The sequence below is a fragment of the Callithrix jacchus genome, chromosome 12 (genome assembly GCF_049354715.1).
Source record: "Callithrix jacchus isolate 240 chromosome 12, calJac240_pri, whole genome shotgun sequence".
Lineage (NCBI taxonomy): Eukaryota > Metazoa > Chordata > Mammalia > Primates > Cebidae > Callithrix > Callithrix jacchus.
The window spans coordinates 59,725,347-59,861,719 of record NC_133513.1 but is presented as its reverse complement, the minus strand read 5'-3'; the positions used below and the strand labels follow the sequence as shown (position 1 = coordinate 59,861,719).

The window sequence follows — 136,373 nt, the reverse complement described above, 5'->3', positions numbered from 1 at the left end:
CTGTTCCTTCGGCTTTGGACTTTCACCCTGGAAGGCAAATGCTCAAGCTCTCAGCTTGGACCAGCTAGGAGTTGACTGCCTACCATGCACACAGGGAACTCACTTTTGATTCTTACACACGCCTCCTCGCAGATTTATTCCTTATCTAAAAGATCATTGCTAAGTCACCTCTTCCCTAGACAGTCCCCGCTTGCGGTCTTAAAGGTGTGCATTTTTCTGATCCGTTTTAACAAAGTTGAGACATGTTACTGACACCCCTAGTGGCTACCAATAAGGTACCCGCTCGTCCGCTTTCTATAACCACTCTGACTCCGTTGCTTATCTGGTAAATGAAGATAATAATAGTAACTATTTCATGAATTGTTGGGATGATTACCCGAGTTAATACACGTCAAGGGCTTGGATCTGAGCCTGGCTCTTGTAAACACTCGGGAAGTTGTTACTGTCACCCTTCCCAGTGGGGGAGGATTTACGATCCCCCCTCCCCCACCTTTCTTAACCCACCTGGGTCCCCAGGGGCTTCAGATGGAAGCACTGGGAAGGGCCAGGCGTGAGCTAGAGTCCCGTAAGGGATTGCTTTCAGGGATAGGCTCCTCTGAGCTTGTTTTCCTGTTTATGTTCCATCATGTCAGGCCAGACCCTAAAAACTAAAGTCTGATTAAGGCAGTGGGCAAATATTTGCATCACTTACCTTCCCAGGCATGCATGTTTTTTTAAAAAAAAAAGTATATCCAAAATCCTCAATATAAATTAGGAAATTATTATTCACATTTCAAAGAATGCCTAGTTTTATTTTTTTAAAAAATTGATGGCCAGGATTTTTTTAAATAACTGTTTTTCCAGACCATTAAAGATAATGTGCCTTAATGACATTTTGAATTAAACTTTTTCAAAATAATGTCTATTGTAAAAAATAAATATTAAATGAAAATGTAGTAAGATCTCCAGTTAGTTATGGTTTCCCTCCCTTTGTCTCCGTCCAACTCCCAAACCCCACTGATACCCATTCATTTTCAGAAGGCTGTGATTCACTGATTTTTTGAACATTATAGCCACACTGTTTTACTGCAGTTAGAACAGAAGGGGAGGAAAAAAAATTAGTGAAGCAACAGTTTGTCAATAATTAGGGTCAAGGCCAGGTGCAGTGACTTAGGCCTTTAATCCCAGCACTTTGGGAGGTCGAGGCAGGTGTTCGAGACCAGCCTAGCCGACGTAGTGAAACCCCATCCCTACTAAAAATACAAATTAGCTAGGTGTGGTGGCATGTGCCTATAATCCCAGCTACTCGGGAGGCTGAGGCAAGAGAATGCTCGAACCCAGGAGGTGAAGGTTGCAGTGAGCTGAAATCACACCAGTGCATTCCAGCCTGGGTGACAGAGCAAGACTCTGTTTCAAAAAAAAAAAGTAGGCAAGTTCAGAGAATATTTTAAGGGGATGCTCTTTTGATTAACTGCTCTATCACTCTTCTGCCTTTGAGCAGATGGAACAAATTTTCTTGGAAAAACCCAGACTCTCATCTGTGACTGACTTATCAAGATAGCGATACTGTAATAATAATGTTCTGCACACACTTTCCCTTTGACTCCTGCCACCTCAGAGCAAGATAATTAAGTCTCATTGACTTTTGGACTTGCACACTGGCACTTGTTTCATCGAATGTATTCAGAGAGCCAGTCAGTACCAGCTTGTAAAACACCCAGCCCTGGTGCATTGTAACTTTCCTTTGCAGGCAGGTATAGTAAGCCCAAAAGAACATTGGTCAACTTATGTCTCCCTAGGGCCTAGCACAGTACACAACCTTGAGTAGATGTTTAGTGAATCTTTGCTGGACAAATGGGTGGAGGAATTAATGAAAAGGTGGAAAATACTTTCTTAAGTATATTAGTTTGACAAAGGAGTCCAAATCTTCTCAAATACTATCTTTCTCGCTTGACAACCAAATCTAGTGGCACTTTTTAATCCATATCCTGTCCTCTTTGTGGGTGACCCTGTTGGGTGCCTCTAATTTCCTTCTTTGGTTTTTGACTACATTCTCTTCTTTTTTTTTTTTTTTTTTTTTGAGACAGGGTCTTGTTCTGTCACCTAGGCTGGAGTGCAGTGGTGTGATCTAGGCTCACTGCAACCTCCACCTTCCAGGTTCAACTGATTCTTGTACATCAGCCTCTTGAGCAGCTGAAATCACAGGCATGTACTACCATGCCCAGCTAATTTTTGTATTTTTAGTAGAAACGGAGTTTCACCATATTGGCCAGGCTGGTCTCAAACTCCTGGCCTCAAATGATTTGTCCACCTCAGCCTCCCAAAGTGCTGGGATTGCAGGCATGAACCACCACACCCGGCCCCAAGAAGGGGTTTTAATGGGAAAATAACATGATCAGAATTGAATTAAGAAAATGTACTATTAGCAGCTTGGAACTAGGATTGAGGTTTAGTAAGACTAGAGGCAGGGAGACCAATGTAGTTCACTGCAGGGTCCCAGTTGAAAGATGATGGTAGCATCCTGAACTTGGGTGGCAAAAGAGAAGGCTGATTACAGAGCTGCGTTTGAGGTAGAATCAATGGAATTATTGGTTGAATAGAGTGGAAGATGAGAGAGGTGGAGATTCGAGGATGAGTTCCAGGTTTCTGGCTACAACAACTGGTTGAGTTGAATGGTGTGTCATTTACTGAGAGAGTCTAGGTGAAACGCGGCGGGGGGCCGGGAGGTGGGTATTATACCAAACTCTGCTAGTTCCCTGCCCAATCGCTGTATTACCTTCTCTTTTCTAACAGAATCCTGATTTTGTTCAAGAAACTGGGTGTGGTGGCTCATGTCTGTAATCCCAGCACTTTGGGAGGCTAAGGAGGACAGATCACCTGAGGTCAGGAGTTCAAGACCAACCTAGCCAACATGGTGAAAACCTGTCTCTACTAAGAATACAAAAATTAGCTGGGCATGTTGGCACGTTTGTAATCCCAGCTACTGAGGCAGGAGAATCGTTTGAACCCAGGAGGCAGAGGTTGCAGTGAGCCAAGATCATGCTATTGCGCTTGAGCCTGGGCAACAAGAGCAAAAACTGTTTCAAAATAAAATAAGACAATAAATATATAAATAAAGTAAAATAAAAAGAGGTTACTCTTCTGTGCACACCTTTGCTTCAGGACAGCCAGCCCTTCCTTCATCTTCAAGGAATGAGTTTTACATGAGCAAAGACAATCATGATTGCCAGTGATTTTTTTCAGTCATGGAAATGGGATACAGTACTGTCCAATGGAATGAAGGGAAGGCTGCTAGAGGGTTTCTGGAACATTTTTACTTTATCTTAAAAAGAGTACCATTCTGGATGCTTGTTTAAAGTCACAGAGATTTGGGGATTTTTCATTATAGCACCATAATCTAGCAAGAACTGATTAATACAAATGGCTAACAGTGGCAGTTTTCTTATGAGATCTCCACGATAAGGAGAGTTTGCCTGGGAACCAAGCTGCTATGCAGAGATCAGCAAAACAGAAAGATAGAAATAACTTATGTTCCTTTTTTTTTTAGATGGAGTCTCACTCTGTCACCAGGCCGGAGTGCAGTGGCGTGATCTCAGCTCTCTGCAACCTCCGCCTCTTGGGTTCAAGTGATTCTTCTGCCTCAGCCTCCTGAGTAGCTGGGACTACAAGTGCACACCACCATGCTCAGCTAATTTTTTTTTTATTTTTTAGTAGAGATGGGGTTTTATCATGTTGGCCAGGATGGTCTAGATCTCTTGACCATGTGATCCACCCACCTTGGCCTCCCAAAGTGCTAGGATTACAGGCGTGAGCCACCTCATCCAGCCAACTTACATTCTTAAGATATTCTTGAACTACTGACTTAACTAGCCCTGGAACTACTTTTCCTCTGAACTTCTGATCTCATTAGATAATAAATTCTTTACAGTTTAAACCTGTTAAATGGAAGGTTTCTGTGACTTGAAACCAAAAATATCTTGGCTAAGATAGACTGGGAGCTTGAAAAATTTACATGGATGGATCTTGAAGACATGAACCTTCGCCATTTTGGCCTGGCCTCAAGTGATCTGCCTACCTCGGCCTCCCAAAGTGCTGGGATTATAGGCATGAGCCACTGAGCCTGGCCATGACTGCATTCTCTTCTCATGTTCTTCCTACTTCTTTGCTATTCATTTCTCATTCTCCCCATCAGCCTTCTTCATTTCATCATTTTTTTTTTCTCACCACTATACTAATGAGGACATTTCATCATCTTAATCATCATTGTCTTTCTTATTTCTCATGCTCTCTGTCTAGGTTATCTCATGTATGTCTTTGGTGTCAGCTACCACCTACAGGTCCTATAACATGAAAACTTTCAAATCTATGTTGAAATCTATTATTATGTTCAGTAAAATAAGCCAAACAAGAAAAAGGCCAGTAGCGTGTGCTTCCACTTACATGAGGTACCTGGAATAGTGGAATTCATAGTAAGAAAGAAGAGTGGTGGTTGCTAGGGCCTAGAAGGAAAGAGGGAAAAGGAGTTATTATTTAATGGATGTGGAGTTTCAGTTTGGGAAGATGAAAACATTCTGGAGGCAGGGTGCAATGGCTCACGCCTATAATCCCAGCACTTTGGGAGGCCGAGGCAGTTGGATCACTTAAGGTTAGGAGTTTAAGACCAGCCTGGCCAACATGGCAAAACCCTATCTCTACTAAAAATACAAAAAGTTAGCCAGGCCTAGTAGTATGTACCTGTAGTCCCAGCTACTCAGGAGGCTGAGGCAGGAAAATCACTTTAACCCAGGAGGCACACGTTGCCATGAGCCAAGATCATGCCACTGCACTCTAGTTTAGGTGACAGAGCGAGACTCTGTCTCAAAAAAAAAAAAAAAAAGAAAGATGAAAAAAAAAGTTCTGGAGATGGATGGTGGTGATGGTTCACAATATGAGTGTTCATTATGCCACTGAGCTGTACATTTAAAAATGGTTAAGATGGTAAAAAAAAATTATAAAAGCAGATACATGTTTTTTTCCAAACAAACACAAAGTTTGAGACATCTGAGATTAAGTTACTCCAAAATTTGTACATAGGGTGGTGTGTCAGCTAAAGTCAACCAGAGAAACAAAAACTACTCAAAGCGTTGAAGTTAGGAACTCTAAGGCAGGGAATTGGTCAATGGGTAACAGAAGAGTTGAGCAACCAAGTAGAGATTGGTGACGGCAGAAAGCCGCTATCATCTCTAGGCTGGAGAGATGGGAGGAAAAGGCAGAGCCACCCAAAGGGAGGTGTGCAGGGGCTCTGGGTGGAGCTGGCAGCACAGTGGGCCTGTTCATCTGTACAGAGATGCTGCCCGGGGAAGAATGGGAAGGGAGACATGCCCCTTCCCTTCCTCAACCACTCCTCCGATCTCCTGCCTGTGTCTCCACTGGCTAGACCCCAATGGAAGCCAGCTGTGTTAGTCAACTTTTACCTGTTTATGCTGCTGTAACAAACAATATTTAAAAATCTCATTTGTTTATAAGAATGAACACATATTTCTTGTTCAGTTTACACAGTGGTGACAATGGGCCAGTTGTGGTTCTGCCCCAGCTGTCTTCCTGTTTTCAGATCAGGCTGAGGTGGTGTCCTCCATCTTGGTCTTGCTGCAGAGGGAAAAAGAAATGGCAAACCACACAATGGCTCACCAGCTTTTGCTCAGAAATGGTATATGTCACTTTCACTCATTCTGTCCACAAAGTCCTATGACTTTGGGCATGGACACACAAATACTCCTCCTCTGGGGAACTGCAAATGCGTAACCATGTTTAGGACTGTATAATCCTCCCACTGGGAGAGAAGCAATTAACTGGGAACAGGAATGCCCTCTATTACAGTCCACTTCTTAGTTATAGAAATGTCCATTTCTCCCTTTTAGCAGGAAAAACACATTCACTCTCCCTAAAGAATGATGCCCAAGAGTCTCAATCATGGTATCAAGTTTAGTATCTCATGATAATTTCCACATTATGTCCAGATACTGCTCCTCTTCATCCAGAGATGTATGAACTTAAAAACAAGCAAATGTTGCCGATCATCCCCATATCTATATCTTTTTTTTGTTGTTTTTGAGATAGGATTTCACTCTGTCACCTAGACTGGAGCACAATGGCACGATCTCAGCTTATTGCAACCTCAACCTCCCAAGCTCATGTGATCCTCCCACCTCACCCTCTCAAGTAGCTGGGACCACAGGTGCATGCCACCACACTCAGCTAATCTTTTGTATTTTATAGAGAATGGATCTCCCTACCTCACGTCTATAGCTGATATTGCAATGGTCAAACAAAGACAATATAAGCACTGAAATTAACACTCCTATTCATAAACAGAAAGAACATCACTGGTTCTTAGAATTCCAAATCTTTCTGGGTCTAGGAAATGTTTTTTCATTTGGTCCCAGTTCAGCTACCTGGAAGTAGCCCCCTGTTATCATTCTTCAGAGCTCCTGACTTTACCCTCTGCATTATCCTACTTGGACACATCTATTGTAGAAAATATCCACTCCATGAGGATTGAGTGCTTTCTCAGCCTCCTTCCTGCCCACAGAAACTTCAGAGCCCAAAGCTTTCTCCCCAGTAGTCATAGTCCCCTTTAAGCCAGGCTGGTGTGTCTTTGGCTTCACAATGCTCTTGAAAGCTTGGACAGTGCTTTGCCTGTCCGATTCTAGTCAGCACCATGTGTCAATCACCACACATATACTTCTTTGCCTTCTGGGCATAATTATGAAGGTAACTTGAATTTAGCAGGCCACCATGGGAGAACCATGCCTTTGGTCTGTTTTCCCTGAGCCCATTTATCCAACAAAGGACTTACTAGGAGGCGTTATTCAGGCCCTTGGTCTGTCCCAAGGCTAAGTTTTAAGCTGAATTGAATAAGCTTCGTAAATCAAAGCATTTCTCAATCTCTACCTTTATTGGTTGGAGATGAACAACAGTTGCATCTGTCAACCCTGGAACTTCTAGATTCTTTTTCCTTTCATCTCTGCTTACAAAACACCCAGTTCTTTCCTGAGTTCATCTATTTATTGTAGAATCCTGTCAAGCACAGCTAAAAGCAACCAAATCACACTTGTAATAATCTGTTTCCCACATCTCTGCCTAAAATCACAAGCTATTTGGTATATTGTCTGTCTTCTAGGTGATCAAAGGCAACATTTTCCTCGCGGCCTACCACTGGGCCCCAGAGCCAACAAAACCCTTTTTAGGATAGCATTCTGTTCTTGGCACCAATCGCTCTAATAGACAGTTTTTCAAGATAATATCGTGGTAACAAACAACCCCTTCCCCCAGTTCAAAAGTGAATTTACCATCTCTCCATTGAGTCTTCTATCTCAGTTCATGATGCAGTATCTGCCCAGTCAGCCAACCTGGAAGTTCCTCTGGGTTCTTCCTGGTTGACCTCTGCAGCAGCCACTGCTGGTGCCCATCCAAAACCTGTTCGCCCTCCCTTCCTCCTTTCTAACAGGACTCTGTTCAGAGACGTTGCATCCACCTACCCCTAACTCAGTGCCATCCCCAGCCCCGTGGGAGGATCCTGATCAGTCTAAGTTCCTCACAGTTGTTTCATTCCTCATGCACGTGACTGGTTTGGCCATGGCTATGTGACACAGTTCTGGCTGTAGCAATGTAAGGGGATTTGTGAAAGAGCCTTCTGGGAAAGGCTCTCTTGCTTCTGTAAGAGATACATAGGAAGAGGCCTGCTCTTCTTCCATTGGACATTGTCACAGAAATTTGCCAACCACTGCCTTACAAGCTGGAGGAGATGTAGACTTAGGTAGTATTGATACATCCACGATGAAGATGCATAGTGGGAAAACCCTTGACTCTTCATGGTGTCACTAAACTGCTGAATTAACAACCCTGGAGCTTCCCTGCCTCAGGTCATGTCATGTGAGATAATAAATTGACTTTGTTGTGTAGTTGTGTTTAAAGCAGTTTGATTCAGGGTATTCTGCTTCCTGCAGCTGAAAAACATTCTAATGGAACCAACTTCTCAACAGCCTTTCACCCTCTCCCCAGACTAATTAAATTAAAGATTGACTCTAGGTCCATGGTGGGTACTGATTTGTCCAAATTATTGTAATCTCATCCTCATTAACTGTTCAGGAACCCCATCCTAGAACATGGGATTCAGAATGTGGCATTCCCCTGGCCTTAGGGATGGGTTCGGAAACGGGCACCTGACCTAACAATTTAAGACATTGAGAGTTTGCCGCTGCGTGCTCTTAGAGAAACTCATGATGATAGAGATTCCTGTTCCCTCCCCCTTCTCTGAGTCGATGCAAACAAGGCAGCAAGAAGCTTGGATTGCTAGTGGCCACATTCTACACCCTGAGGGAAGCCAGACCAAGGATGAAGGTAACACAGTAGATGGCAGAGCAGAGGAGTGGAGATGACCTGGGTCCCTGAAGGCGTTGTTGAGCCCCTGGACCAATCAATCCTCTGCACTCAGCTGTATGTCAGCCATTATATTCTTTTTTGTTTAGGCCAGTTTGAGTCAAGTTTCTCTTACTGGCAACTAAAAGCACCATAGGTGATGACCCACCCTCCCACATCCTTCCACGCCAGGTAACATTGAACTGATCTCCCAAACATCTCTTGAATCCCAGATTTCTCAGCTGAATTCCCGCACATACCTCCTGCCTCACTGGCCTCCAGCCCCCTTTCCCTTTAGTGTTCTCTACATGCTGCCAACATAAGCTCTGAAAGATGAAGGTCTCCATGCATCACTTTGCTGCTTCAAACCCTCCTCTCTGTGTGGCGGTCCCTAATTCAGTCTCTAAGACTTATCTCAAGCTTCTTATGGGAACCCTTTTCTGACACCTCTCTGGCTGTTCCCTGACTTTTTTGGCCAACGATGGTACCTGATTGTAGGTTTTTCTCTTTGCTGGCTCTGCTCACTGGACTATCTTTTCTGTCTCTCCACTGGACGTAGAGAGAGGACCAACATTCCCACAATCAGTAGACACTAAGTATGCTGAGTTTATGTTAACATACTAGAATTAAGTTTCACCTAAACTGTCACAAATCTGTATAAATGTGGAGTTAACAAAGCAGGTAATTTGGTGTAGTGTTAAGAACACTGGATTTTGCAATCCACAAAGCCTAAAATGTTCTTTTGCTGTCAACACTTAGGAGCTGTGGGAAACTCAATCATAATGCCTTCACCTCCAGGCAACTTAATCACCCATCTGCAAAATGGAAATACTGCAGCAGTCATGTTAGTGGTAACATAGCTACTGTCTACCTTTTTTGAAAGGATCGCTATTTTGCCTGAAAATTCATTCACAGCCAGGAAGCAAAAGGGAAAAACTACTAATGCAATGGAAAGTAAAAAGTAAACAACTCTTTCATTATGAGTTTATTTTCCGTAATTTATAGCATAGGTAACAGAATCATTTTGCAAAGACATGGACAAGAGAAGAGTTAAAGAGGTGATTCTGATCATTGGAGGTGGCTTCAGAGACAGCACTCTGGATAAACAAAATACGCTACACAAAATACTTCTCCTGGGGGGCAGTCAAAACACAGAAATGTAGATTGCTCCGCCACTGAAACAGATTTACTTGGCTGTTCTAACTTCCACACAGAAGGGAAGACAGAGAGGGTGGTGATGGGGGGAGAGTGATTACTCCTCAAACAGAGAGTGATTTAACACCACCACTGGCTATGTGACAAACTAATTTGCCCAAATCACTAAGCTTGGGTTTTTCCACCCACATTAATTTGGCTTGTGCATGACCACAGCATCATTTGTTGGTGACAGGATTCACAGGCCTGGGCATTGCAGCTAGCAGGAGAACACAAACAGCTCAAGGCAGGACTCTACAGCCAGTTAGCAGCTTTTGCTCCCTCAGTGACCACAGGTCAGGGGAGCCCGTGGCTGCTTTGAGGGCTTGATGTGGTATTGAGTCAAACTAAATTTAAACCTTTTACCTAAACTGCTGGTATTCCTTCTATCCCAAATCTTTGGAAGCCATTGAAAGTGCTGTAAATGTGTCTCATGGCCAAAACAGCAGCCTGGAGCCTGTGGCTGGCTGGTTTTATTTTTAGAATAATGGGAGACCTCCATAAAGCCTCTTTCTTTCACTTTGAATCTCAGTTTCCCAGATGTAGGAAGGAGAGAGCACAGTAGCTTGGGGAATGGCAAAAACTTGGGCTTGGTGGTCAGATAGACTAAGGTTTGAGTCTTACTTTCAGTTACATAACCTGGAATAAGTTACTTTACTTCTTTGGACCTTGCTTTTCCAATCTATAGTATGGGAATAATAATAAACACCTGCTTAGTTCATTACTTCATTCATGCAACAGACGTTTATTAAGTGCCTCCTATGCACCAGACAATATCCTAGCTGAATCCACAAAGGTAAGTGAACATAGTTACTGTCTTCCTGGAGCTTATGGTTCATTGTGAGAAATAAATAACAGAAAGTATGTAGTACTATCTACGCCTGGCTTTTTTTTTTTTTTTTTTTTTGAGGTAGAGTCTCACTCTGTCACCCAGGCTAGGGTTCAGTGGCACTATCTTGTCTCACTGCAACCTCTGCCTCCCAGGTTCAAACAATTTTCCTGCCTCAGCCTCCCAAGTAGCTGGGTTTACAGGTGATTGCCACCATGTCGGCTAAGTTTTGCATTTTTAGTAGGGATGAGGTTTCACCATGTTGGCCAAGCTGGTCTTCAAAACCCAACTTCAAGTGATCCATCTTGGCCTCCCAAATTGCTGGGATTACAGGCGTGAGCCCCCATGCCTGGCCTATGATTGGCTTTTAATAGACACTAAGTACATTTTTTGGGTTAACCAGAAATTTAATTATTGAAATTCAATAGTATTTTGATATCTACTACTTCCGTTTTCAGTTATCCCACTCCTACCTCAGGACCTTTGCACATGATGCTCTCTCTGTCTTGGTTTGTTTTTTTTCCCAGCTATTCACATGGCTCCCTCTCTCACTTCATATGTGCAGTCAAACATCACCTCCTCACAGTGGCCATTCCTAGCCTTCTATTCAAATAGCCCTCCTTCTTCTATCACACTATATCCTCTTACTTTGCTTTAGACACATTCTTAATGAATTTTTAAATCATTGGCTGGGTATGGTGGCTCACACCTGTAATCCCAGCACTTTGGGTGGCCGAGGCGGGCAGATCACCTGAGGTCAGGAACTCGAGACTAGCCTGGCCAACATGGTGAAACCCTGTCTCTACTAAAAATACAAAAGCTAGTTGAGTGTTGTGGCGGGCACCTGTAATCACAGCTACTCAGGAGAATTGTTTGAACTTGGGAGGCGGAGGTGGCAGTGAGATGAGATCACAACATTATACTCCAGCCTGGGCGACAAAAGGGAGACTCCATCTCAAAAAGAAAAAGTCATCTGTTCACACACACACACACACACACACACACACACACAAAATACCTCTTAGATTTAGGGCAAATTTTTGTGCTAAAGCCTCTATAATAAAATCATGTTTTTATCATTATTATTATTATTTTTTGAGATGGAGTCTTACTATGTCATCTAGGCTGGAGTACAGCAGCGCCATCTAAGCTCACTGCAACCTCCACCTCCCAGGTTCAAGTGATTTTCCTGCCTCAGCTTCCCAAGTAGCTGGGATTACAGGTGTGTACCACCACACCCTGCTAATTTTCGTATGTTTGGTAAAGATGGGGTTTCGGTTTCACCGTGTTGGCCAAGCTGGTCTCGAGCTTCTGACCACAGGTGATCCTCCCGCCTCAGCCTCCCAAAGTGCTGGGATTACAGGCGCAAGCCATTATGCTCAGCAAAAATCATGTTTTTAAAAGAGATTTGAAGACACTTTACAATAAAAGATATAGAATGGCCAATAAGCACACAAAAAGATGCCCAGCATCACTAGTCATCAGGGAAAATTTCCCTTTTTTTTGATGCAGTCTTGCTCTGTCACCCAGGCTGGAGTGCAGTGACCCAATTCGTCTCACCACAACCTCCACCTCCCAGGTTAAGTGATTCTTGTGTCTCAGCCTCCCAAGTATCTGGGACTAGAGGTGTGCACCACCACACCTGGCTAATTTTTATATTTTTAGTAGAGATAGGGTTTCACCATGTTGGCCAGGCTGGTCTCAAACTCCTGACCTCAGGTGATCCACCAGCCTGGGCCTCCCAAAGTGCTGGGATTACAGGAGTGAGCCACTGTGTCCAGATGGCCCAGAAATATTCAAAAGGCTGATACCGCTAAGTGTTGGCAAGGATGTAGAATAACTGGAACATTCATACACTCATAATGGGAGTGCAAAATGGTACAACGACTTTGGAAAACACTTTGGCACACTGGAAAACAGTTTCTTACACAGTTAAATTATACACAGACCATGCAACCCAGCAATCTCAATCCTAGGTATCTACCTAAGAAAATGGAAAACATACATACAAAGACATATAAGGACTTGTACATATAAGGAATGTTTATAGCAGCATTAGTCATAGGAGCCAAAAACTGGTGACAACCAAATGTCTATCAATTGATGAACGGATAGACAAAATGTGATCTATTCATACAGTGGAATAGAACTCAGCAATCAAAAGGCAAAACTACTGATACATGCTACAGCATGAAGGAATCTTGCAAATATCATTTTAAGTGAAAGAAACCAGACTCAGCTGCAAACTGTCTGATTCCATCTATATGACATTCTGAATTTGGATCACTGTTTTCTGGAATCAGGAGCTTGCGGGGAATAATTGGCTATAAATTAGCACACGGAAACATTTTAGGATGATGGAAATATCTTCAGTGTGGTGGTGACATAACTGTATACAATTGTTAAAACTCATCAGGCAGTACACTGAAGATGGGCGAATTTTTTCATACATAAGTTATGCCTCAATAAAGCTGTTCCAAGAATGTTAAATACATTGAGAGATATATGCACAGAAAAGGAGTCTATGCTTGTCTCTTGTGGTAGGATTTGGGTGCTTTTCGTTTTCTTGTCTTTGCTTATTGAAATCTTGTAAAATTTCCACAATAATTATGTAGGGCTTTTGTAGAGAGAGAGAAAAACAACAATAAAATGCCATGATCGTAAATAATTGGGTTATTCAACAAGGAATGCATTGTTCATTCAACATTGTTTGTTGTAATGAAGCCCATTTAGGCTGCTGCCTCCTCCTCATCTATCTTTCATCAGTGGCACTTCTGAGGGGTGAGCTGAGGAAAAGGAGGCAAAAAGGTGCAGAGCTTAATAGCAATGCTTTGTCCATCCAGCCCTGGGCTTGGCTCTCACCTTGCTTTCTGGATGAATACACAGTAGACTAATGATAGGGGGCTCTCGTCTTCCTTTGCCAACTTCGCCCTCCATTCCAACGCAAATCAACTCATGCGTCCTCCAGGCCCCAAGAGAGACTCCTCAGCACAGGGCCGGGCAGACTGTGGTTTGTGGGGTCCAGGCCGGGCATCCGCCTCCAGCTCACATTGGTCTGTTGGGTGCTGCGTGGTCTTACTAAAGTCAAGAGGCCATTCATCAGTGGAGACCCACGATGAGGGTGACCACTCATGCTGCACATGGCAGGACAGGACACAGAGTCCCTCCAGGAGGCCCTCTGGGTGGAAATGCTCAGTGTCAACAGGCCTCTGGCCCTTTTCCCCCATCACACATCCCATTCATCTCTGAACTTTCTGCTTATGAAAGGGCAGTCACCTTAGGAGACCCAGCCAACCTGGGAGCATGGCACATCAGGAATGGTCCACACCGCTTCCCTTGGGTGTCTTGGCTGCACAAAGCCCCGAAAGAGTCCAGGTGTCAGAACATAGGAATCCAGTGAGGATAACAAATCTATAGTTATAAAATAGCTTCATAAAAACATCCCATGGAAAAAACGTAAAGTTTTCTAGCCACTCTAGTCAAGAAGTAAAGCCCAGCAGAAGCCCAGAACAACTAGGGTGGGCATGAGGGGAGTGAGACACATCACAGCTGTCCTGGAAGCCTCTGTTTTGTCACCCATAAAATGGCAAGCTGGGAGAGACCCTGGTTCCCAACCTAGGGTCTCTGTCCTCAGGGTTCACACAGGTACTGTTGTCAGGAACTATTTCCAGCATCTAAAAACTCCATACATTATTCACAGTAGCCAAAAGGTAGAAACAACCTAGGTGCCCATGGATGGATGAATGGATAAAGAAAATGGGGACTATCGAGACAGCGGGCTATGATTCAGCTTTGAAAATGAAAGAAATCTCTGACACAACATGGATGTGCCGCAACGTGGATGAACCTTGAAGACATTATGCTAAGTGAAAGAAGCCAGTCAAAAAGGGTAATATTGTATGATTCCTCTTGAGTGGCCAAATTCACAGACAGAAAGTAGAATAGTAGGGGCTGGGAGGAGAAGGGATGGGGTGATGTTGTGTATGGGTACAGAGTTGCAGTTTGGGAAGATAAGAAGGTTCTGAAAATAGACAGTGGTAATGGTTACACAACATTGTGAATATATTTAATGCCAGACGTGTAAACTTAAAATGGGCAAAATGGTATATTTTACATTGTGTATATTTTACCACATCCACAAAGAAACAAACTCCCCATATACCCACAGCATCTCTCTTCATTAAAGTGTGAAGTCACACCCATTATCATTCATATCCGAATGGGCAGATACAGCCTCTGATTAATTTTTTAGAAAAAACAAAAGTAACAGCAAAATATGTGAATTGTGACCCACACAGGAGTTTTCTGGGCAATTATATCCTTTCGAAGCATGGCATTTTTCAGGGAAGACAAAGGGGATGTGATGGAAAGGTTGGCTTGAGTGAGTATCTTGGTATCCGCACCTGCCCCCAGCCTCAAATGCTGATTTTGTACTCGAAGAGGCGATGCTAATGTGCCCCAGAGGAGATACCAGATGGCGTCTTCAGACAGTTTCCCCCCAGCCATAGGGACAGGCATTTGGGATTTGAAATGGCGCTTTCTCTGGCCTACTTTTAGAGCCTAGAGTCAGATTTCTTCAGAATAAATAGCCCAGAACCAGTTGGGAACTCTCTGGCCACATGGCACTAGCTAATACCACTGAGGGGCAGGATGGCACACCCTCTCTGAGCCTCTCATCCATCACCCCCAGAACCAGGACAGGGTCATGATGGCTCTTGGCAGCCTGCTCAGCACAAGGGTAAGAACAGCTCAGAGATGTCAAGAGTAAACACAATAGATTTCTTTTCCAGACCAAGAGCTTGGGCACCAGGAGTGGGCATTCTGGTTCACTGTTAGGCAAAAAATCTTTGGGGAAATTTTCAGTTCTCTCATCATGTCCACGTTCCTTGAAAGGCAGCATGCAGGGTGGGAAGAACAATCAGAAGACAGTTTCATCTAAATCCGGACTCTCTGTGGCCCTGGGAACTTGGCCCCTTTGAGCTCAGTCACTTTGTGAAATGACAATAATATTCAATCTCCTTCAACCTCAATAGTATGGATTAAATGAGACAGTGTCTGCAGACATACTTGAAGAATGTATTGTACAACTGCTTAGGAATTTTCTTCTGCCCTATACTTGGAATTCAGAGTGGAGCAAACAGTAAACAGTCATCGTGTGTCAGTGAAGGGAACAGAGCCTCAGAGCCCTGACCCCTGGAAACATTTCTTTTTCATTTACTAAATTTCTAGCAACACTGTGTTTTCTATAGAGGTTGGGGGAAATGTCCAGTTAACTGCCTTATGAGGGGGCCTGTGAAAGGACCCCCCCCAGGCAATCCCATGTCCTCCCGTGTCCTGGAGAGAAGCCATATTTCCTCAAGTTGATGCAGGGGTGCTGGGAGAAAGCCGGAGTAAATGGGGCTCTCCGGTACCTCTTTAGGGTACACAAGTCATTCATGTGGGGAGGAGTTTAGTGTGTGTCCTTCAGGAGTCCCCAGAGGGCACTCTGGCTGCAGCTTCAGTTGACCAACTTCTCCCTCCCAGGAAGAGCTGGGAGAGAGACCTTGGGCAAGGCTTTGCATTTTCAGTCCAGTGAGCAGATGTGTTTCCCAATGTGGAAAATGCATACCGTGTGTCCCCCTTCCTCCTTGTCTTTGAGTAAGTACAGGGACACCTCCCCTGGCCCTGCAGCTGCCTGTAGCAAAGTTCTTGGCTGGGTCTGGACGATGGAACCGGGAGTCCCTCCGCTGTTCTCTAGACTCAGAGGGCAAGACCTAGAGTGCACTGCAACTGAGGCAGCCTTCCCGAGGCTCGTTCTGAAGCTGTTCAGCTCTGAGGACAATGGCCTCTTGGAACTTCTTGGAACAAACAAGACAAAGCAACACATTAGAGCCGGCAGGAAGGCACATCGTGTTCTTCCAGAAAAGGATCAAGGGGAGTGGCTTCAGTAACAACATGAGGGACTCCCACACGTGGACACCAAGCATCAAGGGATAGGCCGGCTTTGCTTTTCACTTCTTCCTAGCTGCCTAATTAGGACTTACTGAGTTCGTGGTGTCCTACCTCACTCGGCCCTTTTGGAGCCAGCTGGAGACGATAAAAACCACACAGGCACTGGAATCAGATAGGCTGGCATGCCATTTCCACCTGAGAACTTTGGACGAGTCACGTCTCCCCTCCAGGCCTCAGTTTTTACATTTGTAGGAGGAAAAGAAAACCTGTCTCCAAAGCGTTGTGACAATTGAATGAGATGATGTTTGTCAAGCCCACCACACAGAAGGGTTTTGGGGCAAATTGGCTCCTTCCTGTCCCCCGCATTTCCCTGTGCTGAGGGTGAAGGCAGCAGGGAAGACATCACCAGCAGCTGCCCACCACTGCCTGGCTCTCGAGAGGGAGGCTCCATGCATCCCCTCCTAATCACACCATGCCAATGTCGCATGCGTGTATCTCGGGTCCAGTCGGGGCCCCCAGGCAGGGGCTCGCCCTCCCTGGACCACCTCCGATATCCCAGGCTGGAATGGTGAGGGGCAGGTGGGAGCAGCCGGGCCCTTCCCCGGGCAAGCCGTGGTGGGCCACCCGCGCATTCCGCAGCGGGAGGCGGCTGGGCCTGGGGGCCCCACTGCTCAGGCTGGACTCAGAGGGCAACCCCGAGTCGCTGGGCCGCACCGCCACGAAGACCCGCCTGCTCAGAGGCACGGGCCGCTCGGAGTAGGTCCCCTTGTGGCTCCCCCACGGGCGCGGGCAGAGGCGGGCGCGGAAGGCTGCCTGGAAGCCGCGGCGGAAGTTCTCATTGAAGTAGCCGTAGATGATGGGGTTGGCGCTGCTGTTGAAGAAGGCCAGCCAGTGCGCGAAGGGGAAGGCGTAGACGGTGACCAGGTGCAGCTGCGGCGCGCTGAGCTGCCCATAGTCGATGAGCAGCAGCAGCGACCAGAGCGGCAGCCAGGACAGCGTGAAAAACAGCGCCACCATGACCAGCATGTGCACCACGCGCGTCCTGCGCCGCGCCGCGCGCCGGTCAGCCGCCTCCTCGTCCCCGCGGGCCGGTCCCGGGGCCTGGCAGATCTTGCGTGCGATGCGTGCGTACATGACCACGATGAGCGCCAGCGGCGCCAGGTAGATGTGCGAGAAGAGCACGGTGGTGTAGACCCTGCGCATGCCCTTCTCGGGCCAGGCCTCCCAGCATGAGTAGAGAGGGTAGGAGCGGTTGCGGGCGTCCACCATGAAGTGGTGCTCCTCACGGGTGACGGTCAGCGTGACGGCCGAGGGACACATGATGAGCAGCGCCAGGGCCCAGATGACGGCGATGGTGACCAGCGCCTTCCTCAGGGTCAGCTTCTCGCGGAAAGGGTGCACGATGCAGCGGAACCTGCGGGCGAGGGAGAGAGACGTGGGGTCTGGCAGGGTCCCGAGAGGGAAGGGTGGGTGGCATGGGGGCATCTGACCTTCATCATCGCATCTAGGGCAGCGTCGAAGAACAGCTCAGACGCGAATTGGCTGAGTAGTCAAAGAACAAAGGCAGCTACAGGATTTATGAGAGGAGAGGAGGAAACAGCAGATCATGTGGGAACAATGAATTCTGTGTGCACTTTTCCACTTTTCTCCTTTTTTTCTCTTTTCTTTCTTCTTCTTCTTTTTTTCCTGAGACAGGGTCTCCCTCTGTCATCCAGGCTGGAGTGCAGTGGCGCCATTATGGCTCTCTGCAGCCTCCACCTCCTGGATTCGAGCAATCCTCCCACCTCAGCCTCCTGAGCAGCTGGAACCACAGGATTGCACTGCCGCGCCTTGCTAATTTTTTTAAATTGTGTAGAGATGAGGTCTCACTATGTTGCCCAGTCTAGTCAAAGTCCTGGGCTCAAGTGATCCTCCAGCTTCGGCCTCCCAAAGTTCTGGGATTACAGGTGTGAGCCGCCAAGAGAGGTCATTTATGTACTTTTGGTGGTAAACTGATTAGCTGGCAGCTAGCAGAGCAATCAGGATGTGCTGTCTGTCCTTCAGAAGGATGATTACGTGCATCAAATAATACAGTTTCTATAGATTCTCCAGAAAACCTCAGGAGGGCAGATATAGAGACTACATGTCAGGCTGTCCCTATGACATCTTGGCCAAAGTCAGTATCAGTCAGTATCTTCACCATGCAAGGACAAGTCTGCACGGCTTATTTCCTCATGAGGACAACTCAGCATCAGTTATCACACACTTTAGTATGTTTTAAATATATGGCCTTTAAAATGGTTATTACAATCTTTATTTACAGATAAGGAAACTGGGACTCAGGTGTTAATCAATTGCCTCAAGGTCACACAGCAAGTTGCAAGGACCAGCTCCGAACCCAGATTTGTCTTGCTTCATATGCCACATAAACCAGTAGCTGGAAACCCTCTATGTATGTGAGACTCTCCTGAAGCATTTCAACAACAGAAACAAAACCCATGCCTATTCCTCCAGGCCAAGGATTCCATCCTAATTAGTCTAGAAAGGGGTTTTAGCATTGTTTATTTGTTGTTTTTGTTTTTAAATCTCCTGGGGTCAGGTGCCATGGTTCATGCTTATAATCCCAGCACTTTGGGAAGCCAAGGTAGGAGGATCACCTCAACCCAGGAGTTGGAGACCAGCCTGGGAAACGTGGTAAAACCCTATCTCAAAAAATTAACCAGGCAAGGGAATGCTTGCCTATACTCCCAGCTACACAGGAGGCTGAGGCAGGTGAATCACTTGAGCCCAGGAGGTTGAGACTGCAGTGAGCCATGATCACACCACTTCACTCCAGCCTAGGCAATCGAGCAAGACCTTGTCTCAAAAAAATTTAAAACGCTCCTGGGGAAAGTCTACTATGCAATTAGAGTTGAGAACTGCTGCTGTAGGTGAAGATAGAGACCTCCCTTTGCAGTGTGGTTCCAAGATGGCTGCTCTCTGCAAGCTCTTTGAGGGCAGGTGCCATGACTTTTAATCTCAACATTCCTAAGTGTGGTTAGATAAATGCATGAATGACCAGCGGGCAAGTTACTCAAAATACTTTCTGAGACTTAGTTTCCTCATCTTAAAATGAGGCCAATAGTATGACCTACTGTGTGGTACTTGTGAAGATTGAGATGACACTCACCACACTTCTTGAGACATTTTGAATGCTTAATAAAGAGGGGCTCCTACTCCCCAGAATGGCTCCTGTCATCTACGGATGCCAGAAAATAGAAACCTGAAGAATGTTCAGTCAACCTTACTTGTTCATTGGAGGGGAAACCTTGCCCAGAGGGGTTCTTATGGTCACATGGCTGTTGAGAGTCAGAGCCTGCCCTGGAACATAGGTCTAGAGCTGACTCTCAGTCAAGTGTCCTGCCCAATGCATTACACTGTGTCCTGCCCTTCTGCCAACCTACACTTTTTTTTTGGCCTGAGAGCCTGACCTTTTACCTCTCCAACAGCCTGACTCAAGCCTTGTTGTCTCAACCTATAAGACTCTGACTTACTGGCTTCATACTTCACACACTCAAGAAAGCTCCAGAGAATAGTGGCTAATGCCTGTAATCCTAGCACTTTGGGAGGCTGAGGAGGCAGATCACTTGAAGCCAGGAGTTTGAGACCAGCCTGGCCAACATGGTGAAATGCCATCTCTACTAAAAATACAAAAATTAGCCATACATAGTGTTGCGTACCTGTAATCCCAGCTACCCTAGAGGCTGAGGCACAAGAATGGCTTGAACTCAGGAGGTGGAGGTTGCAGTGAGCTGAGATGGCCACGGTCTGCCAGCCTGGACAACACAACCAGCCTGACAACAAGACTCTGTCTCCAAAAAAGAAAAACAAATCTCCAGAGAATAAATAATTCTTTTTTTTTTTTGAGACAGAGTTTGGCTCTTGTTACCCAGGCTGGAGTGCAATGGCGCGATCTTGGCTCACTGCAACCTCCCCTGCTGGGTTCAGGCAATTCTCCTGCCTCAGCCTCCTGAGTAGCTGGGATTACAGGCATGCGCCACCATGCCCAGCTAATTTTTTGTATTTTTAGTAGAGACGGGGTTTCACCATGTTGACCAGGATGGTCTCCATCTCTTGACCTCATGATCCAGCTGCCTCGGCCTCCCGAAGTGCTGGGATTACAGGTGTGAGCCACCGCGCCCGGCCAAGAATAAATAATTCTTAAAGCATGTAGTACTGGCTATGAGTGCAATAGCAGTAAATGGGTGGAGGAGAATCTTGGGGTAATCCAGGAAGGCTTCCTGGATGAGGTGGGACTTGAAGAATACTGCAAATACCACTGAGAGAAGTCGTACACTCTCATTTCATTCAACAAAGATAACAAAAAAAGATCAATGAAGGGAAGGGACTTCTGATCACCCAGCTAGTTAGTGGCCTTGTGGAGAGTAGAACCCACTTTATCACTCCAGCTACCTACATCACTGGGTTACAAAAAACTGGGTTTGAGGTGGACAGACGATGTGAACACTAGATTGTACAAAGGGCAGGGCTAAGAAATGCCCATGCCGGGGAGAGAACAAGGAGGAGGGGATGGGTGGGTGTGCAGAAGAAATAAAATACTATTAGCAACTGATATTTGGACCCTATGCCAGGAACTGTGCATAAGCTTTTATAAGCAGGAGCTTCCTGAAGCCTCCCAACCATCCTGTAGGGTAGCTACCATTTACAGACAAGACTACAGAGGCTCAGAGTAATCAGGGGACCCACCCAACAGGATACATGCAGCGTTCGCGCCAAGGGCTTGAGACAGTTGGCGTGACTCGCCCCATCTTGGCTGCTGGACCTATCTGCTCTCCCCCCGCTCTCAAGGGCTGTCGAGTCGAGGTAAAAATGGCTAAGCCACTGAGGCAAAAACAGAATGCAGAGTAAGGGCCTGCGGTTTATGAGGACATTGTGCTGACTGCTTTCATATCCCCTTTAGTCTCTGTGTAAGCAATAGGCTTGCTGCAATTGAGATGCCTGAGAGGGGCAAAGACCCCTGCCCATATTTTCTCAGCTGAGCCTCTGCTCTACCTCCTGATGGAAAACATGATTAACAAGCCACCTTAAGGGCACCATTGTTTGCTTGCACTGTGTATCTTTGAAAAACATATATTAACTCTTAAACTGCTTTGTGAGCTGTTATCACAAGCCCCTGATAACTATTTTTACGTGGTTTCTGTTCTCTTTTCTGTTTACCCCTTTTCTGCTGAGATAAAGTAAATGTAACAAGAAAAAAGGTATAAAAGCTGTAACCTACAAAAATAAAGTGCCATGTTTTGACTGTAAGTTACACAGACCTCCAGACTCCGCTTAATTTTCTTCTTTCATTTCTGCGCACTCTCTCCCTCAGGTTGAACAAGACATCTACGTTGGTGGTCTGGGGACTCCCGCAGGTCGGGAGCCCCCCGGCAGACGTGCTGGACCCCAACAGATACACCTAGGCAGGAATGAGCGTATCTCCAGCTGATCTGCCTGCCCATCCTTCCCTGGGGTGAAGCATCCAGAGGACGCCCTTCCACCACTAACAATGCCGAGGGGAGGAGAACTCACACAGTGCAATACGGAGGCCTCCTGCGTTCAGGGCTTTATTGATTGCAAAGCCTCCTTGTCCCTGGATCTGCTCCATCCCTCTGGCCACATGACAGACTCATAGACTTAACCAGAGAATCTGATGGAATGTGAGGCCGAAAGACCAGAAGGGGTGAGATGGGGATTGAGTATGGCCTGGGCTGCCAGGGACCAGCAAGGAGCCAGTGGCAGGACAGTAAGACGCAGGGAGACCCTTCCTCCCCAGCCATACTGAGGCCCACCCATAAGCTGGCTCCCTTAGCCCTGGCTCTCCTGGCTCTGACAGGGGTGGGAAGATTCTCGCCACTCAGGAAATGAGGACTGCTCTCAAGCTCCTCACAGGCCCCAGGAATCCCAACAAAAGCCAACTGAGGCTGCCTCCAGGCCTTCCAGAAGGAGGTGGTGGTGTCCTCATCTGGTCTCCCAAGTTTAGGAAAAGGGCAGCTGGGCCCACAGCCCTTCTCTTTATGGCTCAGGATTTAGCCCCACTTACCACAGTGCGGCCCCAGCCTTCCGGCCAACCCAGCATTAGAGACAGTGGCTCCTCTTAGTGCCAGGCCCTAGTTGGCCCAGGGATAATCCAGCCAGGAAACCTCTTACCTTTCCACAGCGATGGCCACCAGCGTGAAAACGGAAGCTGACACAGACATACCCTGTACCAAGCCGCTCATCTTGCATGTGGCATTGTCGAAGGGCCACCCTGCAATGACAGAGGCCCCCACAGAGTGAGAGAGGCTTACATCAAGAGTCAGAGACCACAAGCCTTCCAAGCCAGGTCCCCTCTGAGCCCCGTTTATATAGGGCATTGATTCTAGGACCCCCAAGTATTCCCAAATCCACACATAATCAAGTCCTGCAGTGAGCCTTGCAGAACCTGCGTATAGAAAAAGGTAGCCCTCTGTATATATACGGTGATATGGTTTGGCTGTATACCCACCCAAAGCTCATCTTGAATTGTAGTTCCCATAATCCCCATGAGTCACGGGAAGGACCCAGTGGAAGGTGAATGAATCATGGGGGTGGTTTCCCCCATGCTAGTTTTGTGATGGCAAGTTCTCACGAGATCTAATGGTTTTATAAGGGGCTTCTCCCTTCGCTTGGTTCTCATTCTTCTCTCTCCTGCTGCCTTGTGAAGAACGTGCTTCCCCTTCCACCAATGATTATAAGTTTCCTGAGACCTTCCCATCCCTGCAGAACTGTGAGTCAATTAAACCTTGTTCCTCCCCAGAATTACCCAGTTTCAGGTATGTCCTTATAGCAGCATGAGAATGGGCTAACAGGTTTTGCATCCTGGGAATACTTTATTTTTAATTTGCATTTGGTTGAAAAAATCCCTCATATAAATGGACCCATGCAGTTCAAACCCATGTTGTTCACAGGTCAACAGTATTAGTGAGATTTTCTGTGTTGACCAGTGATTTATCTCCATGAGCTTTAGACCATCCAGCCCTGCCTGGCTCTCTGCTCCCATAGCCCTGTCTCAGGATCTCGGCCAGTGGTTCTTGACACTGGCTGCTCACAAGAATCACCTGGAGAGCTCTGCAAAGAACAAATGATCAGACCCATGCCAGGCCAATTACGATCAGAATCTCCAGTGGTGGTACCCAGACAACAGTTGTTTTGTTTTGTTTGAGATAGGATCTGGCTGTCACCCAGGCTGGAGTACAGTGGCATGATCATAGCAGCCTCAACTTCCTGGGCTCAAGTGATTCTACTTCCTCAGCCTCCTGAGTAGCTGGAACCATAGGCATGTGCTACCACACTCAGCTTTTTATTTTTTGTAGAGATGGGATCTTGCTATGTTGTCCAGTCTAATCTTGAAGTCCTGGGCTGAAGCAATCCTCCTGCTTCAGCCTCCCAAAGTGATAGAATTGTAAGCATGAGCCACTGTGCCCAGTCCGCATCAGTTTGTTTTCTTTTTAAGATGGGATTCTGCTATGTTGTCCAAGCTGGTCTCTAACTCCTGGACTCAATGATCCTCTTGCTGCACCTTCCTAAGTAGCTGCGATTACAGGTGCACCCCACCACTCCTGCCTCTCCATCATTATTTTAAAAATCAACCCAGAGGATTCAAGTGGCAGCATAGTTGAGAACCACTAGGACAAATCAATCAATACCTCTCCTAGATAGGGAGAGGTATGAGCAGCTCCAACCCCCACATCCTAGGCTTCTCCTTTGTCAGGAGACCTGGGCCCCACCTGCTCTTGGGACTGTAACCACATCACTGGTCACAGCTTTGTTCCTGAGGCTGTCTTGGTAGCAGCCTGATGTCTCTACCCCTCTAGACCCAGGGGCCCACCTTATTCTTGTCTTTCGTGCCTGAGACAGGAGTCTCTTCTGGAACCTGTAGCCCTCTTTTTACCAATTATGTTGACTTTCTGCCTGCACGCTTAACAAGTACAAGCACTATCTCATTCAGTCCTCACAACAGCCCTGCTATTATCATACCAGTTTTACAAATTAAAAAATTAGAGGGGATATTAATGTACAGTCTCTTTGCCTCCAAATCAATATGGGTTAGTGGTGTGAGTCAGGTCTAGGTGCTGGGGAGTTTCAGTGTCATGGGAAGTTAGCACTGCTATAGAAAACAGAGTGGTTCTACTTGGAAAACTGTGAATGTGCAAACTCTTGGACCCAGCAGTTCCTCTCCTGAGTTCATATCCTTGAAGACATTCCCGCAGGACCCATAGATGTGTCCACTGCCATGTTATTTGTAATGATGGAGTTGGAATGGTATGCCAGTAAATCAGCTCTTAAAAAACAAAAAAACCAACAAGAAACAAAACAAATATTCAGTTAAACAAAACAAAAAAACCCTGGTTTGTTGCATTTGCCAGTTTCTGTGGTATAAGCCTCTGTACACGGCAAAGTTCAAACTACCAATATGTTATCACTTGAGAAGAAATGTCCACAACTGGCCCTCACCACTAGGGAGAGGCCATCCTGGTGCCCACCCCTGGAAGACTGGAGGGTGAATGTGGTGGACACACACCGCGGAGTACAAGGCAGCGGCTAGAAGCCACAGGTCAGGTGTCCACAAGGCAACATGAATAGAAGGCTTAGCAAAAAAAAAAAAAGAGAGAGAGAGAGAGAGAAAGAAATAGAATGAAATCTATGACACAAACCATTCATTTAAATTAACAATATAACCAGAAAAAATCTGATACAGGAAAATCCTGGCATAGAAAAAACACAAAAGGGAAATAGCCCAAGCAGACATTAAAATATACTATCAAGGCCAAATGCAGTGGTTCACCCCTGTAATCTCAGCACTTTGGGAGGCCAAGGCAGGAGGATTCAGCCCAGGAGTTCAAAACCAGCCTGGGCAATATAGTGAGACTCTGTCTTTACCAAAAAATTTTAAAAACATGTTCATACCTCATTCATAATTAGAAAAATATAAATGGCCGCAGCAAGGTTATGGAGAAATAGGCTCTATCAGACATTGCTAGTAGGAATGCAAACTGATACGGACTTTATGGAGGGGAATTGGGATACATAACAAACTACATAAGCATTTACCTTTTGATCTGGCAATCTCACTTTGTTTTCTTCTTTTGAGACAGGGTCTCACTCTGTCACTTAGGCAGTGGCATGATCATGGCTCACTGCAGCCTCGACCTCCTGGATTCAGATGAATCCAGTCTCCCCAGTGGCTGGGACTACAGGTGTGTGCCACTATGCCTGGCTAATTTTTGTATTATTTTTGTAGAGGCAAGGTTTGGCCATGTTATCCAGGTTGATCTCAAACTCCTGGGCTCAAGTGATTCACCTGCCTTGGCCTCCCAAAGTGCTGGGATTACAGGCGTCACTGCTCTCAGCAGCAATCTCACTCTTGTACTCTAGCCTAAATGTAACTCCAACGATAAAAATACATATGTATAAGGTTATCCATTGTAGTATTGTTTGTAATTGCAAAGTAATAGAAACAACCTAAATCCTCATGTGAAGAAATGGTTGAATAAACTATGATACATCCCTTTGTAGAGTATTAAACAGCGGCAACAAAGACTGAGGAAGACCCCTAGGAACTGATATGAAATGACTTCCAAAGTGCAGAAAGCAAAGCATTAAGACATCTATAGGATATTACTCTTCATGTAAGAAAAAAGAGATTAAGAAAATATATGCTTATTTTCTCATTGTACCAAAGTTACAGAAAAGATAAATCAGAATAATGAGATTAACTATCTATACAGAGAGAAGATTAGAATTGGGTAGAAATAATGAATGAATGGGATAGTTGAGATAATGAGAGTGATGTCTCTCTGAGTATATCTTTGTATGGTTCTGACTTTTTAGAATCATGGCAATGTTTCATTTACCAAAAAAATAAATAATCAATATCTATCAGGATGTGGTTGGGAGAGAGGACTCAAAGTGAAATACAAGCATTAACAAATAAGCCTAATAGTACTACAAATGAATCATATTGTATTTAAATTTAATAATATTCACACTGAAGGGGTGAAGGAGAAACAGACTGACTGAAGTAACTTTGGAAAACAGTATTCTGACTGTATACTATAACAGCAAAAAGAACTGTAAACAAATTCCATACTGTCATTAATAAATTTGTGGTGCTCTTGACAAAACTGAATAAACTGGATCTAATTATGGGAAAACATCAGGCAAACCTCAATCACAGAAGTATGGTAGCAGTAATGAAACTACCTTATGTGTGTACTAAGATTGAACAAATAAGTAAATCTATTGTAGATGAATACAGCTAGATTTCTCACTGCCTGAAAAAGAAGTTACCAATAAAGAAGAGGGAAAGTCCAACTGAATCTGTGACAGTGGGTTGGAATCAGAAGTATCAGTCTGAACTCATGTTAATACACATACAGATGGTCAGATATAGAAATAAAATTATGTGTGTTAAATATTTCTGTTAGTATACATTATTTCCTAGCTCTGTCCCTGGAAAGCACCTAGAAGCAATGACACCCCAGTAGCCATGAGCACATCTAGAACCCAGATCTTGGCTTCTAAATAATATTCTCAGCCAGGCATATTAATCCTAGCACTTTGGGAGGAATAAGCAGGAGGATTGCTTGAGCCCAGGAATTCAAGGACAACCTGGGTAATATATTGAGACTCTGGCTCTACAAAAACAAAAAATTAAAAAAAAAATTAGCCACACATTGTGGCACAATGTCTGTAGTCCCAGCTACTGGGGAGGCTGAGGTGGGAAGATCTTTGAGGCCAGGAGTTTGAGGTCATAGTGAGCTATGATCTCGCCACTGCACTCCAGGCTTAGTGGCAGAGTCTTTTTAAAAAGCAACAACAAAAAATCCTTGTGGAACTATATACTTAAAAAAACAGATTTTAACATATGTTAAATTATAACTTAACAATATTTACATGTAAAACAGGCATACATTAACAACACATTTTCTAAGAATGCATACAAAAGACAGAAATATAACAGAATGGCTGCCTGTGGGTCAGAGAAGAGTTGTGAAGTGGAATAGGTATATAGAAGGAAATAAATAAACAAAAATCAAAGAAGAGCTTTGCAACAGGGTGAAATCATGTAGTGCCATGAACTGGACTGAATGAATGATTCGACTTTCTGTATGTGAGTTCGAAAAAAAAAACGAACACAAAACAAAATAAAAAGACAAGAAGAAAAAGCTAGGCATGGTGTCTCACTCCTATAATCCCAGAACTTTGGGAGGCCGAGGCGGGCAGACGGCTTGAACCCAGGAGTTTGAGACAAGCCTGGGTAACATGGCAAAACCCCATCTCTTCAAAAAATAGAGAAATTAGTCAGCCATGGTGGCACATGCCTGTAGTCCCAGGACCTGAGCCCAAGGAGGTCGAGGCTAGTGAGCCGTGATCGTGCCACTGCACTCCAGCCTGGACGACAGAGTGAGACTGTCTCAAAAAAAAAAAAAAAAGAAGCTAGGCACAGTGACTCATGTCTCTAATCCCAGCACTTTGGGAGGCCAAGGTAGTTGGGTCACTTGAGGTCAGGAGTTCAAGACCAGCCTGGACAACATGGTGAAACCCCATCTCTACTAAAAATACAAAAATTAGCTGGGCATGGTGGCACGCACCTGTAATTCAGGAGGCTGAGGCAGGAGAATTGCTTGAACTCGGGAGGCAGAGGTTGTAGTGAGCCGAGATCGTGCCACTGCACTTCAGCCTGGGAGACAGAGTGAGAAAGAAAAGAAAAGAGAAAAGAAAGGAAGGAAGAAAGGAAGGAAGGAAGGATGGAAGGAAAAGAGTGAAACTATGTGAAGTTTTATTTAATTGCAGAAGATTCTATTAGAAACAACATAAATACACATCAAAATAAATTGTAGTACCTCCATACAGTGAATTCTAGCAGTAGGTGAAAAGAATGAGAAACTCTTTTATCTATTAATAGGGGCTAACAACATGTAAGTTGATTTTAATGAATCTTATTTACAGTATACATGATATATTTTTAAGTGGTGTTGGATGGGAAGTAAAAGTACAGGGCCAACTGTTTGGAAACTTAGCATATCTTTAATTTGCTTGCACTCACATAAAATATTTTTTGAAAGAGATACAAGAAACTGGCAACAATTGGTTACCTCGCAGGAGGGAGAGGAGCTGGGAGGCCAGAGGACAGGGGTAGAACGGAGATTTTTCACTGGAGAACTAGAGGAGCTGAGAGGCCAGAGGACAGGGGTAGAATGGAGATTTTTCACTGGAGAACCGGTAGCTTTGACTATTGAATCATCTAAATGTTTTATTTATTCAAACCATTTTTTAAATATGAGTATATGAAAAAGACTGACAGACACCAACTTAACCACCTCGTGACCTCACCGTATCACTGTTGACTGGTATGCATGTTTATGTGCATGCATGTGTGCATCTCTGCATATGTGTCTCTGAGTACACGTGTGTGTGTCTAGTTTTGGAAAGGAAGGGGATGTGGTTTATATTCCTCATCGGCAAAGGAAGCTGGGACTCAGCAGTGGGTAATGGTTCCACCAGACACAGCCAGTACTGTGGAGGGGAGCAGACTCTGCACTGGCTTCAACTCCTGGTTCCAAGAACCTACAGAAATGCAGGCTGTGTCTCCCTCAGCTCCAAGTCAGTGAAGTCACTTCGAATGGGGCTGTCTAGGCTCTGGATCCTGAGGACTAGTGAACTGCTGGGAGCTCTGAGCTCTGAGCTCAGAATCTGCAGGCTCAGACCTCTAGGGGTCTCCATAGCTCTGAAAACCAGTCCCTCACCAGGAATCTCTGGTTGGTGGAACCTTGATTCTAAAACAAGAAAGGCCAGTTGCATGAGAGAGTAAAGAGTATATGGCCCTATTCTGACATCTGCAGATGCAGGAATTTAGAGGTCAGGTGGTCCACTGAGTGGCCAGTCAGTCCCTGCTTGGACACTCCAAAGTTCAGAGAGCTCATTACTTACAGGGCAGGACTCTCTTCTGGGCCCTGCTCAATTCCCAGTTCAAATAAGTGGATTTTTAGTTTCCAATTCAGAGGAAACCTGCCTCCCTTACATTTCTCCCACTGGCTCTATTTCCACCCTTGGGAGCTCCGTGAGAGAGTGAGACTGAATGGTATAATACAGTAATTAGAAGTATGGGTGTGAGAATGTGGACCTTGACACCTATTAGCTGTGTGGCTACGGACCAGTTTCTTAGTCACTCTGAGCATGTACGTTTCCCCTTCCATAAAATGGGGATGACCATAAACTCTACTTCATTGGATTGTTGTGAGGATGAATTAAGATAATGCATGAAGAGTAAGTAACATCGTGCCAGGCACAAAGAAAGTGGGGAATCGTTATATCTCTTATTTCTAGTCTAACTCCTCAGCCCCAAGACTATCTTGAGAGTTTGAGACCACGCATAGCCAAGAGGCCAGCCCAGCAATGACATCTGCCTTCCAAGCTTCAATTTCCGGCCTTAGCTGAGAAGCTGAAGTGGGGATGGGGGACACTCCTGCTGCGGACTGTCCGCACTCACCAGTGATGAGATTGTCCACAAGGGTGGTGGGCATGCAGAAGATGCCTACCAGCAGGTCACTGATAGCCAGGTTGAGGATGAACATGTTGGTGACAGTGCGCATGTGCCGGTTCTTGAGCACGATGAAACAGACCAGGGCGTTGCCCACCATGCAGAGCAGGAAGATGAGGGCATAGGCCACAATGAACATGGCTGCCACAGGGGAGGTGTGCTGGTAGTAGGAGAAGAAGGTGAGGTTTGCAGCCAGGTTGGTCTCAGTGTTAGTCCCATTCTGACTTAGGGGCCAACTGCTGTTGGGAGGCTGGGAGGGCTCCCCTAGGACCAAAGAAATATATGGGTCAGGACCTTAGGCAAAGAAGAGTTTACTGATTTCTCACCACTGGTGAGATTCTTCGTGTGCCAAATCTTAACCATGCCCTGGTCCCCTAAGCATGTACCCAGCTCCAGTTGCAACTGGATGCACTGATCCAAGACTTTCAGCCTTGTTTGATCAAGATTTTCAAATCCTGGTGTAGTATTTCATGCCCTGTCTTGCCCATAACTCATTCCCCAATGTTGGTCATTCTTTATTAACTCCTCTACCCCATTTAGGTTCCAACTTTCTTGGCACTGCTATATGCCCCAGAGGCTAAACTGTAAGTACTGCATTGCCCTGGTTCCCTTGTCTTCTGACTTCTAGCTGTGTTCAGCCAACACCAGGCACTGGAGGAGATGGGAGGGCAGGAGCAGAAAGGGTGACTCCCCTTCCGTGGCTCTATCCCTCACCTGACTACTGTTCCCTCTTCTTCACTCACAGGCCTGCAAATGGTAACAGCTTCCTGTGGCTGTGAGTCCCTGGGTGCTTCACTGTTTCTAGCTGGTTCTCTTACTCCTCCCATCTTCCATTAAACTCGATTTCGTTAAACTCTCTGAGTATACCATTTGTTTTCTACTGCGACCCAATTATTACACCCTCAAAGTCTCTGATGTCGTTCCTCTTCATCTCATCCATGGAACTTTAGTTGAAAAAGGCAAGAAGGCAGTAGAGAAAGGGAGAATGAAGGGGGACTTGGAACCAGGGCTAAGGAACAGAGACACATCGCATTCAGTAGAGCATCCAAAACAGAGGCTCCTGCTTGACCTTTGCCTCCTCCCGTCCTGTGATCAGCTGCTCCGCCTGTATAGCATTTAACAAAGCATTTCCACATCTATTATTTTATTTAGCTCTCTGAGCCAGCCCATGATGTAAGTCATTAGGTATTAGCCTCATTTGTTTTCTTTTGTATTTTTTTAAAACCCTCATTGATGCCATCTTGACTAAAGCAAAGAAAAAAAAAGTAAAATTAAATTAAATTAAAACCCTCACCGAATTCCCCTAAGGTGTTAGCTTCATATGAAATGAAGGTCAGAGAGGTTCCACGGCTTGCTCAAGGTCCCACAGTGAGGCTGCAGCTGAGCTGGCCCTGCTCTATGTGTCTCTGAATAAGGACCAGGCTTTGGTGTGTCCTTCCTCAGCCTTGTTTTGAAGGGAAGACTAGTGTCCAACCACAGCTCTTCTGGGAAGTCATTAGTTGAGGTGATTCTTGATGTTGTCTCATAAACTCTCCTCCTGCCTTCCTCTGGAACTGAATGTGGCCTGTTCCAGGGGATGAAGAGTCCCTATGGAATCTTTCTGTCACATCCAGAACTCAGCCACTGGCCTGGAGGCTCATTGGAGGCTGGGGGCCAGGAGGCTAGAGGTCCTTGTGGGAGCAGGGCCAGTGAGCTGGCACCATCAGGGCTGCAGGGAACAGGAGGGGGCACTGCAGTGAGTGTTGGGATGGGGCAGAGGGACTGTGCTGGGAGGCAGAGAAGCTGCAAACTTCCTGTGCGTGATGAGAGATGACACTCCCATGCTTAGGCCTTCCAAGGACTTCCAATTGCACCCAAACATCTTTATTTTAATATGGAAAATGTCTAACATGTAGAAGAGACAGTATTGTAATAAACATACACAAGAATATAAACTTTAATGAGCTGTTATCAGAGAGATTCATATAAAAAACCCCCATGTATTCATCATCTGCTTTCAACAGTTATCAGCTTGAGGCCTGGAGTTGTTTCATCCACATCCCCACTTCTCTTTGGATTATTTGAAGCAAATACCAGACATTACTTCTTTTCATCCATAAATGTTTCAGTTTGTACCTTTAAAAAATAAGGACTCTGTCAGGCGTGGTAATCCCATTCCTGTAATCCCAGCACTTTGGGAGGCCAAGGCAGCTAGATCACCTGAGGTCAGGAGTTCAAGACTAGCCTGGCGAACGTGGTGAAACCCTGTCTCCCCTGAAAATACAAAACACTGGTCAGGTGTGGCAGCGGGCACTTGTAATACCAGCTACTCGGGAGGCTGAGGCAGGAGAATTGCTTGAACCCAGGAAGCAGAGTTTACAACGAGCCGAGATCACACCATTGCACTCCAGCCTGGGCGGCAGAGTGAGACTCCATCTCAAATAAATAAATACTAAAAAAAGTGAAAAATGTGATGTTCATCATTATCAAACCTAACAAAATTAACAATATGTCATTATGGCATTAAATGTCCAGCATCCAGCAACATTTCCTGATTGTTTCATAACTTTTTAAATAGTTGGTTTGAGTGAGGATCCAAGCAAGATTTCTGTTTCTATTACCTATTATTATGTTGTGAACCACCCCAAAATTTAATGGCATGGCACTGTGGCTTGGCAGTCTTCGTAGTTCTCTCTTGGGACACTCGTGCAGCTGCCGCAGTTATCTGCTGGCTCAGCTGGGGCTGGGAGGTCCAAGATGTCCCTCACATGGCTGGTGATTAGTGCTGGCAATTGGCTGGGATGTCCCGGTTCTCTACGTAGCCTCTCATCCTCCAGGATGCTTGTCTGGGCTTCTTCAGAGAACACTGGTCTCAGGGTTCCAAGAGAGCAAGAGAAGAAGCTACTAGCTTCTTAAGACCTAGATTCTGGAATTTTCACATCATCTCTGTCACATTCTATTGGTCAAAGCAAGTCACGAGGGATGCTCAGTTTCAAGCCAGTGGAGAAATAGTTTCACCTCTTCATAGGAAAGAAAGCAACATGGCATTGCAGAAGAGGTGTGGACATGGAATTGTGATTCATTAGGGTCCATTATGATAGAATCTACAATCATTCCCATATTGCATTTGGTCAATGTGACGCCGACGTCTCTTTTAGTTCACAGGTTTTCCCTCTGTCTCTTTTCCCCTCTGCAGCATATTTGTCCTATGGACTGTCATTGGTCTGTAGAGCTTCTGCTGACTGGATTTTGCTAATTGCTCCCTCATGATGTCATTTTACATGTTCTGCTCTCTGTCCCCCATACTTGGTGGTCAGATCTAGAGTCTTGATCAGATTATATCCAGTGGCCTTTCTCTTTGTGGTGCTAGGCTCAATTAGGGGACTCAGGTGAGCTACCTCTGCCTCCTGGGCTTAAGCAATCCTCCTGCCTCAGGCTCCCGAGTAGCTGGGACTATGAGCATGCACCATCAAGCTGGGTTAATTTAAGGTTATTTTGTAGAGATGAGGTCTCACTATGTTGCCCAGGCTGGTCTTGAACTGCTAAGCTTAAGCAATCCTCCTGTCTTGGCCTACCAAAGTGCTAGGATTATAGGCATGAGCCACTGTGCCATGAGTTTTTAACAGTATTTTCAGGAGACACTAAGGATTATTGCCTAGACCCCTCATTGCTTTTTTTTTTTGAGACAAAATTTCGCTCCTGTGGCCCAGACTGGAGTGCAATGGCTGCGATCTTGGCTCACTGCGGCCTCTGCCTCTCTGGTTCAAGTGATTCTCCTACCTCAGCCTCCCGAGTAGCTGGGATTCCAGGTGCATGTCACCACATCTGGCTAATTTTGTATTTTTAGTAGAAACAGTGTTTCACCATGTTGGCCAGTCTGGTCTCAAACTCCTGACCTCAGGTGATCCACCTGCCTCAGCCCATTACGCATAAATGCTGTCTTCCCATAGAGAGCTAAAAGAAGGGGCAAGCAAAGGCCCTGGGGTTGGAAGAAGCAGGAGCGCGTGAGGAGCTAAGTGGATGGCAAAGTGACCAGAGCGTAATGGGCAAAGAGAAGAGTGGCACTGAGTGAGGCCAGAGAGATGTTGACAGGGATCAGACCATGCAGTGTTTCAGAGGCCCTGCTAAGGAGCATGGATTGTATTGGAAATGCAATGAGGGTTGGAGGCTGAGGCAGGTTGCAGTGAGTCAGGATCGTAGCCATTGCCTGTAGTCCCAGCTACTCAGGAGGTTAAGGTGGGAGATCGCTTGAGCCTGAGAAGTCAAGGCTGCAATGAGCTGTGATTACACCTCTGCACTCCAGCCTGGATGACAGAGCAAGACTCTGTCTCAAAGAAAAGGAAAGAAAAGAAAACAGAAAAACAGACATTTCCTGGGTGTGACCTAGGGTAGGTCATATCATCTCCCTGGAAACCAGACTCTTCATGGATAAAATGGAGATAAATGAACACCTACCAAAGAAGGGCTGTGGCGAGGATTCAATGAGACAATGTGTGGGAACTGAGAGCACATCGTACACATGGCACGCGGTGTGAGGCAGCAGCAGCGGTGCTGATAGTTTGAAGCCACACAATGGATGTGAGCATAATGTTTTTATAATACTCTCGGTGTGGGCCTCCCGACAAGCCTAAAAGAAGTGCAAATAAAAAAACAATCCCTGACCAGGCAGGGTGGCTCATGCCTGTAATCCCAGCACTTTGGGAGGCCAAGGTGAGCAGATCACTTGAGGTCAGGAGTTCAAGACCAGCCTGGTTAACATGGTGAAACCCCATGTCTACTAAACGTACAAATACTAGCTGGGCATGGTGGCAGGTGCATGTAATCCCAGCTACTTGGAGGGCTGAGGCAGGAGAATCACCTGAACTGGGAGGTGGAGGTTGCAGTGAGCCAAGATCATGCCACTGCTTTCCAGCCTGGGCAACAAAGCAAGACTTTGCCTAAAAAAAAAAAAGAGAGAGAGAGAGAAAAAAAAAAGAAAAGAAAGAAACGAATCCCTACATGAATGAGCTTAACCCCGAATCAGTCTGGGTGTTTCCCTGAGTTCACAGGCCTCCCACTGATGCTTCATCTTTGTTACCATCTGCTTATCTATCCTGGGAACACATGGGTGCTCCACCTCTTCCTGAGAGGCTCCCAGGCCTGGGTGGAGAGGCGCTGGACCAGCTGAGGAACACAACGCAGTGCTGCCAAGTACATGCAGCATGAGCAGGACTGATGGCTGCTAACTACACACAACAAGAAGTCCAAGTTCATTTGTAATCTGAGCAATGCAATTTTAAATGAATGTTGGGTTAACCTTTCGTCAGACTGGCAATGATTGAAGTATTCAGTAAGGGCCAGAGCATAGCTGTGCCTTATAGGGAGGGGCGTGGGGTGGGGGAACAACAAATTAGCTCTTCGTAGTCAAGGCACATCCGTCCAGAGCCCTAGTGAGGAACCCACCCCAGATCCAGCCATTCCACTTCTCACGATTACCCTAAGGAACAGAGTGAGAGGTCTCAGGGTAAGAGGGAAAGTACTGACCATTGCAATGGGACATTGCAATGGTTACAAAATAGTATGAACAGTCAGGCACAGTGGCTCTCCCCTGTAATCCATGCACTTTGGCAGGCCGAGGTGGATGGATCACAGGATCAGGAGTTCAAGACCAGCCTGGCCAAGATGGTGAAACTCATCTCTACTAAAAATACAAAAATTAGTTAGGTGTAGTGGCAGGCACCTATAATCCCAGCTGAGGCAGAGAAGTGCTTGAACCCAGGAGGCAGAGGTTGCAGTGAGCCAAGATATGTGCCACTGCACTCCAGCCTGGGTGACAGAGTGGTGAGACTCTGCCCCCATCCCCCAAAAATAGTACGTACATGCATTGTAAGTCCATATTCTGTATAAAAAGCCTATGTTTATGTGAAGTGTAGATGACAGAAAAAATAACAGTGTCCACAAGGGATGGTATTTCCTCATGTGATTTTTATTTTCAGTTTTTCTAGCTTGCATTTAACCTTTCTAATCAGAAGGAAACTCTGATAGCTGCGATAAAATACTGATGATGTCACTGGTTCTTGGCCCTGACTCATCAAAATCACCTGGCTTTTAACAACACAGATCCCGCCCCTTCCAACTGGATCCGAATCTCTAGAAGGTAGTAGGGAGGTATGGGTGATGGGGTGGGGATGGGGTTGTTCGGGCACTGGTATTTTTCTAAAAAACTCCCCTGGAGATTTCCATGTGTAGCCAGATTTGAGAACCACTGAACCATACAGTCCCTGCCCTCCAGGCACTCACAAGCAGGTTTAGTGAGGCTTCACATTTTGCAGGGGTCACCAAATTCTTTGAGTCCCTGATGCATTTTGATTCCTTCACAGATGCTTTCCTAGGGCTTCCTTTTGTTATGCCAGTAAATGGTTTCTGTCTGGAGGAAGTTACGGTCTCCAAAAGCAATGGATCCTGTCCCAAAAAGAGCCCTGGATATTGACACACACTTTCAGGGGAGTGTTGAGTATCATGGTTTGGGCTCACCCTGCATCCATGACCCCTTCTTTCTAGAGTACTGATTTTTCCCCTGGGGAGTCAGCCTCCTCCTCACATGGAGCTTTTGAGGGACTGTCCATCAGGAGTCTGCATCAACCCCTGGTCAGAGGATGCCAATCAGACCTCATCTGCTTTGGATTTGCCTCTGAGTCTTTGTAATACAGCTTTTCCGTCCCTTGGATGACCTCCCCACACCCTTCCAATGGATTCCCAGTATTGGTAAGTTTGCCCAGCACTCGTTTCTATATTGCTTGTAACCGTAGTGTCTTGGCAAATACAAGGGGATTAAAATTAGTCATCCATGGACCTCCTGTGAGTCTGCAGAGTCCAGGTTCAGAATCCCAGGGTCAGAGAAAGTGGTAGAGATGGGCAGGGGTAGCACCACAGACCCCCAAGGTTCCTGTTCCTTAGATGTTTGCGCCCACCTCCCTCCCCAACACCATCCCACGTGCTGTCTCTTAACAAGCCATGTAATCTTTCAGAGACTATGCTGATGCAGAAGGGAAAGGACACTGACCTGGGAATCAGAAAGCATGACTGGTCACTGACTGCTTATAAGATTATAGGCTCATGCCTATAATCCCGGCACTTTGGGAGACCGAGGGAGGTGAATCACCAGGTCAGGAGTTCGAGATCAGCCTGGCCAACAAGGTGAAACTTTGTCTCTTCTAAAAATACAAAAATTAGCCGGGTGTGGTGGCAGGCGCCTGTAATTCCAGCTACTTGGGAGGCTGAGGCAGGAGAATTGCTTGACCCTGGGAGGCAGAGGTTGTAGTAAACTGAGATTGCACCACTGCACTCCAGCCTGGGCGACAGAGTGAGACTCCATCTTGAAAAAAGAAAAAAAAAAGAGGTTGGGGGATTGGGAAACTTGGTTTGGAGGAGAAGCTTGGGAACTTGTCTTAAAGCTGCTTTTGTACAGTTTTTAAAGGGAGGTATAGTTTGGCGTGGCTGGGAGACTGATGATAGTGGGCCCTAAGCTCCCATGTCACCCCTTGGTATTCCCAAGAAAACTGGGAAGATCTACTTCATCCCTGTGTCCTCCTTGGCTTTCGAATGTGGAAGACCTGGGCTTCTTGCCTCTCCCAGCCTCATGGGCTTGTTCATACGTTCAGAGAGACAGCAGAGTAAATCCCGGAGGGCCTTGCAGAACTCCAGACTGCTTATTGACTGTGTTAGCTGTCTGCCAGGCAGTGGTGGGGAACCGAGAGGTTGCAGTGTGGTTTCAGTTCATTTGGGTTTGTTCCTAGGGAAGCAAGCCTTGGCAAAACCTTTCTTAGCACTGCTTTCGAGAGTAAAAAGTGGATGTGGCAGGGGATCTAGGAGGAAGGAGGCCTCTTGAGACCTGCAACCTCCTACTGTTCCTCTTGCAGGCGGAAGCAAAGCCCATCCACCCCAGACACCCACCACAGAAACATGGATTTTGCAAGCCTGGCCTCTTTTTGGTGAGTGAGAGCAGGTTGCCCTTCCAAGAATCATTTGGGTTGGCAAAGGCCAAAGATTTTGAGGGGTGAGTTGCCAATACAGCCATCAGGAGCCCCCAAATGAGCCCGTCTTTGTACTTCTACTCTGGGGCCTTTTTATATCTCCTTGCTTCCTCCAGGAGGTCTCTGGTTTTACCCATCAAAACTTGTATTCAGAAGAGGTTCTGATACAAGTCATTTCCCTCACAGTGAAAACTGAACTGCTTTTATCACATACTGAGCCTATACTCTCGTCCGTTGAAAAGAATTCCAGGCCTTGGAAGGTGGAGGTAGAAGAGGCTTAAAGTGGGAGAAGAGGGGAAAGTAAAGGAGGCGGGTAGAGATTTCCCTCTTTCTCTTGGAAAGGCTAAACATATGCCCTGGAGCTCTTTTCTGGGTTCAATGGCTGTCTGCTTCCTCAAGGTGGCAGGTTCAGTTTACCTGCAGGGCTGGTCACATTTCACTTCCTGCTTCAGCTAAGCGCGGAGATTTTTATTTCTTTTAATTAAACTAGAAATGTCTTAAGGGTAGAAAACATGCCTTGTTCAGCTCAAAATGCTCCTCATTTTCTGGCACAGGGCCTAGAACATAAAGATGATTAATGAATGTTGATAAGTAAGTTAGGTACTAAAGGTCATAAATCCTCCTAGAAGCATGGCTTTAGCTGTATCCCATAGGCTCTATTAGACAGTATTTCCATTATGATTGAAATATGTTTTGTAAAACATCAAGTTATCTCTGACAAGGAAAGGAGAATTATCTTCATTTCACAGGAAAATCAAAACTCAAAGACCAAAAGAGACTTGCTCTCAGAATATAGGGTGCAGTAATGGGGACCCCAGGTTTTGGTTGGCTCTGGGATTCAGGGTGCATCAAATAAGCCAGGAGACTTGTTCTGAGTCTGAGCTCCTCCTCAGGCTCTGCCACCTCCAACCATTTTCTCATCCTCTATATGTAGAGGTCACATATAAAGACCTCTAGGTCCATTAGCAGCAATTAGGGATCTTTGATTTGGAGGGAACTTTGCCTTCCTGAGGCTTCTGCTACAAAGCTGACACTTTATGAACAGTGCATATATCATCTAAAACCTTGCCTGAAGAAGCAGGCACACAGTGGCCAGAGGCAGGACCAGGGTCACTCTGGGCTCAACCGAGAAGTAATAGAAGAGGACACTTAGCCCCTTTGAGATCCATTACTTCCTAACAAGGCATCACCTCTTGGAGTCCTAGGTTACCTATGTTCTCTCCCTCCCCATCCCTAGCAGAATCTTCTTTTAGGACATATTCTGATAAACTTGTTCACATGGATGAGGATATGACTTATAACAAAGTGCTGTGTCTCTTTTGGGCTTTTGCATTTCAAAGGGAGTCAGACATTAAATTAGAAAAAGGAAAGCTCTAATGATGCAATTTCAGTTATTAACGAGAGAGCTACAAAAAGCTTTTAAGCATGAGAGACATTCTTTATGTTTTATCCTTTTTCTTTTGGAGATGGAGTCTCATTCTGTTGCTCAGGGTGGAGTGCAGAGGCGCTATCTGGGTTCACTGTGACCTCCACCTCCCAGGTTCAAGGAATTCTCCTGCCTTAGCCTCCCAAGTAGCTGGGATTACAGGTGCCCACTATCATACCCAGCTAATTTTTGTGCTTTTAGTAAAGACGGCTTTCACCATGTTGGCCAGGCTGGTGTGATCCATCCACCTAAGCTTCCCAAAGTGCTGTGATTACAGGCTAATTCTTTATGTTTGTGTCTTAAAGAGAGCTGATCGAAGTTAGCTGTGTTGTCAGTTCCCCTCACTGTGCTTCAGTTTCTTCATTTGTTAACTCAGGGTTGAGCTGCTGCATTCATAGATCTGCTGGCTCTAATAGCCCAAGGTTTTTACAGTACAATGGGCCACCCAATGATTGTAGTAGAAATATTTATTGTAAGTATATCTCCTCAACTCATTGCTGGACGCAGGACAGATTGCCATCAAACAGATCATGGACCCAGTGAGAACCAGGCCTACACCCATCTGGCCTCTGCTTCCCCAGCAGCTGAGGTCCCTCCCATTCTCCCCTCCCAGTAAGACAGGAAGGCGTGGAAGGTCTTCAGGACAAAGCTGGAAAGCTAGACTACATGGAGGCTGCAGCCCCACAGTGTCCCCAGAATCTAGACCATTTGTGCAGACCTGCTGCAGTTCAAACCAGGGCAATCTGTGCCTCCTGGGCCTCAGTCTTATCATCTACTAAATGGGGGTGATGTTGTCTCCCTGCTCAATTCCCAGGCTGGGTGGGCAGCCCCAGGATGATGATATGCTTTGTGGGAAAGGACAGTGCACAGAGACTCTGGCAGCACCATTTCCAAGGGGTATATGAAAAAGCGGCATCCACCTGGACCTCTAAGATCTACTGTGTCCTGTGCTGGAGGGTCACCAGCTGGTATACTCCTGTCCTCTCTTCTCTCCAGTGATCCCCTTCCCCACATGGCTACTTCCCCACAGCTGTGCCCACTTCCAGCCAGTGTGGGTGTATATCCTCCCAGCCTTTGAGCCTCTCTCAGCCACAGAACTTCCAGGCTGGGTAGGCAGCTGTGGAGACCCCTGGGGGCTCCCGGAAAGGCTGTGGTTGGGCTGGGTTCAGGCTGGGGAATGGATCTGATTTGTTGCCCTTCTGCTGACTTGTCCCACAGCATAACATCACACTCAAGCACCAAGCGAGGAAGGCAAATGAGGGTTACTGCCTGGTTGACTGCAGCAGCTCTGCAGGGGCTTGGCGGACTGTAGTGCCTGTCTCTAGGTGTTGGGTAAAGGTGTCTGGGCCCTCAGAGACCCTTCCAGGCCATCGTTTTCATTCAGCCACCCAATAATTTTCTCTTCTGTCCCCTAGTCTGTCATCAGACCTGTCAGCCTCCACTTGCTCAAGCTGGATATGGGAACTGGTGAGGAGACAGGTGCTAGACCAGCCCTGAGTGATAGAAAGTTCTTCCTGAGATTGAGTTGAATTGTCTTACTGCAACTTGCCCTCACAGGTCCCAGTTCTGCTCCCAGGAGCAAGAATAAGAGTGAGCCGCTGTCCCCAGAATCATCCCCTTCTCCCAACCCCAACATCCCAGGATATCCAGCAAGAGGGACTCCAGGCCTATCTCATGGTCAGCCCATTTTGGTACCTCCCCTACCCACCCCCACTCTACCCTATAACTTTCCTTAAGAATATAAGCCTGATCTCCCCCATCTTAAATATATGCCATTAATTTTTTTGAGATCTAAATTCAGGACTTTACATTTCATTTACATGTACCATTCATTTTCTTGGTTTTAATCCAGCATTTTGTTATGTTGAGATAACCTTAAATCTTGACTTTATTGCCTTGTGGGTGTTCTGGTTCCTATCCACAGGTTTGAAAAACATACCTTTTATTTTCCCTCTAAATTCTTAATGTTATATCAGGGTTGGATTTCTAGCTGCTATCGAGCCTTTCATGAGGTCCCCATTTTGGTCCTCCAGCATGGCTCTCAATCAAGCCACAAGGTTTTTCTGAGAGATCTTGGCAGTATCCTGCTGAACTTTTGTATTCATCTTTGTTCCTCTCAGAAACCCATTCTGGAAGAAGAAATTCAGTAGGTTTAGCTTGATTTGTTCTTCTGTTTTAGAAATACTATTTAGTGAAACATGCACGCTTTGTGAATAGCTATATAAAATTAACAGCTGGATGGAGTTATAGAAACGTTTACCAACCAGTGGTGTCTCACAAACAGTTGCTCCAAATGGTATTGACTTGATTTTTATGTTTTATAGATTTAAAATAAGTTTAAGTTTTTTATTGTAAATCGACAATTTATAATTGTATAAACTTTGAGGATACAAAGCAACGGTATAATTTATGAATACAAAGTGGAGTCATTAAATCAAGCCGGTTAACATATCCATCAAATACCTATTTTTTGTGATGGAAACATGTGATATTTAGTTTTTGTCTTAGTTTTTGTTTTTTTAAAGTAAGATTTAAGAAGTCTCACTCTGTTGCCCAGGCTGGAGTGCAGAGATCTGGGATCATTGCAACCTCGGCCTCCCGGATTTAAGCGATTCTCATGCCTCAGCCTCCCAGGTAGCTGGGATTATAGATGTATACCACCACACCCAGATAATTTTTGTATTTTTAGAGAACAGAGCTTCACCATGTTGACCAGGCTGGTCTTAAACTCCTGATCTCAGGTGATCCACCCACCTCGGCCTCCCAAAGTGCTGGGTTTGCAGACATGAGCCACTGCACCCAGCCTCAATCTTTTTTTTGTTTTTGTTTTTTTTTGAGGCAGAGTCTTGCTCTGTCACCCAGGCTGGAGTGCAGTGGCATGATCTCAGCTCACTGCAACCTCCACCTCCCAGGCTCAAGCAGTTCTGCCTCAGACTCCTCAGTAGTTGGGTTTACAGGTGTATGCCACCACACCCAGCTGATTTTTGTATTTTTAGTAGAGATGAGGTTTCACCATGTTGACCAGGCTGATTTCAAACTCATGACCTCAAATGGGCTGTGCACTTTGGCCTCCCAAAGTGCTCAGATTACAAGCAAGAGCCACTGCACCCAACCATCTTGGCAATTTTGAAATGTACAATACTCTGTTATTAACTCTATGCACCATGCTGTGCAATAAAAAGAAAACTATTCCTTCTGTCTAACTGAGATTTTGTACTCTTTGACCACCATCACCCCATTCTCCCCAACTCCAGAGCCATTCTACTCTCTGCTTCTATGAGTTCTATTGTTCTAGATTCAATTTCTAAGTGAGAACATGTGGTATTTGTCTTTCTGTGTCTGACTTATTTTATGTAGTATAATGTTCTCCAATTTTGTCCGTGTTGTTTTAAATGACACAATTCTGTCTTTTTAAAGGCTGAATAGGATTCCATTGTGTATACATACCCCGTTTTCCTCATCCATTCATCGGTTGATATACACTTAGGTTAATTCCATACCCTGGCTATTGTCGATAGCGCTGCAATAAACGTGAGGTTCAGACATTTCTTCAAGTAACTAATTTCAATTTTGGGGTAAGTACCCAGAAATGAGCCTGCTCCATCCTATGGTAATTCTATTTTTAGTTTTTTGAGGAAGCTCCATACTGTTCTCCATAATGGCTACCCTAACTTATTACATTCCCACCAACAGCACACAAGGGTTCTCTCTTCTCTCTGCCAACACTTATCTTTCGTCTTTTTTGGTAAAAGCCATTCTGACAGGTATGAGATGACGTCTCACTGCAGTTTTAACTTGCATTTTCCTGATCATTAGTGCTATTAAGCATTTTTCATATACCTGTTAGCCATTTGTACGTCTTCTTTCGAGAAATGTCTATTCAGATCCCTTACCATGTTTTAATTGGTTTCTTGTTTTCTTGCTGTTGAGTTGTTTGAGCTCCTGGATTTGTTCTCAGTGAGACTAATACAGACTCCTAATGAACAATACATTATTTTCTTTCTTTTCGAAATGCTTTTTTGTTTTGTTGTGCTTATTATAAAAGAATTCTAGGCCGGGCACAGTGGCTCACTCCTGTAATCCCAGCACTTTGTAAATCCCAGCTGAGGCAGCTAGATCACAAGATCAGGAGTTTGAGGCCAGCCTAACATGGTGAAACCTCGTCTCTACTAAAAACACAAAAATTAGTGAAGTGTGGTGGCACATGCCTGTAATCCCAGCTACTCAGGAGGCTGAGGGAGGAGAATAGCTTGAACTCGGGAGGCGAGGCTGTAGTGAGCTGAGATCGTGCCAATGCAGTCCAGCCTGGGGGATAGGGCGAGACTCCTTCTCAAACAAAAACAACAACAAAAAATTCTGAGCACCATGAAAGAGAGAGTAAATATGACAGAATCCTCATATTCAGGGATACGCCTGTGTTTGTGATGCTCTCTGCCTGCCACATCTTCTTGGCCCAAAGATTTCAGCTGGGATGAATGGTTCCTCGAATTTTCAGCACCCCACCAAGTCTGCACCTGGGAGTCTCTCTACTCTGCTTTCTCTGAAGTCACAAACAGGGACAGCCCAAAACTGCAGGAGTGGGGCAACCCTCAGCCAGTGGGGAGGGGAAGCAGCCAATGCCACCTCTCAGGTAGGGTAAACCTCAAGTTCACTCTGCACTTTTCTCAGAGTGTCCCCAGCAGGATAGAACCCCCCAGTTGCCTGCAGCTAAAACAAGCTCATTAATGCACCCATTTTTTGCCTTTCCCTCCACCACCCTTTTTGTGAGACAGAGTGTCACTCTGTCATCAGGCTGGAATGCAGTGGTGTGATCTCGGCTCACTGTAAACTCTGCCTCCTGGGTTCAAGTGATTCTCCTGCCTTAGCCTCCCGAGTAGCAGGTCTATAGGTACATGCTACCACACCCAGCAAATTTTTGTATTTTTAGTAGCGATGGGGTTTCACCATGTTGGCCAGGATGGTCTTGGTCTCTTGACCTCGTGATCCTCCCATACTGGTCTCCCAAAGTGCTGGGATTACAGGCACGAGACCCCGTGCCCAGCCTCTTTATCTCACTCTCCTAATTCCCTCACTTCCACTGCCTGGCATCATCTCGCAAATAAACTCCCTCTACCCAAGCTTTTGTCTTGGGGTCTGCTTCAGAAGCAGGAGAATCAAACAAAGATGTTAGTGACCACTCTTTGCATATATACTTGTATATGTATATATACATATTTCCAATAATAAACCTGTGTAATTTTGCATAAAGGGGATCATTACTACACATGCATTCAAAAACTATTTTTTTTAATTACTCACAGTAGGTAGTGAACAAATTTCCATGTCAATAAAGAAAATTCTAAGCACAGTTTTTAATGTCTGCATAGTATGTCATTGCAGGTGTGTCTCGTTTTTTATTTAATTTACTTAATTTATGGATATCTAGATGGTTTCCAATTTTGCACTGTGATGAACGTGCTCAGGCAAACATCTTTGCAAGTGTATAGCTTGGAATTTTGAAAAATTCTGAGCTGTGCCAGTGCTTTATTATCTCCTAAGTGTACACAGTACTTGGTAATTTCTTCTGGAATTTTAATAGAGGTCAATACTAATCTTAGCAGTGTAAAGATTTTTTAAATAAAAAAATCTGTATTTCCTCCCTTTTTTGAAAATCAGGACATTTGCCTATTTTCTGTTTTCTGGCACTTCCTTCATTCTCTGTAATTTTCTCAAAAGCGATGATTACATCTGTAAATACCTCCAGGTCCCTGGGATGTCATATGTCTGGGTGCAGTGAGTGAGCGTGTTGTAGGTGGCTTGATGTTTTCTTCCTATCACTGGACTATCTTGGGTGTCAATTTCCTCCTTATGTCTTTATTCCACAACTTGAAGTAAAACAGCCTCTGCCTTGCTCTGTCTGCCTGCCTTCGAGCCCAAGCCAGAGCAGACTCCTTCCTGTTATTTTCACTTAGACTTTGAAAGCTCTTTGCTCTTGTCTTTGCCAATTTCCCCTGACTTCTGTTCACTGGAGCTTCGGCGCTTTGCTAACGCCATTCTTACAGATCCTGCCAGTCTTCCAGATTCCTCTGGGATTATTGATTCTTTCTTGCCTCTTTTGTGTGTGTGCTTTTCATATCCTGGCTCATTGGAAAACTACAAGTGCAGCCTCACAAGATTTTCTATAAAATTCAATTTTCTTTTTTAACAGCAGTGTTTGCAATTACTAGTTGGAATTTGGGGGGCTTATTACCTCTTGCAGCAGCTGTCTCATACTGGTGTGTCGTACAACACATCTTACTTTAACTTCACAGGCACCCTGTGAAGCCAGTTGAATGTTAAGTTCCCCCATTTGACAGAGGGGTGATCAGTGGCACAGAGAGGTTCAGGCACCATCTCAAAGACACCCAGCAAGACAGTGGACAAGCCCTTGGTTTTCCAGTTTGTCAGCCTAAACATGGTTCCCCATGTCCACAATGGCTGAGAGAAGGTTCTGGTAAGGTGGGAGCAGGTAGCCTTATGCCTTGGGGGCCATTATCCCTTAAAATTCTGAAGGTGAGGTCCATAGTTCACTCTCCTTTCCCTAGAGAGAGAAATTCTCTCTGCATGAAGGATATCACCTCTAGAATCCCATCTCCCCAATAACCTCTACCCCTTCAAGCAGGCAAAGTCGGTGACAATTCCTCTGAAGCTAATAACCAAGCTGTCCTCACCTCTGTACCTGGTCTCAAATGATTCTCTGCTCAGACAGCAAGGACTGTGTGCATGCACACACTCAACAGGGACATAGAGGCATCTCTAGGTCTCTCTCTTTCTGTGTGTGTGTGTGTGTGTGTATACACACATCTCTTGTAATACACACATGCACACACATATGTACAACACGAATACAGAGGCACCCCCAGGTCTTTCTCTGTGTGTCTCTCTGTCTCTGTCTCTCTCTCTCTGTCTCTCTCTCTCTCTCTCTCTCACACACACACACAAACATACAAACATGCACAGCATGAATACAGAGGCACCCCCAAGCCTTTCTCGGTATCTCTCTCTGTCTCTCTCTCATTCTCTCTCTCTCTCTCACACACACACTTGCACAACATTACAGAGGCACCCCAAGTCTTTGTCTCTCTCTCTCAGTGTCTGTCTCTATGTCTCTGTCGCTCTCTCTGACACACACACACATACACACACGTACAACATGAATACAGAGCACCCCCAGGTCTTTCTCTCCCTCTGTCTCTTTCTGTCTGTCTCTGTCTGTCTCTCTGTCTCTCTGTCTCTCTCTCTCTCTCTCTCTCTCTCTGTCTCTCTCTCTCTCTCTCACACACACACACACACACACACACCCCATGAACACATGGCCACCCCAGGTATCTCTCTCCCTCTCTCAATGTCTTTGTCTCTGTCACACACGGAGTATCACATCATCTGGCTCTGGACATCCATGGGTGATCAGCCGCCTGGCCCCTCTCCTCTCCCTCGGCCCCATGCCCCGGAGTCGGTACCCCGCCCCACCGCTGGCCCCCAGCCCCGGGACCACTCACCCTCCATGCTGCCCCCTGTTGTGGGCTCCAGCGTTCTCCGATGGCTGGAGACGACGGGCCCCTTCGGGCCGGTGGGCGAGGGGACAGTCTGCGGGCACTTGGGTGCGGACCCGCGCCTCTGCCTCTGCGCTCTCAGCAGGTCAGCTCGGTCTGGGAAGAGGCGGGCGGGGAGCGGTCAGGGGGCATGCACTCCCAGGCCCCAGACCCTGGCCAGTTTCCCTCCCCTCGGACTGACCACACAGCGCTGCTGCCCGCCTGGCTCAGCTGCTGGTCGCTTCGCGCCTCCCGGCCAGGGGAAGGAGGGGGATCGCGCGGCGCAGTCGTCATGGCACCCGCGCGCCTGTACCCGCGCAGCGCCCCGGACCTCCTCCCGCAGGCGCTCCCTCCACAGAGCCCGAGCACCCCTCCAAAGTAGGGGACATACTTCTCTGCCCACTGCAGCCCTGGCAGCCACGTCCCGTTATTCCGCGCGAATCTCCCGTACCCCACATGCCAGCCTCTATCCCCCCTCCTCATCTTTGCCCACCCCAGCCTGGGGTCCAACACCCTGGACTTTCCTGAGAAGGGGATGAAAGGAAGCTGTGAAAACAGGAGGGCTTCAGGAGGGAAGTGGGGGGCGGGGAGCCCCACCAGCTCCGCGCTCTCCTAGGAGAATGGGGACAAGAATTAACCAGTTCAGGCACTCACCGGGTGGTACCCTTGGAAAAGTTTCTTACTGTAATAGTACCTGCACCTAAGTCTGTTTCTGCATTTGTAAAATGGGTTTGAAGGGAGTAAATATAATGGCAAAGTTTCAGCCCAGCCCATAGAAGCTACTCAACAAATGGTTCCTGGAAACGAATTGGAAGCTACTCATCTCCAGCCCCTTCAGACACCCAGCAGACCCCCAGCAGACCCCACCATAAATTTTTGCCACATGAATAAAGATCCCAGGTTCTATCTGCACGCCTGTGTTTGTTGCAACACTGTTTACAATGCGAAGATTTGGAAGCAACCTAAGTGTTCATCAGCAGATGAATGGATAAAGAAAATGTGGTACATGCACACAAGGGAGTACTATTCAGCCATAAACAAGAATGAGATCCAGTTATCTGTAACATGGATGGAACTGGAAATCATTATGTTAAGTGAAATAAGCCAGACACAGAAAGACAAGCATCACATTTTCTTACTTATTTGTGAGATCTAAAAATCAAAACAACTAGGCTCATGGGCATAGCAGAAGCACGGTTACCAGAAGCAAGGAAGGGCAGTGGGAGGTTGGGGATGGTTAATGAGCACAAAAAAAACAGCTAGAACTTGGGAGGCTGAGGCAGGAGAATTGCCTGAACCCAGGAGGTGGAGGTTGCGGTAGCCGAGATCCACCATTGCACTCCAGCCTGGGAAACAAGAGCAAAACTCCATCTCAAAAAAAAAAAAAAAAAAGCCCAGCTAGAAAGAATGAATAAGACCTACTATTTGATCGCACAACAGAGTGACTAAAGTCCATAATAACTTAACTGTATATTTTTAAATAACTTAAAAAGTTTAATTAGATTGTAACTCAAAAGGATTAATGTTTGAAGGCATGGATTCTCCATGAATCTATTCTCCATGATGTGCTTATTTCACATTGCATGACTGTATCAAAACACCTCATGTACCCCATAAATATATACACCTACTATGTACCCATCTTTTTTTTTTTTTTTTGAGACAGTCTCGCTCTGTCCCCCAGGCTGGAGTGCAGTAGTACAATCTTGGCTCACTGCAACCTCCGCCTCCCGGGTTCAAGCGATTCTCTGCCTCAGCCTCTTTTTTAAAAAAAAGATCCCATGTTCTAGGCAGATGGAAGAAAGCAAATGGTCTGTTCCTTCCTTTTTTTAGGAGTCAGGAGTTTGCTCTCCAGAAACAGGAAGCAGTTGGCATCAGGATTCTTCCTAGTCTCACTTCGTTCCCTAGTTCCTCCTTTGTCCTGAGCAATGGGCAGAGTCTCACAGCTAGAAGGTCCTTAGAGGTCACTGAGTCTAATGCTGACCCAGAGCAGGCATCTTGACCCTAATCCCCAGCAAGAAGTATCCCCAGCAATGGGTACTTCTGTTGTCACATCCCTCTCTCTTCCCCTAGGGCAGCCCTTCAGAGGTCAAGAGGGAGGGAAGTTGTTCCTTCAACTCTGCTGTTCTGCTGGAGAAACTCAAGAATTTCCCAGGCTTTTTTCCATCTGTGACTTGCCTCACTCTCTTCATCTGTAAAATGAGCATAATAATGGCACCTATCTCCTATAGTTGTGAAGATAAAGCAGTTACTATGTATAAAACATGTGAACAGTGCTTTGCATATAGACAGTATGCAAGAAATATTTCTTATCTCATCACTACCTTGAGTCCACATTCCTGTAGAAGTGCTCACACTTCTTGAAGTCCCTCTGATAAAACCCAGAATTGTGTCAGGTCGTATTAAGCCACCTTGAGCAATGCAAAGTTTGCGGCAGTGTGCTGTCAAGTCTGAATAGCCTAGCGCTGCCATTTAGAGTTGGTGTGCTTTGCGAAAGTTATATGTCTTTGTGCCTCCATTTCCTCTCCTTTACAAAACAGGGGTAATAGTGCCTCCCATGTAGGGTTATGAGAATTAGATGAGTTAATACCTGCAAAGCCCTGACAACAGTGCCTGGAGCCTTGTAGGTACTCAATAAATATGAGCTACAATTACTGAGGCAATAGACTTTGTTTTGAAAGTTGTTTTTTTTGTTTTGTTTTTGAGACAATGCCTCACTTTGTCACCCAGGCTGGAGTGCAGTGGCACAATCTCAGCTCACTGCAACCCCTGCCTCCTGGGTTCAAGCGATTCTCCTGCCTCAGCCTCCCGAGTAGCTGGGACTACAGGCAAGCACCACCATGCCTGGCTAATTTTTGTTATTTTTAGTAGAGACAGGGTTTCACCACATTGGTCAGGCTGGCCTCGAACTCCTGACCTCATGATTTGCCCCTCCTAAAGTGTTGGGATTACAGGCTTGAGCCACCATGCCCGCCCTACTTTTGCACTTCCTTCCTTTCCTTCCTTTTTTCCTAAGCAGCCACATCATTCTAGTGCTTTGTGGTCAATTGTTCCACTGTCTTTTTTATTTGAGAAGTTCCAGATCACAGAACCTTTTTCTTCCTTCTCCCTCCTCTTCTACAGACATTTTTCTTCTACTATCAAAACATTCCTACAGTGTCAAGTTCAAGTGCTACCAGACAAAACAAATTCAGTGGATCTAGCCTTGGAGAGCAGGCAGAGCAGTGTGTCTGGGTATAAATTCTATCTCTACTGTTTGTTAGCTGTGTGACCCAGGGTAAGTCACTTAAGCCCTCTGATACAGTTTGGCTGTGTCCCCATCCAAATCTCATCTTGAATTGTAGCTCCCATAATCCCTATGTGTTGTGGGAGGGACTAGGTAGAAGATAATTGAATCATGAGGTGAGTTTCTCCCGTGCTGTTCTCATGATAGTAAATAAGTCTCATGAGATATGATGGTTTTATAAAGGGCAGTTCCCCTGCACACACTCTCTTGCCTGCCACCATGTAAGACGTGACTTTGCTCCTCCTTCACCTTCCACCATGATTCTGAGGCCTCCCCAGCCATGTGGAACTATGAGTCCATTAAGCCTCTTTTTCTTTATAAATTACCCAGTCTCAAGTATTTCTTCATAGCAGTGTGAAAATGGATTAATACACCTCATTTTCCTCATCTGTAAATGGGATATATAGTACTTCTTCTCAAAGCTGCTGTGTCTTGAGAAGTACTATATAAAATCACAGGCCAGTGCCCTTCCTTATCCAAAAGTCATGGGTGGAGGCCGAACAGACAGATTAGGTAAACATCTCTCCATGCAGATAAAGAAAAGTGCCCCATCTTTCTCCTCCTGTTGTGGACTGAACTATGTCCCCTAAAATTGCAATGTAGAATTCCTAACTCCACAATGTGACTACATTTGGAGATAGGACCTTTGGTAAGTAATTAGGGTTAAATCAGGTCTTCAGAGTGATGCCCTAATGACATAAGGGTGGTGTCAGTATAAGAAGAGAAAAAGGCTGTGTGTGGTGGCTCACTCCTGCAATCCCAGCACTTTGGGAGGCCGAAGCAGGTGGATCACTTGAGCCCAGGGGTTCAAGACCAGCCTGGGCAACATGGCAAAACCCTGTCTCTATAAAAAATATGAAAAAAATAGCCAGGTGTGGTGTTGTGTGCCTGTAGTTCCAGTTACTCAGGGGGCTGAGGTGGAAGGATCACTTGAGCCCAGGGGGCAGAGGCTGCCCTAAGCTGACATCACACCACTACACTCTAGCCTGGGTGACAGAGCAAGACCCTGTCTCAAGAAGAAGAGGAGGAGGAGGAGGACGAGGGGGAGTAGGGAGGAGGAGGAGACGACAACACCAGGAATTTATATGCACAGAGGAAAGGCCATATGAGGCCACAGTGAGCAGGTGGTTCTCTGCAAGCCAAGGACGGAGGTCTCAGGAGAAACCAGGTCTTTCTGCACCTTGATCTTGGACTCTAACTTCCAGAACTGTGAGAAAATTAATTTTTGTTGTTTAAGCCAGATAAGGGGTACCCAAATTTTTGTTGTGGAAGCCCCAACCCCTCATTCACGGCCTGTTAGGAACTGTGCCACACAGGAGGAGGTGAGCATTAGGGGAGTGAACATTCCCACCTGAGCCCCGCCTCCTGTCAGATCAGCAGCAGCATTAGATTCTCATAGGAGCATGAACCCGATTGGGAACCTAGGTTGCGAGCTTGTTATGAGAATCTAATGCCTGATGTTCTGAGGAGGAAGAGTTTTATCCCCAAACCGTCAGCCCCACTCCCTGTCTGTGGAAAAATTGTCTTCCACAAAACCAGTCTCTGGTGCCAAAAAGGTTGGAGACTGCTGGTTTAGGCCACCCAGTCTGTGGTATTTTTGTTATGGCAGCCCTAGTGAACCAAGACACCGCCCTACCCCAAAGCAGCTCCCAGGAAACTTGAGGCAACATTATCCTCCATTGTAGATCACACTTTTCTCCAAAGTTCACCTGACTGCAGGGCTGGGGCTCTTCTCTGCCCTGAACCTTGGATGCTGAGTCTTTCAGTCAGACAAGTCACTATTGCTCCTATATTACATATGCAGCCATCAGGGCAAATAGCTTACCCAATATTATATAGCTGTAGTGGAGCAGAAAGGCTAAGAACACTCCGCTGCACTCCTTGGGCACTGGCCCTGCTGTACCTTAGTCCTGCCTCCCTCAACTTTTTTGGGCCTTTGGGAGAGTATCTGAGAAAGCTAAGGGTGTACCCAACCAAAATGTAGAAGCAATCCCTGTCCATCTTGAGCCTCATCACTTCCTTGGCCTGCAGGGTTTCCAGCCGCATGCATTCTGGCCAAGAGCTTGACCTGGACCTTCATCCTCAGGGGAGCTGCTCCCCATCCCACCCCACCTCCAACAGCTACCGCTGGGCTCACGTGCTGTGCCTAAGGAGGCTTTTTGCAGAAAGCCTCACCATCCTAGAAACTGATTTCTATCTGAAAAGCTGGATGCCAGGAGGTAGCAGGAAGAAAGTGGAACTGAGAAGTTCTTTAAAGGGGGAAAAGCCTCCTGTGCCCACTGAAATCCATGTGGACACCTGCTTGGAGAAGCATCTAAAAGGAGCGGTGGAGGAGAAGGTGGAGAGTGATCTCAGAATCAGACTTTCTCGGGAGTAGTGAGGGCAGTCAAAGGGGACAATAGAAAGCTAGAAATCCAGATATTTTTCTTTTTCTTTTTTGAGACAGAGTCTCGCTCTGTTGCCCAGGCTGGAGTGCATTGGTGCCATCTTGGCTCACTGCAATTATGACCTCCCAGGCTCAAGTGATTCTCCTGCCTCAGCCTCCCAAGTAGCTGGTACTACAGGCACTTGCCACCATGCCTGGCTAATTTTTGTATTTTTAGTAGAGACAGGGTTTCACCATGTTGGCCAGCCTGGTCTCAAACTCCTGATCTCAAATAATCTGCCTGCCTCAGCCTCCCAAAGCACGGGGATTACAGGGGTGAGCCACCATGCCTGGCCTCCAGATATTTTTCATTAAGAATTTCAGCTCCCAATTTAAAAATGTTGGGAAACAAATTCACAATTATTTTGAAACAAGGTACAGACCAAACAATAAATCTATGAGTAGAATTTGGCTCAAAATCCTCTTGCAACTTCTTAACATCTCGAAAGACCAGGAGTTCTCAATCCTGTCTGCATATTAGAATCATATAGGGGAGCCTTAGGAAAAATCACTGGCACTGAGCCTCTAACGCAGACTAATTGAAGCTCACTCAATTCTATGGAATCAGACCAATTCCACTGTATTCATCTCTGTTTGGACAGGGCCTACACATCAGTGCTTTTTCAAAACTCTCCAGGTGACTCTGATGGGCAGGCAAGATAATCACTGCTGCAACCCTTCTTGGCTTTTCACCTGCCACAAGGGTCCTGGTCTCCAGAGCTTGAGCTTAACTGCAGGAGACTGGTTAGTTGCAGTTCCGCTAACTGCTCCGTGCCTTGTCATGTGCTATGCACTCTGTCTAACTGTCTTTTGGTGCTCTCTCTCCTGTCCCCATCCTCACCTGCCAATCAGCCTGTCTCTTGTCCCATCCTCTCTGCTCCCACATCTCTAGAATAGCTCTTAGACCAGTGATTCCCAAACTCTGCTGCACTTTAGAATCTCCTGGGAAGACTTGAAGCCATCACACCCCATATCATTAAATCAGAATGTCTCAGTGTGAAAACCAAATCAGTTTTTTGTGATGAACAAATGAGTGACTGAATGAATGATTACCTTGTCTGTGGTCCACATGCCATACTCTCCTCAGTGGTCTCCCCAAATCATGCCCCTCACCATCCATTTCTATTCCCCTGCACGCTTTCAGGTACTTCCTGGTTAAACCTGACCTCCTCCACATGCAGCCACACTGCCCATGGCCCAGTCCTTTTCCACTTCTCCACTCGCAAATCCTACTGCTTTTCCCTCCCACCTGACCTGTTCCTCACTGAGCACCTTGCAGTTCCGCTAACAGCTCCATGCCTCGTCATGTGCTATGTGCTCTGTCTGGCTGTCTTTTGGTGCTCTCTCTCCTGCCCCCCTCCTCATCTGCCAATCAGCCTGTCTCTTGTCCCATCCTCTCTGCTCCCACATCTCTAGAATAGCTCTTAGACCAGTGATTCCAAAACTTTGATGTACTTTAGAATCTCCTGGGGAGATGTGAAGCCATCACCTCCCATACCAGTAAAATTAGAAGGTCTCAGTGTGAAAACCAGATCAGTTTTTTGTTTGTTTGTTTGTTTGTTTTGAAACAGTCTTGCTCTGTCTCCCTGAAATACAGTGGTGTGATCTTGGCTCCCTGCCACCTCCACCTCCTGGGCTGAAGTGATTCTCCTGTCTCAGCCTTCAAAGTAGCCAGGATTACAGGCATGCATCACCATGCCCAGATAATTTTTGTATTTTTAGTAGAGACATGGTTTCACCATTTTGCCTAGACTAGTCTCGAACTTCTGACCTCAGGTGATCCACTTGCCTCAGCCTCCCAAAGTTTTGGGTATCAAGTACCAGCCCGGCCAGAGAGACCCCCCACCCAGGTGGTGCTGAAGGCAATGAGAGGCAGACACCCAGATGGAACAGCAAAGTGGGTCTATCCAGGGGGCCAGCAGCCTATGGAGCTGAGAGCCTCAGGGGCTGCCAGCATTCCAGGCTGAAGGCCAGGAGTAGAGTCGAATCCACATAGTTATCCTCTCTGCACAGGTGATTATTATTAACAAACAGGTGTTCTGTATTTTCTCATAACTCAAAAATATTCCAAGTAGGCAGCTGTTTCCCACTTACCACCGACTACAGACAAACTAAAAGGTATTCTCCATGAGGGAGCCCCGGGAGCAGGGGCAGATAGCTCAAAGAATTGTTTTAACTGGTGTATGATATTTATACATTGTTTTACCACTTTGGAATGTTCCCAGTGGTTTTCCACTTGGGGAGGGGGCCGGCTAGGTTTTCCTTGCCATCATTCTTCCTAGCAAACAATATATTTTATCATACATTCAGCATTCATCAATGTTCATAAACTTGATATTTCTCAACAGCTGGGATTATAGGCATGAGCCACTGTACCCGGTCCCAGATCAGGAGTTTTTAAAGATTCTCAGGTGACTCTAATGTGCAGCAAGATTTCAGAATTACTGTCTGGGACAGTCCAGTCATATTTCTCTTCCCACGCCTGTCTCCCCAGCTAGCCTGTGAGCCTCCCACTCTGCATTAGTCTGTTTGGGCTGCTACGACAAAATACCACAGGCTGGGTGGTAAAAAAGAAAAAAAGCAGAAAATTTTTTCTCATGGATCTGGAAGATGAGAGTCCTGGATCAAGATTCTGAAACGAGGGTGCTCTTCCTGACTTGTAGACACCCCTTCCCACTGTGTCCTCCCACGGCACTTTCTCGGGGTGTGTGTGTGTGTGTGTGTGTGTGTGTGAGAGAGAGAGAGAGAGAGAGAGAGAGAGAGAGAGAGAGAGAGCGAGCGAGCGCATTCTGGTGTCTTCTTTTAAGGACACTAATCCTAATCCTAGGGGCTCAGGTCCCCCCCCCCAGGACCTCACTTAACTTTCATGACTTCCTACAGGCCCTATCTCCAGTCACACTGTGGGGTTAGGGCTTCCACATAGGAATTTTGAGGGACACATTCAGTCCTGAACACCCTCCAAGAGCAGAGACCTTTCTCTTGCACAGCAGCAGGGCCCGTCCTAGCATCCTCCCTGGTCACAGGCTCTCCACGGGTGTTGACAGAGTCCACACAGCCTGTGCTGGCCTCACACACACTCCTCATTCTCTAAGCAGACTTGGAGGCATGTTCTGAGATGCCTCAGAGGGTTGGAAGACCCCCGGGAGAAGGGTTGGCATGAAGCCCAAGAGAGCCCTGTGGGATAGCTCCCCCATGGTGGGGAAGCCAGGCATCTCCCATGGGAAACTCAGTCTATCCCTGGCTGGAAATGCACATGGGCCTTTGGGGCAAAGAAGGCCATTGGTGTAGCTACCATTTTGAAAAGGTTCAGAATCCACAGTGAAGGGGGTCTCCATGGGATGAAAATATGGCTCCTGGAGTCAGACCCCCAGCACATCCCCAGCATTTCCAGCAGTTTGTTTATGGTGATGTGAAAGGAGGGACTGTCCTCTTAAAAAGCAAGGCCAGGGCAGCTGCAGAGTGGCTAAGGCCTAGGCAGGAGTGGGGTCCCTTCCAAGGAGCCAGGAGGCATCCCTCCGCCTCCTTAACCAGCCTCAGAGGAGCAGTCACTTCAAAAGCTTTTAAAATGCTTATTAGTCAGATCTTCCTAGGGAAGCAGGTCAGTGTCATTATCTGCATTAATAAATGACAAGTGAGAGTTCCAATGGCTGACTCACTTCCACAGCACAGCTAGGGCAGCCGTGGCCATGGAGGAGATGCCAGGAGTGCCATATAGAGGAGCTCCCAAACCCCAGTGTCCAGTGAGGTCCACAGAAAGAACCTGGGACATGGAGCCAGGAAACCTGGGCATTCGTCTGGGTTCCACCAAGTCCCTGTACATCCTTGGGTGGGTCGCTCCACTTGACCTTGGAACACTGTGGAACCTTCCCTCTGGAACTTGGTGTTCCCATTTATGAAGCAGAAGAGGTTTGGAGCAGAACTTTTTCCCTCGGACAGCCCACCTTCTCCTCTGGAGAATCCGCGTGCAGGGAGTCTTCCTGAGGCAGACTGGGACGTCCTGAGGAAGTCCAGTCTCTGGCTAGGGTTCCACACCCTGGGTGAGGGCAATGAGAGCTTCTGGGGTGAGCACTACTAGGTCAAGAAGGATTCAAGCCACTGTGTCAGGAAAAACACATCTCTACAAGGTGGTGGGAAGGTGGGAAGGCCTCTTGGGAAGAGGCTTGCAGTTATCTGGGATAGCTGCAGCTGCCCTGGGACCTCCTCCAGCTTAGGTCGGGCCTTCTGTAAACCATTTCCTGGGCTCTGGACACCAATTCTATGAGACATGAACTCTGCTCTGGATTTGAGGCTGGGCATGGTGGCTCACACCTGTAATCCCAGTGCTTTGGAAGTTGAGGCAGGAGGATCTCTTGAGGCCAAGAGTTTGAGACCAGCCTAGACAACATAGCAAGACTCCATCTCTACAAAAAAATTTAAAAGTTAGCTGGGCGTGATGGCACATGCCTGTAGTCACAACTACTGGGGAGGCTGAGGCAGGAGGATCATTTGGGCCCAGGAATTCGAGGATGCAGTGAGATGGTGCCACTATACTCTAGCTTGGGCAACACAGTGAGACTCTGTCTCTTAAAAAAAAAAAAAAAGGCTGAATTTGGATCTGAATTGAATCTGAATTGCGCCCCCGCCAACCCCAACCTCCACTAATGTCTGATCTTGGCCAGGTTGTCCACCTCCTCTCCCCAGTTTCTTCATCTCTGTAATTGAGGTAATGGTAGCCGCCTCCCACGTTGCTATAGGGGTTAAACGAGGTGAGAAGTGGAGAGCACGTAGTGTGGTCGCAGACAGTGTGAGCTGCTAGCACTTATTTTTACTGACGCTTTTCACTTCCTCTACTCTTTTTGACATCTCCGGTTTTTGCTTTTCGTCTCAAGCTTTGGGCGGCTCTTGCCTTTCTTTGTTTTTTGTTTTTTTGAGATGGAGTCTGTCTCAGGCTGGAGTGCAGTGGCATTATCCCAGCTTACCTACCGCAACCTCTGCCTTCCGGGTTCCAGTGATTCTCCTGACTCAGCCTCCTGAGTACCTGGGATTATAGGCACTCACCATCATGTCCAGCTAATTTTTGTATTTTTAGTAGACAAGGTTTCACCATGTTGGCCAGGCTGGTCTCAAACTCCTTACCTCAAGTGACCCACCCACCTTGGCTTCCCAAAGTGCTGGGATTACAGGTGTGAGCCTGAGGTGCCTGGCTGGCACTACAGTTCTAACACACTCCCAGGTGCTGTTGATGCTGATTGTCTGGGGTCCACACTTTGGGTAGCAAGGGCCTGGTCCACTAGGAATTCCCTTCTGAATCGTGGCAGGGGATTAAAATAAGATCACATGGACAGGGCAATGCCTTATCAACAGCCGCAGTCTCATCCTGGTGGGCTTTCAGGCACAGTGGCAGGCTAAGGGACAGCATTGGGGACTGTCTGTTCTCTCTCAGGTCATGTACAGACTCCTGGCCACTTCACTTAGGAAAAGCCTCAGCCACAATACCATGGCCTGTGAGTGCCTGGGAAGACCAAAGTGAGGCAGATTTCCTGCTGTTTTTCAGTCCTATGGAAGCAAACTCTGCTGGTGATCACAGGTATTGAATATGGGACCTGAGCTTGGGCTGGTAGGTGGATGTTAGATGGCAGTTCTTTCACATGCTGAGAACCCCAGGCATCAGTGCACATCAACCATCTGTCCATTCAGTCATTCAGTAAATACATGTGTTCCCACTGTAGACCAGGCATCGCTCCAGCTGCTGAGGACACAGCAGAGTCCAAGAAGGACAAAGATCCCTCCTTCATAGGAATTTTATTCTAGCAAGAATAGACAGACAAGAAGCAATGGATATAAGAAAATTATAGAGTATGTTAGAGAAGCACTATAGATAAAGGAAAAGGTGAGCAGGTTAGGGGGATAAAAGTGACAGAAGTGCAATGGGGCAGACAGCAGTAGGGTGTTTAGGGTAGGTCTTGGTTTGAGTAGGCTTGAAGGAAATAAGGGAGTTGGCTCTGGGAATCTCTGGTGGGTGTGTGAGTGGCTGTGGGGAGCAAATGTGAGATGTGTGAACATACATGGGGTGCTGGAGGACCAGCTGGAAGCCAGGGTGTCTGGTACAAAAGAGACCACAGAAGTAACAGAGGGCGGATGACTCCAGACTTGAAGACCATGGTAAGGCGTTGGCTTTTATGCTGAAGGAAGTGGAGAGCCATGGCAGGACTTGGACCAGATGAGACAGGATTTAGAAGGACCCTCTGGGTGCAATGCAAAGGATGAACAGAGACCCTTTAAGGTGCAGAGGTATAGGTCCTGCTTCCAGAGTCTGGTGTAATGGGGCTCATGTTGGCCTGGTAATCTGAATTTCAGAAAGCTCCCATGATTGGTTCTCTTGCAAATAGCCCAGAGATGCAGCACCAGCCCTTGCAGTGACAGGTAGCCCATCCACAGTTTTCTATGCAAATGGTGTCAGTTATTGAGACTGCAGTGTGAGTGTCACCCCCTGGAGTCATGCACTGAGGCAGTCCTGCAGAGTCCACCCTGGAAGGCATCCCAACTTAAGTGCTTCCCAGCTGCAGGAAGCCAGGTGCCCGGTGCTTCTGCTGGCATCAACTTGGGGTACACACATAGGGTAGCGCAGGCTCCAGTTGGGCTTCATCATCCCTGACAGAGCCTTTGTAGATTCCTGAACTGTGAAGGAAGCAGGGACCTGCCAGTCTTTTCATCCTCCGTGGGGCTAAATCTCCCATTGGCCAGATGAACTTCAGGTATGTGTGGCATGCAGCTCTGCATGGCCCTAAGAGAGGTGAGGTTCTTATTTGGGCATTAAAGGCTGTGCCCACACAAGGATGGGCATAAGCAGATGTGAGAGGAAACTGGTGTGTGAAATGGGCACCACGTTGATGCACTTACCTTTGTCCCCCGTTCTTAACCCTATGGCATTAGGGAAGGCAGTGTTGGCATCTACCTTATAGATAAGGAAAGGAAGGGCTCAAAGAGGCCTTTTCACTGGAATGGGTTAGAAGGACCATGTCAGCTGAAGAAAGTGATCAAACACTTCAGTCCAAGCTGGCCTCCTGAGAGGCCCAGGGCTCACAGCAAAGACCCTGGGCTCGCAGCAACAAAGCAAACAAGCTTGAACCAACCCCAGCCCTGCTCCTTCCTAGGCATGTGCTAAGCCTGTTTCTTCATCCATAGAGTGGGCAGCAAGAAGGGTGATGTTAACAGTAAATGAGAAACACACAGGGCCAGGCACAGTGGCTCACACCTGTAATCCCAACCCTTCGGGAGGCTGAGGCGGGTGGATCGCCTGAAGTCAGGAGTTCGAGACCACCCTGGCCAACATGGTGAAACCCTGCCTCTACGTTAAAAAATACAAAAATTAGTAGTGCATGGTGGTGCACACCTGTAGTCTCAGCTACTCGGGAGGCTGAGACAGGAGAATCACTTGAACTCAGGAGGCAGAGGTTGCGGTGAGCCAAGAACGTGCCACTGCACTCCAGCCTGGGTGACAGAACAAGACTCCATGTCAAAAAAACAAAACAAAAAACCAAAAAACCCAAACACAACCACATACCAGTGCCTGCCTGGTGCTGATACACTAGGAGCTCCAGGGGTGCTCTTGCTTGGACCTAACGCAGCTGGGCTGTGTCCCTTTTCTTGGGCATGGATCCAACCTGCCTGGCCTGGAGACACAGTCAGAGCATGGCCTGGCTGCTCATGGGCCAGGGAGGTTTTCCTGCCCAGTTGCCTGAGTCACGCCCTTTCCCCAGGCCCACCCTTCCTGGCCTCCACATCTGGTTCAGGGCTCTGCTGAAGACTTCTGGAGTAGCTCCCAATTCTTGCCTTGCCCGGAACTGCTTCTCGCTTCCCAGGTCTGGCTTTCTGCAAAGGGCCAGGCACATCTCATGTGAAGAGCAGATCCAAAGCAGGGTTCTGGGATATAATGCAGTACTTGGGGGAGACTACCATCAGAACCTTGTAGCCCCACACAGCTTCCCGTCTACATTATTCCACCGTCTTTTCCAGCTTAGCAGTATGAGTCCAGGAAACTGTTGCCCAGGAAGAAAAAGTTGTAAATAACTTTATTGTTCATTCCAAGAGCTCTCAGAAGGAATCATCTGCAGCAACATCAAACTACTCAACTCTTAATCACAAGAGAGTTTACGCTCCAAGACTCTTCGAACCCTTCGCCTCAAAATCCCCCCTTGCTGTGTCCACTGATCCTAAACTACATCCTGATCTTTACCCAATCCTAATTGAGGCTTCCTTCCCTGCATCGAAAGTCCCACCTAAAACCAGACTGAAATCTCTCGTCACTTCCTGACTGCCTTTCCCAGTCTGACACCCTAGAAAAAAGGTGGAGAGGGAAGGATAGGATCAGCTTTGCCTGATTAACAGGTGGCTCTGGTGATGTTTTTGATGAGGCATTCTTCAACAGGAAACTACGCAAAGACCACTGGCCTTTGGGGTGGGGACACCAGCGGCCTGAGTCCAGGCTAATCCACAGGGGACAGTTATAAGTGATCACAGGGCCTTCAGGAGCTGAGAAATGGTGACCATATGAGTTCTGGAAAAGCCCTTGGGGGGGTCTCCTGGTGTAGCCCCTTAGTTTTACAAACAGGAAACAGGGCCTGGAGAGGAAGAGATTTGTCCAAATCCCAAAGCTAGCTAGGATTGTTACAGGGATTAAATGAGTTAATATCTATAACGCACTAAGACACTGCCTGGTACCCACTATTTGTTAAATAAAAATAATGGATCAGCCGGGAGCAGTGGCTCATGCCTGTAATTCCAGCACTTTGCGAGGCCGAGGTGGGTGGATCACCTGAGGTCAGGAGTTCAAGACCAGCCTGGCCAATATGGTGAAACTCTGTTTTTACTAAAAATACAAAATTAGCCAGGTGTGGTGGCGAGCTCCTGTAATCCCAGCTACTCAGGGGAGCACCTGACCTAAAACTCAAGGCAAACTTAAGTTGGCCTCTCAGACTTAGAAAAAAGCAAACCCTGACTTTAACATTGAACCCAGAGCAGCAGTTCTCTAGCAAGCATTGGAACCACACAGAGCGCTTGTTAAGACAGAATGCTGATCCCCACTCCCGATTTCAGATTCTGCACATCTGGAATGGGGTCAAGAATTTGAATTTTTTTTTTTTTTTTTTTTTTTAAAGACGGGGTTTCACCATGTTGTTTAGGCTGGTCTTGAACTCCCGACATCAGGTGATCCGCCCGCCTTGGCCTCCAAAGTGCTTGGATTACAGGTGTGAGCCACCACACCCAGCCAAGAATTTGTATTTCTAACCAAATTCCTGGTGTTGCTAATGCTACTGGCCCAAAGACCCCTCTTTAAGAACCATTGACTCAGCAGAATAAATGACGAAAGGAGTAATTTCTGGCATCAATAAGGGAGAAATTTGGAGATAGCAGGTCTCTTCATCCTTTCCCAGATACACAGTTTCCCCTGACGTTTAGCCATCCTGCAGCAGAGCAGCTGGGGGCATGCACCAATTCTGCTTGGCTGTACCTCTGCCCACCTGTGACTAATCCATGCTTCATCCCAGTCTAGCCTTCTCTACCTCATGCTTTCAACAAGAGGGCACCCCTCTTGCATGTGGGCTGGTTTGACACCCAGGCTATAGGAGGTCTGTACAGTGAGAATGAATTAAACACCAACCAGGCAGATGAAACCAATGCATTCTTTATTGCAGACTAAAGCTAAGGGGCTCACTCACTGTGAGCTCTGATTTGGGGGCGGCTGTGGCTGCCCACACTTTCCCCGAGAGGCAAGGGCAAACTCTCCAAGCAGAGGAGAAAACAAGTTCCAGAAGCTGCCCCTTCAGAGGCCTGAGGTGAGGACCTGGGTCAGCAGACAGCTTGGCATGCAGGGGTTAACCAGAAAGGCTAGGTCCAAAGGGCCAGGCACACCTAACCCTCATCTCCTGGTGACTGCAGGTTACTCCCTTCTTCAGGAGTGACAATCTAACAGGCCAAGGGTCTCTCAGGGCTGGTTAGGGAGAAGGCTGAGCACAGGCTCAGATCCCTGGAAGTGGCAGGGAGAGAACTGAGAGAACCTTCACCCTCTTCTCGAAGGACATCCCCAATCTCAGTCCTTGCTTCTCAAACTCTGAAGTGTTTATAGGAATCATCTGGGGATCTTGCTAAAATGCAGGGTCTGAGTCGGGAGGTCTAGGGTGAGGCCTGGACTCTGCATTCCTAACAAGCTCCCAGGGGACACTGCCACCACCGGTCCACAGACCACACTGTGAGTTGCAAGGTTCTGGTCATTCACTGCCTTTGTGCACATCAGAGAAGCATGCCTCTTCTTCAACAGGGAGAATCCCTGTCCAGGTTAAAGGCAGGTGGGCCAGCACAGCCTGAACAGGACTTCGGCCCCAACTTGCCCCCAACACTCACAGATGAACTCAGTAGCTCTGGAGACCCTGTCTTAACCTCCTCATCCTGAAAACCCTTTGCCCAGAGTTTGACCAACCAAGCCTTGTGATAGGAGCAGAATGAACAGTTTCTTGAGATACTGAGAGCTCAGTGATGGCCCAACAGTGGCCCAACCTGTCAGCTCCTTACCAAGAGACAGGAGACCTGGGCAGGGACAGGAGAACTGGGAGCTTTCTGAGCAGGGATTACTGCTCTGAGCAGTGATCTGAGCTCTTAACATCTTAGCCCTAGGAGTGCTAAAGTGGCCACTCATCCACAGAATGCAGGATTTCGGTGGCCTGGCTTTGCCTCAAGCCCAGGGGCCTCAGGTGCCTCCAGAGATTCAAACAAAGGTGCAGATCAGGTAGGGTCTGGGGCACTGAGTCAGCTGCTCCACACATGAGAGAAATGGGAGATAGATGCCTGAGGACCAAGCAGTCTTCAAGCCACAGGTGTTCTCAGGAAGAAAAAGCCACAGGCCTCCTCCTGGTAGGGGACCAGCCATTCCCACTTGCCGGGTACTGTCCCAGTTTTAGCACTGAAAGTTCCACATCCTGGGAAACTAGGACAGCGGGTCACCCTGTTGCTTCATCATACCCTAAGATGACAGGTTGAGTCCTTAAAAGGACTGGACTAGGTCATCAGGGGTTTGGATACTGGCCTGGGAACTGGCTGGCTACAAATTTGGCGATTCATACCATGTTCTGCCCCCAGGGGCCCTGACAAGGCAGCCAGGCTGCTGCTGGATGGGACTGTGATGACGGTGGCCATCTAATCACTTCGGACCAGAGCCACAGGTGCAAATGGCTCTGCCGTTCTCTGGGCCACGTCTCCCACAGCTCAGGGGTGACACTACAGAGGGACGGAGCACTCAGGACTCCCCCCACCCTGCCGATGTGTTAACTGTCAGGAAGGACAGAGCTGACGTGACTTGCTCCCCATTCCTAGACTGCTGGTCCTCGGGCTCCTACATGAATGTTCTTGCCTCGCAGCAGTGCCAGGCCAGATTCCCGCCACAGCTCTCGTAGGACTCCTAGCTGAGGCTCCTGCCAGTCCAGGAACCACAGGGGTGAAGACTGGGCCCTGCAGAGGGCCGCATCCAGGTCAGTTCTCAGGAAGCAATAAATAGATGGGGGTTGTCTTCTCTTCTCAGGACAGCAACTGGCACTCAGCACTAAAAACAAGGCCTCAAACTCGCAGGGGTCCAGAAAATACCCAGCAACGCCCACCTGCGCCTGCTGATCTGGAGGTAACTTAGAGGCACATACTGCTTAAAAACCTCCAGGGAGCCCAAAGGAGGTAAAGGGTCCCTGCCTTTTTATAGGGACTTTTTCCAAGGTCCCTTTTTTCAAGTGACAAGGCTCAGAGAAGGCAGGAGATCTGCCTGAGCTTGCATAGCAGCTGTAAGTGCCCAGAGTCCAGGCAGCAGGCCCCACCTTGCCTCTTCCCTTGGGCATTCCAGAGCCCGCTACTGTTGTAAGCTATCTATCCAGACCGGCTGTACCCCCCCCCACCCCCAGCCCACAAGCTTGGCCTCCCATGGGCCTCCCTCCTTTCCTGGGTGACAGGCCAGTGGCCTCTGTCCCTTGCTGGGTGGGCATGAGGAGGGTGGCCTAAGGTAGGGGGGCTCTTTCGCCCTCTGGAGACATGAGCATGTCAAACTTGATGAGCGGCGGGGCGATCACGCGCACCTCGGCATTGAGTGGGTTGAAGCGGAGGTTGATGCTGCGCAAGGCTGGCATGGCGGCCAGCTTCTCCACGGGCACATCTGTTGGGGAAAGAATGGACAGGTTAGAGAGGTGGGGGCCAACCAGACAGAAAAGAAGGACAATGGTGCAGGAGGACTCTGAGCACATGATGGTGAGGGGCAGCACCCCAGGACCCACTGCATGTGGGCTCAGCCCTGTGCGAGGGGCTGTCAGGCCCACCAGGATTCGAAAATTACATGGATGAAAGCATCCTAAAATATAAGAATCAGCTGCTTCAAAAAGTCAAACGTAGGATTACCAGCAATTTTACTCATAGGTAGAACTGAAATAATTAAAAACTGGTATTCAAACAATTTTACACAAATGGTCATTGCAGCATAATTTATAATAGCCTAATGTCTGCCAATGGATGAATGATAAACAAAATGGTATCTACATATAATGGAATACTACGCAGCCATTTAAATGAATGAAATTCTGATACAGGCTATGCCATGGACGAACCTTGAAAACACTGTGCTAAAGAAAGAAAGAAGGCAGGCACAAAAAGACAGATATCATATGACTCCACTTATGTGAGGTACATAGAGCAGCTAAATTGATAGAAATAGAAAGCAGAACAGAGGTTACTAGGGACGAGGAGAAAGGGAAGTAGGGAGTTATTGCTTAATAGCTACAGATTCTGTTGGGGTGATGAAAATATTTTGGAAATAGATAGTGGGGATGGTTGCACAAAATGGTGAAAGTAATTAATGCCACTCGGTATGCTTAGAAATGGTTAAAGTGAGCTGGGCGATAGTCTCAGCTAGTCAGGAGGCTAAGGTGGGAGAATCACTTGAGCCCAGGAGTTCAAAACCAGGATGGGCAACATAGTGAGACCCCAGTCTCTATTTCTTTAAAAAAAAATTTAAATAGCAAATTTTATGTTATATATATTTATCACAATTTAAAAATAATGTAATATGCCAAAAACCACTGAATTGCATACTTTAAATGGGTGAATTGTATAGTATGTGAAATATATCTCAATAAATATATTAAAAAACAAAGACTATTGTGTGCATAAGGAATATTTTAGCCAAGAGAGAGGAAGCTGGATACAGTGGCCTATGGAAATTCTTCTTAACTATGGGAATGCCATTCTATATCATGTCATCTGCTCTATCATAACCCTAAAGAGTCCCCAAAGCAGCAGACATGACTATCTTGGGTCTAGCTAAGGGAGGTTAGTTACACTTTGAATTTATCAGGGCTCTTGATAATGTGCCCTACCTCTATTATTGCTCCATAAGAGCTATCTGTGAAGTTCCAGACTATGTTGGATCATCACTTAGAGATGGAAGGTTCTCTGGAATCAAAACAAATATATCTCCTGTCCCAGCTCTAGTTTCCAAAATTTAATGTGTAGAATATGGAAATCAAGTTTCAAGCTGTCATCCACCTTACATAAAGATACTAGGGTATTTTCCAACACTCATCAGAAATGCCACATTGTAACAAATATAAAGATTGTAGTGATCTGCAAATTAATTCCGGGTCCAATATTCTCAGTTGTAACTGAAGAGGCAGTGCAGCCTAGTGTCATAGACATGAAATGTAACAGACAGCCCTAAGCTGATGCCCGAGCTTTATCACCTAAAAACGTTTATTACTTCCCTGTACCTTGTAATCTTGAAAATGGAAATAACTAATCTTTCCTCAAACAGAATTAAACTGGGGAGTGACTGTTTAAAGGGAATGGGGACTCCTTTGGGGTGGCAAAAATATTTTGGAATTAGATAGAGGTGATGATTGCACAACACTGTGAATGTCCTAAATGCCAATGAACTGTACACTTTAAGTGGTTAATTTAAGTGGTTCATTTCATGCTATGTGAATTTCACCTCAATTTTTTTAAAGGACTAGAATAAGGCAGCAGCTATATTAATACTCGGTAACCTGTTCCTCCCACCTAACCTTTAGGGTCACTCAGACAAGAATAGGATGCTTGCCTTGACGCAAGCCCTCTATCCAGGCTGAGACTCTGGCTGCATCTCTTCTCCCCCGATCCAACTCTGTGAGCAGCCAGATTCTATAAAACCTCCCACCCTAGCACAGGATGGGGCCAGACCTCACCCCACGGAATCCTGCACAACCTCAGGCAGATAGTGATGGCAAGAGCCAGCTCCTCTCCTCTCCTGGGCACCAACTATTGGCCAGAGTTGGGGGGGTTTTGTTCTTGTGGTTGTTTTGCTTTTAATTTTAGAACACACTGGTGAATATTATGCACATATTTTGTTTGAGATCTGTACTATAGATCTCAGGTCACTTCTTTATATATGTATTTTTAACTAAGCAACAGTAACAATCTTCTTTGTAATTTATTTTTAATTTTTGTGGTAAAATCAAATAAATTTACCATCCTAACGATTTTTAAGTGTACAGTTGAGTAGCATGAAGTACATTCACACTGTTGTACAACCAATCTCCAGAACACTATCTTGCAAAACTGAAACTGTATACCCATTTAAACAAGAACTCCCTATCCTCCCTCCTCCCAGCACCTGGCAACCACCACTCTACTTTCCATCTTTTTAAATCTGACTACTCTAGGTACCTCACATAAGTGGAATCATAGAGTATTTGTCTTTTTGTGATGGACTTATGCCACTGGGCATAATGTCCTCAAGGCTCATCCACGTAATGGCATGTGGCATTGATAATGCAGGATTATTCAGCCTTGAAAAGGAAGAAACACCAGGCGCAGTGGTTCATGCCTATAATCCCAGCACTCTGGGAGGTCCAAGCGGGTGGATCACCTGAGGTCAGGAGTTCGAGACCAGCCTGGCCAACATGGTGAAACCCCATCTCTACGAAATACAAAAAATTAGCCAGGCATGGTGGCAGGTGTCTATAATCCCAGCTACTTGAGATGCTAAGGAAGGAGAACCGCTTGAACCTGGGAGGCGGAGGTTGCAGTGCGCCAAGATTGCGCCATTGTACTCCAGCCTGGGCAACAAGGAAACTCCATCTATAAATAAATAAAAAGGAAGAAACTTCAGACACATGCCATAATGTGAATGAACCTTGAGGTTCACCTGTCAGTGGTCACCTGGGTTGCTTCCCTCCCTTGGCTATGATGAATAATGCTGCTACGAACGTGAGTGTGCCAACATCTCTTCAAGACCCTGCTTCCCATTGTTCTGGGTGTATCTGCAGATGTATGTAACTCTCACCAAGATAAAAATAGAAAACATTTCAAGAACCCCCTAATAGAGTTTCTTTGTGCCCCTTTCCAGTTTATACCCACCTGATCTTCCTCTTCATTAATTCAGTCTATTCCTGACCTTCATATACATGGAACTACATAGCATGGGCTGCACTTTCAATGCTTTTAGGACTTTCGGTTTGAGAAAGTCTTAAACTTTTTTTTACTCAGGAAAGTTGAATATTATTGTCTTAAGTCTCTTCCCACCTCCCTTTTTCATTTGGAAATAATTTCAAGTGTATAAAATGTTGCAAAACTAAGAATAAAAACAGTAGTGAAAAATACCAGATGCCCTTTAGCTGATGATTCACCAATTGTTATCATTTTATCCTATTTGCTCTACGATTTGTGCATGCATTTTCTGTTTCTCTCTCTCTCCACACACACACACACACACACACACACACACACACACACACACACACTTTATTCCTGAATCATTTGAGTATACCATACATACATTATAGCCCTCAGTGTGTATTTCCTAGGAACTGGGACACTCTCTTACTTATATAACCGCAGTGCAGTTATGGGTTCCAGGTGTTGACATTGATAGAATGTGTGTCTAACCCAGGGCCCACAGTTCAGTGCGGTCAGGTGTCCTAACATCCTGTACAGGACCTCCCCATCTAGTACCAGAACCAGTCTGGAATCAAGGATTGCATCTACTCCTAACTCTGGGCTCCTTTGTCTTTCATGACGTTGACATTGGAGGAGTGCACTACCCCTCTCCCTTTGAAAAGTTCCTCACTTTATGTTTGTCTGGTCTTTCCTCGTGATTCGACCAAGATTTCACAGGTAAATGTCCTTCCTGGGGCATCACGTCAGAGGCACGCCAAGATCATCTTTATTGTTACTTTTGATCACTTGATCAATATGTTACTTGCTTTATTTCCTATATAATTACTGTCGTGTTTTTTTTCTCCTTTGCAAGTAACAAGAAGTCTATGGGGACACATCTTAAGTGCGTGCAAATATCCTAAACGTTGGGTCTCACCAACATGTAGCATTCATCACCTTTAGATTTAGCATCCACTAAAGATTCCCACCTGACCTGATCTTTATAATGGGTGCAAAATGATTTTCCAGTGTCACCAGTCTTCAGCATTCTATTTCTCTTCCATTTACCTATTATCAATACAGACGCCTATGTTTCTAGGGATTTACAATTCATTATTGTACTTCATTATTCTGTGTTGGGGGAGGCAGCACTGGAGGAAGGGTTTAGAGTGTGCCTACATAAACTGGTTTAAGTAATGTATAAAAAAATCAGGAACAATAAACTGCAGAAGGCCGCGGAGGCCTCTGGAGAGGAAGGCCTCTCTATGCCAGCATGTTCCCAGGAACAGAGTGACCTAAGCTCTGATATTCTAAACATAGTGCCCAAGGACATAACACTCCCTTGAAGCGCTGGAATCTAACTAGACATGTTGGCTCCTTGCTAAGCCCACTCCCATCAGCTGCACTGTCTATTGATAAACATAGGCTTTTAGCTCATGAGAAACTCACATAAACCACCACTGCTACCAATTTTATGTTTGATGAACAGCCTCCCCTTCACCAATTCACCCTACCACCTGCACTATAGATAAAAGCGGTTGTGTTCAATGAATATTGTGGAAACCAGAGCTTGGGGCCTTCACTGCCTCCATTACAAGTGATGGTCCCCTGGTCCCACTTTCATTCTTAATCTGTTTTTTTCTCATTCCTTTGTCACCACCGAACTCAGGGTACCCATGGGTGGGCTGTGGGGGCTGACTCCTTAGAATGCTGATGCTTGAATTGTCTAGATTTGACCAGTGGGAGCCCATTTTGACATGGCTCCAGCACTTTTCAGATGCACTGCCTGACTTTCTAGGAAGACACATCTTGAGCCTTCCCTGTTCCCAGCCCTGGAATCAGCCACTTCTCCAAGAAGTCCTGGTTCTTTTCAATGGGGAAGGGTATCAGTGCCCAATAGTACCAGTGTAAACTGACTAAGCCACATTTTACAATCCATCCACAAGACCTGTGTACATTGAATCCATCTGCTTGTGACTGCTGCGTACTATAGCATGCTGTGTGCCCACCACACTCTACCTCTCTACTGTGCCAGCGATGACACCCAAGTGGCCTCTATCTGTCCTTAGGAGCCAATGTGGGAAAGTCTTTGGATGTATGCCCAGGGGTAGGACTCATTGCTCTGTCAAAGGATATGTGTATACACCCCCACTAACAGCTCTCTAATTCCTGGTGAGTCTCCCCGGGAGCTTCCTATCCTTCCTCCGACAAAAGCTTTCAAAGAGGCTGCTTGGACCTGCCCAGAGGCCCGGCCCACCTCCAGGCTGACAGACACAGAGCCCTGACCTTCAGCAAGGTTTCTGCAGTCTCCTCCTTTACCATGCCTTGAGCCCTGCAGTGAGGAATGGGTTCCACAACCCCGGAAGGAGGGAGGACAGCTCTGCTCCCTATGCTCCACAAAGAGCCGACATAACTGCATCCCCCGAAGACAGATACTCTCCTCTCCTCTGGGCTTGGCAACTGGAATGTGGCTCCACGCCAGCTCTCCTGGGGAGAAGGGGATGGGAGGCTACTGGCTCAGGACAGCCCCTTGTATGTGCAGACGCACACGTGACTTTATAAAGCACCTCCATGTTTGATCCTCCCCATGGTCATGAGGGTAGAAACAGTATAGGTGCTCCTCTGCCCACTTTACAGAGGAAGAAACTGAGGCTCAGAAAAGACTGATGCTGAAGGGCACAGAGCTGGTAAGAAGCTGAGCTGGGGCCCAAATTTGCTGTCGCATCATGTCCCAGAGTCCAATGTCCAATGTCCATGCCCGACATGGTGGGCATGGGAAGGGAGAAAGCAACTCAAAGAGTTGCTACCTGAATTGGCAGAGGGCTTAGCACCCATGGAAGCTCCCAGGGGTCTCTTCTCCCCAAAGCTGTCTGCCAGGCTAAAAGTGGGAGTTTGCAGGCATGTGAGCCTCTGGAATCTCTGTGCTGCGCCATGTTTGTCGTTCATGATGGCTTTTTAGGTAATGCACGTTGAGTGCTTACTGACTGAAGTTCTTCAGTTTGTTTAATCCTCACAAGAGCTGCATGAGCTGAGTACTATCATTACCTCCATCTTATAGATGAGGAAGATGAAATGTGCAGCTAAGTCCTTGCCCAAGAATAGACACCCAGCCAGGAAGTGCTGGAGCCAGGCTCTGAAGCCAGGCCAGCTGCCCCAGAGCCCAACTCTTCATTCCACCTCTCATGTGGCCTTCCCACCTCGCATCTCCACCACCCCCAGCTATGAGAGTCCTTCAAGGAGCCCTTTCAGATAAGAGAGAGAGAAAACAGTCTTCTTGCAGAGACCTCCGGGACCCAGCAAGTGTCTGGCTTTATCTGACCAGGATGTTCACCATTCGCTGCACTACCCAGCCAGTCCCTCCAAAGCCAGGGACCTCACCGCCAGCAGAAGCCAGAGGGCACAAGGCAGGAGTCACAAAATCTCTGGGCCCCATAAGGTCCCCATGGCAGGCATTTCCCTGCTGACCTGTCCTGAGAGACAGGGTTTCCTGGAGATGTTCTCAAATTGGTTCTAGAATCTTCCAGGCCTCCTTGTTCTGCTGTAGGTTACAGCACAGAACAAACCTATCCCTTCTTGTTCATGACACTTCTGAAGCCTGGAGCTTAGAAAACACCACCACCTTCTTTAGGTCAAGGACCCTAGATCCTTCACTTCATGTGACAGTTAGGAGGGGGTGGGTGGTGGTTTTAAGATGAACAAGCTTTGGAGTCAGAAGGATACGCCTGGTTTTGCAGTGACTGTGGTGCCTCAGACAGGTTCCCTGTACCTGAGCTTTCCCACCTGTAAAATGGGGTCACACTGCCCACCTTGCAGGGAAGCCTCAGAAGTTGACAAGACGCCTGTACACCGTACACCAGCACAGTGCTCCCACAACATGCGTCCAGCTAGTACAGGTCCCCTGCTCCCTGCCACTGCTCTGGGGCCTGCATCCGCTGAGCAGCAGCCCAGATCCCTGGGGACAAGCCCACAGAGCTTGGCCAGCAGAGTCTCAGCCTGAGTTCTCTCCCGAGATAACCCGGATGTCAGCTCACATAGAAAGGAACAAGGACTGAGCCTCAGCTTTCTCCTGTGGCTCCCGGAGCCCCTCAAAGAAGGCCAAAGCCCCAGATTGGCCTCTGCTGAGAGCACCAACTAGAAAGTTCATGGACACATTTATATTCATGGGCCATTGACAAGAAGCTGTATAGATCATGGTAGAGAGACCATGGGAGGCAGGAGGGTCCTCAAAGTTGTGAAAACCCAGGCTCGGTGGGAGGAAGTAATTTTGCCTGGGGTCACCCAGCCAGTGGATGGCAGGGCTGACACAGACAGAGAAGACTCTTGACCACAGAGGAGTGCTATGCAGGAGTCCCCAGGCCCTGTAAACAGGCAGACAGATTCCCTAACTGGAGGAGCTCACCCACCCTTAGACTCTGGGGTGACCTGCCCTCTCAGTTCCATGAAGGCAGGCTCCGCGTATGAGACCAGGGGCCCAGTCTATGGCTTTGAATGCTGGGGGACAAAGAAAATGTTTAATCCAGGAGCTGTGTCCCCGACAAGAAGACTGGCTATAAGGCAGCCAGGGGTGGGAGGCTGGTCACCACCTGCCTGGAGCAGGAACCACGTGACAGTTTGCGAGCCAGCAAGGAGGGGTGGGAGAGGCTGGGAGTCCACAGCAAAGGGAGGCTTGGACAGGAAAAGATGCAGAGATAGGCTGTTTTCAGAAGACAGGGTTATGAGCAGATGCGACTCCTGGGAGAAGAGGAAAGCAAGAACAGGCAATAGGAGTGGCCACTCACCTCCTTCGCCTTCTCTGGAGCTCACACAGCTGCCAGCAGCCTGGCCTCCCACCTCCCAGCCCTTTGCAGGGTGTGGGGGCTCAAGGAAGGTGCTGCCTATGGTAATTCTTAAATCTCTTTTTTCAAGCAGGGCCCCCATTTTCCCTGCTCATAATTAGTAATGGCTGGAAATAAAAGGGCTAACTCCTTGGACTCTTGCACATCGTCACATTCAGCATCTCTGTTGCAGCCATTCCCCAGAGGCACAGAGAGCAAGTGGGCAGGGGTACAGATGCCTTCCCCTCTGCCCCTGATCACCCAGAATAAGAAAGACCCCTTGCACGTGGCTTTTATTTCATGGGCCATCAACCTCCATTAGACACAGAAGGAAATCAAGGTGCAAGGTGGTATAGACATTACCTTTGTCCAAATGGGCCCAGCAAAGGGGGCTGCTTCTGGGAACTGATGTTTGAGGCCCACGTTAGACGGTTCCTCACAATGATCCATTTCCCAGGTAAGGAAACTTGAGTCTCAGTTTCTTCATGCCCAACATTGCCAAGTCAGTAAGTGGTGGAGGCAGGACAGTTCCCAATCCCAAAGCCCATATGCTTCAGCCCACAATGCAGAGGGGCAAGACCAAGACCAGAACCTGGTTTTGGCCCTTGCACTGGCCCCTGGCCCCCGGAAGATAACAATGACAGACAAGTTTTGCTGAGTGATTCAGTAAGGGCTGGACTGTGGGTGAGAGATCACAAGCTCAGTTGTCCAGATATCCCCACTTCAGAAATGGGGGCTCAGAGCTGCTGTCACCCCTTCTTCCCATCCACTACTAAGGACCCCTGGTCCTGCCCCAGTTTCTCCAGAGGAGGCTGAACAGAAGCTGACTAAGAACCCTCCCAACTCTGAACTCTGTCTCATCTGTCCCTCAGCTGGGAAGACCAGTTGCCTACACAGTGACCCACAGAGTAGCTCCTGAGGGTGGGAGGGGGGTCCCCCTGTCATGCTGCTGCCACAGGCTTACTGGGCATGGCAGGAAGTGCTGCAGCGCTGCTTGGAGCACATCTCCATGACTCCAGGCCTAGTGGGAGCGGCACTGCCGGAGTCTCAGCTTGTTGTTTCCATGTCTGCCACAGAGCCGGCCTCTGCAGGGTCTGTGGCATTCTCTGAATTCAGCAGCATTCACCCTGCTGAAGGCCAGTAATAGCTTTCACAGGCACAGAGCAGGGATTAGGTATAGCTCTTTCCCCTAATTTAACTGCAAAAGTCATTTGAGGAGCTTAGAGGAAGGAGCGATGGGGCCATGAAACACGCCAAAGCTGGCGGAACCAATGTACCAGAGCAGTCAAGCTAGCAACTGACAAGTCCAGGAAGGCAACTGGGAATTTCCGGGAAAAGCTGAAAGATCATTTACGCCCACAGCATCCTAACAAGAGAGGCAGATAGCTGGAGGCTGTAGAGAAGAATACGAAACGATCTGCATTTTGTGGATGGGGAAACTGAGGCTTGGAGAGGTTAAATAAATGTCCCGAGGCTAAACAGCACATCGGCAGCACAGTGGTCTCTGGACTCTGTTGTACCTGGAGAGAAAAGGGACCTCAGCTTTGCTTCAGTAGCACGGGCCATGCTCCCATCACCACTCACTGCGTCCTGCTGCTCCCCAAACCCCAGCTCAAGGGCTGCTTCCTTTGACACTCCCCTTCATTCCCCTCCAAATTCTGCAAACACTTTCTTTCTACCACACTCGTATCATGCACCATGCTCCACATCCTGTGAACATATCTGTTCACTCCTGTAAATGTTCCACCAAGCACAGTGCCCACGGGGCACTCCATATCTGTTGAATGAATGAATGCCTAACCTTTTGAACTAAACCATGAGTCCCTTCAGGCTGAGACCACCCTGAGCTGGGCACACAACAGATCTACCATCAACGCTGCTTAATCAACTCAGTGACCACAGCTACACTCAAGAGTTGGAGCCCATTCCCCGGCCTCACGCATTCTGTGCACATTTGCCAGTCAGGGCCAGGCCTCTGTGGACCAAGGCTATGATAAGACACTTATCCTAATCTTCCCTTTTGGCACTAGTAATCTAATTTAGCAAAGATATTGATGAGCAAAAGTAAACTCATCACGTCCCATCAGTCTAGAACTGTTAATGTCTTGGATATGGCCTTCCCCACTGTTTCATGTGTAGGCGTATGTATATATATACACTCACACATATATATATATCTCCAGATGGTCTCCCGGAGCACGCCATGGCATGCTGTTCTTCATGACACACTGTAAATATCTTTTCAGGTTACAAATTGGTGACTTTCTATGGCTGCATCACAGTCCATGGGATGGATGTACCACTTTGGCTCCTGTTCCTGTTGTTGGACATTCAGGTTGTTTTTAATGTTTCACTTTCTTTTTTTTTTTTTTTGAGACAGGGTCTTGCTCTGCTGCCCAGGCTGGATGCAGTGGCATGATCTTGGCTCACTGCAACCTCTGCCTCCCAGGTTCAAGAGACTCTTCTGCCTCAGCCTTCCAAGTAGCTAGGATTACAGGCACATGCCACCACACCTGGCTAATTTTTGCATTTTTAGTAGAGACGGGGATTCACCATGTTGGCCAAGCTGGTTTCAAACTCCTGACCTCAAGTGATCCACCTGCCTCAGTCTCCTAAAGTGCTGGGATTATAGGTGTGAGCCACTGCAACCAGCCTCCAACATTCTACTATTCCAGATAAAGACAGGCTTTGAGTCTACAGGGCATTCTGGGGTTACTTCATCTCTTTTAGCCTATGACTGTAGAATGTAGGAATGTGAGATTCTATAATCCTTTTACGAAGGTAGAGGAATGTTCCTTTACCTTTCCCATGGCCCCAAAGTGTATAAGCTTCTGTTGCAAGGCTTCGTGTCTTAGGTGGGGACTAAAGTCAAGGACTCAGTGGCCTGTGGCAGGACAAAAACCTCAAGCAGAATGAAACCATGCACTGTCTGGCCCTCCTCCCACTGCAGACAGCCTCCCTGGACTCCCATCTATGTCTGTGGGAAGTTTAATCAGTAATAATAGAAGCAGAGTGGGCAGTGTTTACAGAAAATTACCTCCCCAAGGTCAGCTTGCCCCCGTCTTGCTAATTGTTAGTGCTATTGACAGGTAAACTTGTCTCACATCAGTGAGACCGGCTGAGAAGCAGGATGATTACAAACGATGGCTCCTGAGTGCTTTCCTCGACCAATGTGGTGCCCAAAGTGGAATCCTGTGTCGAGAAGGAGGGGGTCGGAACCTGGGGAAGTGTTGGGGCAGTAAGCGCCTAGCACAGAGGTAAGCAGAAGAGCTGGCTGGCCTCTGATTCCAGCATCGCTGGAGCCAGCCCTGGCCCCACATCTCAGCCTCAAGGCAGCTCTGGTGTCTGGACACAAAAACAACTAAGATCAAGGACGCCCTGCTGTGCTGTGCCGAGCTGCACACCCCTCTCAAAATGTCACAAGAGACAAGCAAGAAGACTGTGGCAACCTGGAGGGGACAGGGGGTCATGCTGCAGCAGGAAGGCTCCGGGACCACACGCACGCGCGCGCACACACACACACACACACACACACACACACCTCTCAGCCTACTACAATACTCTGCTGGGCAGAGCCAGGTAGGGGCTGAGCCTTCCCTACCTCCACAGGGCCCTGGACTAGGCATCCTGGCAGGGGTGGTGCTGAAGCAAACAGAAATAGAACAGCTCCAGCCCTCAGAGAGCCAGGAGCACACTGCACAGCCTTGACAATCCTGCAGACTGAGTTCTAGCTGGGTGGACTGGACTTCTGAGTCTCCTGCTGAAGAAGGGCCATTTGACAGGGTGAACAGGGCTAGGGACCCAGGCCCTAATTTTGGCAGTGCCATTTAAAGCTGTGCACCCTCAGGCAAGTCCCTTCATGTCTCTGAACCTCAATATTTCATCTTTAAGACCGTCCTTCCACCTCATGGTCTGTGGGGTGGAACCATTGGTGCTCTCCAGGGAGGATGGGGTTAGCGAGGTACAGAAAGTATGGCAGACACCCCCATTGTTAGGATAGGAAGCATGGGGTTGTTTTAAGAATCTACTAATGAACTTACAGACATTTTTCTCTCCTTAAGTATGAGCTTCAGGGAAAGAAAAGCAAAGGAGAAAAAGCCTTGGCTTTGATTCCTCCTCTGTGCCCCAGGTTGGCCAGTAAGAGTGGGCTAATGAGCATCAAGGGGGCCACCTGCCACAGCCTTTCCCTCCAAAGACTCCCTTCACCCTGATCTGATATGGAATCAAGCCAGATCATAACAGTTTTCTGGAGAAATGACTCAGTCTTCTTATTGGCCACTCTGGAGACAGCCAAATAAGCAGCTGAAACTGCTGGGCCCATGCCTGACCCTCATCCTCCTCGTCCTCTGCATCCTCCCTCCTCCTCCCTCCTGCACTCCGGCCACTGGAAGGCCTGCGCCCTCCCACAGGCTGCTCTCAGGTCTCTCTTAGTTCCACTGCTTTGGTTAAGGTGCTCTGGGAAGAGCCTCAGAAAAGAATGACAATTTTGTTGTCCCCCTCATGTGCCCATGTTTCCTGCCTCGGAGGTGGTGGTGTTCACCTGGGGCAGAGGTTTGTCAGAAGTTCTGGTCTAGCTCAGTGGTTCTATCTAGCCTGCACACCAGAATCATCTGGATAAAGCTGCCTCTACAAAATTATGACAGGGGAGAAATCTGACATAGTTGACTCCATCTTGATTCTAAACTCACAGGCTGTGAATCATTCTTGAGTATAAGCCAAGCTAACTATGGGAGGAATTTATAGCTTAACCTTAAAACAAAGACAATAACAGCCCCTTCTCAAAACTAACTCCGTCCTTGCTCAGGGATCACCTTTGTAAAACTAACGAGTTAGCCACAAGGTTAGAATTATGGTTCTGAAGTCATAGAGCTGGGGGTCACAAGATTCCTAACCTCCCCAATTGCTCCTACAGATAACATCACAACTGCAAAACCTATGATTGGTGTTTGAGCTATCTCTCAGACTCTGCATTCTGATGGACCAGCTGGCACCACCTGGACCAGTGTATTAGTCTGTGTTCACGCTGCTGATTAAGATAAACCAGAGGTTGGGTAATTTATAAAGAAAAAGAGGTTGAATGGACTCACAGTTCCATGTGACTGGGGAGGCCTGACAATCATGGCAGAAGGTGAAAGGCACGTCTTACATGGTAGCAGGCAAGAGAGAATGAGAGCCAAGTAAAAGCAGAAACCCCTTATAAAACCATCAGCTCTCATGAGACTTATTTATTACCATGAGAAAAGTATGGAGAAAAACACCCCCATAATTCAATTATCTCCCACTGGGTCCCTCCCATAACACATAGGAATTATGGAAGCTACAATTCAAGATGAGATTTGTGTGGGGACACAGCCACACCATCTCAACCAGTAACCCATACTAAGAAACTGGCTCAACTGGTCTTGTGACCCCCACCCAGGACCTGACTCAGCACAAGAAGACAGCTTCAACCCCCTATGACTTCATCCCCAACACAACCAATCAGCATTCCCCATTCCCTAGTCCCCTGCCCAACAAACTATCCTTAAAAAAATCCTAGCCTGTAAATTCTCAAGAAGGCTGATTTGAGAATTCTCTCCCATCCTCTGGCTTGGCTGACCCTGTGATTCTTAAACTTTTTCTTTGCTGCAAAACCTGCTGTCCTCAATGAATTGGCTTTCCTGGGCAGCAGGCAAGAAGAAACCATTGGGCAACTACATTGAGAGCTTTAAAAAACAATGAAGCCCAAATCCCACCATCAGAGACTCTGATTTAATTGGCATGGAGTGTGGTCAGGACATGGAGTGTTAAAAGCCTGCTCAATGATTTTAATGCACAGCTAGTTTGGGTACCACTGGTCCTCTTGGTGAAGATTAATGAGAGAATCTGGTGAAAATGCTCACACAGCACTTCCATTCTGGGTGCCACCCCATCCCCACCCCTGACTTCCAGAGTTGACTGGAGCTAGCAGGAGCAGGGCTGACTGCCTAGGGAAACCTGCCTCATTACCTTACACTGTTCTCTCCACCCTAAAGGTGTTTCCTTCTGACCAAAGTTGTGCACTTCAGCCATAATGTTCCTGTGGCTTTCTACCCCCCTATAGCTATGTGCAAAAATCTCTCCCCATGCAAAGCACTTTCCTGAATAGCTGGGACTCTGTAGCGAGACTACTTGAGTTGGAATCCTGGCTCGGATGAAGTGATCCTGGCCAAGTTATTTAATCTCCCTGTGCCTCAGTTTTCTCACCTCAAGAGAAAAATTGTATCTGCCTCATAAGGTTGTCATGAGGATTAAATAAAAGCACCCCTGAAAAGTGCTTAGGGAAGAGCTGGGCAGCGAATGGTCACTAGTGCACGGGACAATGCCAGGAGCTCCGTGAGAGCAGGGAGTGTGTTTGTTCTATTTGTGTCTCCAGCTCACTGCAGCTCAGCTCTAGCACAAAGCAAATCGCTTAGTTAAAAACAGCAACTGGTGAATGAAGGAAAATCTCCCTTCATTGAATGCCCGAATCCAAAAGTGCCCCCAGAGGGCTGACAAGAATTGCATGCCACATTCTGGATTGAAATACAGTCATAATTAAGCATTAATCAGGCTGTACTTTGGCCCATTTCCTTGTTGCTGAAAGTCACACAGCACGAGATCCTGACCATTTGCATCCCAGTTGTTCCTGTAGATAGGATTTCTGATGTTAGGGTCCAAAGACTGTTTACAAATTGATTCACATCCCCGTTGTTCCTATGGACAGGATCTCTAACATTAGAATCATGAGTTTTTGCTGCAGGATAGCTTAAGATGTTTTTCAGACCCCCAACTCCAGCAACCAGTTTGGAGACCCCCACAGAGGATCAGGATGAGCATTGAAAACACAGCTGCTTCCTCTCCCTGTCCCATGACCTCACCCTGCACACTTCCACCAGTCAATGATCTCCACATTTTGGCCCATTCCAAAACTGTTAAACACTCTAATTCCAAATTCCTTGTGGCAATAGATTTGAGGTGTCCTCTCATGCCTTCGTTCAGTGACCCTATGATTAAACCTCTTTCTCTGCTGCAACCCGTGTCTCCGCATACTGGCTTGCTGAGTGCATCGGGAAACAAACCCATTATGGTTACATATCCATGTCCATATCCCCACAAGCCTTTTATTCCTTGGATAAGGCATCCTTGCAAGGCTGGGCTTGGAGATCCAGGGCATCAGGTGGCTCTCCAGCACTCTGGACAGAGACAGGGACAGTCAGTAGTGGAGAGTGGTAGTAAGTGGAGCCTGGAAGCCTTTTGTTGTGTTTATTTGTTTATTTTTGAGACACAGTGTTGCTCTGTCACCCAGGCTGGAGTGCAGTGGTGTGATCTCGGCTCACTGTAACCTCTGCCTCCTGGGTTCAAGCAACTTTCCTGCCTCAGCCTCCTGAGTAGCTGGGATTACAGGCGTCTGCCACCATACCTGGCTAATTTTTATATTTTTAGTAGAGAGACAGGGTTTCACTACGTCGGCCACGCCAGTCTTGAACTCCTGACCTCAAGTGATCCACCCACCTCAGCCTCCCAAAATGCTGAGATTACAGGCATGAGCCACCACGCCCGGCCCTTTTGTTGTGTTTTAAACAAGGGTCAAAGAACTTCTCACTGTTGACCTGTGTGCTAGCAGCAAGCACCAACAACAGCCTGGAGAATTGGAGGCTTTTGTTCATCCAGGCTTCACCACACAGTGATTGGCACAGAGAATGCATCTGGGCAGAGACCAAGTGTGAGGCCTGCTACCTCCCTGCAGGTGCATACACGTGGGGCAAAGGCTGCAAACAGCTTCCTACACCCTTGTGTCTGGGAGCCATGTCTAATTTGCCCTAATTGCCTTTGACACCTATTTGTTTACTCCCAGCCTCTCCCTTGGTGAGGCTGCAGAGCTGGCAAGCACTCCCTGCACTGTTTGTCTCACGACTACCTCCAAAGTGCTTGCTAACACAATCAATGCCTGCCTCTACTGCTCGATGCCTGTGAGCACAACTCAGAGCTCTGCAGACACCAAGCAAGGGTGTGCAGGGCAGAAGGCAGGAAGCTATCACCTTGGAGGGCAAGTCATCCTTTCATGGGGCTTGTGACGCAGCACACAGGAGTCCAGGCGAGGCTCAGACTTGGGGAAGCTGGCTGTGCTCAGGGGGCAATCCAAACTCCACGCCCAGGGAGGGAACAAATCAGCATCCCTCCAGATGGGCTTGCAGTCCCAGACCCAGGCACAGGAGAGGACTGCCACGGGTTTGACTTCGTCCTCCCAGATGTGCCAGCGCAGATGGCCCCTGCCTAGTCAAATTCTTGCCAGGTTTGAAGGCTGTGCATCATGATTGCTCCCTCTTCTAGATACTAAGTGGCCATCTCAAATCCCGTTTGCAGATGTGGTAAGGAAGAGAGGGAGCAAGGGAAGGAGGAAGGACCCCCTGCCACCCAGCACTGTCAATCCCTTGCAGCCGGCCTGCCACTCTGTACTGCCCAGTTACTGCATCTAATCTTTCCATGATACACCAGGGTACACCAGGGTCACTCAAATTACCGAGGTCTTGCCCAACTCTAACAGACCATGATTATATCCACAAGCCCTTGTCTGAGCCACCTCTCACATTCTTACAGCACAACTACCACCATACAGAGGGCTCACTGCACGTCAGCATGGTTCAAAGTGCGCTGCATAGACTGACTCACTTAATCCAGTATTCTCATTTAATCCAGTATCGTCCAGAGAAGGAAATGGAGACACCAAGTGATTGAACAGCTTGCTGAAAACATAAACCCACATTTTCTTGATCCCCTGCAGTCAGGGTCAGCCCGTCAGTGCCCCAGAGGGGGCGGGGGGGTGGGTTTCTGCCTTAGCATCTCAGGGTCCAGGCCCCCTGCAGTGGCCTCCCAACCCCTCCTTGGCAGTCCTGCAGAATGACTTGAGCTCACCAGTTCCACTGTGGTCTCCTGTTCTCTGCTTCCTGACTATGGAGGGACTAACTCACTCTCATCAGCAGTACTCAGAGAGTGACAGTTGGCAGCCCAGCCTCACCCACTGCAAACCCCTTCCAGGCTTTTGTAAGAACCTAAGTCCCCATGAAGCCCTTTTTACTTAAAATGCCAGCGTGGTTTCTGTTTCTTATACTTCCTGATCAGGTGTCTGGGAGATTAGGGGATGCACAGTGGGGGAAGGCACTTTATAACCAGGAGGTATCAGGCATGGGAAGGTTAGTCATCATTATCTACCCAACCAGGATGTAGGGGGGCCCTTTACATATGCAGACACTTAATGGGAGGAGGGTCAACAATCCCCTAGAAGTCCATGAAGGATTTCATGCTTTATAAAATGTGGTGCGTGCATTAATTTCATCTTATCCTCTGGAGAGGGCTGTGAGGACATAGGGAAGGACTCTCTTCCTATTCTTCAGATAGGAAACTGAGTCTCTTTCCAGTTAACCAACCTCACACAGATGGTGCTGAAGGTGGGACTCAGACACAGATCTGCAGCCTCCCCTCACAACGTCCTCTGCACCATCCTTACAGTGGTAAGTGGGGATTCCTCACCTGTCAGCTCCCTTCTCCACAGAAATTATTTGTCCCCTCTCTGTGAGCCACAATGGGACCCAAGACTGAGACCTGAAATGACAGAGCAGCATTCTTCCAAGTGTGTGCATGAGGAGAAGAAAGGTTGGGGTGGGTTCTGAGGCACCAGGAAGGGAGTGACAACTGTGCTGGGGGCTGGCCACTCAGAATGTTCCAGAAGGCCAACTGCAGCAAACCTTCCCTGGCTACCTGCCCCTGGCCCTGGACCCTGCAGCCACTGGTTAGCCTCCATCACACCTCTGAACAGTGCCCTCTGCCTCCTCTGTCCTGGCCCCTGGGTGTGGGCACGAAGTATATACAAATGGCCCTGTGGGTTAGAGGGCGAGGAGTGAGCAGGCAGCACGTGGTCAGGACTCCAGGTGGGCAGAGCGGCAGGAGGTGATCACAGTGACGCTGCCTCCAGCTGATTCCAGCAGGTGGCACTGTCCTCCCCACTCTGCCGATGAGGAAATGGAAGCTCGCAGAGAGGAGGCCTGCTCACGCTAATGATGTGTGTGGGGCTTCAGACCTTTGCCTTTCTTGCTACAAAACTCTGAGAAGCCGAGGTTAAAAGAGGGAGGACAGGCAAGGGTTGAATGTGGAAAGTGGTCAGGTTGAGCGGAGTTTGACTCAGAGGCTCGCTATCCTGTAGGGGGCCACAGGTCATTAGGAAAGAAGCAGAAGCAGGTCTAAGAGCGAGTCCCAGCTTCTGCTCTGCTTCTGCTATCACCATGGGAGTCTCCCTTTCTTTTTTTCTTTTTTTTTTTTGTTGTTGAGACAGGGTCTCCCTCTGTCACCCAGACTGGAGTAGAGTGATACAGTCATACTTTATTGCAGCCTTGAACTCCTGGCTTAAGCACTCCTCTTGCCTCAGTCTCCTGAGTAGCTGGGACTACAGGTATGTGCCACCATGCCTGGCTAATTGTTTTTAATTTTTTTTTTTGTAGAGAAGGGGGCTTCATTATGCTGCTCAGGCTGGTTTCGAACTCCTGGCCTCAAGCGATCCTCCTGCCTTGGCCTCACAAACTGCTGGGATTACAGGCATGAGTCCCCAGGCCCAGTCAGGGGTCTCCTTCTCTGTGTCATCCAAGCTGAAGACAGGCAGACAGTCCTAGGGGACACTGAGAAGCCTTTTGTGACCATGGTTCCATCTGCCTTGTGAACCCAGAGGAAGTGCTGAGGGCATCTGGCACTAGCAGGTCAAGGCACGCTTCCTGACAAGCTGGGAGGTCTAAAGCCTCCCACTATGCCACTGTCCCGCCTGGCAGGAGACAGAGCTTTGGGTCCAGAAGCATTTGTTTCGGCCAAGATTCTCTAGTTCCTGCTGCCCCTATTCTACTGATGGTTGGTGAATCTACAGGATGGGTAGCAGGCCAGGCCTTGGCACAGTGCTCACTAAATGAAGACTTATACAAACAAATCACCTGGCGTTCTTGCTCAGGGGCAGATTCCGACTCAGGAGGTGTGAAGGGAAACCTAAGGTTCTGCATCTCTAACAGGCTTCTAGGATGCCCACGCTGCTGGCCTATGGATGACACTTTGAGAATCAAGAGCTCAGGCAGAGCTTCTAAAGCTTCAGCATGCATGTGAATCAGAAGGCAAGGGGTATGGGGACGGGCAGTACAACAGACTGCTGCCCCCTCCCCAGAGTTTCTGATCTAGGTCTGGGGCCAAGGCCAGAGAACGTATATCGCTAACCAGTTTTTTTTAGCAATGCTGTTATTGCTGGTCCTGGGACCACACTTTGAGAAATATCAGCAGGGATAGTAAGAGGTGAAATAGGACAAGGGCAGAATTAAGTAAATGCATCCCAAAGCATCTTATATGACACAGATACTTTTCCTCTTAAAAGTGCTATTGGCCAGGCTGGTTTCAAACTCCTGAATTCAAGTGACCCACCTGCCTTGACCTCCCAAAATGCTGGGATTAAAGGCATGAGCCACTGCGCCTGGCCAGCAATTTTTTAATGCAATAAAATAGAAAATGTCAGATTACATCATCACATATAAAATGGTAATTACTATGTTGTAACTTTTAATTTCAGTTTTACTGTGTGCATGCACAGCTATAGATAGATAGAGATATACTGGGATGTGATGAAAAATGGTTATTTCTTACTCTTAGTCATGATGAAAAAATACTGAAAACTCTTCCTATGAGTTGTCCTGCAGAGATTTGGGGGTCTGTTCTCAGCCACATCAGCCACCTGTCCTCCCCAGCTCATGCCCCAACCACATTATCAGACTTCCTCCTCTCATCCCTCCCCTTCACCCACCCTGCATGGCCCATGTTCTCAGTCTGGACGTCTTTTCTCATGTCTTACATTTTCTCTGCCTGTGGCCAAATCCTGAGTCTGGGTCTGGTTCAGGTGAAAGGGAAGCAGAGTCAGTCAAGGGTCCTCTCCCTCTCCCAGCTGACTCCCTGGCAGACATACAGCTGCAGGTGTCTCCCGCCCAGAGGAGAGGCTTCCAGGGTCCATGGGGACTGGTCTGCCAGGACACATATGTTTACTCTAGGCACTCCCAGGAGGGAGGAAAGGGTTTGTAGCTTAGAATATTTGTTCAGACAACAGTCATTTATATGTTTCTGGGAGATGAGATAGTTTCTGTATTTTTCAAATCAGAAAGTGGAGTGTGGAAGTTTTTAAGTATTTATAAATAAGACCACCTGGGAAATGTCATCTCTGGAGAAGGAAGGGCTACGGAGATGCAAGTCTCCACCTCAGGTTCTCTGGGCAGGTGGGACCACTAGCTGGAGCTGAGGCTCGGCTCTCTGAGGTCCTGATGAGACAGGAGGTACGTCATTGCTGCCGAGGAAGGAGGGGCTGCTTCCTGATCTCAGCAGAACCTACCCTCCTGGGGTATGCTGTTTGCAGAAGGCACCTATCAGACCGCTGGTTCCCTGGTAGTGAGAACCCTGGCATGCTGGGCTGACAGGGAGCAGCGTGTTTGTCCTGGAAGGCACCGAGTGGCTGGGCTGAATGTGGCAGGTTCTAATGGGCCCTGCTCACCCCTGTGAAGAGGTCTCGGTGAAGGCAGGGGACTTGGGGAGGAGAGAGCACACAGAGGGCCAGAGCTGAAGGGTCTGAGACCACCTAGGCTGACAGGCGAGACCCCGAGAGGGAGGGCTTGTGGCCCCAGTGGCCCAGCTAGTTCAGAGCTGCACTGTGGTGAAAGCCAAGGCCATCCACCTGCCAGGAAAAGCCAGTGTCCTACCCAGCAACAGGCAGGTGACAGGGCCTCAAAATGTCTACCTTCCCAGGCCCCAGGCCCTTTGCTCAGGCGTGTGGGACAGAAAGCCCAAGCTTCCCCTCCCACCTGTGAAGGTCGACTCCAGAGCCCTGTGCCCCATGAGTGCCTTGTACAAGTGCAACAGCCCAGGGCCGAGTGGGCCAGGCCCACTCACCTACGATCTCATTCTCCTCCAGGTTGATGGTCTCCAGCGCCGGCAGGGCAGTGAGTGGCTCAGGGAAGTCCTGGAACTGGTTCCGGGACAGGTCAATGGCCTTGAGGTGCTGCAGGGCACTGACCTCGCTGGGGAGGCGGTGCAGGAAGTTTCCCTCCAGGCGGAGCTCTGCCACATGCAGGGGAGGAGAAAGAACAGGATGAGGAGGGGGCCACCCGAGCCCACAGGGACTGTCGGCTGTGGCTGTCACCTTGCCTAGGCCAGGAGGGCATAGAGGAAGCCCTAAGCCACAGAGAGAGCCCTGCACAGTGCTGATTCCATGTTTACTTGCGCTAGAGGAGGGGTCACCCTCCTACCACTGCCTAGGGCCTGCCACCTGTCACTCCAGCTGAGGTCGCCTGCTGCTGTTTGGAATGGAAGGCTCTCCCAGCAGAAGCCTGGGCCTCAGCGAGGCTCCTCCCTCGTACAAAGCCTTGACTCCAGGCCCTGATGTGGCGAGTCAGGATGGGAAGCCTTTCCTGCTCAGGGCTCCCCACACTCCATTTAGGGGACACCACTCTCCACGGCCCTCCCTGCTCAGGGGCCTGCCAGGGGCAGCCACATTCTTTCAGTGTCACGTGCCCTTTCTCTCCTGGCCAACCACAGCTGACCCAACATTGGGGTTCCTGCTCTGATAGCAGCTGCTCTGAAGGCTGGCCAGTGAACTGTGCAGAGACCTGCGTGGGAAGGCAGTTGGGCCGGGGGAGTCCCTCTGCTGGGAACCCAGCTGAGGCAGTGCCAAGAGATGGGGCCGGACATAGTGTGGGCTGAAGCTGAGATGCCTCATCTAGTGAGAGAAGATGGGTGCCCACAGGGCCCTGTGTAGGGAGGAGAGCTGGGGGACAGGAAGCAAGGGTGGCAAGTGGCGGAGAAGCACAGCCCAGGGCTAATGGGAGGAGGACCTGGAGTCCCCAGGCTTGGGTGCACACCAGCTGTGCCCCCTACTTTCACTGGTCTTCCTTAGGACCTTATTTAATCCCCGCAGAAAGGACATCGTCTCACCTGTAGAAAGGAACTAACATCAGAATGCCATCTCCAGGGCTGTGGGAGGATTAAGTCTATGAACACCATGACAGGGAGATGTGAAGGCGAGGCCCTGGAGGCTGTCCAGCCCCGTCCATGTGAGGCCTTACAGCGCCTCTCTCCTCATCCTATCTGACCCAAGGGAAACTGACATCCAGAAATGCTGAGTAACCTAAAGAATGTCCCCCGTTCTTCTCCCCAGAGCTGGCTTTGTGGGCATGGGCCAGTGCATTCACACAGGGTCTCATGCTCAGAAAGGCCCCACACTTGGGGTGGAATAACCTGGACGGCCATCTTGAAATTCTTCATAATCTTATCCTTGAACCTGTGTTTTGTCAGTGGAACTGGAGTCATGGAGTCTGAGCTCACACATGAGCCAACCTCCTACTGCCTCCCCAGGATGGCAGCCTGTTCTACCGCCTGGCCGCCCCTCCTCATCCCTGCTCTGCCATGGCACTGCAGCCCTTCGCCTCAGCAGGAAGGGTCAGAGTCAGGCATGTATCCCACATGTCTCGGGTGGAGCAGGCAGGCAGCAGCTCTCCTTCATCCTCACCTAGGGTCCCTGGGGCTTAGCAGGAGTGAGCCTCTTACCCACCCCGGACCTAGGTACTAAGCAGGTCCTGATGCACAGGTTTTAAGAGCCTTGGAGTTGCCTGCTTGCCATGGCTGAGGGTGGTGGACTCTTAGAAAGAGAAGACCCGGCTCAGCTTCCTCAGATCACCCTGGGCCAGGGTGGAAGGCAGCCACTCTAGCATCTGCTAAGAGCAGAAACCTAGCAGCTGTCAGGTCTGAGGGTGCTTGCATGGGTGCCCTGCAACATGGACAGGGCCCCTGGGCCATCTGTTCTTCCTCCCTTCCACCTTCCAACCTTCCTGAGTCTGGTATGAGTTTGTCCTTCTGGACTACTCAGGAGAAAATAAGCCACAAAATATGAGTAACATAATTTCATGATTCTACATATGATTTAAATGCTCTGACAATTACACTTAAAACTGGCATTGCACAACATAAAGATAAATGGTAAAATTTATGCTAAGTTTTGATCTTTCAAAAGTAGGAAATATTAAATAGCAAATGAAAATCACCATGACATGCTGAGAGAGACTGTAAAAGAAAGGCAAAACTTCCTATGTAACTTTTAGAAAAATGACCCCAGATTTCTGGAATCATTTCTCTCTGTGCTCCACCAAGTTTGCAGCTGGCCCTGCCCCTCCCTCAGTGCTCCATGCCTGCTCTTCCACAGCACCACAATGAATGCAGCTGCTCTGAGCTCCCCAGAGCCCCTCCCTACAGTGAAGGTGTAGGTATCCTATTCAGTGTAGGTACCCCTACAGTGAAAATTGACCTCCTGCCTCGCTTCCCAGTGCCTCTTTGTACACACACACCACACACACACACACACACACACACACACACACACACACACACACACCTGGGTTCCAGCCCCACTACAAGTCCCCTGCTCCAGCACACTGGGGTTCTGGGGAGGCAGGAACTGCATCTGATTTATCTTTGTCCCTACAAGAGGCCCCTTATGTCACTCAGCAAATATTATGACTCTTCTCTCCTCAGGAGGCAATAGACAGTGCAGGGGACCTAGGCTACCTTCCATTTTCCATCTTCAGGGACGTCGAAACCCAAGGTTTCATCAACAGAAGAAAGAAAGAAAGAGAGAATTGGGGGAAGGAGGAGGGAAAGAAAGAAAGACAGGAAGAAAGGAAGGAAGGAAGGGGGGAGGGAGGGAGAGGGGAAGGGGAGAAGGAAGGAAGGAAATAGTTGTTACTGCATTCCACAAAAATAATGTTATTCAATTCTCTCTGGACACTGTTGCCAGATGAGGAATCTGGGCCCTAGATGGATTTATACCAGTCTGGAGTTGTGGGAAGAGCACATTCCAGGCAGGAGGCAGGTGCCTTATAGAGTCACTCAGAAGCCACTTCCCTGGAACAGACCTTTGTTCTTCGCTGAGAACACAGCCCACTTTCTCTGGCTATTTGGTTCTTGTTTAGTTCATTTCTCTAAGCTTGGAGCACCAAGCATCAGGAAGCTGATAAACACAGCCAGTGTCACAGACACACAGCGCATTTACTTGGGGGATCTCAGAGGCTGCTGGCCCAGGCTCTCATACTATAGGGCCAGACCCCACAGCTTGGCAGGGCCACCAGGATAACCACCAGAGGGTGGGAGGGAGAATCTCCTCTGGGTTGATTTTGTTATCCCCAATTTTTCGACATGTTAAAAAAATTTTAATGGCCTTTTATCAAACCAATTCAGACCTGAGTCTATCCTTCCAAAGTGCTAGGATTACAGGCATAAGCCACCGCACCTGGCCAGAAAAGGGTAATCTTTGAAAATTTAATACACTCAACAAGGCCAGGGGCAGTGGCTCACACTTGTAATCCCCGTAATCCCAGCACTTTGGGATGCCAAGGTGGGTGGATCACTTGGGGCCAGGAGTTCAAGACTAGCCTGCGCAACATGGCGAAACTCTGTCTCTACTAAAAATACAACAATTAGCCAGGCCTGGTGGCATGCACTTGTAATCCCAGCTACTTGGGAGCCTGAGGCAGAAGAATTGAACGTAAGAGGTGGAGGTTGCAGGGAACCAAGATCGCACCACTGCACTCCAGCTTGGGTGACAGAGTGAGAGCGAGACTCTGTTAGAGACACAAGACCCATGACACTTGGTGCCTGGATTATGGAAACTTTGGAGAAACAAAATTGAAAGCCAACATGAAAGCAGGAATCAAAGGGGAAAATAAGAGAGAGTCAGTGCAGCTCTAACACATGGATTGCAGGAAGTCAGAGCCGGTGATGCCAAAACAGCCTCCACTTATACAGCAAATATGACTCAGCACCTACCACAGGGCAGGCACTGCTAGACAGCGGGAAATCACGGCGAATGACACAGACTAGATTCCTCCCTTGACAAGCTTACAGACAAGTGCAGGGAGAAATAGTAAACAAGAAAAGAAGGTTATTTCAGAATGCTAAGAAGGTGTTTAAGTTCAGGGTGAAAAAAGCAGTTCTGCCAAAAGCCCAGGGAAGAGCTATCTTCTTCTTATTATTTTACTGCAGTGGCTAGAACTTTGAGGATGAGAGTGAGCATCCGTGCCTTGTTCCCAGCCTGGGAGAAAGCCTTTCATCATTAAGTTGGATGTCAGCTGTAGGGTTTTTGAAGATGCTCCTTACCAAGTTGAAAAGTAGTTCCCCTGTATGTCTAGTGTGCTGAGAGCTTAAATCTGTCAAATGCTTTTTCTTTGTCAAATGATATGATTGTAGGATTCTTCTTCTTTAGCCTTTTCTCTTTTTTTGAGACAGAGTCTCAGTCTGTCGTCCAGACTGGAGTGCAGTGGCGCAATCTTGGTTCACTGCAACCTCTGCCTCCCAGGTTCAAGCAATTCTCCTGCCTCAGCCTCCCGAGTATCCGGGATTACAGGCGCCTGCCGTCACTATGTCCAGCTAATTTTTTGTATTTTAGTAGAGACAGGATTTCCTCATGTTGCCCAGGCTTGTCTTGAACTCCTGAGCTCAGGCAATCCACCACCCTCAGCCTCTCAAAGTGCTAAGATCACAGGCGTGAGCCATCACACCCAGCCTAGCCTTTTTATATAATAGATATATTGACTGATTTTTAAAGTTGGACCCAGCCTTGCACACCTGAATAACTGAAAAATCCCACTTGCACATGTCTTATATTCTTTTTATACATTGCTGAATTTGACAGGAAATATTTTGCTGAGAATCTTTCCATCTATGTTCATGGGAGATATTGGTTTGTATTTTTTCTTTCATATTTTTTGTACTGTCTTTGTCTGCATTTGATATCAGAGTAATATAAACTTCATAGCATGGGTTGGGAAGTGTACCCTTCCCTTCTATTTTTCTGGAAGAGGCTGTGTAAAAATTGATGTTAATTCTCATTTTAAATGTTTCATAGAATTCTGTAATGCAATCATCTGGGCTTGGAGATTTCTTCTTTGGGGTTTTTTATTTATGACTTTCACTTATTTAATTGTCGTAGGTCTATTCAGGTTGTCTATTTCATCTTGGCTGAGTTTTAGTGGTTTGTGGTTTTCAAGAATATGGTCCATTTCTTCTAAGTGGTCAAATTTATGAGAATAAAGTTGTTTATAATAAACCTGGTAGGTTGTGAGTGAGAACCAAACCATGGAGCTGCTTCTAGGCCCCCTCCCCAAGGGAGGGCAAAGACAGCAGGTTCTTGGAGATGGATGTCCCACCCGTCAGTCACCCTCTTGCCAACCCCTAGGGCTTTATGAATGTCAATGTATATGCCAAATTCCACCAAAATTGTTACAGTAAATCTCAGGATAGCAAATCTGAGCACCATGGGAAGGAAGCAATCCAGAAAAGGCCTTGAATTGGACAGAATGTGGTATGCATCCTGATGTGGGATGGGCCAGCAAGAGAGCAAGTTCTCCCCAGACATCCAGCTTCACTTCTCAGAAGCCATGCCCCAGCAGGGTCTCTGAGTGGGTTCTGCTCCTACCGTGGTGTCCACTGTTCTACCCAAGCTTCCTGCTTCACAAGCTCCACAAATCCTCTGTGCTGTAATGTGGGATGTGTGTGTGTGGGGTGTGTGTGTGCTGTAACTGGGGTGTGTGTATACACACACACACACACACACACACACCGACAACCAGTTAAAAACAGCCTCTCAGCATTAGGTGAGAAGCAGGTGACTGCACCACCTGCTTCCATGGCAAGGAGCCTGACTGGGGACCCAGGGACCCTGAACTTAGGTCTCGCCCTGCGTGCCTGAAGGCAGATCAGAAAAGCTACTTCTCCCTTCTGAGCCCCAGGGTCCCCATCTGTGAAGCGTGGACTTGGGGATCTCTCCAGTTCTGTTCTCACTGAAATTCCCTGTGGAGAGACGGATTCCTATGACTGGACCATCTTTCGCACTGCTTGGCCAGAGACCTCTCACGTCTACGACTAAGCCTCCCAGTGTCTTCACCATCACCATATCAGAAGCATCGTTCATCAAGAAACTTGCATGCACCAAACCCTACACAGGACACACAAAATCACAATGTAGTAGATGTTTCCTCATTTCTCAGATAGGGAAACTGAGGCCCACAAAGGTCAACTGGGGCCAGCAAGGCTGCTGATGTCTTGGCTTTCTTTTTATATCTTATATGGCCCCATACCAGGCACTTAAGGTTTTCTGTGTTGCTTCCAGTTCAGAGGAAGAACAAAAGTGTGGCCAAAGCCCTGCCCACCGGATCGGCCAGGGTGTTGGGCTTCCAACCTGACACAGCCACAGCCACGTCTGGCTTTGTTTCTCATCCCTAGAGTCACAGCACCCAGGCCACCTGCCCAAGGTCTCACTGCCCCCTCTTCTGGACAGAGAGGGCCGAGGTCTTCTGCTCCCAGAAGACTGCATTAGGGGTTCCAAAGATTCTTCCTGCACTCAGACCAGGGATCAGAGTGGAACAACCAGGACTCCTAGGATGGACTGGGGCTCTGGAAAATGACCCAACTCCATTCCATTCCCAAGGCTGTGCCCAGCCTGAGAGCAGCCCCTGTCATGACATTTCCTTATTGATTACACCTCCTGAACTATGGTTTCCGGTGTCTGTTAAATGGACCTTTTCTTCCCCAAGTTCCACTATTACTTCCTGTACCATCCTTATCTTGGAAAATTGCCAAGGCTGACTCAGAGGCCTTAGATTAACACCAGCTGAGAGAGAAACTGCCAATCCCATTAGGGGAGAGTCAAGGCTGGCCAGCAGTAATTTTACAACCCATGCACGAAGGAATGTGCCAGCTGCAAAAATACCTGCCCACCAAAGCTCAATCAGCACCTCGGCTCTGACCCAGCGTCAATGAGCAATCATAGTCCCTTAGTGCACGGACTCCCCAACAGGGCAGAGTCAGATGGTCAGGTGGGCTGTGTCCTTCCAACAGCCCGTGCTCAGTGCTGCGGAGACTTCACACAGAGACAGCTGCTGCCCACAAGGGTCAGAGGGCATTCAGATGCCACAGTCACTCCTAGGGGGCGGAGAAGGGGAAGGGGTGAAAAATCACTTTTAACTAGGTCTGAGACAAACTAAGACAAAGTACTAAACATTCTGCCTCAGTAAAAAGACTATCAGGCAGGCCAGATGCGGTTGCTTACGCCTGTAATCCCAACACTTTGGAGGCCAAGACAGGCAGATCACTTGAGTCTAGGAGTTCAGCATCAGTCTGGACAACATGGCAAGACCCTGTTCCTACAACTAATACAAAAAATTGGCTGGATGTGATGGTGTGTGCCGTAGTCCCACCTAGTCGGGAGCCTAAGGTAGGAAGATCACTTGAGCCCTGGAGGCAGAGGCTGCAGTGAGCTGAGATTATACCACTGCACTCCAGCCTGGGTAACAGAGGGAGACTTGTTTCCAAAAAAAAGACTAAGGTAGCTCTTTTTTCTTGCTGTGTGACTTTGGGCAAGTTACTTGTTACTTATGCTTTCTTTGCTTACAATAGTACCTATTCATGGTGGTATATTATAAATGTTATAAGTATATTCATATTTACATAGGCATGGAATAGCTCTGGAACAGGTAACAGAGGTCGTCTCTGCACATGGACTTGGATGTCTGGGAACAGAAGCAGAAGAGCAGACTTATTTTTCCCTGCTATCCTTTCAATCCTCAATATATTGCATTGTATACATCTACTGCTTAATCAAAAATAAAGAAGTAAATAGGATACATTTTTCAAATGAAGCCTTAGAACTCTGCGGGTGCAGCAAAGACATGAACAGCAACTAGAGAGATGCTTGGGAATGGGCAAGAAGGACAGAGGCAGGTATGAAAATCTCCAAACTGCAGAGCTGGGAGCAAAGAAAAGCTGCACATAGAGCTTGGAAGAAGGACGTGAAGGGAAACTGCAAAGTCTTCTGCCTCACAGGGTTGCAGGAAGTGTTAGCTTAGGTTCTGGAGGACAGAGGTACCAGAGGCTCAGAGCCACACTGTCCTGGTGCTCCAGGTATGTCCTCTGTGGAGGTCTGCTGGTTTCCAGGGGTGGTTAAGATACAGGATGGAAGAGGTGCTCTCCTGCTGGCGAAGCAGCAGTACATCTCCAGGCTGCCCCAACTCCTTCAAAGGGAATTTAACTTATTTTTTCCAGCTCTGTAGGTTGGTTGGTCTCTGCCGGGTGGTTCTTCTGCCATACATAGTAGAGCCTTAAAATGCCCTCTGACGTCAGTGATCCCGTCTCTGGGATTCTAAGGATGCAGTGGCCCACGATGCTTGGGTTCCTGAACCCTGCCTGGAAGGGGTGACCCACTGCCCAGAAGCAGGCATGCAGGGGTCACACACAGTTTGGCGTTTACTTTGTTGAGGTCGTCCAGGTAGCTCCAGTGGTGGGACGCCCTTGAGGACTGATAGAAGGCCACAATCTTGCCACTGCCTCGGTATCAGGTAGGAACTCTTGATCATCTGCAATTGGGGTCAGCCCCTGTGCATAACTCAGGGGAGATGGACTCTCCCAGACCCCACTGTTCCAGTGGTGGGCTGCACTGAGGGAACCAGAAACCTAGCCTGGTATTCGGCCAGGTGCCATGGCTCAGCCCTGCTATCCCAACACTTTGGGAGGACAAGATGGGTGGATCATCTGTGGCCGGGAGTTAGAGACCAGCCCGGCCAACATACTAAAAACACAAAAATTAGCTGGGTGTGGTAGCAGGTGCCTGTAATTCCAGCTACCCGGGAGGCTAGGGCAGGAGAATCACTTGAACCTGGGAGGTGGATGTGGCAGAGAGTGGAGATAGTGCCACTGTACTCCAGGCTGGGTGACAGAGCGAGACTCCATCTTAAAAAAAGAAAGAAAGAAAGAAGATGTGTTTCTGACAGACTAGATCTGCCTGATCCTGGGCTACAACCAAAACCTCTGCATCTCACAACTGCACAAAGCTGCCATGTCTGCCCAGCTCTCCCAGCACATTTCTGGGCCCCCCTCTTCTTTTCTCTTTTGTCCACTAAGTAACATCAGCTAAAAGGAGTAAACCCAGCTGGCTAAAGGGAAGTATGAAGTTGGGGAGGAACAGCGTGCTGTGACCCCAACAGTCTTTCTGAGGATAGCTCCCTTGCTCCCCAGCTTTGGAAACATAACATGCCCAGGGGACACCCCCTTCTCAGAACATAAGAAAATAGTAAGTCCTTCTGGGGCCCTGACATACACTGTTTACTGGCACCCCCTTCCCACCCCCAAATACTGCCTAAGACTCCTGACTACATGTGGCCAGCGGCAGCTGTGATGGCATGGCCTGAGGAACAGAGGGACCCGGCCTATCAGTACAAACTCAGTTGCTTTAAACTAGTTTCTCCATGCCCTCTGCCCACACCCACCCCCAGCCACCAGGCGTGTAGGGCCCTCGGAGCAGGAAAACCATTCCCCAAGGTGTGCTGAGAGGAGCTGAGGCTGAGGCATGGCCCCCTCTGGCACCAGGTGCTTGCCAGAGCTAAAGATAAAGCCCTGCCTGCCCTAATTGCTAGATAATGAAGAAAACTGCCCCATTTTCTCTGGCAGCTAGCAGGAGCTGCTGCCTGGAGAGCGCTGTGGGGAGGGTAAGGTGCGGCTGGTGAGCAGCCAGGAGCCCTCTGCAGAAAGGCTCCCCACAGGTGCCATGCACCAGTGGGGCTCGTCCTGGGCACATCTCTGAGGTCCCCCCCGGGAGGGCCTGGCTCTGAGGAGGAAACCATACTTCCTCCCGGAGTTTATACCTAGCTGGAGTCTCCCTGTTATGAACAGTGTAAAGAACACACATTTGGGGAAACAGAAAGAGGCAAAGAAGCGTGGTGCTGCTGAAAATCAGAGAAAATGAGCCCCGAGCCCTCAGGGAACATCTTGACTCCACATTGCTGGATGCTCCCCTACAATGACTCACAAGCCCTCTGGGCCCAGCTCTGCCAGGCTGTGTTGCCCTAGATACAGGGTCTTAGGGTCAGCAAGTCTCCATGGAGACCTAATGCCAGCAGACCTGAGCAGCCCGCCCCCCAGTCCACCCAAGCCCACATGCCTGCTCCTGGCCAGTGAAAGCCCCCCCATGCCTGCAGCAGCCCCAGCAGCAGCCTCCGGCTTCCTGGCCCAGGCCCAGGCTCTCCAGTGAGGGAACTCATCGCTTTGGAGGGCAGAAGGAGCTCACACCTCCCTTATGACTTGGCTTCGAGGCCCTACCTATTCTGTGCCTTCCCGGCCTGGCCTCACACTACTTCTCCCTGCTAGGATGCTTCTCTCTACATTTTCCACGTGACCGATCCCTTTCCAGCCTCCCAGGACACTTCCCAAATGTTCCTGCTCAGGCAGACGACTCCCTCCAGCCAGTCCCTAACAACACATCAGTCCTCTGCTGTGTCACACTCAGTCTTGTGCCATTTTTCTAGTTATTTCCCAAACATACCTTTCACTGTCCCTAAAAGATGCTTTGGAAACTCGTTATTTACCTGATAAACCCCTACTTACCTGTCAAATCCCCGCTTTTAGCCATTTTCTCTGGAGGTTTCCTGATTCCCTACTCACCCAAAGCAGACCTGACTTCCACCGCCTGGACACCCACAGACCATGGGCAAATGTCCGCTGCACTACCCCTCACATTACGATGTGGTATCTGCTCATAAAACCTGCCTCTCCTGCAAGATGGGGGCTCCTCCAGGGCCATTTCAAGTTCTCAGTTTTCTTATCATTCCCAAATGACCATGGGTGCTACCAGGACTAAATGCCATGATGCATAGAGAATGCTCAGCATGGAGCCGGGAGAGCTGAGCACCCTGTGAATTTGGGCTCTGCTGTTATCATTCACCTGTGCATCCCCACAGCCACACCGAAACCGATGCTGCTGGGAATCTGCTGGACTTAGTTGATGGGCAGGGGTGTGAGAGACTGAATATACAAACAGACAATGACCAAGCCAAATATAAAAACAGAACTCCACTCACAACCTGCAGAAGCCTGCCCAGGAAACAACCCATGATCTACAGTAACTGACCAGGACGCCTGCCTACCATACGTCAGATTTGTCCGAAGTCAGACGGCCATCTCTAGCAATCATCCAAACAATAATCCCTGTAACAACTGGTCCCAAATGGCCAGGAGTCAATTAATAACTAACAACTTCCCGAGTTTTGTCTCCACTTCCAATTAAGGACCAACCAGAGAAAGCCATCATGCCACCCTTGTCAATCACAGGATGCTCCACCTCTAGTTAGAACTCCCCCATGCCAACAATCAGAGAGTACCCGAGGTCTTCCCTTTTTCCACTCTACGGCTCCGCTTGCCTGCCTTTGAGTATCCGCCAAAACACAAGTGATGGTGGCTGACTCCTTCACTATAACAAGCTCTGAATAAATAGCCTTTGCTTTTCTCATTTGGGTGGTCTTTGTTTATTGCCATAGGTGTGTCTCCTACACCTCTGGCCTGGCAGTCCCAGGACACACTCACTAAAAAGAGCTGAGACTAGAGGAAGAGGGAAATCAGGGTTACAGGAACAGAAGAAACGGAAGAGCCACAGTGGGGCATGGGGACCCACTCTCTGCAGGGCGCACCTGCCATCAGACCAATTCCATTTGTGCCCTTGACTTTCTCACATCTTGTTTTTCCTTCCATAAAATGGATGAAGGACTTCAAGGGAATGGAATCACCTAGAGCTGGTGCACCCATACCAGGGCCTTGGGCCTTGCAGAAGAGTCCCCAGGGCAGCTCTGGGAGATAGCTTGGCAGGCAGAAAGGAAGCAGCTTGTTCCCTCCCGAGCCCCACACCAAGGCAGCCCACCTCTGTCAAGTACCCAGAGGAGGACACAGATGCCTGCTGGGCTCAGCCAGGACCTTCACACATAAAAGAAGAGAGCTTTCCTATTTGAAAGAGAAACCACAATAAAGGCTCAGGCCCAGAGCCATCTCTCAGGGTTCGGGGGAGAATCCAATGGGGTGCTCTGCTCCTGCTCCTCCCTGCCGGCCACCACATCCTTCAATCCACGGCCTCTGTGAATTCAATTAGCAGGCACAGTTGGCCTTCTCTTTGTGATCTGAGGCAGCGTGAGGGAGTCAAGGGCCACTGGCGGCAGGGAAGGAGTTCAAACAGCATCTTCAACAGACTTCTGACCAGAAAGTGCTACATAAATACATTTCTGCAGCCACAGATGCATGGGCTAAATGGCATTTCTCTGGCACCTTCCCCCGTAGCTTCTGGAGAGGGCCTAATTATTCATTTCACAAGGCGGTCCCCAAATGTCAAGCACTTTCAAAGCTCTTGCGTCCATAGCCAGGCCCTACCCATGCCACTCTCGGGAAGAATTCATTCCTCTTCCCAGCTGTCCCTTCCAGCATTTTCTCGATACCCGTATCACAGCACTGAGTGGTGAGGACAATCTGTCCTGCAACCCTGGCCTCCATAGGGAGAAACTTTTGTGGACTGGTCTTGGTTTCTGAGCCTCCTAACCTAGGCCTGGGAGAAGCAGGTGTTTGAGGGAATGTCTAATGAAGGAAAAGCACAAGTAAGCTCTCCTCTTACCCAATGGGCCTGATTGTGCCCTTCTGGGGGGCCCCATACAGCCCCACCCTCCATTTTCAATCATTCTATTCTTTTTGGGAAAGCAAACATCCAATCCCAATTGGCTGGGTACAGCACTAGAGGACTCTTGGACTAACACAGATGGCCTGGAATGGCAGCCATGGCCTGGAAAGTTCCAGAGTAATCCTTGCCCTAGGAGCCTCTCCCTGTCCCCCAAGTCATAGGGATTGTAGCTTTTCAGCCACAGATGCAACAAGCTCTGTGAGCTTCACTCAGAAACAGCTATATAGACTAATCCCTCCTCCTCATCCTTCTGTTTGCAAGGTGGCCTTTCCAGGTCCTGCCTATAGCTTCCTCCGGAGCCACTGTCCCTTCACTGTGTTTGCCACTTCATCCACCCTCTCCCTTCTGGCCTGCCCAATGCCCACACCTCCTCCAGGAAGCCTGCCCAGCCTGAAGTCAGCCCTATGAGATAGGCTTGCTCAGGTCCCTCATGCACTATCAGCATTTTATATATTTTTTTCTCTAAACAGGATCTTAGACCCGTTTCATATTCCTGTCATGTACAGCATTCCCAGATCCTGGATGATATTCCCTTTCATGGGGAGACAACATTTTGTGGATCCATTTCCCAGTTGGTGGACATTTGGGTGTTTTCACTTTCCGGCTTTCGGGCTGTGGTGAATAATGGTGCCGTGAATATCCGTGTGTAATGCGTTTTTGCATGAACGTACGTGTTTTTTTTGTTTTTGTTTGTTTGTTTTTGTTTTGTTTCTTTGAGATGGAGTCTCACTCTGTCACCCAGGCTGGAGTGCAGTGGCGCGATCTCAGCTCACTACAATCTCCGCCTCCCAGGTTCAAACGATTCTTCTGCCTTAGCCTCCCCAGTAGTTAGGATTACAGGTGCCCACCACCACGCCCAGCTAATTTTTGTATTTTTAGTAGAGACAGGGTTTTGCCATGTTGGCCAGGCTGGTCTCGAACTTCTGATCTCAGGTGATCCACCCACCTCGGCCTCCCAAAGTGCTGGGGTTAAAGGCGTGAGTCACCATGCCCGGCATCATGGATGTATGTTTTTACATCTCTTGGGTATATGCCTAGGAGTGGAATGACTGGGTCATATGGTCACTCTGTGTTTAACTGTTTGAGGAACTGCCTGACTGTTCTGCACAGCGGCTTTCCACTGCTTCTTGCCTTCAGCATGACAGGACTAGGAAGAACATCAACACGAAGTCTGTGTGAATTGCCTGTTTTCAAAGAAGCAGACTATTGTGAAGCACTCTTTAGACTGCGTCTTCACTGTTGAGTCTTTGATGGTTCTAAAGGGACTTGTGGATTCTGCAGGGTGTCAAGGACACTGCTATGAATGCCAGTGGTCTTGGGCCAGCAGACACAATTCCGGCTAGTGGGCTGTGGCAACAGAGATGGTGCTGGTACAAATCCTTAAGTTCAGGGTGTGAGGGAGGGACAGGTATGAGTTAATGCCTGTGAGGAAGTCTCCTGGAAGATGGAGGGTAGGCTCTGAAGCCTGGTCCAGGGGAGACAGGCAGGAGGGCAAGGAGGCTGGAAGCGGGCATGGAGGTGGGGTCCATGTGAGTCTGGGATGAAGCAGGATCTGCCCCTCATAGGCTTCCTGTGTCCCCTGCAATTCTCCCACTCCACCCTTTCACAAATCTACAAAAGGCACCCCACACTGCAGCTCTGCCACATGGGTCACTGAAGAGCAGTGATCTCTCATAGAAGGATGGAAGGATTGCTCTCTGCAGAAGAGGGCAGGTATTGCAGCAGTCAGGGCACACCGTTTGTCCATCCAGAGGAACCATTTCTAGATCATCTACGAGGGCCACCTCCACGCCAAGCACAACATCCATGTGCTCTGCATATTCCCAGCAGAGAAAATGTCAACATCCCTGGCATCTGTCACTCCTGAACTGAGAGAGCAACACAGGAGAACAATGCTAGTGGGAAGGTGAGAAGGGAGTTCATTCAAGACAACTGAGAAATAACAACTCCTGGGGCCTTAAGACCCAAACACCCTGCAGGTCTGTTCAGAACAAGAACATCAATCCAGGATCCACACCCTTGACCTTTGATCAATCTGCTTCACAGCCAGCTAAAGGCAGAAGTGACCTAGAGAGTTCCAAGCTGCAGGGAGAGCACAGGTCCATTTTCAAAGTCTACCATGGGAATGACTTCATGGGTGTCGCTAACCATGAACTGGATCTGTGGCCCTCCCCAGACAGGGTCAGAGCCTGAAGGATGAGGGCTAGCCATGCCCTCCTCGCTGGAGCTGACGAGGGCCTACCTTGGAGCTGACTGAACGTGGTCATGAACTTGCTGGTGAGGGACTTGAGCTCGTTGTTAGCCAGGGTGATGAGGTGGATCTGGCCAGAGACGTTCCGCAAAACCTTGTAGATGCCAGTGGGAAAGGAGACCAGCTTGCACTCGGCCAGGTCTGCAGCCAAAGAACACAGACAGACCAGAGTTATCAGCCACAGCTACCCAAAAACTTGACTCACATGGACCCCACCTCCATGCCCGCTTCTAGCTACCTTGCCTTCCCGCCTATCTCCCCTGGACCAGGCTTCAGAGCCTACCCTCCATCTTCCAGGAGACTTCCTCTTGGGCATTAACTCACACCTGTCCCTCCCTCACACCCTGAACTTAAGGATTTGTACCAGCACCATCTCTGTTGCCACAGCCCACTAGCCGGAATTGTGTCTGCTGGCACAAGACCACTGGCATTCATAGCAGTGCCCTTGAGACCTGCAGAATCCACAAGTCCCTTTAGAACCATCAAAGACTCAACAGCGAAGATGCAGTCTAAAGAGTGCTTCACAATAGTCTGCTTCTTTGAAAACAGGCAATTCACACAGACTTCGTGTTGATGTTCTTCCTAGTCCTGTCATGCTGAAGGCAAGAAGCAGCAGAAAGCCACTGTGCAGAACAGTCAGGCAGTTCCTCAAATGGTGAAACACGGAGCACATAGTTACCACATGACCCAGTCACTTCACTCCTAGGTATACATACACTCGTCTGTAAAATGAAGATACTATCATCTGCCTAGCAGAGCTGTTTGGAAAAATTAAACGCAGTAAAACAATGACTAACAAAGCACCTAGGCCGGGTGCGGTGGCTCCCACCTGTAATCACAGCGCGTTGGGAGGCTGAGGCGGGAGGATCAGGAGGTCGAGAGATCAAGACCATCCTGGCCAACACCGTGAAACCCTGTCTCTACTGAAAACATAAAAAATAGCTGGGTGTGGTGGTGCCCACCTGTAGTCCCAGCTACTCGGGAGGCTGAGGCAGGAGGATTGCTTGAACCCGGGAGGTGGAGGTTGCAGTGAGCTGAGACGGAGCCACTACACTCCAGCCTGGTGACAGAACGAGACTCCAACTCAAAACAAAACAAATAAACAAACAAACACAAAGCACCTAGAAGATACTTAGCAGGGATGCTACAATATTTTCAGCACTCCACTTTACCTCTCCTTCTACTTTACCTCCTCTTCCCACACAAACTAAAGCCTCTTTATGCTTCCAGGCCAGCTTCCATCCCATTTCTTCCAAAAGTCTTCTGGGTCACCCCAGAACTGACTTCTGAGGGTTGCTAGTGTCAGCCCCCAAACCCTGAACCCCAGCAGTACTCATTGACTCTGACAGTACCACCCCATTTATCTCAGAAAACACTCATCTTTTCCCCAAAGAGGCCTGGCTCTCCCAGGCTTCAAAGCCTTTGAAGATTGCTCCAAAATAAATATGCAAAACTCACTAATTTCCTATATGCCAGCAATAAAATATGGTTTTAAAAGATTCTATTCCTAACAGCAACAATAATACAAAATGCATGGAAATAATCTCAATGGAAGCCTTTCTCCCTCATCTGCCTCATAGAACTTCTACTCTTGCTCTAAGACCCAGTTCAAATGTCACCTCCTCCATGAAGCCTTCTCTGACTGTCCTAAACAGTCAGTTGCTCCAGGAGCTGAGCCTCATATAATGTGAATGAGACCTCTTCACCCTGTATTGTATTAACCCCTTTTTGTGCTGTTTTCCCAGTGGACTGGGAAGACCACCCCACCCCAGAGCATAGTACCAGAAGTCCAGCAGGCTCATAGGCAAGGCAGAGGTTCCAGTTGACCTCACAGAGGTAGTTTGCAGGGGAGGGGGAAGGGACTGGTAGGTAAAAGGCCAAAGTCCAGATGACTGACAGTCCACAGGGCTCCTCTGCCAGGCAGCCTATAAGGGGTGTTGTTAATATCTCCTCTAGTCCAGGACTACACTTGGTAACCCAGCCCTGTGGCTGTCCAATGTCAAGCACCAGCTCTTCTATCAGCAGGTGGGGGTGGCAGGAGCGAGTGCTGAGTCCTGCCAGAGAGGATCAAGTTCCTGAAAGTCAGGCTTTCAGAAGAGAGAGAGCAAGGGCTGAGCTGAAAGCAAACAGGCACTGTGGGCTCAGAGTTTGGGGCAAGCTGGGGATTCTAAAAAGAGTGATACTTCCAAACAATAAGCCCTCTAGTGCTCTGTGACAGACATATGAAGGGCTTAGAAAGAAGTTTTGTTGGGGTTGTTTTGAATTACACCAGCCCCTTTGGGTAGGAGTAGACAGATCTCATCATACATTCCAGGAGCAACATCAAGGTAATGGAAGAAGCTTTCCCTTTAAAACAAAGAGCAAAGTAAGGATGGCTTTCATCACCAGTATCCCTGAATATCATCATGAAAGATCTTGCCAGCCCGGGCATGGTGGCTCATGTCTGCAGTAATTTGGGAGACCAAGGTGGAAGGATTGTTTGAGCCCAGGAGTTGGAGACCAGCCTGGGCAACATAGTGAGACCCTATTAAAAACTGTAAAACTAGCTGGGCATGGTGGTGTGTGCCTGTAGTCGCAGCTACTTGGGAGGTTGAGGTGGGAAGATCACTTGAACCCAGGAGGTCCAGGCTGCAGTAAGCCTCTGAGCTCCATCCCGAGTGATAGTGAGACCTTGTCTGAAAAAAGAGAAGAAAGAAAAGAAAAGAAAAAAAGGAAAGGAAAGGAAAAAGAAAAAAAGAAAAGAAAGGAAAAAAGTCAGGTCTGGCCAATTAACAGAAAGCAGACGTTGAAAACAGACAAAATGATGCTTAGGTGCATATGAAATGTCTGTATAACCTCAGAAACCCAAAGCAGTCACCTGACAAACAACGTAAATTAAAATGGTCTCAGCAAAGTGACTAATCAAATAGGCATGAGAAAGGCAGTAATATTTCTATGCACCAGCAAGAAAGTACAGTTTTTAAAGATCCTATTCCTAACAACAATATAAAATATAGACAGATAAGCATAATGGAAAATGTTTCTGACCAATATTTTTAAATATAGAAAAATTCACAAAGATATTTGGTTTTGTTTTGTTTTGGTTATTGAGACAGGGTCTCGCTCTGTCACCCAGGCTGGAGTGCAGTGGCATGATCTCAGTTTACTGCAGTGATCTTGGCTCATTGCAGCCTCAAACTCCTGGGCTTCAACGATCCTCCCACCTCAGCTTCCCAGGTAGCTGGGACTACAGGCACATGCCATTAAACCCATTAATTTTTTTATTTTTTGTAGAGATGGGGTTTGCCATGTTGCTCAAGCTAGTCTTGAATTCCTGAGTTCAAGTGATCTGCCCACCTAGGCTTCCCAAAGTGCTATGATTATAGGCATGAGCCACCGTGCCTGGCCCACAAAGACATTTTTTTAAAGCAGATTTGAAGATATAACATGTCTTTTGATGACAAGTCAAAATATTAAAACACTGCTTTTTTAAAGAAATTAATTTATATATTGCTGAATGTATCTCCTACCCAAATCCCCACTAGTTTTTCTAACTTGATTAAATGTTTTAAAGTTCAACTAAGGAAATATGTAAGCAAGTACCTCTAAAAAAGGTGGGATTATAACCAATATTATAAGACTAAAATAATTAAAACAGAGGGCAAAAAGGAAAATAGATCATAGAAAGAAATTATATAGTTCAGAAAATAGTCCAGAAATAGTGTGTCACAATAAATGTTAAAGGCGGCTTCACAAAGAAACTGGGGGAGAAAGGATTGATCAGCTGATATCAGAATCCACTTAAACATGCTGAGAAAGATTCAACCTAAGAATCAAAATACATCCTAGATAGAATTACACTTTAAGTATTTTTTTAAACAAACCAAACAAAAGTAAACAGAATTGAACATATACAACCTCTTAAGCGAGGATGACTTCCCAAATCTAGGAGTATAACAGAATCACAAAGGAACAGATCAACAAAACTAACTGCATTAAAAAAATATAAAACTCTTAGAAGCTTAAAACAATAAATCTAACAACAGGGATTTGTAAATAGAATGCATAGAGTCATCTTTATTACTGAAAATGCTCAATATAATTGAGTAAAGAAAAAATTAAGACCACATGAGAAGGAAAAGACGTAAGATATTTACAAATAAAAAATTAGTAAACAAATATACAGCTCCTGATGTGCTTCCAAATTGCTTTCCAGAATATTTATGCCAATTTACATGTAACCTATCCAGCAGATAATAGGATCATTAAAAAGAAAATAAGGCTTGCTAAGTTGATCAAGGGAAATGGTATCCCTGCTTTAATTTGCAATACTTTCAATAATGAAACTGATTATCTTACATGGTTAACTAACTGTTTTTCAGTTAGGCGTGGTGGCTCACACCCGTAATCCCCAGGCTTTGGAAGGCCTAGGTTGGAAGATCACTTGAGGCCAGTTCACAACCAACCTGGGTGACACAGCAAGATCCGTCTCTACAAAAAATAAAATATGGCTGGGCTTGGTGGCTCAAACTATAATCCCATCACTCTGAGGGGGGCTCACACTATAATCCCATCACTTGAAGTCAGGAGTTTGAGAGCAGCCTGGCCAACATGATAAAATCCCATCTCTATTAAAAATACAAAAATTAGCCAGGCATGGTGACAGGTGCCTATAATCTTAGCCACTCAGGAGGCTGAGGTGGGAGATTTGCCTGAACCCAAAATTGCATCACTGCACTCCAGCCTGGGCGACAGAGTGACAGACTCCATCTCAAAAAAATAAATAAAATAAATTGGCTTGACATGGTGGTGCCTATGTATAGTCCCAACTACTCAGGAGGATGAGGTGGGAGGATCACTTGAGCCCAGTTCAAGGCTGCATCACTGCACTCCGGCCTGGGCAACAGAGCAAGACCCTATCACTAATGAAATAAAATAAACATCAATTAACCATTTGTTTCCCCTGTGGAAAACCCTATTCATGTTTCACTATTTTTCTACTTGGATTCTAGCATTTTTTTCTCCCAAAGTGTGGTAGAGTTCCCTAAATAGCATTATCAACCCAGATGTGTTGAATATTTCTCTTGTTGAATCATTCATGTTACAGAGTGTAGGGTTTTTTTCTGAAGCAGGACATAAAAAGCATAGGCATACTATAATTCCAACTAGGTATGAAAGGATACATACCTGGGAAAGACAATAGAAAGAAAAGTAATCAGAATGCTAACAGTGGTTATTTCAAAGAGTTTGAGCAATTTGTTCCTAAATTACAGCCCTCACAATTGTTTACATTACACAAAGTAAGTAAAATATCGTTCTATATTTATATAAAACCATTTGCCAAGTATCTGTACATAGAGATACTTTACTTTCAAAATAAAAAATTAATTTATCATAAAATTAGCTATTTTTTTGAGACAGGATCTCGCTCTGCCACCCAGGCTGGAGTGTAGTGGTGCAATCTTGGCTCACTGCAACCTTCACCTCCTGGGTTCAAGCTATTCTGCCTCAGCCTCCTGAGTAGCTGGGACCACAGGGGCACACCACCATGCCCAGGAAATTTTTGTATTTTTAGCAGAGACAGTGTTTCACCATGCTGCCCAGGCTGGTCTCGAACACCTCACCTCAAGTGATCCACCTGCCTCATGTTCCCGAAGTGCTAAATTAACTTTTATTGGAAAAAACAACCTGGCAAATTCACAGATAAATTGAGGGCAGCCAGCTGTTCGTCAATGAGGGAAACAGAGAAAAACAGACCCAAGAAACACAGGAACTCTGTATCGGGCTATGGCAGAGTTGTGAAAAGAAGCTTTCAGGCACCACCACTCCCCACAGTAGGGAGGGAAAGTGCTTACAACAGAGGAAGAAACCATAAAGCCATAAAGCCATGCAAGTTATTTCCAAGGGTCCTCAAAGCAGCCTGTCTTTCTGGAGTAGATCAGCCCAGAAATGCCTAGCCCATAGTCTCATTCCAACCACCTGAGCCATCCAAACACCATCCCAACCTCACACCACCTACCCTTCCAGTCTCTGATTTAGGCAACATACAAGGGCCAGGCACAGCAGATCACGCCTGTAATCCCATCACCTTGGGAGGCCGAGGTGGGTGGATCACTTGAGGTCAGGAGTTCGAGACCAGCCTGGCCAACATGGTAAAACTCCATCTCTACTAAAAATACAAAAATTAGCTGGGTGTAGTGGTGCATGCCTGTAATCCCAGTTACTTGAAAAGCTGAGGCGGGAGAATCACTTGAGCCCAGGAGGCGGAGGTTGCAGTGAGCTGAGATCACGCCACTGTACTCCAGCCTGGGTGACAGAGGGAGATTCCATCTCAAAAAAACAAAACAAAACAAACACACACAAAAAAAAACAAGCAACATACAAGCCCTCTGCAGCTTCATCTGGCCAACTGGCACATCACAAGACCACACTTCTCTAACACAAGGATGCTGAGGGCCTGGAATATCGCCCACAACACCTGCTTCTTTTATTCACTCTCCACAGATAGCTAACAAGGCCCTCCTGTGTGCCAGGCACTGATCTGCACTGTATCCTGTGACTTACATATGACTTTTTTTTTTGTCCCCAGGGACTCCATCTGTTCCCTCCATTATATGACCCGTACGCTGCCCACCAGAGGCTGGGATGCGTGTGAGAGGGGTGCACCACCAAGCTCTAACCCAGAACAGGCCGGCTGCCACTGAAGGCAAAGGCCATACAGGAGTTCCACAGAAGGTCCCTGCTGGGATGTGATGCAAACACCCCTTATCCCAACCCTATCACCAACCCTGACACAGCACATGGACTCTCACCCCCGCTGGGAGGAGAGGTCCATCATCTCTGAAAAAGTTCTCCATGGTCCTGGGACAAGAAAATGGGGACCCAGATACCAGACATCCTGGAGCAAATCTCAACCTTGCCCAGTCATGTTCCCATCTGTACCCCTGGAGCAATATACTGGATGCCACACACAGGGGACAGGAATAATAGCAACCATAAACAACACCATTTACTATTTCACATGTGCTTTATAAGTACAAACTGTCCCCCCTCTGCACACAGGAAACTGTAATAAAGTGACTTGCCAAGGTCATACAGCTAGAAGTGAGGAGGAGGAGGAGATCTGGACCCAGGTAAGGGGGACCAGGAAGCCAGGGGTCCTAACCATTACACTCTACTGCACCCTTGAGTCAAAAACATGCCCAGGTGCCTGCCTCTAGGCCAGGCCAGAGAAAGAGTCTATGCTGAGCTCCCCCATGGGAAACTGAGGTCTTGACTACAAACTCCTGTAAGACCGTGTCAGTTCAGAGCCCTCAATCCCTCTGGGGAAAGCGGCCAACAGCTTTCTGCATGAGCCAGTCACCTTTTGTTCTCAGGAAATTCCTCTGCAGGTCTAATTCAGAGGTTGGGCACCATCTATACCCACTATCTGTTTGCAGAAGGAAAAAGCCCCATGAGCTGAGCCAAGTTCAGTTCTGGGCCCTGAGTTTATAGGAACAGACAGCACTGCCGCCAGAGAACACAGCCAAAATGTGACTGGGGGCCAGGTCCCACTAGGGAAGGGGGGCCCCACCCAGGGAAGAGAAGGTCCAGGCTGCAGACGGGAGAGAGCTGCCCTCAAGTGGCTGTGGGATATTATGAAGAAGGTCCCATTCTCTATGGGTCCTCAGCACAGACAGTATATAATTCACCAAGGTATAAAGAAAAGGCTCCTGGGTGAGGATGTGAGGACTGCTTCATGGAGCATGATCAAGCAGGGTCTCCACAGAGAGAATTCCTAAACCAGACAGAGGCTGAGCTGGTAATCTCAAAGGTCCCATTCAAGTTAATAAACACAGGACCAGGAGTCATGGCTCATGCCTGTAATCCCAGCACTTTGGGAGGCTGAGGCAGGTGGATCACCTGAGGTCAGGAGTTCGAGACCAGCCTGGCCAATGTGATAAAACCCCATCCTTACTAAAAATACAAAAAGTAGCTGGGCATGGTGGCATGTGCCTATAATCCCAGCTACTCAGGAGGCTGAGGCAGAAGAATTGCTTGAACCCAGGAAGCAGAGGTTGTGGTGAGCAGAGATTGCACCTTTATACTCCAGCCTGGGCAACAGAGTGAGACTCCATCTCAATAAATAAATAAATAAATTAATTAATTAAAACATAGCTAACAGCACTATGTGCCAGACACAGTTCTAGGAGCATTTTCTATATTAACTAATTTAATTCCTTTAATAGCCTGAGTTACCCCCACAACAGCAGAATGAGGCCTGTGTTGATAGGTAAACTGTCCATGGTCATTTGGCCTCTTGCAATAATAATTATACTTAGGAGGAGTACTATACCTTGTGTTTATTGTACTGCTACCGCCTCCCCCAGGGATCTTTCTATTCCCTGCTACAGCCCAGGGGTCAGCGGCCGGGACTGCTGGGGAAAGGCACTCTGGAGTCTAGCTGCTGTCTACACGGTGCTGGAGGGATAGGATCAAATAATCTGAATGCAAAGATTCAAGACCAAAGATCCAAGTAGGGTGACAGTAGGGTAGTTTAAGCAGGACTTGCCTAATTTTAGCACTGAGAGTCCTGCATCCTGGGGAATCCCTTCTCACTCACTGGCAGACTGGGATATTTAGGGTCACCCTAGATTCAGGGGGATGGATGAGAGCTCTACAGACAAAAAGGATAGAGGGAAGGGAACTCAGGGTGAGCCATGGCATGAGCAAAGGACTCTCACCCCTCTGGGACTATGCCCTTGAGCTCTGCCTTCTCCTACAAGTTCCCAGAGGCTCGCCCTTGCTGCATGAATACTCAGAGAGGAAGGCTCTTGTCATTGGAATCTTTTAGTGCTAAATGATGAGCATCATCGTGGTGGTGCATGTCCACAGACCCTGACAGGGAGGAGGAATAGTGTGGTGGGTGATTAGCTGCAAGAGACAATGCCAGGCTCCTCCAGCACCATGTAGACAGCATCTAGATTCCAGCATCCCTTTCCCCAGCAGCCCCAGCCGCTGACACCTGGGCTGTAGCAAGGAACAGAAAGATCCTTAGGGGAGGCGGTAGCAGTACAGTAAACACAAAGCGTGATAATCCTCCTAATTATAATTATTATTGCAAGAAGGCCAAACTGCATGTCCCCAAACCTCTAACTAGAACAGTACTTTGTGTTAATAAACAAGCCTTTTATTCAAATCACATGGGTCTTTTATTAAAGCTTATCTCATTAATTCTAATGAATGCCTAATGAAAGGTAACCAGTGGGCAGAACCAGGGCAGAAGGAGCAAAATCCAGGAAGAGAGAAAAACATTCATTTGAAGTCAGGAGCGCCAGGTTGAGCTTGCATGGGGACTTAGAAATACAGAACTTTGACTCCTGGACTCCTGCCAACTGCTGACAAGAAGTGGGCCTGGTGACAGGGACCAAGAGTGGGAAGTAGAGGGACTCCCCTGCCAACCAAGTCACAGAGCCCAGAGGCAAGGGTGCCAGGGACTCAGGACAGCAGGCGCATGGGCTTGTGACCTAGCCAACAAGTAAGGCTCCCAAGGCTACTGGAGGAACTCTGCGGCCAGTGTGACCCACTCCCACTGAGAAGCTTTCTCCATGGAATCTTAGGGCTAGGAGACTGGGAGTCATTTGGCCCACATTTGCCAACCTTCCAAGTTAGAATCGACTGGAGGCACAGTGGCTCATGCCTGTAATCCTAGCACTTTGGGAGACTGAGGCGGGAGGATTGCTTGAGCCAAGAAGTTTGAGACCAGCCTGGGCAACATAGTGAGATCCTGTCTCTAAAAAAATTAAAAATTAGGCAGTCATGGTGGTGTGCACCTGTATAGTTCCAGCCACTCAGGAGGCTGAGGTGGGAAGATTGCTTGAGCCTGGTAAGTCAGGGCTGCAGTGAGCCATGATTGTGCCACTGCACTCCAGCCTGGGCAACAGAGTGAGACCCTGTTTCAAAAAAAAAAGAATCATCTAAAGAAGTGGGTCCTTGCACCTTCCCCCAGACATTCTACCTCAGTGGATCTGGGATGGTGCCAGCAAATTTGTTTTTAACAATATCTCCAGGTGATTCTTATCAATAGGCAAACTTGGGAAACACTGAGTAACACAGCCTCCAATCTGAGGCCTATGTTCTCTCCATGTCTCCATCTGAGAGCATAGAGTTCTCCTTGAACACTGGTGATGGGGGGCTCACTCCTTGTTCCATAGAATGAGTTTAACTGTTAGAGAGTTCTTTCACAAACTGCGTTAATAACTGCCACCCTCCACCACTCACCAGTCCTGCTGCCCTCTCTTCTGCATGGCAATCCTTTACATAAATGATGACAAAGGACATCATAAACATTTTCTTTTTAATTTTATGGTAAAATATATATAACATAGAAACTTAGCAAGTGATATGACCAAGTTTTAGAGGAAAACTCCAGTGATTTTCAATCAACCATTGCATAGGTAGCCAAGGAGCAATGAAAAGCAGCAACTGCAGTCAAGGAAGCCCTGCACCTATGGGCATGAACGGGCATGAATGGCAGGGATATCTAATGTGTCCCATATGAGTGTATGAGTGGTGGATGGGAAATGTGATTGATCGATCCTAATCACTGACTCTTGGTCAACTTAAAAAAAAAAACTTTAACAGTTCCTGCAATACAAGCTTGTGATTTATGCTTACTCTCTAAGTAGAAATCAGGAATGTTATGAAGACTGAAGGCTCAATACGTTTGAACACAATACTCATCTAGGATGTAACAGTGAAGCTGAGTAAACCATAACTGTTAAGTTCCAGCTTTTCTCAGGTTAGTTACATTATAGGATGCTCTTGAGCAGTAAGTGTATTTAGGTGAAAGAAGTTGAACTGTGTTCAATATTACCCTTGCCACATTACACTGAACACCGTTAGGACGCATGTTGAAAGACGTGATTTTTTTTTTAAACTCAATATAGGAGCTGTGTCTGGAAACATTTAGCATGTTTGTTCATTCTAGTTTCATTTAATAACCTGTAAGGCATGTAAATTTAAGCTTTTTTTTTTAAGTTAATGGGAAAAATTTGAGATGCAGTACCAGCACATTAGAATTTTAGTCTTGGTGTTTGTATGAAATTCTGAGGCCGTGATTTAGATCTTTCATTGTATTATAACTTCCTTTTAGGTATATTGCACTAAGTGAAACTTGTCAAATAAATCTTCCTTTTAAAAACTTCTAAAAAAAAATTTAGCGGCCAGGCACGGTGGCTCAGGCCTATAATCCCAACACTTTTGGTGGCTGAGGCAGGCAGATCACCTGAGGTTGGGAGTTGGAGACCAACCTGATCAACATGGAGAGACCCCCGTCTCTACTCTTAAGTACAAAAATTAGCCAGGTGTGGTGGTGCACACCTATAATCTCAGCTACTTGGGAGGTTGAGGCAGGAGAATCGCTTGAACCTGGGAGGCGGAAGTTGTAGTGAGCCAAGATCATGCCATTGCACTCCAATCTGGACAACAGGAGCGAAACTCCATCTCAAAAAAAAAAAATTAGCATTTTATCAGTGGCAAGGGATTAGCAGGCAGAGGATTCTCAGGCAGTGAAAATGACAGGTGGCAGACATTAATATATTAATCTGAGCCTCATCTGAGCCTCAAGCTGTGCAACACCAGGAGTGAACTCTAAGCTGAAGCATGGACTTCAGGTGACAATGATGCACGAATGTAGGTTCGCCAGTTGGAGTAAAAATGCCCCTCTGGTGGAGGATGTTGATCATGGAGAAGGCTATGCATGTTTTCGGGCAGTGGGGAGTATACTGGAAAATCTCTATTCCTAACTCTCAATTTTGCTGTGAACCTTCTGTTTAAAAATTAAGTATTTTTTAAATTGTACCATCTTAACCATTTTTAAATGTACAGTTCAATAGCTTAAAGTATATTTATATTGTTGTGCAATCAACCAATCTCCAGGACTTCTGCATCTTCTGAAACTGAAACTCTACTTGTTAACCGTCTATCTTCTTATCCCCCAGCTGATGGGAACCACAGAACACTATCAACTTTTCTCCAGGCGAAAACATCTCCAGAAACTTCAGTCCCCACGGTTCTGGTTGTTCCTGTGAGAGGAGCAGGACCAACTGAACTCACACTCTCACCCGGCCAGAACTTTCTCCCGCGCAGGCATTGATTCTCTAACACGTAACTTCAGCCACCACTGATTGACACCAGGTATGTCCCAGAAGCTGTGCTGGGGCTTCAGACCTTTAATTCCCTCTGCTCCTCACAACCATCCTGTAAATAGGTCACTACTATGCTTACCCCTGCTTAAAAGCTAAGGAAACTGAGTCTTGGAGAAGTTAAACAAATTGTTCAGTCATATGACTTATTCAAGGTCAACCAGTTAATGAAATAATAAAAAACATTTACAAAGTGCCTGCTACTTGCAATTATCGACCTCAAGCATTGTCATGCAGTAACTCAGTTAACCCCACAATATCCCCATGAGATGGGCACTAATTTTTATTTATTTTTTGAGATGGAGTCTCACTCCGTCACCCAGGCTGGAGTGCAGTGGTATGATCTTGGCTCACTGCAACCTCTGCCTCCTGGATTCAAGTGATTCTCCTGCCTCAGCCCCTTGAGTAGCTGGGACTTCAGGCATGCACCACCACGTCCGACTAATTTTTGTATTTTTAGTAGAGACGCGGTTTCACCATCTTGGCCAGGCTGGTCTTGAACTCCTGACCTCAGATAATTCACGGGATAGGCACTATTATTACTACTCCTGTCGTATAGAGGAGGAATCAAGACACAGAGTCAGGGGTCTTGGTTAGTAAGCTGTAGAGCTGGGCTTTAACCACCATACTACACTGCCTCCCTAGAATATGTAACCCGCATTCAGGATGGCCTGCCATGCTGAAACAGAATAGGAGATGGTGGGTTTCCAACGAGCAGATAGATCTTCCATGGTTTACAGTGGGTTCCCTGGGAACACTGGTATATTGCAGTTCCCATGGAGCTAGATAAAAGAGGACTTAGAGTTGAAAGAGCTGGTGAAAGAGTCATCAGGGTATCAGGAGCCTGGATTTGTCACTTACTGGCTGTGGGACCTTGGGTCCTTATGCCTTTAGTTTTCAAATCTTGGTAAATTGCAACTCATCATCTCCAAGGCCCCTCACAGCTGCCATTGTGGACTCTAGGACTTGGCCACAACCAGGAGGCACCTTGGGAGCTCTACAGACTCTTGATGTCTTAGTCTCCCTCCCAGGAGTCCAGTTTAATTAGTGGGGGCTGGGGCTTGGGAATGGGAGGGAGGGTAAAAGTTGCCGGGTGATTCTAATGTGCAGCCAGGTGAACTCCGCACCATACCATCACCTCTCAAACTAAAGTATGCCACCTAGGGACACTGCCAACGCACAGATTCTGATGCCACAGGTCTGGATGGGGCCTAAAAGTCTGCCTTTCCACCCAGCAGGTCCAAGGACCACAATGAGTAGCAAGGGCTAGTCCAGTGCAGTGGTTCAGCAAGGGGTGTTCCCAGACCCACAGTATCAGCGTCGCACCAGAACTTGTTAGAAATGCACATCCTCAGGCACCACCCCACAGCCACAGAATCAGAAACTCTGCGGGTAGGGCCCAGACATCTGTGTTTTAGCTGGAGAATCACTGGCATAGAGGGGCGAGGCCTCCTCCAGTTGTGGCTGCTTCCTGGACTAATTATGACAATGGGGTGATGATGACAGTAACTGAGTGCTGGCTGCTCCTGCCTGCCTAAGGACGTGAGGTTTACTCACTCGTGGAAATTTTCTGTGCCCTGGGTGCCTCCTGCTTCCCCTCTGAGCGGACTATTTTAGGACAGTCTCTTCACTCTCTTCTCTTGCTTTGTTCACGCTTCTGCTGCTCAGAGGCACACGCGATCGTCTGTGTGGAGGCCGCCCTGGGCTGTAACTCAGGAGGCGAAGTTCTTGTCCCAGCCCCTCCACTATCAGCCAGAGGGGCTCAGAGACATGACTTCTTCATGGGCCTTGCCCCCTCATCTATAGAATGAGGTTTGGAGTAGGTGATTTGGTGTCTCAACCAGGCCAGACATCCTCTGACTACGTGATTCTAAACAAAGGCTCTTCAGGCAGTCCTCTGTCAAAGAGGAACCCCCGTGGCTTGGGCTGCCAGATTCTGAAATGCCACTCATTCTCCAAAGTAGGGACACACAGGATGCAGAGAGCCAGCAAAAAACTGCTCATCAAGGGACTGTGCCGTGCATCGCTAGGGACAATTAGGCATCACTTTAACAAAGCTGTTTGTTGCAGTGCTTACAGAGCCGGCTAGCTCCAAAAGGCTTAAGACAAAAAGCAGCCAGACCTGCTCCCTCTTGACAAATCCCCTCCCCCAGAGACAACCACTTTCAGGTTTTTGGGGGATTTTTTGGGTGTTTAACTCCTGATCTCTAGAGCAGTGTTTCTGTGCCTGTTTCCTGTCTCATGCCCCTTATAGAGAAAAGGGCATGGGAGGAAGAGCTCACTGAGAACCACATGTCCAGAAAGTCCCACCACAATAGCACCGCTACTGGGCCCCAGTGGGTCGTCAGGAAGAGAAGGGCAGAAAGGCACTTCATGAAGGGGCATCTTCTGAGACAGGGGGAAACCACTCAACTTGAATGTGCTAGTGGGTGTGGGGGGATTTTTTTTTTCACTTCCTATTTTATGGACTTCTATATTGTGCAAGGCTTTTACAATAAGCACTTATGACTTCTTACAAATATCTTCAGTTTAAGGAAAGGAACATCCCTAACATGCAGTAAAGTATGCTTTCCCTCAAATGCCAAAAAACCTGGATCAGTGGAGATGGGTATTGATGGGGACAGGGGGAACAGAGCTAACGTCCTGGCAGGGCAAAGCTCACGGGAGCCGCTGGGGAGAGCAGCTGACTGTTGAGCGGCTACGTGGACACCCCTCTGACAACACTGCACACACAGATCCTGCATTTCAGAGGTGCCTTCTCACGTCCTGCTGCAGAAGCCCCAGCTTCCCTGGGAAATAATGTGCTACCGAGAGTCAGACTCAGAGAAGAAAGCTGAGCACTGGACCCTCCAGCCAGTGGCTGTCACACTCAGTCAGAATATGTTCTAACCACACAAAAGACCTAGAAAGCAATCTCTTCTTCTCAGAATCTAAACTGAGTTCTTTCTTGGGCCAGCTCTTTCTTGGTATGGGACCTCAGGCAAGTTACTTAGCCCCAACCTCAGTTTCCTCTTCAGTAAGGTGAGGACAAGAGCTCTTTCAAAAACCTGTATGCAGTCTGGGCATGGTGGCTCACACCTGCAACCCAAGTACTTTGGGAGGTTGAGGCAGGTGGACCATGAGATCAGTAGTTCGAGACCAGCCTGGCCAATATGGTGAAATCCCGTCTCTACTAAAAATACAAAAATTAGTGGATGTGGTGGCTAATCTGATTGCCCTACAGAGAAAGCCTGTAGTCCCTGCTACTCAGGAGGCTGAGGCAGAAGAACTGCTTGAACCCGGGAATCGGAGGTGCAGTGAGCTGAGATAGTGCCACTGCACTCCAGCCTGCACTCCAGCCTGGGTGACAAATAAGACTCTGTCTCAAAAAAAAAAAAAAGACCTGTATGTAAATGTTCACAGCATCATTTTAATAATAGCCTAAAAGTGGAGACAATCCAAATGTCCACCAGCTGATGAACAGACAAAGGACATTTCACATATCCATTCAATGGAATATTATTCAGCCATAAAGAGGAATGAAATCCCGACATGGGCTACAACATCAATGAAACTTGAAAACATTTTGCTAAGTGAAGGAAGCCAGTAACAAAAGGACAAATGCTGCATGATTCCATTTACATAAATTGTCCAAAAGAGGCAAATCTATAGAGACAGAAAGTAGACTGGTAATGGCCTGGGGCTGGGAGGAGATCAGGAAACGGAAAAGGACTGCTCACAGGTCCGGGGTTCCTTTTTTGAGTGACGAACATGGCTTAGAATGAGACAGGTGATGGTCATACAATCTTGTGAGTATACTAAAAAACACTGCATTGTGTACTTTAAAATGCAAATTTTACGGTATTTGAATACACCTCAAAAAGAAATGAGGACAACAGGATCCAACTGACAGGTGGTTCTGAACATGAAATCAAACGTCTGCAAGGCTCGTAGCACAGCGCCTGGAAGGTAGTTTGTGCTCAGTAGATAAGAGATGCTACTATGAGGATGCAAAAATACTGTTGTTATTTGAGAATGTGTGGCAAAGATGTGCTTCGGCTCTGTCATCCTGGAGGAGAGAAAGGACCCCGAACTGCGTTTATTCTAATGACCCCTTGTCTAAAGACAAGGCAACAACTGCATGTGCTATCATGGGCTCTGGGACTCTCCAAAAAAAAAAAAGAAATCTCCTTCCTGGCAAGCCAGTAAGAAGAAAAGAAGCCCATATTCAATTAAAATCAAAAGCAAACCCCGCACAGAACACAATCAAGTGACACACACAGTCAACAGTTTGGGATATTAAATTATTTTAATTTAACTGATGACTCACACAAACATATTCATACAAAAGGGAATAAAAACAGCAGCCAGGATGATGCTAATAGTGTGGACACCAATGGCTCTAAAGGGACCACAGCTGGTCCCAGTGGAGGAGGCCATGTGGCCAAGAGCCCTGGGCAGGCCCTGAGGTCTTCCAGCTAAGAAAGCAGCAATCAGTCCCTTTTTGTGGATAAGGAAACAAAGGCCCAGAGAAGTTAAGAACTTGCTGAAAGCCACACAGTAAGTAAGGAAAGGGTGGAGCTTGACTTGTTCTTGAGAACATCACCCTAAAGGGTGATACTCTGCCATTAACAGGTGCCATTAACAGACGTTCATTAATGAACCAGGTAGCAGACCCTCACCACTGAGCCTGCCATTGCCTTGACCTTGGACTTCCCAGCCTCCAGAATTGTTAGAAATAAATCTCTGCTGTTTCCATTTTGCTATAGAGCCCTGAATGGACTAAGACAGCTAGCCTCAAGTGCGTAGAGACGAGGATGTTGCTAAACATCTGACAAAGAACAGGACAGCCCCCACCACAAAGAAGCACCCCGCTCAAAACGCAGAAGTGTCAAGGTGGAGAAGTGCCCGCCTGGGGACACAAAGCCTTCCTTTCAAATAGGTGCAGAGCCCTCAAGGGAAAAAAGCCCTCCCCTTCCCCAGGGGGCACAGGAGAGGAGACAGAGAAGGGTCATTCTCTGCCTCCCAGGACCCCCAATCCAGAGTGCACATCTAGCAGTGGCATGCTAGGCAGAAGGCTCCAAGTCACCCCACTCCACAGCACACCACGGAGGAGGCAGAGTTGAGAAAAGTCTGTCTCCTTACAGGGGAACTCAGTCCCCTTGGGAGAGCAGCACAGACCCTGCATTGGGGACCTCCAGCCCCCTCCCCTGCCTGACAGATTCCCACTTGCTTCCCCCGAGAGGCAGGGAGCCAAGGATGGCAGACCTGAGGCTCAGCCCTTGTGGCAAACACAACCAGGCGGCCTCGGCCGTCTGGGGGCTGCTGTGTGAGAGCCCAATCCCTCCTCCCTGCTCTTAGAGCTGGACTGTGCCAGGCTGACCCTCAGGACTCGCCAGGCCAGGAGACATCACAGCAAAACACATTCCCCTCACCCCTACTAGGTGCCAGCCTCAGCTCTGGGCCAGGAACTACAGGTCAACAAGCCCCGGTGAGGGCCAAGACCACCACCCCCACCAGGCCAGAAAAGCTGCTGCCACTCCAGTCCCTGGCTGCCTCCTCTCAGGATAAGACTGTGCTAGAGAGATGCCTGCCTCCCTTCCAGACTGGGCACTCCTGGGCACATGCATTGCCCTACAGGCAGGGCATATACAGCAGCTGTTCAACATATACTTTTTGAAAAAGTATCCAGTGGCAGTTTCTGAATCAAACAAAGGACAAGGTTCTGATTCAGTGAGTATCTATTAAGTGCTTCCTGAGTACTCTTATTCTAGAAAGGGGCTGCAACATCAGGTCCCCGCAGGGGTGGACAGAAATGTAAACACAGGAAGGGAGTGGAGCCCTGGTCAGGACCCTGGAGCCCACACCCAGCAACAGCCTGGCCAGGTGCCCAGGCTCAGCTTCTGGTGCTCGGCTTGGCCTGTGACCGGGCGCCACCTGCCGGCCAGTACAGAAGGAGGCAAGCGCTCCGCCAAAGCGCAGGTGGGCCTGGGGGGAGGAAAGGCAGACACACCCCTCCCACTAGCCTTGGTCTCCATTAGATTCCACAGCTCCCAGCCTAGCTGCTCAGGTCCCTCTGCAGGAGCCCCTCACATCCATGTCTGTATTCATTCATCATCTCCCACATGCACATCCAGAGCCCAGGCAGGCAATGCCCCTACCCCATCCCACAGCAGCCACCAGGACAGGAAGCTCTAAATTGTAACCAGTAAGCTAGTGACTCAAAATACAAGGCAGAAAAGAATCAGACACAGTTCATGCTAAAATGCAGATCCCCAGGCCTACTGGTAACATTCAACGTTTAAAGCTCTAGAGTAGGGTCCATGAATTTGCATGCTTAACCAATACTCAAATGATCCTGAGAGAAGAAAATCTTTGTGACCTTGGGTTAGCCAAAGACTTCTCACACACAGTACCAAAAGTACCCTCTGTAAAAGAAAAAATGATAAATTAAATTTCATCAAAATTAAAAATGTGAGCCAGGCAGGTGGCACGCACCTATAGTTCCAGCTATTCTGGAAGATGAAACAGGATCTCTTGAGCCCAGGAGTTCCAAGCTGCAGTGTGCAATGATTGCACCTGTGAACAGCCACTGCACTCCAGCCTGGGCAACATACCAAGACTCCACCTCTAAAAACAAAACTAAAAAGAAAGAAAACCCAATTTTTTTAATGGGCAAAAGATGTGAATAGAGATTTCATCAAAGATGAATGGATGGCCAACAAGCACATGAAAAGTTGTTCAACACCGGCCGGGTGTGGTGGCTGATGCCTGTAATCCCAGCACTTTGGGAGCCAAGGTGGGCAGATCAGCTGAGGTCAGGAATTCGAGACCATCCTGGCCAACATGGTGAAACCCCATCTCTACTAAAAATACAAAAAGTAGCTGGGCGTGGTGGCAAGTACCTGTAATCATAGCTACTGTGGAGACTGAGGCAGGAGAATCACTTGAACCCGAGAGGCGGAGGTGGCAGTGAGCTGAGATCATACCACTGCACTCCAGCCTGGGCAAGAAGAAGCAAAACTCTGGCTCAAAAACAAAAAAAGATGTTCAACATCATTCATCATCAGAGAACTGTAAATTAAAACTAAAATGATTCACCTCTTAATACTACAAAAAAAGAAAAATAAATCAAACTATAATGAGATATATACCCTAAAGAATGTATACAATTAAACACCATATCGAGTGTTGAAAAGGATGTGAAAGAATTGGAGCTCTCAATCACTTTGGAAAAGAATGTGGCCATTTTTTATAGTCAAACATGCACTTAATGTATACAATTGGCTCTCTATATCTGTGGGGTTTGTATCTATGCATTCAACCAAACACAGAAAATATTTGAAAATAAATAATACAAATTTTAAAAAGCAATACAACTATTTACATAGCATTTACATTGTATCATGTATTATAAGTAATCTAGACATGATTTAAAGTATTCAAAAGGATATATGTAAGTTACATGCAAATTCGACACCACTTTATATAAGGGACTTGAGTATCCTTGAATATTGATATCTGTGGGGCTCCTGGAACCACAGGAGACTCTGTCTCAAACACACACACACACACACAAATAAAAGATGCTTCTCACACCTTTGTTTCCTCATCTGTAAAATGGGGGTATTAACATCACCTTTGTCATAGGGTTATCACGAGGGATTAAATGAGTCAAAACCAGCAAACTGTTTGCCACAATCCCTGGCATTTAATAAGAGCAAGTTGGCCAGGTGCAGTGGCTCACATCTGTAATCCCAGCACTTTGGGAGGCTGAGGCTGGCAGATCACGAGGTCAGGAGTTTGAGACCAGCCTGACCAACATGGTGAAACACCGTCTCTACTAAATATACAAAAATTAGCTGGGCATGGTGGTGCGTACCTGTAATCCCAGCTACTCAGGAGGCTGAGACAGGAGAATCACTTCAACCCAGGAGGTAGAGGTTGCAGTGAGCCAAGATTCACACCACTGAACTCCAGCCTGTGCAACAGAGCAAGACTCCATCTCAAAAAAAAAGGTAAGTCCAAAAGATCAAAAATAGAGAATCTGAGTCTGGGCTCAATGGCTCACACCTGTAATCCCTTGAGGTCAAATCCCAGCCCTTTGGGAGGCCAAGGCAGGTGAATCACTTGAGGTCAGGAGTTCAAGACCAGCCTGATCAACACGGTTAAACCCTGTCTCTACTAAATATACAAAAATTAGCTGAGCACGGTGTCAGACACCGTAGTTCCAGCTACTGAGGAGGCTGAGGCAGAAGAATCGCTTGAATCCTGGAGGTGGAGGTTGCAATGAGCCGAGATCATGCCACTGCACTCCAGTCTGGGTGACAGAGGGAGACTCCATCTCATTAAAAACAAATTAGAGAAATTGGAAGACAAGGATAGGTAGGATAGTCTGGGGAACCAAGGGACTAAGGCTTAAACACCAAGACTCCTGCAGAAATCTGGGATTTTGAAGGAGTACCTTTAGTGAAAGGGGTAAACCAGAGAAAATGAAAATCTACTACTTAATAATAAAAAATAATAAAATAATAAAAGTCTACTACTTGATAAGACAAAAAGAAGTTTTGTCTTTGCCTGGGCAGTGAATTTTTGAAAAACAAAAACAAAACTCTCCACTAAGATTCTGAAATCACAGACGTGTTCATATTTAGGGTTTGAATATTTACATCCCTTAATACACTACAGAAACCCTTAGGGCTGAGACGTTAACAGAAGATGTGCTTCTAGGCCAGTCACACTCAGGCACCTGACCAAAGCAAGCATGACCCCTCCAGAGGACACAGCCCGCAACCCAGGATTACACAGATGACAGTCCACCAGACAGGAGCACAGGGTCCAAGTTATTACATAAAGTCCACCCAGAATAACCTACTGTGAGCTAGAGTCAGCAGGAACAACAGACTCCAACCCCCAAGAATGTCCTGTTATAGAAAAAGCAGGCCAGGTGCAGTGGCTCAAGCCTGTAATCCCAGCACTTTGGGAGACTGAGGGGGTTGGATCACTTGAGGTCAGGAGTTCAAGACTGGCCTGTCCAACATGATGAAACCCCATCTCTACTAAAGATACAAAAAATTAGCCAGGTGTGGTGGCACACGCCTGTAATCCCAGCTACTTGGGAGTCTGAGGCAGGAGAATCACTTAAACCTGGGAGGTGGAGGCTGCAGTGAGCCGAGATCACGCCACTGTACTCCAGCCTAAGGTAACAGAGAGAGACCGTCTCAAAACAAAGAAAAAGCGGTACAGTTTTAAAACAAGTATAGGCTGAGAAAAAAGGATAGCTGGAGGCCAGGAGTTTGAGCCTAGCCTAGGCAACACATGAGACCCATCTCTACAAAATATTTTAAAAACTAGCCCGTGTAGTAGCAAATGCCTATAGTTTCAACTACTTGGGAGGCTGAGGTGGGAGGATCACTTGAGCCCAGGAATTCAAGGCTGCAGGGAACTATGACTGCGCCACTGTACTCCAGCCTTGATGACAGTGCAAGACCCTGTTTCTAAAATGATTAAAGGATAAAAAATTAAAAATAGAGCATAAAAAAGCAATAAGATTATTCCCTTAAATCGGATTTTTTTTTCCAGTAAGACACAAAAGATTTATTGGATCTAAAGAAAAAGTAGAGTATATTATGTCAGATTTTCTAAATAGAACTTTTTTTCACTCAGGCTGGAATGCAGTGGCTTGATCATGGCTCACTGTAGCCTCAACCTCCAGGGGTCATGCAATACTCTTGCCTCAGCCTCCCAAAGTGGCTGACAGTATAGGTGCACACCGCTGCATCTGGCTAATCTTTTAAATTTTATTTTTGGTAGAGACAGGGTTTACCAAAAATACAAGCAGTTAGCATGTATTGGGTGCTTGCTGTATACTAGGTGCTTGGGGGCTCGCAGGGATGCGTGTAGAGAGTATTGGGGAATATTTGAAAAGGCCTGAGGAAAGGCTCCCAGGCCTTTTCAAATCCTACTCCTCTGCAGTCCCGATCATTCTTTAAAAGCCAGCCTCCCGGATCACCTGAGGTTGGGATTTCAAGACCAGCCTGACCAACATGGAGAAACCCTGTCTCTACTAAAAATACAAAACGTTAGCCAGGCATGGTGGTACATGCCTATAATCCCAGCTACTGAGGATGCTGAGGCAGGAGAATCCCTTGAACCCGGGAGGCAGAGGTTGTGGTGAGCTAAGATCATGCCATTGCACTCCAGCCTGGGCAACAAGAGTGAAACTCCATCTCAAAAAAAAAAAAAAAAAAAAGCCAGCCCCCATGCACACATCAGAGCTAGGAGCCTAAGACCCAGAGGAGCAGGGTGCAGGGAAGCCTGGCCCCACAGCCACAGGCTAGAGGGAAGGGTGGGGACAGACGGAAGCCCCTTAGGGGTCCAGGACCCATGGAAGCCCAGATAGAAAAGGGGCAGGGAAAGAGCCTGGCTCAGGGGAGGGAGGCTTCCTCTGGTGCACAGTTTGCAACTCTGCCTGCTCCTTAGAAGCCTCCAGAAGATGATGCTGAGGAGGGCTGAGGGGCTGGGAGGAAAACAGCTTCAACTCAAGCTGAGGGCCTCCCAGGGGACAAATGGAAAGGAGCCCACCTCTCTGGGGATGAAGCCTGGAGTTGGAGTGGAGTGAGAAGGGCTGGCATCCTTGCCTCGGGTTACAGGAGGAAGCAGGGCTGACTCCAGCTCTAGCCAGAGGTGCCCCAGGAACACAGGGGGAGCATGAGAAGTGCTTACTAGGGTCACCTGCCTGAGTAAGGTGAGAGCAAGCCTGTAACTGAGCTCCTCCAGCCCGGTCTCTACAGGGGATCTCCCACTCTGCAGCAGTGCCTGTGGCTCTGGAGAGCCATCCTAGGAGGGAACCCAGGAGGAAGGGAAAAGCCAGGGAAGGCTGTGCCTCTCCCAGGGGCCTGGGCTTCCAGAACAAGCTACTCCTGAACTCTCAGCTGTTGTTGGGACATGTGCTTTATTTCCATAGTGGCAGATGGTCCTCTCCCTAAAATCTATTCTCTAATTTTAAGAGTAATAGGTTCATGACAGAACATTTAGAAAATGCAAAGTAGTATTTTCTAACTCCCATTTGCATATTGGTTGCTTTCGTTCCATTTTCTTTCCTACATACATGCACAGGTTTAACATAATTAGTACCTTACTCTACATATGGTTTGGCAGTCTTGATTTTTTCTGATTCACGTTTACCTGAGAACGTGCCAGTCTTTATTCAATCATATAATGAAATGTTACGCACCATTGTTGATGGCTATATAATTAGCATTGTACAGACTGAGCGCAGTGGCTCACGCCTATAATCCCAGCACTTTAGGGAGCTGAGGCAGGTGGATCGCTTGAGGCCAGGAGTTCAAGACCAGTTTGGCCAACAGAGCGAAACTCCATCTCTACTAAAAGAAATATAAAAGTTAACCAGGCATGGTGGCACACACCTGTAATCCCAGTCATTCAGGAGGATGAAGCAGGAGAATCACTTGAACCCGGGAGAGGGAAGCTGCATGAGCCAAGATTGCTCCACAGCACTCCAGCCTGGGTGACAGGGTAACCGAGACTCTGTCTCAAAAACAAACAAAAAAAGCATTGTATTGCTGTAACCAAATTTATTTAAGCAATTTTCTGGTACTAGGTGTTTCAGATGCTTCAGATTCTTAGCTATTTTACATGAGAACCATATAGTTACTTTATGATTCAACTCAATTACTTCTTCCTCCAGAAAGCCTTCCTGGACCACTTCAATATCCAGCAATCTCTCCCACCTCTGAATTAGGACAACCTGTGTTCCGACCGACACACCTTAGCATGGAGCCTGTGTGTCACTGCTCTCCGAAGACTGTCTCATGGGTGGTAGGCTGGTCTCAGGTCCAGGACTCTACTGCACACATTCCTGGGAGCCCCCAAGCAACTGGTATACATCAGATACTTAATACATGATAACTGCTTTGACCCAGCCCCCTGAGATTATGTGAACCTGATCAGCTCCATTTTCGAAGGGTCAGGATTACAGGTGCCCACTATGGCCCAACTGGAAATTTTGCTTCTTCTCTGGCCACTGCATAGGTACAAAGGTTCCCTGTTATTCAATCACGACCTCAAGACCCAGTCCCCTCCACATGAAAGTCTTGAGCTTCAAGCAAGATCACCATGGCTAAAGGTTCTCCCAACTTGACTAGAACTTCACAGAACTCATGACCCTGGCAATCACCAAACACTGTACCCACCCCAGGGCTGCATGGTGGAGACAGGGCCCAAGCTCTGGTGCCAGACAGTCAGGGTTCCAATCCCAGGCATGGCAGTGGTCTGGCAGGGCAGCCAGAGGACTGCTTGGGTTCTTTGGTGGGTATGGTCCCCAGGCAGTGCAGGGGAGCTGGTCACAGCATGCCCTGTCCTAGCCACCCTGCACACTTCACCTGATACAAGGTACCCACTCTTCAGCTCACAGAAATGCCCCCTGCCTTGCAGAGGCACCTGACCTTGCAATCTCCAGTCCACAGAAGTTGAAGTTCAGGGGTTTCTCAACACGGCCTTCCAGGCTCTCCGCCTGCCAGGCACCATCCCTCACCACCTGCCCCAGTGCTGCTGTGGCAACTGGGCAGGGCCTCTCCAACTCAGGCACACCTCTGCCACTGCCTGGAGTGACTGTCTCCTGAAACATCCTCTCTCAAACAGCACCCATTCCCTAAGCAGCTTCCCTGACGCCCCTGGGGAGGATTCAGTTTTCCCGCCCCTCCGCCTCTCTACTCTTACCATATCTGAATGAAGTGGAGCTGCTGTGTCCCTCTCCCGTGACACTTTTATTTATTTATTTAATAGTTTTTAGATGGAGCCTCACTCCATCACCCAAGCTGGAGTGCAGTGGCAAGATCTTGGCTCACTGCAACCCCCACTTCCTGGGTTCAAGTGATTCCCCTGCCTCAAACTCCCAAGTAGCTAGATTATAGGCGTGTACCACCACTCCAGGCTAACTTTGAATTTTTAGTATGTTTTGGTAAGTTGGCCAGGCTGGTCTTGAACTCCTGCCCCAAGCAATTGGCCGACCTGCTTTGGCCTCCCAAAGTGCTGAGATTACAGCCATGGGCCACCATACCCAGCCCCCTGTGACATTTTGAAGCAGGGATACGTTACTCACCAGAGATCTGTCAATTTGCACTGAACCCTCCATTGGAAAGCAGTGAGAAGCACACCAAGCACAGACCTGGCTAGCTGACACCCAGAGAAGGTGCATTTGCCAGGGGAAGGACTTAGGTCCCACCAGCTTTTGGAAATAAGGAAAAATTAAAAATAATAGCTGCCATTTACTGAGTTCCCTGCATACCAAACACCTTACAGACAATCCAATTACTCTTAATTACCTTGATGAGGTAGACACAATTACCATTCCCATTTTACAGATGAAGACACTGAGGCTCTGAGAGGTTAAGCAATCTGCTACAGTACCAGTAAGTGGGTGGCAGAGTAGGGATTCAAATCCAGGCCTATGTGACTCAAAGCCTAGCTCTCAACCGCAGTCTCAGTGGAGAGGCTTGAACAACCATATTACTGACCAATACAGAATTCCAGAATTCCTTCACTGAGGGCTCACAGTCATCAGCTCACTAGCTTAAGGCATCTTCCAAGGGCTTCCCTCCAATACGAATGACAATCTTCAGTGAGCCTGCTGAGAGAGGAAATGCCTCTCACCTTAGTTAAGCTCAGGAAATGCTTCCACACGTTTACAAAGTGGCTGACACTGTGCTGGGCTCTGAGGCAGGGCAGGGGAAGGGGAAGCAAACAACCACAGAGTCCCTGCCCTCTACAGATGCTGAATGGTGATACAGAGGAGGAGGGGGCAAAGGGTGGATGAGATAAGGCAGAGGGCTTCCTGGAAGAAGCAGTGATCAAGCACATCCTGAAGGCTGAGTGTCTCTCCACTTCCTGGACCACCTCTCTCTGTCTCAGAGAGAGCTGTGCAGTCCAGACACACCTGGTGAGTAGCTGCTTGCAGAAACTGGAAAGGCATTCTCTCTGTGACTTTGCTGAGGCAGTAACCACCATGGAAGGAAGCAATCCTTTGTGAGACAGACAGACACACACACACACACACACACACACACACACAGACACATACACCCCTACCTGCCTGTGAAATTCCTCTCTGTGTACCTAACTTCAATTCTGCTTGTCTATCTGCAAGATCATCCCCAAGGCAGGACTGTGCTCCAGGCCTCTACAGTGGTGCCTGCATTCCAGGGGTGAGATACATGTGCCCACACACACACACATGTGCACACACACTTGAACACAAGCACTCACACATAGGCACACACACACAGGTAACTGCACTGTATCCCCTGCTGCCCCTTGCACTTGGTGGATAATATCTGCTGAATTTAATTAAATATATCTGCTGAATTTAATTAAATGGGATCATTAGCCTAAATGCTTGGGAGTGTTGGGGTAATTGAAGGAATAAAATGCCCTGGCCAATTCAAAGCAAATAATATATATGACACAATTCAAGAAAAGATAGTGAGTGTAAAGGAGTCTCTCAGCTGAGTAACCTCGAAGAAACCCATTTTGCCATCTTCACCCTTCTTCACGCGATTACAGAGGCTAGCCACGCCCAGCAAGCATCATTCACCCCAGGGAGCCCGTGAAGCTTTAACAAGATAACACTGAGGAGGCGCCCAGCACAGGGCCCGGCACACAGATGCTACTCGGCCAGGACCAGCTCTGTATTTTCACCTGGCCCAAGGGCACACACACTAGGTCAAAGGACAAGCAGGCAGGTCCCAACACTCAGTGGTTTTCAAACCTCTTTGACCCGGACCCACAGTAAGAAATGTCTTACACAAACTACACACTGTTACAATAAATGTTCCACAAAACACTTATCATCAGAATGAGGTTGCACACTGTTGCTTGTGTCTTTCATCTCTTTCTATTTCATTTCTAAGCTGGTCTCACAATTGCTTCCAGGGAAGTTAGGAAAAGCCCTGCCCTCACTCACCCAGAGTATCAGAGCCGCTCTCCACCGTCTCGTTGACCTTCCTTGCTACTCTGGCCACGGCCTCACCCATCTTCTTCAGCATGCAGACACAGGTGTCCTGCTGCCAGCCCCCAGGCTGGTCTGCTGCTCACAAAAGGGCCTGAGCCTGGGGAAGATGCAGTGTCATGAAGTGCCCGCCTGCCAGCCAGGGGCCCACACAGACATCCCCCTCCAGCATCCTTCTCTCCCAGGACCCAGGCTGCCAGGAAGCCTGCAGGGAGGGCCCCAGGCCACTCACCTCCTCTTGCAGGGCCCAGAACTCAGGCCACATCCAGCTTGGCCTTTGCACAGGCTGGTCTGCCAGTCAGAGGGTGGGGGCAGCTGGGTCCTACTGGTTTTCTGGGAGGATCAACATGTGTGACCTCACCAGACACAAAGACCAGGCCTGAACCAGCAGCCAGGCAGGTGTGAGGATTCATGGGTGTGCTTGCCCGTGATTCACTTAATAGGCAAGGCACTGGGGAGAAGGTAGGGTGTAGCCAACTGCTGGAGAAAGACACCTGTCCCTCCATCCCACAGCCTCTGAGCTGGTGCCCTATCCACGCACCCCCAGGACAATTTCCCCAGCTTCCCTGTTCACGCCACACATATCTGCCTTGTGCATGGCAGGAAGTGGGGATATGAAGGCAAATCAGAGCCCTGTGAGCCCATCAGAACACATGGACTGGCAGTGGGTGGTCTCTACAAATTTCTTTCCCATGTGCCAATAGGAAGAAGAGGTTATAGTACTAGCCTGCAGACCTGATTATCAGCCTGATGCTGAGTTTATCTGCAAGAAAAGCAGGGGAAGTGGTTAGGGATGGAAACAAGAGAATAGAAATTGGATCACTAGGGGAGAAGAGGCTGAAAGAAAGGTGAGGAAGACAAAATGATGTAAGGACTTGCAAACACCCTCAACTCCCTGTTTATTACAGAGAAGGAAACAAGGGCACAGAGAGGAGCTAGGTGACCTAGCCAAGGTCAAAGTGAGTCAGTGGCAAGAATCGGGTCAGCCCAGCTCCATAACCAGAGCTCACTTCTTTACAAAAATCACCCACAACACCAATAGCAGCACCCCATGGAGAGAGAAACGAACTCGAGTCCAAGGTCAGCACACCTCTTTGCCCCCAGATTCCAGTCCCAGCTTCACAGACAGCTCAAGGAGCTCCAATGAACTCACCCCAAGGGCCAAAGGCAGAAGAAGGTGAAGGGCAGAGAGAAGGGGCATAGGGACAGCGCTAAGAGCTCACAGCAAGAAAAAGTTCCCATGTGCTTAACTGGACAAGCAGGGCAGGCAAGGCCAAACCAGAGCTGGCCAAGCCCACCCATCTGCTTTGAGGAGTTAGTATGAGTTTAATATGTGTGTGCATTTCCACTACAGAGGCTGGCACCAAAGGTTTGAGACACATGCACATGGTGCAGTGAGAAAAGACTGATTTTGGAGACAAGCCAAATGCTCAACTCCCCCATTTATTAGCTGAGAAGCCTTGCTAGAGTTTCTTAACTACTCTGAGCCTGTTTCTTCATCTGAATAGAAGATCTAGTAATACCCAACTTGCTAGGTTAATATGAGGATTGAACAAAATATATATACCTGTCTAGCTCAGAGTCCAGGACATGTAAATAATCAATAAATGATAGTTGAGAGGATAAGCAGTACACGTGTGGATGCAACACCAGCATCTAACCCCAGTTTAATAATCATGTGACTCTGAACAAAACACTTAGGGAACTCATCTTTGAGGAATGAGAGGAATTTCTATCTCTCCACCTCCAGGAAATCTCCTCTGATTGCCTCAGTGTTCTCTCTTCCCCCTCTGAGTTTCAGTAGCACTTAATGACTTAGCACAAGTCACCTGGATTATTTATGAGCTTTTAAATATACACATGTCAGCCATGTGCGGTGGCTCACGCCTATAATCCTAATACTTTGGGAGGCTGAGGCAGGCAGATCACTTTAGGTCAGGAGTTGGAGACCAGCCTGACAAACGTGGTGAAACCCCATCTCTACTAAAAATAAAAAAAATAAAAAATTTTAAAAAGCCTGGGCACAGTGGCTCACATTTGTAATCCCAGCACTTTGGGAGGCCAAGGTGAGTGGATCACCTGGGGTCACGAGTTCAAGACCAGCATGGTCAACATGGTAAAACCCTGTCTCTCCTAAAAATACAAAAATTAGCCAGGTGTAGTAGTGGGCGCCTGTATTCCTAGCTACTCGAGAGGCTGAGGCAGAAGAATCACTTGAACCCAGGAGGTAGAGGTTGCAGTGAGCCGAGATCGTGCCATTGCACTCCAGCCTGGGCAATAAGAACGAACCTCTGTCTCAATAATAATAATAATAATTATTAGCCGGACATGGTGCCTCATGCCTGTAATCCCAGCTACTTGGGAGTCTGAGGCAGGAGAATTGCTTGAACCCAGAAGGCAGAGGTTGCAGTGAGCCAAGATCGCACCATTGCACTCCAGCCTGGGCCACAAGAGTAAGGCTCTATCTCAAAAAATAAACAAATAAACAAACAAACATACCTGTGGCCTCCATTGGCCTGTGGGCAGCTTGGAGGCAGGGAATAGATCTATACTGTGCTTCTCAGTTAGTATCCCCCAATGCTGATGATCAACAGACATCATTTGTGTTTCAAATCTGAATACAGGTCAAGAGACTCTTACAACAAATCTAAGACACTGTCTAAATTGAGAAAGGTAAAAAATCCAAATGCCTAACAGTGCCAGGTGAGCAACCTACATAAGGCAAGCCAGTGCTGGGCAGCAGGGAATAGAAAGGACTGTGGCAAACTGGACCCAACACCTTCACCATGCTGCCTTGAAGACCGTACGCCTAAGCCTAAATCATAGCCATGTTGCTGACATCTTGGTGATTTGTTCTAACCCCTTTATGAATGGGAAAGCTGAGGACCCAATAGGGGAGGCAAATCAGCTAGATGAAAACAAAAAACCCAGGTCTTCTAAGTCCCAGCTTAGGACTCTTTCCACCATACCATGCTCCAGCCTTTCTCCATCTCCAATTCATCATCAATAATCACAAACATTTACTAAGTGTCTCCTAGGTATAAGGGATAAGAATGAAGAGGGAGGAAAGAAATACAGGAAACAGCTCTGACTTTTCATTCTGATGAGGAAGAGCTTTCTGAAAAACAGCACTGAAGCAATCCTGGCCACATAGCAGAGAGGGAGAGGAAGGAAAGTCACTAAGCTGCCCAGGGTCTGGGGGTAGCCCTGGTAGGATCACCTGGGCAGAATACAGGCACTATGCCTGCAATTCTATTAGCTGCCACCAGATGGGGGAGGTGGTGCCTTAGACCAGCAGTCCCCAAACTTTTCGGTTTCCTGGAAGACAATTTTTCCCACCTCAGGGGTAGAGGGGGATGGTTTCAGGATGAAACTATTCCAACTCAGATCATCAGGCATTAGATTCTCATATGGAGCACACAACCTAGATCCAGCACATTTCGAAGTTTGCAATAGGATTCAGGCTCCTAGGAGAATTAAATGCGGCCACTGATCTGACAGGAGGTGGAGCTCAGGCAGTAATGCTCACCTCCTGCTGTGCAGCCAGGTTCCTCACAGGCCACGGACTGTACCATCCACAGCCCAGGAATTGGAGACTCCTGCCTTAGACCACTGATGAAAACCAGTCATATCAAAAATTTCACCACTGGTGGCAAGTTCTGACACCCTATTGTGTGGGTCAGGGTGGACACAGGTACAGGAATAGAAACAACATGTAAATTCTAGGTGTCAAGGCAATTCAATAGGACGAAGGGCCCCTTCTATTCCAGAGGATGCTCGGAGTACAGCACAAACGTGCTCTGGACTCCCAAAAGATTCCTGCTGCCTAAAATCACCACACTCATTAACTAGCTAGGAAGCCATCCTCCCTTCACCTAAAACTGCCCCTTCCTCAGGAAGGAGGAATTGCTTCTTGAAGTCCAGCTGACAGGCTTGGGCTCCTCAGGGTACCTGGTCAGTGCCATGCACAGGAGTAGTGGTAGCGAAGAGCCACAGAGTGTCCCAAAAGGGAGAAACAGACACCATCAGCCCATGTGGGCCAGATTTCTGCTTGGGGTACCCAGTCAGCTGGCACTATTGGTCCCAGCCACTAGAGAGTGAGCCTTCGAAAATGTCAAGGAAAGCACTTCAAATCCCAGACACTTCAGCACAGGGTTAAAGTTCATACTCACACTGCCTACGAGGCATGGCCCTTTCCACACACCCCCAACCCCATTTCCTTGGAGTGGGAGTAAAGGGGCAAAGACAGGGTATGTGTTACAACAAGCTTCCCACTGGGAGGCAGGATGAGCCCGATGCTAGTAAGGCTATAGGGCCAGGCCTAGGGGGGATGAACAGATGAGCTGAGCAGCAGATGCACAGAGAGACTGAGAAGCAAGAGAGACAGGGAGCCAATCAGCTCCCAGATTACTGAGGGAGGAAACTGTAGCCCTCTTACAAGGTTGTCCTCTGCTTCTCTGTAGTGAACTAAGAGAAGTTTTTTGAGGAAGGCAGTGGAATCCAGGGTTTTGGAGTTATCAGTGTTGTGAGCAGTCCTATTTGTAAAATGGAAATACCACCTTCCTCGTTGGATTATTGTGAGAAGTAACTGATATGTAACTTTCGAGAAAGGACTTTGCAAACCATCAAGTTTTCCACACCAAGGCATTGCCAATAGGTAATTAACCAGGTGCAGAGAGGAAGTTTGGATGTAAGAAATTTAATGCCAGACAAAAACCAGCTTTGTGGGAGCTGGCAATACAGTCCTCCTGTTCCTATAACCTGGTTTCACCTCGACTCAGCTGGCTGGGGGAGGGGTGATTCTTCTTAAACCCTGACCTAGCCCCCTGACTCCAGCCCTTACCAGCAAGAACTCTACCTTATCTGCAGTCCCGAGACCTCTGCAAAGGAGCCGCTGCGACAGCCCGTCCCCACCATCTGCTCCTATATTTAGTTACTGGTGTGGTCAGTTGGGAACTTTAGAGCCTGGCAGCGGCTCGGATGGGCAACCGGAGCCTCCGGAGCCATGTGTGCAAGCTGGCCCCACCGCTGGCTCCAGCCCGGGCTCTGGACCATGCCAAGCCGGGAAGCCGGTGGGGAGGTGAGGAGCGACCCAAGCAGCCCCAAAGCCCCCTTCAGATCAGAACAAAGTTGACCCACTTTCCCATCAGAGGGAAAGAAGCCTGCTGGGACGTGAGCCGGACCTGCTGGCGACTCGTTTTTGTGCCATCGGGTTCGGGAAGCTCAGCGCGCGCTCCCTCACGAACATCTAGGGATCCTCTGACTGAACCTCCAGCACTAAGCGCGGTGGCCAGGCCAGGGTCCCTCCGCCCCGTGCGCCAGGACCCGCCTCACCCCTGGTGCCTGCAGCCAATGGCACCTCGTCCGCTGGCCCGGCAGGCGGGGACTGCGAGAATAAAGCAGGCAGAGGGGAGAACGCTAGTGATCGCAGAGGGCTGGGGGCTTCTACGCTGCCCGGAGGCCGGGCGGCACGCTCTGGAGCAGGCGTCTGCAGCTCCCTAGAGCGGAAGCAAACCCCGAAAGTGTCGCTTCGGGGATGAAATGCACAGCAGCCTTTCCCAGCAAAGGGCGCCTCCCGCCGGGAAAGGAGGCCCGCCCCGGAGCGCTTCTCCGAGCTCCCTATCCTCCGAACCATCGGGGTCCAGCCGCAGTAGGCAAGCAAGAGCCGGCGCATGCCAGGCACCTTGGCACGGCAAGAGCCTCCGCTGGTGCACCGCTGCTCCTTTCCAGCGGGTGACCTGGGGGAGGGGAGGAGACGCTGCAAAAACCGGGACACTTCTCGCCTCCTCTCCCCCAGCCCCTGCAACGCTCGGCCTCCGACTACGTTTACTTTGCGGGGCACGAAGAGTGTGGCCCGTTTCGGGCCGCTTTCGGCTCCACTTACGGCGACAATGCCTCCTAGCGCCCTGCGCAGCGCAGTCAAGCTCCCTCCGCCGCCGGCGGCGCCCCAGGCGAGTTCCTAGCCGGCAGGGCGGGGCGCGCGGAGATGCAGGATCTGCGCGCGCGGCCGCTCCTCCAATCCCCGCGCCAGGACCGGCACCGCGGCGGGAGCAAGCTCGACTGGGGCGGAGCGCAGCCAATCAACGCTGGACTGGCGCGCGCGGATCTGGTGCGCGCGGAAGGGCGGCCCGCGCGCTCCCGTTCGCCGGGAAGAGCGGCTTTGTGTGCGGCTTCTAGAGGAAGAACGCTGGGAGGGCGGAGATACAGTTTGACTAGGAGTACATCCCAGGATCAATAGGACCGGGGCTCCAGATGGGCTTTTCCCAAGGGAATGGAGTTGACTTAGCCAGATCAGGCGTACTTCGAAACACGTGAACGTGGTGAATAGAACTTTTTCTATGACGACTTCGGGTGCCCATTAAGGTTTTTAGTATATGCAAGGCCCTGTGTCTTGGCCCTGTATCTCCAAAGCCTAAAGTTCTCATCTATAAAATATGACTTGAGGGAGGGGCGCGGTGGCTAACGCCTGTAATCCCAACACTTTTGGAGGCCCAGGCAGACAGATCACTTGAGGTCTGGAGTTTGAGAGCAGCCTTGCCAACATGGCAAAACCTCCGTCTCTACTAAAAATACAAAAATTAGCCAGACGTGGAGGCGCGCGCCTGTAATTTCAGCTACTTGGGAGGCTGAGGCAGGAGAATCGCTTGAACCTGGGAGGCAGAGGTTGCAGTGAGCCGTAATCAGCCCACTGCACTCCATCCTGGGCGACAGAGTAAAAGAATATTTAATTCCGCCTCTGGGGTCTAGGCAGTCAAAGAATACACATTCCCTTGGGCCTCGATGGATGTTAAGAGTTTCATTATGCCCTCTCTACCCCCCTCCCCACAATATGTTAAAGTTCATCAGAATGTGATTTGATTTGGAAATAGGGCATTGCAGATGTAACTAGTTAAGGTCGTGCTGAAGTAGAGTGGGTCCCTAATCCACTGAGACTGGTGTAGTTTTAAGGGGAGAAGAGACACGGAAGAGACCACAGGGAGAACCACCTGTGATGATGGGGATGGGAATCGGCTGATGCATTTCCAAGGCCAGGAGTTCCAAGCACTGCCAGCAGAGACCAGAAGCTAGGAACGGGCATGGAATAATTTCTCTTTCAGAGCCTCCAAAAAGGAATTAACCCTCCAGAAACCTTGATTTCCGACTTATAACTTCTAGAGCTGTGAGTGAATAAATTTCTATTGCTTTACACCCTCCAGTTAATGTCAATTTGTTATAGCAGCCCTAGGAAAAAACTGCAATATGTTAGTAGGAATAAAGATAAGAGGATAATAAATATCTCCAAACTAAGTCTTTTGAAACTGAATACTTAGTATATGGAAGGCCCTGTGTCTTGGGGGTCTCAGCTGGACCCCCTCATGCATCCGGGTTCACCAGGCAGTCAGAAGGCTCTGCTTCGGGGAGGTGCCTAGCTGCCGACTGAAGCAAGTGGGCCACATATCTCTCATGTACTAACAGGCTAGCCTAATTTGTTCGCATGGAACAAGAATGGAATTGTGTAAGGTTTCTCAAAGTCTAGGTTCAAAATTGGCACTACTCCACTTCCACAGTTGTATTTACCAAACCAAATTGCAAGGTCAACCCAAGTACGAGGGTGAAGAAATAGACTCCATCTCCTGCTGGAAGGAACAGCAAAGTCACATTGCAAAGAACGTGAGTACAGGGATGAGCAGAAAGTTGGGACTAATTTTGTAATCTATCACAGGACTCAATAAGTATTCTTGGGCTGGGTGCGGTGGCTCACACCTGTAATCCCAGCACTTTGGGAGGCTGAGACAGGAGGATCACTTAAACTCAGAAGTTCGAGAGCAGCCTGGGCAACATGGTGAAACCCCATCTCTACAAAAAATACAAAAAGTAGCCAGGCGTGGTGGCGTGGGCCTCTAGTCCCAGCTACTCAGGAGGCTGAGGTGGGAGGATAGCTTGAGCCCAGGAGGAAGACCAGGTCTCAAAAAAAAAAAAAACAAAAACAAACCCTGTTCTCACAATACCTAGCATGTAGTGGGTGCTCAGAAAATATTTATCAACATTGGTAAGATTTTCAATCACTATGTTTACTGACTACATTCAATTCAATCAGTTGGCAAAATATTATCCCTCACTGTTAGGGTCTACAAGCCTCCTGCCATTGGCAGCCATTTTCAGTTTAAGAAAAGCAAGTGAAGGAATCAGGAAGGTAGGGCTGTGCAAGGGAAGCCCCTGAGGCTTTTCAGTGAAGAAGCTCAACTGGCCCAAACAAATAGGCTCCTCTGAAGAGATCCAGAGCATCTGTGGAGGCCTGGACCCCTTAGTGACATGGTCCAAGTCTGGCCACCTGAGTCAGAAGCCACACACCCTGCACAGACTCAGATGTTTGCCAGGGCTTGGCCATAGCCTCTAGAGATGTTTGAAATCCTTGCAAACTACCTGCAGATAGGAAAACTCTTGTGCTAAGACAAAATTGTACTATGGCTCTTCCTGGAGGGTCTGCCCTTCACTGGGCAAGATACATTCTCAGGGCACTTGTGAAAGGGACACTGTCCCACTGACAGAGTGAGCATCTCAACTC

General features: G+C 47.8%; 2 protein-coding genes across 9 annotated transcripts; both read right to left on the bottom strand.

Annotated features, from left to right (window-relative positions):
• Nucleotides 1-14,439: 14,439 nt before the first annotated feature.
• On the bottom strand, nucleotides 14,440-47,126 carry NPFFR1 (neuropeptide FF receptor 1). Of its 2 annotated transcripts, XM_035268101.3 has the most exons (5): nucleotides 47,082-47,126; nucleotides 46,847-46,996; nucleotides 29,862-30,176; nucleotides 22,499-22,598; nucleotides 14,440-17,744 (listed from the first exon to the last, which is right to left on the bottom strand). In XM_035268101.3, exons 2-5 carry the CDS (start codon nucleotides 46,851-46,853, stop codon nucleotides 16,796-16,798), a joined length of 1,371 nt encoding a protein of 456 aa, XP_035123992.1. In that variant the 5' UTR covers nucleotides 46,854-46,996; nucleotides 47,082-47,126; the 3' UTR covers nucleotides 14,440-16,795. The 2 variants fall into 2 exon arrangements, with proteins under 2 accessions (XP_035123992.1, XP_035123991.1); XM_035268100.3 differs by having other exon boundaries at nucleotides 46,847-47,126.
• Nucleotides 47,127-62,238: 15,112 nt separating this feature from the next.
• LRRC20 (leucine rich repeat containing 20) lies at nucleotides 62,239-133,789 on the bottom strand. Of its 7 annotated transcripts, none has more exons than XM_002756273.5 (5): nucleotides 133,713-133,789; nucleotides 127,784-127,928; nucleotides 100,649-100,798; nucleotides 85,770-85,937; nucleotides 62,239-64,756 (listed from the first exon to the last, which is right to left on the bottom strand). In XM_002756273.5, exons 2-5 carry the CDS (start codon nucleotides 127,863-127,865, stop codon nucleotides 64,602-64,604), a joined length of 555 nt encoding a protein of 184 aa, XP_002756319.1. In that variant the 5' UTR covers nucleotides 127,866-127,928; nucleotides 133,713-133,789; the 3' UTR covers nucleotides 62,239-64,601. The 7 variants fall into 7 exon arrangements, with proteins under 7 accessions (XP_002756319.1, XP_035123986.1, XP_009008049.1 ...); XM_035268095.3 differs by lacking the exon at nucleotides 133,713-133,789 and adding an exon at nucleotides 132,687-132,753; XM_009009801.5 differs by lacking the exon at nucleotides 85,770-85,937.
• Nucleotides 133,790-136,373: the final 2,584 nt, after the last annotated feature.

What these genes read in the sequence shown, in the direction of transcription:
- LRRC20 (XM_002756273.5), bottom strand. Translation starts at nt 127,865, where the DNA reads ATGCTGAAGAAGATGGGTGAGGCCGTGGCCAGAGTAGCAAGGAAGGTC. An exon ending in GAGCGGCTCTGATACTCTGG is followed by an intron (nt 100,799 to 127,783) that starts GTGAGTGAGGGC and finishes CTTTGGCTGCAG; the next exon opens with ACCTGGCCGAGTGCAAGCTG. An exon ending in CACGTTCAGTCAGCTCCAAG is followed by an intron (nt 85,938 to 100,648) that starts GTAGGCCCTCGT and finishes TGCATGTGGCAG; the next exon opens with AGCTCCGCCTGGAGGGAAAC.
- NPFFR1 (XM_035268100.3), bottom strand. An exon ending in TGTGGACAATCTCATCACTG is followed by an intron (nt 22,599 to 29,861) that starts GTGAGTGCGGAC and finishes CTGTCATTGCAG; the next exon opens with GGTGGCCCTTCGACAATGCC. An exon ending in GTGGCCATCGCTGTGGAAAG is followed by an intron (nt 17,745 to 22,498) that starts GTAAGAGGTTTC and finishes CCTCGCCCGCAG; the next exon opens with GTTCCGCTGCATCGTGCACC.